The sequence below is a fragment of the Delphinapterus leucas genome, chromosome 3 (assembly GCF_059928025.1).
Source record: "Delphinapterus leucas isolate spDelLeu-1000000601 "Yukka" chromosome 3, BTC_Dleu_Yukka2, whole genome shotgun sequence".
NCBI lineage: Eukaryota > Metazoa > Chordata > Mammalia > Artiodactyla > Monodontidae > Delphinapterus > Delphinapterus leucas.
Window position 1 is genome coordinate 71,710,777 of NC_143131.1, and position 144,179 is coordinate 71,854,955.

Here is a 144,179-nt window from a genome sequence, read left to right on the forward strand (position 1 = left end):
TCCTTTTAATGTATTGTTGGATTCAGTTTGCTAGTATTTTGTTGAGGATTTTTGCATCTATGTTCATCAGTGATATTGGCCTGTAATTTTCTTTTTTTGTGATATCTTTGCCTGGTTTGGTATCAGGGTGATGCTGGCCTTAAAGAGTGAGTTTGCTACCTGAGGAGACAAAAGAACTGTATGCAGAAAACTGTAAGGCACTGATGAAATAAATTAAAGACGATACAAACAGATGGAGAGATATACCATGTTCTTGGATTGGAAGAATCAACATTGTGAAAATGACTATACTACCCAAAGCAATCTACAGATTCAACGCAATCCCTATCAAACTACCAATGGCATTTTTCACAGAACTAGAACAAGAAATTTCACAATTTGTATGGAAACACAAAAGACCCCAAATAGCCAAAGCAATCTTCAGAAAGAAAAACAGAGCTGGAGGAATCAGGCTCCTGGACTTCAGACTATACTACAAAGCTACAGTAATCAAGACACTATGGTACTGGTACAAAAACAGAAATAGATCAATGGAACAGGATAGAAAGCCCAGAGATAAACCACGTACCTACGGTCACCTTATTTTTGATAAAAGAGGCAAGAATATACAATGGAGAAAGGACAGCCTCTTCAATAAGTGGTGCTGGGAAAACTGGACAGCTACATGTAAAAGAATGAAATTAGAACACTCCCTAACACCATATACAAAAATAAACTCAAAATGGATTAAAGACCTAAATGTAAGGCCAGACACTATAAAACTCTTAGAGGAAAACATAGGCAGAACACTCTATGACATAAATCACAGCAAGATCCTTTTTGACTCACCTCTTAGAGAAATGGAAATAAAAGCAAAAATAAACAAATGGGACCTAATGAAACTTCAAAGCTTTTGCACAGCAAAAGAAACCATAAACAAGATGAAAAGACCACCCTCAGAATGGGAGAATATATTTGCAAATGAAGCAACTGACAAAGGATTAATCTCCAAAATTTACAAGCAATTCATGTAGCTCAATATCAAAAAAAACAAAAAAACCAATCCAAAACTGGGCAGAAGACCTAAATAGACATTTCTCCAAAGAAGATATACAGATTGCCAACAAACACGTGAAAGGATGCTCAACATCACTAATCATTAGAGAAATGCAGATCAAAACTACAGTGAGGTATCACCTCACACCAGTCTGAATGGCCATCATCAAAAAATCTACAAACAAGAAATGCTGGAGAGGGTGTGGAGAAAAGGGAACCATCTTGTACTGTTGGTGGGAACGTAAATTGATACAGACACTATGGAGAACAGCATGGAGGTTCCTTAAAAAACTAAAAATAGAACTACCATACAACCCAGCAATCCCACTATTGGGCATATACCCTGAGAAAACCGTAATTCAAAAAGTGTCATGTAGCACAATGTTCACTGCAGCTGTATTTACAATAGCCAGGACATGGAAGCAACCTAAGTGTCCATCCACAGATGAATGGATAAAGAAGATGTGGCACATATATACAATGGAATATTACTCAGCCATAAAAAGAAACGAAATTGAGTTATTTGTAGTGAGGTGGATGGACCTAGAGTCTGTCATACAGAGTGAAGTAAGTCAGAAAGAGAAGAACAAATACCATATGCTAACACATATATATGGAATCTAAAAAAAAAAAAAAGGTTCTGAAGAACCTAGGGCAGGACAGGAATAAAGACGCAGACATAGAGAATGGTCTTGAGGACACAGGGAGGGGGAAGGGTAAGCTGGAACGAAGTAAAAGCGTGGCATGGATATATATACACTACCAAATGTAAAATAGATAGCTAGTGGGAAGCAGCCACATAGCACAGGGAGATCAGCTCGGTGCTTTTTGACCACCTAGAGGGGTGGGGTAGGGAGGGTGGGAGGGATGCAAGCGGGAGGAGATATGAGGATATATGTATGTGTATAGCTGATTCACTTTGTTATAAAGCAGAAACTAACACACCATTGTAAAGCAATTATATTTGAATCAAGTTGTTAAAAAATAATAAAAAATTAGAAGTTAAAGAAAAAAAAGAGTGAGTTTGTAAGTGTTCCTTCCTCTGCAATTTTTTTGAGATAGTTTGAGAAGGGTAGGTGTTAACTCTTCATTAAATGTTTGATAGAATTCACTCGTGAAGCCATATGGTCATGGACTTTTGCTTATTGGGAGTTTTAAAATTATTGATTCAATTTTATTACTGGTAATTGATCTGTAATAAAATAGAAGAAAAGCAATAAAATAGAGGAAAATAGAAGAAATATTTTCTATTTCTTCCTGGTTCAGTCTTGGAAGATTGTACCTTTCTAAGGATTTGTCCATTTCTTCCAGATTGTCCATTTTATTGGCATATAGTTGTTTGTAGTAGTCTCTTATGATCCTTTGTATTTCCGTGGTGTCAGTTGTAACTTCTTTTTCATTTCTGATTTTATTGATTTGGGTCCTCTCCCTTTTTTTCCTTGATGAGTCTGGCTAATGGTTTATCAATTTTGTTTATCTTTTCAAAGAACCAGCCTTTAGTTTCATTGATTTTTTTTTTTTTTTAGTCTCTATTTCATTTTTTCTGCTCTGATCTTTATGATTTCTTTCCTTCTTCTAACTTTGGGTTTTGTTTGTTCTTCCTTCTCTAGTTCTTTAGGTGTGAGGTTAGGTTGTTTATTTGATATTTTTCTTGTGTCCTGAGGTAAGCTTTTATCACTATAAACTTCCCTCTTAGAACTGCTTTTGCTGTGTCCCATAGGTTTTGGATCATTGTGTTTTTGTCATCATTTGTCTCTAGGTATTTTTTTATTTCCCCTTTGATTACTTCAGTGATCCATTGGTTGTTTAGTAGCATATTGTTTATCCTCCACGTGTTCGTGTTCTTTGCAGTTTTTTCTTGTAGTGATTGAAAATAAGGAAACACAAAAGACCCTGAATAGCCAAAACAATCATAAGAAAGAAGAACAGAGCTGGAGGAATCACACTCCCTGACTTCAGACTATACTACAAAGCTACAGTAATCAAATCAGCATGGTACTGTGACAAAAACAGACACACAGATCAATGGAACAGGATAAAAAGCCCAGAAATACACCCACACACTTATGGTCAATTAATCTATGACAAAGGAAGGAAGAATAAACAACGGAGGAAAGGCAGTCTGCTCAATAAGTGGTTCTGGGAAAACTGGACAGCTAAAGTACATGTAAAAGAATGAAATTAGAATATTCTCTAATATCATATACAAAAACACACTCAAAATGCATTAAAGACCTAAATGTAAGACCAGATACTATAAAACTCCTAGAGGAAAACATAGGCAGAACACCCTTTGACAATCACAGCAATATTTTTTTGGATCTGTCTCCTAAACTAAACAAAATAAAAGCAAAAATAAACGAACAGGACCTAATAAACTTAAAAGCTTTTGCACAGCAAAGGAAACCGTTAACAAAACGATAAGACAACCTACTGAATGGGAGACAACATTTGCAAATGATATGACCAATAAGGGATTAATATCCAACATATATAAACAGGTCATACAACTCAACATCAAAAAACCAAACAACCCAATTCAAAAATGGGCAGAAGAATTGAATAGAGACATTTTTCCAAAGAGGAAATGCAGATGATCAACAGGCACATGAAAAGATGCTCAACATCACTAATTATCAAGGAATGCAAATCAAAACCACCATGAGAGGGACTTCACTGGTGGCACAGTGGTTAAGAATCCACCTGCCAATGCAGGGGACACAGGTTCGAGCCCTGGTCCAGGAAGATCCCACATGCCGCGGCGCAACTAAGCCCGTGTGCCACAACTACTGATGCCCATGCACCTAGAGCCCATGCTCTGCAACAAGAGAAGCCACCACAGTGAGAAGCCCACACACCACAACAAAGAGTAGTCCCTGTTCACTGCAACTAGAGAAAGCCTGTGCACAGCAACAAAGACCAAATACAGCCAAAAATAAATAAACAAACTAATTAATTAATTAATTATTTTTTTTAAAGTCTGGGAGTTAAAACTTCATCAGGGACCAAAATTAAAAAAAAAACAAAAACAGGGCTTCCCTGGTGGCGCAGTGGTTGAGAGTCCACCTGCCGATGCAGGGGACTCGGGTTCGAGCCCTGGTCTGGGAAGACCCCACAGGCCGCGGAGTGGCTGGGCCCGTGAGCCATGGCCGCTGAGCCTGCACGTCCGGAGCCTGTGCTCTGCGGCGGGAGAGGCCACAACGGTGAGAGGCCCGTGTACCGCAAAAAAAAAAAAACAAAAACAAAAAAACAACACCATGAGATATCACCTCATGCCTGTCTATCATCAGTGGCTATCATCAAAAAGAACAGAAGTAACAAATGTTGGCAAGGATGGGGAGAAAATGGAACCCTTGTACACTGTTGATGGGAATGTAAATTGGTACAGCCACTATGGAAAACATTATGGAGGTTTCTCAAAAAACTAAAAATAGAACTACCATATGACCCAGCAATTCCACACCTGGGTATAGATCTGAAATAAAAAAACAAAAACAAAAAACACTAATTCAAAAAGATACATGCATCCCAACGTTCAGAGCAGCATTATTTACAATAGCCAAGATATGGAAACAACCTAAGTGTCCATCAACAGATGAGTGGATTGAGAAGATGTGGTATATGTATACAATGGAATACTACTTAGCCATCAAAAAGTACAAAATTTTGCCATTTGCAGCAACATGGATGGACTTGGAGGGCACTATGCTAAATGAAATAAGTCAGACAGAGGACGACAAATACTGTATGACATCACATATGTGGAATCTAAAAAAATATAACCAACTAGTGAATATAACGAAAAAGCAGACTCACAGATAAAGAGAAAAAACTAGTAGTTACCATAGAAGGGGGACAATATAGGGACGGGGGAGTGGGAGGTAAAAACTATTGAGTGTAAGATAGGCTCAAGGATGTCTATTGTACAACATGGGGAATATAGCCAATATTTTGTAATAACTGTAAATGGAAAGTAACCTTTAAAAATTGTATAAAAATTAAAATTTTTTAAATTATATAAAATGTGTAAAAGCTTCAGTACTTTTCATGTATTCAGAGAGAATTGTCTTTTGAATAGTCCTGTTGAAAAGCCTTCCCATATTTCTCTATGTCCCCTCATCCTTCTAATTCTTCTTTTTTTTTTTTTTTTAAGGGAAATAAACATTACTCATAGAGCAAAAACCCCTATGGTTAAAGGATCCCTCTCCCCCCAGGGGTAACCTCCATCCCGAAATTGGCATGCATCCTTCCCTGACATGTTTTTATACTTTTACGATGTAGCTATGTACCAACAACTTTTGTGTTTGCAGAGCTTTTTAAAAGAGATTAACATTACATTAATATCACATTTCATTTGCAATTTGTTTTTTTCATCCAACATTGCTTTCAAAACAATCCGTTCATTTTTAACTGTTGTAGAGTATTTCATTGTAGGAATATGCCAGTATATTAATTCATTGTAGTCCAGACAGATATTTATGTTGTTTCCACAGTCCATGTTACACTGTACCACATCTATCTGTTATATCTCTTCTCCCTGCAAGATCATGAGCAACTCTAGGACAGAAAACTTCCAGAATTCCTGTTCCTCTCCCTAACTTCCAGTACACCTGAGAATCACGGTGCACATAATGTGCTTTGCATGTAAGACGATGCTGTGTACCTGGCATGGAATAAGCACTCCGTAAAAATGTGTTCAATGAATAAATGCTGACAAGATATTATTTCATCTTGTGCTCTGTACTTACCTCTCCACAGTGTTAGATTTGAGGGGGAAGTGACTCAGTTTTCACTAGAAATTCGTGTCGAAGTAGACATCTATGAAACAAAGTCACTTCACAATTATCCTGCTTTCGCATTAGAGGATCTCAAAGCACTACATGAACCGCATTTCCTCCAGTGACACTTTTCCCTTCAATGTGCCTCAAGGTCAGTTCAGAGCAGTATTCAAAGCCTGAATACCCTTTACCGGTGGCTGGCTGGCTGGCTGTAAAAGACCGGTAAATCAGAGTCTGGATGTAAGTAAACAGTAACAACCTACTACTCCCAGGTCTTGTTTTTTCTTCGAAGATTTGGTTTTTCTTTTCATGGGTCTTGTTTGCGCTCTAAGCGCTCAGCTGTGCCACTGGAGGCGCTGACTTTAAATGGCACACCTCAGCAGGCCTTGCGCCCCCAAGCCCTCTCCTCCACGCGCCCGCTTCTCACTCTCCCTGATTCCACTAAGCAGCTCTAACGCTGTTTGATCTCACCTCCAATTCTTTGCGGTTTAAGGAGCTGTGTAGCCTTGATGCACAAGACAAATACGCACTGTAGCTCTGGACTTACAGAATCATCTATCATTCTGCCTTTGGATATAACCAGTACATTGTGTGTTTCACAGAAATTAATCTGGTGCTTAGGAGGAGAAAGGCATTTCAAAATCAGTCTGCGTGCAGAACCTTCCTGCAGACCCTGCAGAGGCATTTTCAACGCCTTTCGTCCCGCCCCGGCTCAGCAAGTCTCAAACTTGACCTTCGAGAGGATTTCAAGGGTAGTGCTTTCCTCCCTTTCCCTCGTAGGCCTCCTTCTGGGAAACAGCTGCCCGGGACCAGAGCTCTGAGAACCGCCCGTCTAGGCGCTGGGACACGGCAGGGAAACCAGAGGAGGGGCGGGCGGGAGGTGGGGACGGGACTGAGTTGGGGGAGGAGGGCGTTGGGGGGCAGGAGAAGATGGAGGGAGGAGGAAGATCATCTGCATATGCATGAGGCACCCAGCACTGCCCTCTTCCCCGGCAGCTGCTCGGGGGCGGGCGGGAGCGGAGGAGGGAGGGGGTGGAGAGGGGAAGAATGAGGCGGGGGCGGGGCGGCAAGAGTAGCGGCTGAGGCGGACTCAGGTTTGGAGAACGGAAGAGGTGATTTGCATGGAGCCTGGTGATTGGCTGTGGGCTGGAGGTTGGGCCTGAGAGGCGGCTCCTGAATGGTTTAACGGACAAATTACAGGATTCATTTGGCTACAGAAAAGCCGGAGAGGGCCAGGTCTGCGCAATATGAAGCCTGGCCGCGAGGGGGCGAGATGTCCCATCTTTGTTCTAGTTAAAGGCTCCTTTTCTCTCCTCCCCACAAGCCCTCCGCCCATCCGTGTCCCCACCCCCCACACACACAGACACGCAGAAAGTGCAGAGAAATCCTGTGATCCAGTCAACTGGCTCTGCCCCGTCTATTAAGAAAGATGAAAACTCCTTTCTCTTCCATCCCCTTCATGGGAGACCACTTTTCATTTCAGACTATCACAGCAATAAATATTCCTCAAGGAATAAAAAAGGCACTTCGCCAAAAGATAAGAGAATATATATGAAACGGGTGGATTATAGAGACAGACAATTCATGTAGGCAGGGGAATAGGCACACGTATGTAAATATGCACATAATCACCCTCAGAACACAAAACATGGAGGGGGGCAGAGACATACAGGAGAGAACACACATCACTCACAAGGTGCTCACAGGTTGTACACACTCTCCCATACACCCACTGACCAGCACACCACACACACACACACACACACACAGACACGGACCTCAGAAAAGGCATCCAAGTGAATTCACATGCAGTGGAAAGGCTGCCGACAAAATATGAGAATTTAAATGGCTCATCCCCTCCCCCTCCAAAAAATACTCAAGCGGAATGATTCTATTTGCATAATACTAATATACACAGGACGCAGACACAGGCAACAACAAAAAAAGGCTCCATTTGAGGCACACACCAGAGAATGCGTGTACACACGCGCGCGCGCACGCACACGCCCGCGCAACTGTGGGCGGGACACACCCACAGCCTGTGTCCTCCGCCCACGGGCACAAGCAGAAGACAGATGCCATCAACAGCGCTCAGTACAGTTTTCCAGAAAACACTAACGCGAGAAAAACGTAAGAAACCCACCCTGCTCAGCCACAGAAGCACCATTAGTGAACCCAGGTTTTCTAAATACACACACACACACATACACGCTTGTCAGACGAGAGTTGGGTTCAAAGAAATAGTGGATGCACAATAGATAACAGAGCTAGAGCATGTCATCGGGTTAAACAATACTTTGAAATTACTTCAGCCTGAGATGGCTTTCTGGGATGCTCCTGAAAAATCATACCTAAGAAAAATCAAACATTTTCATTTATTCTGCTTTTCCTTTATTCTCCTTTCCTTCTTATTTTTAAGACAGAATAGGAGAATCCCCCTTCCGCAAAGGAGGATAGCCCCTGTTTTTGTTTTGCGAGCTCCTGAGCTCTGCCGTTGATTTCCCTGGGAGGAGAGTGCTAGGGAGCTGTCCTCTCCGCAGCCTCCCAGCCAGACAGCACCACAAAAGGCATTATTACACATTCCAAATAACAAGAGCTGTCTATATATTTACAAATCTGTTCAAATATTTAACCTCTTAACTTGCTAAATATCCCCTCTTCTCCCTTTCTCTCTTGCGCTCTCCCCTCTCTCTCTCTTCCTTTTCCTTTCTCTTTCTAAACAGGCTGGAGACGGGGAAGTGCCCTTCTGGGGTCCAAAATGTAGCCAGGGGTGCTGGGCTTTACCTGACCCTCTATGAATGCCAATTTCGTTTCCAGGAAATTGCTCCTTTGCCTGCCAAAAGATCAGGTTCGAACCACCAGAGCTACCCTTTCTAAAGGACAAGTTTTGATGTTGCCTCTCAGTTTTTAAACTGCCGCCAAAAGACAACTCCTAAATAGGAGGGATTTTCCTGACCCTTTAGAGTTGCCAGTGCCTCCAATCTGGGAAGTTTTCCTCTACACTGTACCTCAAACCCATCGAGGAACTGGTTAGTAGAGGGGCAACTTGTATAATCCAGAACCTTCTAAAGACAGCCAGGGAGTTTCAACAGTATTTGGTGACCCAACCAAGGCCAGGGTTTAGGCACATGCCTCTTGCAGGAACCAAACTGGAATGCCACCGTTGAGAATTTCTTACTGCCCAAATCTTTCTTCATGGGGCTGATAAACTCACTCTGAGGGCCAATGCAGAATGTAAAGTTGTATAGTAGTGGGCCTTTAATGCAGCATAAACCTTAGATTAAACCAAAATCCAGGTGTTCTCACTTTGATGCATAAAGGGAAAAGAAAAGTTGTGTGTGAGCTCAGCGGGAAAGGAGCAGGCGACCCGCTGGGGCAGGGACGCTGCTCACGCCCTACCCTCCAGGCAGGTGACCTGCGTAGACTTGCCTTTGAAGGACCCACAAGTACCCTTACTCTGGAGTGTTCCGGCTTCATCCAGGACCCTGCTGTGACACAATTTAAAGTGCCCTAAGGGAGCTTCTCCGCGCCATTCTGGGGTTTTCTTTTCGTAAAAACAAAGAATTGCAAGGAAAATCCGGTGCCTTTAAAGTTGACAGCGAAAGGACCACTTCCTCTGGGCACATTTCCTCTGGCCTCAAATAACTTTTTTATGTATTTTGTTTGTATGGGGGTAATGCAAAAAGTGAAAGTGCAGTTTGGCGAGATAATGAGATGTATGTCTCCATGTCAGATTTGTTCGGTTGACCATATTTCAACTTCACCATCTTCAGACGTCTGTTCACCTTTGAGGCGCCCTACCCACCAGTGGCCAGAGAGCACCTTAGACAAACCAGGCTTCACCTCGGACCCTAAGCCCTCAGCGGACTCAAGCTGGGGATACACCTCTGAGTGGTCCAAGAATTCCTTGCCCTGGGTATCTGCCAGTCGCTGACTCTCCCAAAAAGCTGAAACGCGCCTGCCTGCGCAGTAATGACCTTTGCTCGCTGCTGTCACGGCTGGCACGCCGAGCCAGGGGCACTCAGGGCCACCCAGGGCTTTGGCAAGGGGAAGGCGGAGGGAGGGAGAAACTAAGGTGTACTTTTGTTTTAAAGAAGTTTGCTGAAAATTTTTACAAATGCTAAATAAGAGAAGGAGAAGGCTGAGTTTTGCTCTTTTTGTTTTGTTTTGTTTCTGATAAGTATGCTTACCCTTTGTGCCATGCCAAACCCGGAGGAAAACGTTGGCACTGCATTATTATGCTGTGTATTCTGTAAAATGCCATCTATTTGCATGATCATGAGATGGTCAGGACATTTCTCCCCTATTGCACAAACCCCTTAGGAAAACTGTGGGCAGTTTAAGAGTTTTCTAGTTTTACCCTGATTGGAAAAGATATTCATCCAGAGACATTATCTAAATCTGCGAAAGAATGAGGGCTGCTTGTTATGCGTCCTTCATCTCCAGTAACGTGTGCCACCCAATTAGAAGCAATTTAAGCAATCAAGGCCGTTATGAGAGAAAGGGGTGTTAAAAATAGGTTTTCTATAGCCTCAGCACTCTAATTCGTAAGAAAATCTAAAATTACATATGTATCATTTCTTTATATGAAATAAATATATAATTCCAGTGTCTCCTGTTCGCTCTTTTTTCTTCCATGGTCCCTCCCCCAGCGCCTGCCTTCCTTTTGGAAATTCATAACAGAAGCGAAATGTAAAGCTCCGATGAAGAAAAGGGACTAGGGTTCCTAAAAAGTCTTTCTGAGACCAAAAGAGAGGATCTGGTTGGGTCTTGGCCCAGACTTTCCCCGGGCTCCTTGCTATTGTGGCGCCCTTGGTAGTGGTTGCTCTCTGACTTCCAATCCGTGGTGAGCGGAAAAATCCCAGAAGTAATGCCCAGAGCGGAGGGACCCCACTCCTGGAATCGAGCTATATGACCCCAGGGCTCCCGGGGGTCAAGGGCTGGCCGACGGAGACGGTGCGCTCTGGTCACTCGAGGCAAATCAGGATAGATGCTGACACACGCGTACATCTTGGGCGTTAGGGGTGCAGAAAAAGGGCAAAGAGGGTGTGTTGGGATAAAGAAGGTAAATAAAACAGGTACATGTTTCCAAACAGAACGGGAAAAGTAGAAATCAAAAAAGTAAATCAAAACAAAAGATAGACCGCAAAGCAATGTCCTCTAGCAGACACAAGAATGCAGAACTAGGGTGTGCCACTTCCCACGCATTTCCCGCTTTCCCACCGGGCCTGCGCGGGAGGAGGGGGTCCCGGACCAGGGGCAGGTGCGGGAGTGGCTGACTCTCGCGCCTCTTCCCCACCCCCGCCGAACCTGGCCCTCCCAGCACTTCGATTTGAGAGGCAGTTTTATCCTCCCCAGCTCTCCCCAGAGAGCTTTAGAGAGCCAGAGAGAGCGGGTCAGGAAACGGACCGAAGCGAAGCTGTCAGAACTTCCAGGAAGCGAAGGGCCAGTCCCCGTGCTTCCTGCAGGCAACGGGTCCGCAGTTTTTTATACCTTTGGCCACGCGGGCCCTAGTTCTCTGCAGCGAGTTGTGCTCAAAGCCAAACGTCTAGGACCTGAACCCTGAAAGCCCTGGCAGGGTGTGGGGGGCGGAGAGGAGTAGCACCCTGAGCCTAGCTCTGGGCCCAGAGTGGCAGGAGGTCGCCCCTGCACTCACGAGCGTACAACAGCTGTCTCCAGAGGGCTGAAGGCCTCCAGAGTGGGAATTAATCACGTGGTAGTAACACCCTTCAGAACCCAGTCTTCTGGAAGGAGCTTAAGGTCAAAACAACATTCCCTTTCCAAAACTTCTAAGGGTAGAACATGAGTGAAATGCGGACGGTTCTTGTCTCAGAGGTGCCACTGTTTTCCAAAACAATAGAAGTTCCAGAGGAGGCAGCGATGCCTTAACAGGACAAGCTGAGGATCAATGTCTGGGTTTGTCAGAGTGTGAGCCACAGACCAACTACCACAAAAGCAGAGGCAGACGCTAGGGCCCCTCTCCACCCGCGGGCGATTCTTCACAGAAGGTTCTCATACACAGCTATGAAACTACTGCAATATTAAAATCCTTCATAACAGCACCTAATTTATTTCCTATTTGTTCTGCTTGTTGGTATCTGTTTCATGAACTGAAACCATTTGATTTTTAGCAAATTGATCAATTTAATAATTCAGAAATTATTTCTATTTTCAAATAATCTTCTCTGGAAAGTAATGATGAAATTTTTTCCTTGAATTTAAAGCTTCATGAAAATTTCTTTGAAAAAATAAATATACTCTATTTCTACATAATTGAATTAGAAATAGGTGACATTTTAAAATATACAGATATTAAGAATATTTATGCTAATGAGGTTTTCTGATTTGATAAATATAGTTACAAGCATTTCTTCATTTAATTCTTCCTTTTGCTACCTAATGCCCTAATATGTTAGGGTAGAAATCAGAATAGATATTATTGACAAGTAATGGTACCCTTTAAAAAGTTAAATTTGTCCTTTAAATCTACTCTTTTCATATACCAGTTTGAAAGTTTAGTACACACATACACTTATATGCATAAAATATAATATAGCATTTTCTCTGCTATAAACTAGCTGGGTGAACTTGATGAAGTCTTTTGTCCTTACTGGGTCTTGGCTTTGTTAATTTTGGGAGATTGAACTAAATAATCTACAGTTCAAAAACTGTAGAGTTTATGAAATATTTTACTTCAATATATTTTGCAGTTATATAAAATTATAGGACAATATTAATATCAAAATAAATATTTTCCTATTTTATACAAATAGTCTATATTTAAACTGCTACTCTATGTAATACTCTATGTTTTAACTGTCTAAGAGAACTTTCTAACCTGATCCATCACCCCTAACAGTCTAAGGGTCCATGAATGTACAGGAAGGATCATAAAGAATTTTGTATCTTTATGCATATATCTACACTTCTGTAAATGAGGTCATAACTTTCACTAAATCCCCAAAGTGATTCATGATTCTAAAAAGTTTAAGAACAAGTGATCTATACTGGAAGTATTTATGAACAAAAACACAACAACCACCCCAGCAATCCTTGCATATGCCTTCCTTTGCATGTACGAAAGGGTTGGTTCTTAAAGTAATTTAAGGGCACCAAATGTTATGTGAACTTCTACAATAGCACCTGATCTAGTTGTGGAAATGAAGATCTCAGGAATGGTGTTATCTATAAGAATTGTATGCCCCTAAAAAGAGCTTAAATTTTTCCTCCAGCTATTGAAGTTAGTGAATTAATACCTTTGATAATTTTACAACTTTCTCTGGAAGACAGCTAGTTTATTTCAGCAATTATGAGAATTAGAAACTATGCAGAGAATGTGGTCTCTGAGCCTGTCCTTGAAATTTCTTTTTGTCCAACAATAAAGAATTTTTTCTCAGTTCTTTTCCTCCTCTCCCCCCATCCCTCCTCTATTCCCAATATCCAGTCCACATTTAGGACCATTTTTCCAGACTGACATGAGCTTATTTAGTCTGAGCAACATTTTCAGGGCTCATCAGCAGCAAATTACACCAACAAATTTTTTTTTTTTTCAGTTTGGCCCCAAGTCTATGAAATTAATTTCTATGTCAACCATTACAACACTTCCCTTGGAAATATCAGTGACTGCACAAGCCACAGACAGATCAAGTGTAGGTGCTCCATCATCTGAATGGGGTTGGGTTATGTTTTCAATTGGAACAAGGTATTAAGTGATTAAACTGTGCCAGCAGACATAGCACTTTTATCAAGCCCTTTTCTTTCCAAGCAGGCATAGGGATAGTCAATCTCTGGCCCTGAAAGTCTCCAAGGAAAACTTGGAATGCTTCAGGAAATCATGTTTGCAATTAAAGCACGGGCATTTTTCTCCTCATCACAGAATAAAAGCTGAATACCATTTTTGAAACTTTAACTTTTTTTTTTTTAATTTCAATAAGCTGCTTAAGATCCTCCTATTCATTGACAGGATTTTTGGCACCATTCTGCTGCACTAGTTCACAACCATTTAATTGCTAAATGTTAACAGATTACAAGTGACTTAACAGAGGCACATTCAGAATTCCAGACATCATTATCTTAATTCCTACCACAGCCATATTCACACAAGACAGAAGATTAAATACCAATTTGGGCACCATATTTTGCCTGCCCTTTTGTTGACAGAGGTAGAACGCTGGTATGTCTTCACCTTATTTCCATCAGCATACCTGGCACAAGGCTCAGAGAATAAGTGAATTAGTAAATGAATGAATGAATATGCAGGCTACGGACTTCCCTGGTGGCGCAGCGGTTAAGAATCTGCCTGCCACTGCAGGGGACATGGGTTTGAGCCCGGGTCAGGGAAAATCCCTCATGCTGCGGAGCAACTAAGCCCATGTGCCACAACTACTGAGCCCATGTGCCACAACTACTGAAGCCAGCAAGCCCAGAGCCCATGCTCTGCAACAAGAGAAGCCACCGCAATGAGAAGCCCACGCACCACAACAGAGAGTAGCCCCGCTGGCTGCAACTAGAGAAAGCCCGTGTGCAGCAACAAAGACCCAACGCAGCCAAAAAAAAAAAAAAAAAAATACAGGATACCTAATGTCTATTTGACTACTTGGAACCATAGGAGAAGTGGCAGTTTTTTAGTGATTCCTATAATGGGTCCTTTATTATAAGTGCTCTTACATGAAAAATACAAAACGAACACAACAAAATACTAAATACGTATCATAAATCTGAAATAAAATTGTTAAGCTCTTCATTATCATAAAATTCTTTTTAAGTCTTCCAACTGATGGAAATGGGGTAAGTAAAATCTAAACTTCCTTGGGAAGATCAGGAGGTTATAGTGTCAGGCATTGTTCTTAGCGCTTTGTGTGGATTATCTCATTCCATCTCCCGGGAAAACCTCTGAGATATGGACTATTATGACCATTTTACAGGTGAGGAAATTGAAGCCCAGAGCGGTGAACTTACTGCTCAGCATCGTATGATGCTGACGACTGGTCTATGCTGGAGCCAAGATTCAAATAGAGGAGTTTGATTACAGAGACAGAGCTCTTAACCATTAGATGGTACCTAACACAAAACAGTGTTAAATTGATGCTCATATAATTTGTTGAAAGAAATATACAAACATGAGAACTAAATAAATACTCAGAAAAATAGCAGGTACTTGCTTCCAAGAATCCAAGGATTACACTTATATTGCTAATGGCAAATAGGTAGATAGGTAGGTAGGTAGGTAGGTAGACAGGCAGCATAGCATAGACTGGAGAGTCAGGTGAGCTGGGTTCACATCCTATACCCCCCATCCTCCCCACAGCATGTGGGATCTTAGTTACCCCCAGTGACTGAATCCATGCCCCCTGCAGTGGAAGTTCAGAGTCCTAACCATTGGACCACCAGGGAATACCCTGGATTCACATCCTTAACTCCCCATTTTTTGACTGTGAGACCTTGGGCCAGTTATCTAACTTCTCTGAGCCTCACTTCTTCAACTGTAAATTGGCATTAAAAATACTAAGCCCACGGAATTGTAATGAATAAACATAATGGATACAAAGTACTTGATATGAGTATATAATAAATGTCAGTTATTATTATGTAGACATAAAGACTGAATTGTATCCTAATTGCAGCTCTATTTTGAAAATTGAAATGACAATATTCAGTTAGGTTAGGCTCCTCTAGCTACTTCTACAATATCCCATGTTTTTTTACATTCTGATATTTTCATAGAATGTTACACTTAATATCTTCTGTTACACTTAACATGAAACCAAACAGTTATGTTCTTTGTATGTCAGAGATAAATTTGCAAACAATCTCCCTGCCTCCTACTAAAAGTACTATCTTGGAAGTGTTAAGAATATCTCATCTGGAAGAGGCCTGAAATATAAGGAAGATTTGTGCAAGGGCATGAAGGAGCTTGAAAGGAAAGTAGACAGTCTTCTTAATCTGGTCATTAATTTTCCTGTAAGAAGAGCTCTCTCTGCCCCTTATTTATTTTTTTATTATATTTATTTAATTATACAATATTTACTTATTTTATTTTTTATTTATTTATTTTTTTGCCATATGGCAGGGCTCGTGGGATCTTAGTTCCCTGACCAGGGATTGAACCCGGGCCCTTGGCAGTGAAAGTGCCGAGTCCTCACCACTGGACCACCAGGGAATTCCCATAATATTTTAAATTTTTAATCAAAGTAAAGCATATGCATGGTTTTAAAAAATAGTATAGAATGACTTAAAATGAAAAGCCACAGTCTCCTGCACTAATTTTCTCTACTTCCATTATAGCCCCTCATAAAGAATAACTTTAAATATTTTAAGCTCTTTCTGGTTGTTCTTTTGCCAGTGATTACCACCATATTGTTAAATGTTTATACATCTACCATGGGAAATGCAAATATAGGTTACTATCCCACACCTTTTCCCAATATAGTTTCATCACTATTTTTTAGTTTCTACATTGTTTGCCTTTTAAATTCTAAATAATACATTTTCACCTGTATTTCTTGATACAACCTCAGACAATATCCTTTGATTTCACACTTTAGCTCTCCTCCCATCTTTCACCACCCAATTAGCATTCTTTGTATTTACCTTAACAAAACTGATGACATTACATTCTGCTTTTTTAATTCATAAAATTAAGTTTATGAACATTCTTTTTTTTTTTGCGGTACGCGGGCCTCTCATTGTTGTGGCCTCTCCCATTGCGGAGCACAGGCTCCGGACGTGCAGGCCCAGCGGCCATGGCTCACGGGCCCAGCCGCTCTGCGGCATGTGGGATCTTCCCGGACCGGGGCACGAACCCGTGTCCCCTGCATCAGAAGGCGGACTCTCAACCGCTGCGCCACCAGGGAAGCCTTGATAATCACATTTTTAAATAGCAAGAACACTAACTTGATCTATAATTTCTTTTTCATAGCATCCTATTCTTTTATGGATGCATTATGTTTTCTAATCTTTCCAGGGTATGAATTAGAATTTTTAAGGGTTTTTTTGTGGCTGTTCTTCCTGAATTATCTGTTTCCTTCAGAATGTTGCCATCTCCCTGCCTGTTTCTCTTTTTTTTTAATGACTGGTTTTCTTGGCCTTTGTCACTTATATTGCTGGCTTTTCTCAAATGATTAGAGATACTTGTTTCTGTTTATTACTAGGAAATAGTAAAATGGCTCACTGGTAGCTCTCTGAACACTGGTAGAATCCTTTTTACTAGCAGTTTAATAAATGAAATGTGATTGGGCAGCTGGCCATTTTATTGAAGAACACACTCTTGCCATAATTCAAAGGCCTTGTTCTGGGGTGTCACTGCCTGCACTTTGACAATTTCTCTTGTGGAGGCTCTTCATTGTATTTGCATGAGAAAGGTATAATTTCCTGTACTCTATACACTGGGGTGGGAGCTTTGATGGTATATATAATCAATTAAATGCCTGTTTTTAGTCACACATCTCACCTCCATCCTCCCTCACACCTGCAGTTTCTGAGTTCTGAGCCTTCCAGGGTTCCACAGGGCAGACTGGCCCCGTCTTTGCCTGATTCACTTCAGCATATATCCTAGGTAGTGGATGCTTCTTTCCTGGTACATCAGTTGCCACTCCTCCATCTGTTTTTCAGATTCTAGAACGTTTCAAAATCTCTCTTTTGCTATTAGACTCTTATGTTTTTTAGTTTATACTTTTAAAGATGATTTTCTATAATTTATTAATGTTTTAGGAGGGTCAGACTGCCATACTGAGTCAGAAGCTTATGTTTAAAAATTTAAAAGCTTTTTTATATTGCTTATACTTATTTCATACTACACCTGATTTATTGCTTTTTATTGGCAGTTTCTATTTAATCATGAACCCGAGTTTAATTTACAGTATAAATTGGAAAGAAAGTTAGTTCTAAGACACAATCTCTGATGATTTAAATGACCAAACATAACTCTTTCTTTTTCAAATTTATGCTTCATAATATAAAATGGATATGAAATGTTTATTTCTAGGGGGTCCTATGTTAGTGTTAAGAGCCTAGAAAAGACAATGTTGGATTTATTGAAATTTAGTTATACCACACATATTTCAAAAGCTACTTAAAGAAACTAGAAAATCCTACTTGTAGCAAAAGCATACACACCAACAGTTGGCATTCCATTACTAGACAGATATAAGTTTGCTTATCAACAAACAGAGAATACTGGATCCTTCCTCAAAAGTAACTTCAGTACCATGACAATGGTCACAGCAGTTTACTTGATACTACAAATGACACACATTCTTTGACCCTCATTCACTTATTCACTTTATAGATCAGCTCCACAGGGATTGTGGTCACATCTATTTTTCACTTGTGCATCTCCAGTGCCTAGCATAGCTCTTGCACATTGTGGTCAATTGATAAACATGCATCAAGTAAACGCTGAATGAACTATGTATCCAGATGAGATCCTAAAACTGACAATCCGTTTTGGGAAATTAGATGTATTAAGATGTAATAGGAATAAGAGTCTGCAGTGTGTGATATATGTTATAGGGGTCACCTAAGCAAGTGCAATAATAGGCATTCAAAGTAGGGAAAGATTGCTTTAAGCCAGGGTGATTGCAATATCAAGCAGAAAATGAGGGATAGGGTTTTGATAGGTAGAAATAAGAAGGGAAGAGCTTTACATGGAATAAAGGGTTTAAGTCAAAATAATATCTAGCTTATAAAATGTTTGTAGTCATTCAATATATTTAACTTAAAAAACAAAAGCCTGGCTTACAGAATTCAAAAGTAATAGTTTCATAAAGAAGCACTGAATACAGATCAGATTTTCTTTCTTAGATCAAAGTTACTGAATCGACATTTAGACATAATCATCTTGGTATATAAAACCACATTCTTGAGGCAAGGTTAAAGAGCTTCATACCACATCTGCTTGGCTTTGGGGCTGAATTAAAATATACTACTAATTCAATATGCAAATGTTCCTTATAGTTTTTTGTCTGCTTTTGAAAGAAGGACAAAATCTCTCATTCCTGATTATTTTACTAAGTTTTGGCAGTTTCAATTTGTAGCTCTTAAATTTTCTTAATGAAAACAGAATGCCTGGATATTTTAATATTTGTTTACAAATATCCAGGTGCTTGCACGTTAATCATATAAAACAGAGTGGATCAGGCAGAACTAAATGAATCTGGCTGAAATTCCTCAACCAAGCACTGCCCACAACAGACTATGACGTTCAGCTGGGTGGGTGCACACACTTGCAACAGTATTTATTATCTGGGGCCCATCTGGAGCAGAGTTGGGAGTCACCATCAATTTTGATTTTCTGATAAGAGAAAGCACATCTCAAAAAAGCTATATTCTAACATGTTAAGTCCTCTCCTAAAAGGGGTACATCATACTTTTAAATAAAATGAATGATCAACAGTGTGGTGGTAAAAAGCATACTGGTGAGATAAGTCTTGAAAATGTGGACTCTAACCTCAGCTCTGGCAAGAATCACCTAGGTGAGGTAACCAAGATTTTTCAAGCACTCTTAATGTTACCAACTACTCACATACTAGAGAGCTACTAAAGGCCACCCTCCCCCCATCCCACTGCTGAACTGGTTATGCCTTGGAACTGACTTCTCTGCATTTAGTTTTGTCCCGATTTAAGATTACCTTCTCCTTAATGAACTAGCTGAGTTCTATCAATACAACTCTAGCTCTAAAGAAATTAAATGTTGTCCCATTTACAGCCATCACATGGAGAAGTCATGTACTTTTCAGGACATCTCAGCTGTGTAAATCCATTTTAAAAGGCAGAGTTATACACGTGCTTTAGCGGAACCCCACATTACAAGTCAACATCTAAAGCACCTGGTCATTTTAAATTTCAAAGATTATGCCTATTTTTCCTATTTTACATAAGCAGGGCTTACTGTTGCTCTAAGCATGTAAATCAAAGTCCAGCAAAATAGTGTAAGCTAATGGCGAAGCAGAAAAGTATCATTAAAACCTGCTATTACAAAGTTACTCTCAAAAGTACCAACTATTTAAACATTAGTCTCCGTGCGTCTCAAAGGGACTAAAAAGGTCATCTTCTCATCTTTCAGTGTCTCAACCACCTTGCCCACTCTTATCCCACTTATTTTCCACTCCACGTATACCTACACCCATTCAGACACTAGTATTCCAGTAGTTTTTTAGACCAACAGTTTATATTTCCGGCAAAGCCATAAAACAACAGAAGGCTGCTCTGGAGTTTGCAGCACTGCCAAAATGACACCCATGTGTGAGCTCTTCTTTTGTGGCATGCAAGTCTCCAGAACAGAGGCTCTGCTACTGTTAGCAATGCAGTATCTCTGGGGGGAACACTCAGAGCCCCCAAGTGTAAAGGAGCTACACCTGGGAAGATTATGAGAGCATTTGGAGGCTGTGCATAGTACTAAAAGCTCTGCCGAATTGTTCCACTGCAGCTGTAGTCAGCAACAAATTGAAGCACTTTATAAAATTTGTAGCTCTTCAATAATTTTGAATCACTTTAAAGTGCTCATGCTCCAAACCATAAAGTCTTTCTTAACCATTGCAAGCTTATGAAAGGCACATCATCAAAATGACAGTAATCAACTCCTTCAATTTTAGGTGTGAAATTGTTCTATGTTTTTTCTCCTTGTTTTCGTTGTTCACCAAGTGCCAAAAGAAAAAAAAAAATGGTCATAAGGACACAATGTAAAAAGTCTCCATTTTTCAACAGCACCAAGTAATCAAAATTCTAAGAAGTTCTCAGATTAAGAAATATTCAATTTTAGGTAAGATCCCTAAGGGGGGAGAAAGAGAGACAGAGAGAGAATTATATCTGTCCAGGATCCTAAATGAACAGAAAGAGGCAATTCACAGGTACAAAGAAGACTGTTGATGCAAGTTTTGGGGAATGCCCTTGAAATAACATGCTCCATTTGTCAGGGAAAGTAAGAGGTGGGATGACAAAGGAAATGGATTACGCACTTTATAGTGTATGAGTTTCTTTTTGAGTTAAAATAAATTTCCTATGGCTTAAACCACCAACTGAAGAACACTAAAACTCACATTGATGCAATTTTCTAGTTTGCTTTTGTCTTTAAATTATTGAATTGATCCCATTCAGATTACGTCCTTCTAGATAATGGATTATATCAGCCCTGGTTCAAACTTGTTCACTACCAAACCAAGTAAATCCACACATTACTTTCTAAGTGAAGGTGTTGCACCAGACTAGTGTAATAATGTCTTCCATTTCCTGGGACAGCTAGAAATTATCTTAGAAACATTCTATGTCCAGTTTCAGCACAACTCAAATTTAGTTCACTTGAAAGCATGCATTAAAATGAACATATCCTTACAAATATGAGGTTGCAGTGACACATCACTTCTGCTCACTACTCTAGCTCACCCTAGTTGGCAGAACTAGTCACATGGCCCTGCCTAACTTCCAGAGAGCTGGGAAGTATGGGAGAGCACTTACATATTTGAGAAGCAGTAAATATCTCTGCCATGGGTTCTACCCAAAACAGAGCAGATGTACCCAACTAATTTTTTAAATCATACCAAGTTTTTATACAGAGCTTACTCTCAAGTCTAAGATGACCTTTTTTTTTTTTTTCAAACATAACATTTGTTGAACCTTATTTTTCCTTCCTTTATTTATATAGTTGGTGGAACTAGGAGCAGATTTTTTCTCATCTAAACAAGAGCTCAAATTCATAAGGGCAAAACACAAGCAAGCTTTTATTCTTTTGAGTCCCGGTGTGCAATGGACTATGTCCTTCCCCAATTTTACGTAGAAATCCTAACTCCCAATGTGATAGGAGGTGGGGCTTTCGGGAGGTGGTGATTAGGTCCTGAGAGTGGAACCCTCATGAATCGGATTAGTGCCCTTATAAAAAAGATCCCAGAGAGCTCTCTTGTCCCTTTCCTCCCAAGTGTGTGCTAGGACACAACTCAAAGACAGCTGTTTGCAACACAATGTGGGCATTCTGATCTCAGACTACCAGCCTCCAGAACCATGAGAAATAAATTTCTGTTGTTTATATATGGCCACCCAGTCTATGGCATTCTGTTATAGCAGCCCAAACAAACTAAGACACAGTGGGAAAGAAACAGATCTCTAGCTGAAGGGTCTGGCTTCTTCCCACTGCAGGTCAGCTGGTGTTCACACCACTGGTAAGAAAGGGGGATGAGCTTGTTCCACAGCCTGTGGAGCCTGAGAGAACATGATCCTTCCTTGTCTAATCAGGGAAAGAGTACTGCCTTCAGCACATCAGCAGGTATGACAGGCTTGGGCCACCAAGGAAAGAGGGCCCTCAAACCTTCTCTATTTACAAGCCTGCTGAGTATAGCTCTGGCTCTTAACTAGAAGTTGATTTGCCCAAACCCAAGTAATCTACCACTGCTATGAAAATATATAGCTAACAAGCCAATAACACATATTATATATACAGTATTGGGGCCTTAATTTAAACTAATAACCCAGTTGCTTCAGACAGCTTTGTATTTATGACTTGACATATTTCAATTAATTTAAGAGACATTTCAACAACAGAAGAAAACCTCTTTTCAAAGCAGCGTTTGGATTTGGGCCTCCGAACCCCCCAAAAAATCAACAGCCAACATTTACCAACCCAAAAGCATGTAATTTTTTTTGATCAAAAATAACATTGATTTGACAAGGCTAACACACTTGAGTAGAACAGACTGATGTAGTAAAACTGTTCCATGTAAGTGAGTTTTCATGTGAATTAGTGTGAACCTAAGAATGTAGTGGGAAACAGCTACTATACAAGTTGCAAAGAGCTCCAGGGGTTCTCAACTACGGGAAGGGTGCCTTCCTAGGAGGCAGCTAGAAACGTATAGGAGTTCTTTGTTTTTTGCTCTTCAGTTATCCCAAGTTTTTCTTTTTAGCAGGGGACCTTCAGTGGCAATAGTGAGTGGGGAGTCAGGGATACCAAATATCTTGCAGTGTGTGGACAATCCTACAATAAAGCATTTCCTGCCAAAAGTACTGGCTAAACAAATGCAAAAACTTAGGATAAAAGAAATCAAGCATGGACTCTTTTATATTCTTCTTCCAATGAAGCAGAACTCTATCACATACCCAGAGAAATGCAGATTAGTCTTGAAAAAGATAAAATGCATCAAGAGATTGGAGAAATGTGAGACAAAAGTTAATAACATCTTAAGTTAGTTTTTATTCAGACATTTAAAAAGTAATCTTTGATCCCCTCCTCTTCTCGAATGCGAAGCATTAGGTGGGCTGAGCAAGACAGACATCCATGCTGGGAAGAGGGGGCTCTGCCATTGTCAGTATATATCAAAAATAAATGAAAATAAATATACTTGCATTTGTGTACATGTACGTTTTCGTGTCTGTGTGTGTGCACGCACTCATACTCCTATATTCCATAGCTCTATCCATTGTCCACTGAGAGGGCTTGGGAACGACGACAATCCAAAAGCAATAAACACAACTAAATGCTCATCTCATGGTTTCTAAATACCATTCCCCACCAAAATAAACCAGGATTTCTTAGAGAAATGATTGATGCCAGAGTAGGGAAAGTATGAGTCTGGTATATCTTGCTGCGCCAGAGTGTAAGGGAGCTCAAAGAATGATGGGGACGTGTCAAAGGTCAGAGAAGCCAGCTTGAAGAAACTTTCACTGGCAACATCTGGAACAATGAGTATCAAAATATGTAACAGAGGGCTTCCCTGGTGGCGCAGTGGTTGAGAGTCCGCCTGCCGATGCAGGGGACACGGGTTCGTGCCCCGGTCCGGGAAGATCCCATATGCCGTGGAGCGGCTGGGCCCGTGAGCCATGGCCGTTGAGCCTGCGCGTCTGGAGCCTGTGCTCCGCAACGGGAGAGGCCACAACAGTGAGAGGCCCGCACACCGCAAAAAAAAAAAAAATGTAACAGATAATGAGTGGCTCACTTAATAAACATGAGTCCATATGATTTAAATAATTAACGAATTATAAGTTTGGTGAGGACCAGGATATTTACAATGTTTCAAGGTACCTCTCCACAAAATACTTATTAATTACAAAAGGATAAAAACATCTTTACAGTGGCAGATATCACCTTAAGGGATTACAGAGAAAATCATCAGGAACTATGTGTCAGCTGATAGGCAAGGCTCCACTTTTCTCATAATCCTGCCAAAGTTGAATAACCTGAATTTACTCATAAGGAAACATCAGACAAATCCAAACTGAAGGTCCTTATATAACCTAACTGGCGAATGATCTTCAAAATGGTTAAGGCCATGAAAGCTAAGAAAAGATTAAGGAGCTATTTCAGACTAAAGGGCATGACAACTAAACTCAGTGGATGATTCTGCACTGGATTACATACAGGACATCATTGGGACAAGGGGCAAAACTGACTGTGGTCTAAAGTTTAGATAGAAGTCACATATCAATATCAAATTCCTGATTTTGATGGTTGTATTATTATATAGGAGAATGTCTTTGGCAAAGAAACACTAAAGTATTAGTGAGTGAGGGGGCATTTTATGAGCAATTTACTACGAAATAGTTCAGCAAATTAAAAACAAAACAAAACAAAACATGCCCTTTGTTCTGTACTCAAAACTGTGATGTAAATTTAAGAGTCTCAAAATAACTAACAGTAATAACAATCTTTCTTTTTTAAAGGGTTAGTTATAAATCAGGCTATTTGCTAAGTCCTAGGAATAATACAGGAGCAGGAAAAAAACCCTCAGTTCCCGCCACTTAGTGCTTATAGTCTGGCAGGGAAAGCAAGAGTTGAACAAGTAATTATAAGTGCAAGAGAGGAAGCTGTTCAACTGTAGAGACTGAAGGAAGGTCCCCCCAAGAAGGTGATCTTTATGCTAAGAATATAATGATGTACAGGATTAGCTGGGTGATGGGTGAAATGTGTACTGTGGGGCATGAAAATTTTGGACTTTGGCAACAGGCACCACTGGTATGATATAGCTGTGTAAAAATCACCAGACATGCAGTGAAACTGATTATTTACAATGTTCACCATCAATACCAAAGGACTTTAAAGTGCAGAAACCAATAATTTAAGCTCTTCAATAAATGATTAAAATGAATTTGAGATATGATTATTGTTTAACAATAATGTAACAATAATGTGTAAAGAGTAGATTAAATTTTAAAAGAAAAATATGCTATAACATCTTGATTTTAAATAGCTCCTGCCCGCAAAGGAATTCAACATATTTTCACTTATTAGTCAAATTTTAAGCATTATTGTTAGGGAGTGGTTTATCTATACTATTTTATACTTGGGGAAACTGAGGCAAATGACTTTCTCAAATTCATATCATTTATCAGTTGTAGGGCCAGGACTATGTCCTTAATTTTTAAACTCCCACTCTAATGCTTTTTTAAATTACTTGCATTGAAAATATATCAGCCATGTTATCATGGCATGAAAAAGAAGAAAATATTTTATACTCTTTTCATCATAGAACCAAATATATTTACAAACTAAGAATAGTGCTGAGTACTCAGTACAAATATAGAATTACTTTAATCAATGTCAATTTGATTATTTTCTCCACTATAAGCCTCACTCTCTTCTGTCCCAGCTCTTTTCTTTTTGATGACTATTCTAGAGAATTTCAGACTTTTCCCTTTGCAACTCATTCTCAAACAGAAATGAGCTCCTTCTTCAATGATTCTTAACCTATTTTTAGCCACAGATCTCTTTGAGAATTTGACAAAAGTTATGAACTACTTTCTCCTCAAAATGTTCACACACAGAAACATTTGCATGAAATTTTAAGGAGCTTGCTGAGCACTCTCCCTTCTCAAGGTCATTCATGTACCTCAGATCATGTGTCAGTCACTGATTATTTCAACTTTATTTTCATGACAACCCTGCATGGAAGGTATTGTTATCTTCATAATACAGAAGAGGAAACTGGGCCATATGAAGCGGTATAGCTGGAACTGGAATCAATGTGTCTTTCCTTCCCTAGGTCCTTTCACCTACATATTCTTACCTACAAAATAGGCCTCAAAACTCACCCAACTAAATCTAAAGTCTTACATTCAGCCTTCACCCATCAAATGAGCTTCCTCCACATGCCAAATATTTTAACCATTCTGCCACTCATCTGAGAAAAATCAAGTCTAGGAAAGCTGCCAAACCTCTCAAGAGGCTTACCAGAATTATTATTTTAATGGTTATCCTCATGCCACGTGGTCTCTGGAGGCTGCTTCCTAAAAACCAGTCTAACTTCTAGGGTCCCGGGAAGCTAGTTTTAAAAGCTGCCCAGTGAGGAAGGTTCCTTTGTCCACAGCTTCCATTTATAACTACCACGCTGACGATAACTAGGGATATGGCTTCGCTTGGCTTTCTAAGTACTCAGTCTCCTCCTTCTGACCTGTTAATCTCCTTGGTGACAAAGTGCCCTCATCTCTAGAACCATTCCTGCACCTCTCATCCTCTCTCAGTATTAAACAAAGAAGGAACTATATGGCAGTCAGGCAGCATTTTGGAATAATTGGCTACACATAACTGAAACTCAAGTAGGTGCAAACACTACTTCAACCAGGCAGTTACTTTTTAAAAATTTGTATGTGTAAATGTGAAATAAAAATGTTACCTTCTTGTACTTCTGTGCTTTAACAGGCAGAGAGACAAATTATTGTTGTTTGATTGATTGCCTACTAGAACAGAAGAGTGAATGAGCTGAAGTCCCATAGATGAATTTAACATGGGTAGATTCAGGTTTTGTGGATCCTGAAGCATAAACAATTTGGGGGACTTTAAGAAAAATACATAATTATGTATAAAAAATTAGGTTAAAAAGTGAAGTTACTGGGAATGAAAAATCACATCAAATCACAATTATTACAACCTTGAAAATAACACAAATGTCAAAAAATCCAGAAAAATAACGTAATATTTTTATTAGGTGACATACCTCTGGCCCATCTCATGACATGATGCTGGATGAGTCAGCATAGTGGGAGTTAGGCATATTCTAGAAGTCAGCCCTATACTTTGATGGCCAGCAATAATTATACATGGAAGTGACAGAAAGCCACATAAACATACCCCACTAAACCTGAAGGACACGTATCTGTAATTCAGCTCCCCCTTTAATGGATGTCCCAGACACTCCAACACCATCCAACCTCAGGAACAGTATAACAAGGGGAAGTCTGAGTTTGAGCCAACCATCTTAAACAACTGCATTATTTTGCAGAGAATGTTAACTTTGGAAGAAATACAGGAAAACAAGCTGCTACAACTTGCATTTTGTCTATTAGAAAATAATTGTCTTCATTTCAGACCATCACATGACCTTTGCCTTGGCAATGAATGTAGAAAGACACTCTGCTGTTAGATTGCCCCTCTCTCCTCTGCAGGACAGAAGTCATCCCTTTCCCTACTGTCCCTAATCTGAATCCCAAACCTAGGCTCCATTATCTTTGTCTCTGGACAAATGTATGCCCTATACATTTAGTGTTTTCTGCTTTTTCATTAGCAACTACAAAGATAAAGAGATTTATTGACTTTTCTCATGGAAATAGAACCAAAAATCCTAAAATTTATATGGAACCACAGGACTCCTTTTCTTTCCTTTTTTTTTTTTTTTTCTTTTTGGCTACTTGGCACAGCATGTGGGGGAATCTTACTTCCCCAACCTGGGATGGAACCTGCGCCCCCTGCAGTGGAAGTGTGGAGTCTTAACCACTGGGACCACTAGGGAAGTCCCTGAAAGACCCCTTTTCTGAGAAAAAAAAAAAGAACAAAGCTGGAGGTATCATACTCCTTGATTTCAACAAAAGAGCATGGTATTGGCAGAAAGATGGACACACAGATCAATGGAACAAAATCGAGAGCCCAGAAATAAACCCACATATATACAGTCCATTAATTTAGGGCAAAGGAGCAAAGAAGATACAATGGAGAAAGGATAGTCTCTTCAATAAATGGTAATGGAAAAACTGGACAGCCACATAAAAAAGAATGAAACTACACCACTATCTTACACAACACACTAAAATTAACTCAAAATGGTCTAAGACCTGAAACCATAAAAATACTAGACTAAAACATAGGCAGTATGCTCTTTGATATCAGTCTCAGCAATATCTATTTGGATATGTCTCCTCAGACAAGGGAAACAAAAGCAAAAATAAACATATGGGACTACATCAAATTAAAAAGGTTCGGCACAGCAAAGGAAACCATGAACAAAGTGAAAAACAACCTACTGAATGACAAGATATTTGCAAATCATGTATCTGATAAGAGCTTAATATCCAAAATATATACAGAACTGATACAACTCAACAACAAAAAACAAACAACCCAATTAAAAAATGGCCAGAGGATCTGAAGAGACATTTTTCCAGAGAAGACATACAAATGGCCAAACACATACATGAAAAGATGTTCATCATCATCAGAGAAATGAAAATCAAAACCACAAGGAGATACCACCTCACACCAGTTAGAATGACTATGATCAAAAAGGCAAGAAATAACAAGTGTTGGAGAGGATGTGGAGAAGAGGAAACCAACATACACTGTTGGTGGGAATGTAAATTGGTGCAGCTACTATGGAAAACAGTATGGAGATTCCTCAAGAAATTAAGAATATAACTACCGTATAATACAGCTATTCCACTTCTGGGTTTTTAACCAAAGAATACAAAAACACTAATTTGAAAGATATATACACGCCTATGATCATCACAGTGTTATTAACAACAGCCAAGATATGGACAAGCCTAAGTGCCCATTGATGGGTGAATAAAGAAGATGTGGTATATAAATATGGGGTACTACTCAGCCGTAAGAAAAGATGAAATCTTGCCATTCGTGACAACATGCCTGAAACTTGAGGGTATTGTGCTAAGTAAAACAAGTCAGACAGAGTAAGACAAACACTGTATTAATTCACTCATATGTGGACTAATAATAAAAAATAAACAAACCAAAAAAAACAAAAATAAACACAGATACAGAGAACAGAGTAGTGATTACCAGCAGGGAAAGGGTGTCAGGGGAGAGTGAAATGGTTAAAGGGGGTCCACTGTATGGTGGCAGATGGAAACTAAACTTTCAGTGATGAGCATGCTGTAGTATATACAGAAGTTGAAATAAAATGTTGTACAAATGAAACTTACATAATGTTATAAGCCAATGTTACCTCAATTTAAAAATAAATAAAAATAAAATAAATAAAATTGATAAATTAGGGAAAAAAAGTTTAAGGAGAGGGATTCTGAGATAGACCATCTCTTCTTTCCTCTTCATTTATAAGCATTTCTGCTCAAAGCAAATTGATAATTCATATTCCCAGACTTCTAAAATAGTTTAAACAGTATTTCATATTGTTATCCCCATCTGTGATTCTAGAATATATCTTTTCCTTTCAATATTATGCCAACTGCTAAGTTTGAGGCTTCCGCCTTGATTGCTCTTAACATTAAGAGTATTGATAATTCTTAACATCTTGATTTTCTTAATATTTAGCAATTTAGCCACACAAACTCCAACTTTCAAAGCAGCTTTTGTCCTTCATGAAGTTTTCCCTAAAAACCAAACTTACATTAATCCTTAACAAAGCACTTACCATCCTATATGGCAATCATGTCTCTCAACTAGATTAGGAGCCACTTCAAGGCAAAGAATGTCTTGTTCACATTTACCTGCACATCACACATTACAGTGGCAAACAGTAACCACTAAATGTTTGCCGGGTAAACTAATGCACATCTGACTGAAGGATACACATCACTAAAACATACACTTAGTTTATAGAGGTATGACTATCAATGAGAACACTTGAAATCTTTCCTTGCTTTTTTAATTTGCTATTGCCACACAAGGTAATAGCAGTTGTAGTAGTTGATGGAGGTTTAAATTATTTTCAGATAACCTCAAAATATTAGTCAGTGGAACTTCCAACTCTTGTAATCTAAGAAGAAAAAAACCCCAGCTCACTACACCCTAAAACCCAGACTAAAAACCCATGATTAACATTTTTGGGGTTTCATTATGGAGAGTTTTCTACCACTCACCTTCTGAATCCATTGCCCCGAGATGCCACACTCTCTAGGGCCTTCATTTCCTACCTCACTGATGAGTTGATAAGAGCTCTTTTCTTGGATTCTGAACTTTGGAAGATCCTGGCATTTCCTTTCACTGCTGGATGCCAGATGAGGTTGCAGGAACTCTTTGCTTTTATTTGGTTCTTCTGCTTTTATTTCCTTTGCTCAAGAGCACCAGAAAGTACCAGAAACCTATATAGACTCTTAAAAATATGTAGGGGTAGATGTAAGATAAACACCATAAAGCAGTAGTATTTTGGCTGCTCTACTCAGGAGGAGGAGCAAACTTCTGTAAGAGTTTTCAGGAACTGAACTGGTAAAGTCTATGGCTCTCAGACTCTTACTTCAGGGACTAATAAACTTTTTATTGTGGTAGTATAATAGTAGACCAAATCTGCTATCAGTATCGTTTCAAAGCAAAAGATATTTTAACATCTCAAACTCTAGAAACAATCTTAAGATAAATAATAGTCCTTTAAATTGTATCAACTTAGCTTCATGAAAAACAGATTACATCGTCCATTACATTCAGAAACCCAACTATGAGCTCTGTGCTTACCCCCTTGGCATTAATGGAGTCTAATATTTACGTATTTTAAAACATTTAAATTTTAGAGCAATTTTAGATTTACAGAAACATTTCAAAGATAGTACAGAGAGCTCTACATACCTTATAACCAGTTGCTCCTATTATTAACAACTTACATTAGTATGGTACATTTCTCACAATTAATGAATCAATACCATACAGTGTTATTACCTAAAGTCTAGACTTTGTTCAGATTTTCTTAGTTTTTACCTAACGTCCTTTTTCTTTTCCAGGATACCAACTAGGATACCACATTTCATTTATTCATTATGTCTCTTTAGTCTTCTCTTGGCTCTAACAGTTTCTCAAAATTTCCTTGGTTTTGATATTCTTGAAAGTTCTGAGACATAATGGTTAGGTATTTTGCAGAAGAATCCTCATTTGGGATTTTTGTGATGGTCTTCTCATGATTAGACTAACGTTAGGGATTTTAGGAAGAAATGCCAAGAGGTATACATGCCATTCTCATCACATTAAGGATACATACTACTAACTTATTGTTGACGCTAACCTTGATCACTAGGCTAAGGTGATGTTTATCTGGTTTCTCCACTGACAAGTTAGCTTTTTTCCCCTTTCCATACAGTAGTCTTTGTAAGGAAATCACTTTGCATGTATTACTACTCATTACTCTGCTGAGTAGTATTGCATTGTACAAATATACCAATGTGTTTATCTATTCTACTATTGATGGATACCTGGGCTGTTTCTAGTTGGGGCTATTATGATTAAAGCTGCTATGAATTTTCTTATCAAGTTTTTTTGTGAGTGTGTTATTTCTCTTGGGTAAACACTTAAGTGTAGAATTGCTGGGCTGCTGGGTAGCTGTGTTTTTAGTTTTATAAAACGCTGCCAGAACTTTTTATAAAGTGTTTGTATCATTTCCAATGTGGCTGCACCACAAAGTATCAATATGAAAGTTCCAGTTGCTTCATATTCTTGTGACCATTTAGTGGTGTCAGAGTTTTAAATTTTAATCATTTCAGTAGATACATTCTGGTATCTCGTGGTTTTTTAATTAGTATTTCCCTAATGACAAGTGATGTTAAGTGACACATCTTTTAAAATAATATATGAATGGAAGGCTGTCTCTGAACAGACTCTTGGTGGGGTAGAAAAAGTCCCCAGTAAAAGACTAAAACTTAGAAGCTGGGGCTTTTCACTTCCAGCCAAGGTGAAGTTAACAGAGAGCAGATGCACTTTTTAATTTTACAGAACTAAAAAACTGAACAAAATACATGAAACAACAGTTTTCAGATACTGAACAGGGAGCACAGGACAGTGATTCCTGAGGGAAAAAAAAATTATGAGGTGAATTCTGCTCCAGCTTACTGACTGAAGAGTTCAAGCCACAGCTCTGGGGGGGAAAAACCCCAAAAAAGCCCCCAAAAAACAAAACCTTAAACTGAGCCCAGTTGTCTCCCTGAGTTGTGAGAACCCGGTGAGGCAACTAGAAATCATAGAAGAGTATCAGAAAGGAGAGCTGTAAAGAGAGTGAGCTCTAGAGATTGGCAGAGTTCCTTTACATCTTCAGCTGAGTTCTGATCAATAGATGCATTTGAGGAAATCACGCAATGTTGGGGGAAGAATCACCAGAAAGGAACAGGCACAAAAATCCTTAGGACTCAAAGAGGGGTAGGGATAGTTCCTGTTCCCACCAGCCAAAGTGAGAAAACTTTGCAACACATGGGGCATTGGTGGAATACTCAGAAGAGTATTTCCTCAGTAACGGGTAAAAATTAACACTAAATTAAAAGCTGCTCTCATTTTAAAAGCAAGCCTCAAAGAGTCAAAACTGTCTCCTAGGTTTCCAAGTAACTTAGCCACATTCCAGAACAAAGCTCAGAAATATTTAAAGAAATACAAAAATATCCAGTACCCAACAAGGCAAATTTCAGTGTCTGGCTTCTAGCTCAAGATTTTCAGGAATGCAAACAAGCAAGAAAATATGAACCACAATGAGAAGAAAAATCAATCAACAGGCACAAGTTCCAAAGTGATACAGAAGATGACATTAATAGACACAGACACTGAGTTAACTGTTATAAATATATTCTATATGTTCAAGAAACTACAGTATAAACATGTTAAGGAGAGACATGGAGAAAATAAAAATGACCCAAATTGAACCTTTAGAGATAAAAAATACACTGGATGAGTTAAATACCATATTAGACACTGAAAAAAAAAGAAAAAAAAAAAAGTAGTGAACTTCAAGACATAGCAATAAAAACTATCCAAAATGAAACAGAGGGGGGAAAAAGAACTAGAGAAAAACGAACAGGGTATCAATGAGTCGTGGGACAAATTCAACTTTTTTTTAATAACAGACAAAAAAATTTTTATTGTTCTGCAAGCCAGTTAAGTAAGTACAAACACCATACTTCCAAATTCTCAAGTAAAGTGACAAGACCAGAGAGTGGTCTTCCATTAAAATGCTAAAACTGAAATCTACTACTTCTGCCAAGAACTTTAATATTCTCAAGCAGGATCAATACTTTAAAAGGCAAAGAAAACTATTATCAAATTTACTGCATATGTCTGATCATATAATTGAAAAGCCTTTTGTGGCTGACCCAGGTAGTACTATTAATATTTTATGTAACCATCCTAACTTTTAAAGATCTAACACTCTTTTCTTTCAACACTTTCTTCTGCAGAAAAAGCTATCAAAAAAATTATTGTAAAATCCAACAGTGCATCGCAACTGTGTTTCTACTTCTTTCCTCAGGATGGAAAAATTAGTGAGTCTTTAACTTGACCTGAGATAAAAACCTAGTGATCTAAGAACCTCAATGAACTCAGTGCAATAAATATAAGAAACTGTAATAAGGACTATCATATTAAAATTGCTAGAGATTAAGCACTTTTCCATGTGCTTTTTTGTTAACTGTGAAGTATCTATATTTCTTGCCCATCCTTTGTTTTGTTTTTTTTTAGTCGTTCTTCATTTACCTTGAACATTAGTCCATTGTCTCACATTTTGCAAATATTTTATCAAACTATGACATGTTTATTTTCTTAACAGGTTTTCTGATGAGCAGAAACTTAATTTCTTTGAAATTTTATTTGGGCTGGCCAAAAATTTGTTTCGGTTTTTCCATTAACATCTTACAGAAAACCCGAACAAACTTTTTGGCCAGCCCCAACAGCATTAAAATAAACTTTCTGTTTAAAATTGTTTGTGTCCTAAGAAACTTTTGCCTACCCCTAAAATTATCAAACTATTCTCTTATGACTTCCTCTAAAAACTTCCTTATAAAACTTTATAGTTTTAGCTTTTACAATGAAAAATATGGTCCCTCTTGAATTAATTTTTGTGTGTAGTATGAGATAGGGATTGAGGTTTATTTTTCTAAATGTGGATACCCAATTACTCTAGTGCCAATAGTTGAAATGACTGTTTTCCCCACTGTTGCAATGTTGCTCTTTTAAGATTTTACTATTAAATTTAAAAAACTGTTATTAAAATTTTTTAAATAAAATTTTGTTTTTTTCTATAATTCAATTCTTTCTCTGATGTAGCTATTCCGTTTCAACAGACAATTAAGTTGACAGACTATCAAGTTGACAGACTATCAACTTTAGACATCAGCCACTTATCCAAAACAGGTACACAGACCATCGACTATAATGATGGAAATTTAAATACGTGGAAAAAAATTACATTTCACGCTCTAAGGAATTGTTAAAAATAGAAAAGACAGAATGAGCTTACACATATAGGGTAAACAAAACACTACTACAATGATTCCTGTATCTTATCATTGCTACTTATTCAAAGTAGCCCTACTAACATAGTTTCATTTGTTTATTAGTCTTTTGGAATTTCCTATTCATAAGTACAAATTGTTTCACTGTAGAATTACAGAAAGAAAATACATTCCAAACAAACTAAATAGATTTTAAAGCTAATTTTTGTATAGAGCACTATTTTAGAAATATATATCTCCCTCACATTTAATACTTCAGCAATGGGTACTTAATATATTCAAACTGTGCACTATATATATTTAAATTTTCGATAAGATGTTATTAATCCAAATTCGTCCTCAGCTATGCTACTCTTTGCATAATTACATTTGTGTAACAGATTATCTGACAGGTAAAGAACTATGGGTAAAATCTGTCCGCCATATACATATTGTCTGCCAAATGGACATATCTTCAACTCTTTTGCAACCCTTTGAGTCTTTAAAAGTTCTACTGAAATAAAATATAAAAATGTCCAAATTAAGTTAAAAAGCACTCGACAGAAAAACTACAAAAAGGAGACTCAAGAGATTATACTTATTGCATATTTTAGTTCATTAGTAAACAAGCAGCATTTAATTCAATGGCTATAATCCTTCCTATACAATGCACCAACTGAAAAGGGGAATATACAATATTGTCCATTTCTTAAAACATTTCTTTAGTGACCTCACACTTAGCAAAGTCCAAGTAATCGGGGTGTTTTGCTGACCAACGAACCACAGTGATATAAGAAGAAACCCTATGATGGTACTCATTTTCTTCAAAACATTATTCAGAAATCATCTTCTCAGTGAGGCTTTCCCTCAATGCTCCATTTAAAATTTTATCCCTACCCTCCAACTTCATTTTCCCCCTTCCCTGATGCCCCCCCATCCCCTGCCTATTAGATCTTATCACTATCTAACCTATCCCACATGTGATTCATATTCATCATTGTTTAGTGCCTGCATTTGCCCACTAGACTCTAAGCTCCTGGAGAGCAGGGATTTTGATATGTTGTTTACTGCTGTATGTAGGGCAGTTTCTGGAATATTATAGGCACTCAATACATATTTATTAAACAAATAATTGAGTACAAACCAAAATACTCCCGGAGGAAATGTTCTTTGTAAAGTCATTCTCAACTAACAATAAATAAATGTCCTCTAACTAACATGATCTGTAACCATTCCTGAAGCCAAAAACAGCTATTCATTTTTCTCATGCTAACATAAACAGAAATAAATATCAGATTTGGAAATGTATAGCCGTACATTTAATGTAAACTATTTTATTTACATGTGATAAACCTGAGGTCAATAGTGATGGTAATTCAGTTTTGTTTAATTAGTATCAGTTAACTCCTAGTAAGTGCAAAAAAACAGCTAATTGCAGGAAGAAATGGGATGAGAAGAAACGCTTCCTGATTCTTAGATCAACATTCTTGCCAGAAAATTGTGCTGCTACTTCATTTATAAAATGGGTAGCCTTTTGCCAAATGGGAAAAAGGAGGGGAGTAGCTACGTACAGGGAGTTATAAGGAAAAGGAAAAAAGAAAAAAACAACAATAGGATAGAAAAATACAAACTCTCTGAATCATTAAAGATAGGCCCTTCCAATGTAATCTGCTGTAGCTAAAAAGGAGTTCAATGGTAACAAAATAGGATCATATGAACAGGCTATATCTGGTTTTCCTTTTTCTTAGGTACAAAATAAGTAAAGTGTTTACCACTTTAAAGAAGGGAAAGGTTACTAACACAACATTGTAAATCAACTATACTCCAATGAAAATTTTAAAAAAGAAGGGAAAGGTTGACATTAGCTCTTTGATCATCCTTAATGCCCATGTCAGAGTTTTCAGGGCGTATAACCAGCTCATCTATAAACTCAGGGTATAGACATAACGCGACAAATGGGAATTAAAAGATGAGATTGTATGACTATTTGAGACACTGAGTTCAAGCTCTAGGATCATAATCTGATTCTTTAAGCCACCTAAAGCTCTGTGAAGACAAAGGATGATCCACATTCAAAAATCACTTAGTTTTATTTTGCTGAATAGAGCCATATACCACGACAGACCATTTTCAATTATGTGATGGCTCAGAAACTGTGTATGAATTCAGAGAATGTTGAGACCCCATGCTTTACAATACTGAGAAGTTAATCTTTCATTTGAAAGAATAAATCTATCCAGTGAAGTTCCAATTACAGATTTCATAATGAATTCTACTTATTGCTTCCTGGACCTATCAATTCCATTAATAGATGAATATCTCTTCTGAATCAAAACTCAAGAAGAAATGTCACTATTTTACCAATGATATTTATATTAGAAACAGTAAGACAATGAGCCCACACTGCATGGATGCACTGGTCATTTATGCATAACAACTGAAGTTCTGGGGAAAATACCAAAGATAATCAAAATGCATGCGGTATTAAGATAAAATTATATGCTTTTCATTTCAGACAAATCAATGGGAGTAGGAAGGAGAATAAGCTCTAATTTTTATAGTGCAATGGGCGGGGGTGGGGAGGGCTGGAACCAACAAGTTGTCAAGCAATATTCTATAGATCATAGTAAAAGCAAGATTTTACAGGTTCCTAGTTGACTTGGCAAAAATATAAAATAAAAATAACTGACTTCTGAAGCATTTATACTGACTAAAGCCCAATATAAAAAACAAAAGATTTCTACTGGCCTAATTTGGGGTATTCAAAAATATTATTTGCAATCATTTTGCAACATATACATGTATCAAAAATCATTATGTTGTACACCTAAAACTAATACAACATTATATATCAATTATATCTCAATTTAAAAAATATTACTTGGTTTACATAAAGTACAAACCCTTTTGCACTTAACATAATTCTTGGTACAAACACAACATGCTTAAATAAACCAGTTAGTAGTTGTAACTATCATTCTCTCAAAATTTGCTTTAAAAGGCTAAAAAAACCTAAACCAACTCATCACTTCAGTTAACAAGCAGTTTGTGTAAGTTCATAATATACTTAGGGAGAATTCAAGTTTAAAAAGAGTCAATCAACAGTATTTCAAAAATACGTTATTCCATCCAATAATGAATTCTATTCCTTTCCCTCCATATTACTCCACTATACAATCACTGAAAATCAAAATAATAACTTTAATTATAACTTTCACAGTATAGCTTTTTAATAAGAATGGTAATAAATACCAGGTGAGATTTTTTGCAACTCCAACATGTAAGAACTTTCATAAACAAAATAAATGTCATACTTCACTGTAATCTTGTTATAAGATACTTATTTTAGTGATGCTGATATCTCAAGATATATTTGGAATGCTGCTTTTGGAAATGCACATGGACTATCATTCTATATTATATTCACAATTCATTTCAACCAGAGTTTTATCCAACTTAAGCATTTACTTTATCACTCAGTCTTATTTAAAATATCATCTATTTTCAAAATATTTAACCTACACCAAAAGACAGGAACTTGCTGTACTGAGATTATTCAAATGAATATGAACCACAAGTCTTCAAAGTAATTCCAAAAGAAGAGTTTCAAAATTGCTTTCAATAGTGACAATAGCACTGAAACATAATACATAGCCTCTCAAGACAGTTATATGAAAGAATATTTACCAGTAAATTCTATTCTTTTGGAAAAAAAACCCAACAAAACAAAACTGTTTATCTCTTATATTCATTCCCTATGGAAAAAAGCATCCCAAAAATTTACTTTTTTTCCCCATTTCATTTGAATTTTTCATTCGAATTACTTTAATTTCTGCCCTATAAAGTAAAAACACTACAAATAAAATAAATAAAAAATAAAATACAAACACTACAAATTAAAACAAGTCCTATTTAACATAGGTTTAAATAATACTGGTAAATCTATCAAAAGGTTCTAATTATTTTTAAATGACAGAAAAAGAATTTTAATTTGGCAGCAACCACCTAAGTATTTATAAAATCAGAAGTATTCTCACACATAGGCAATACAAATAAATCGCTTGCTCAGATGAATTTTCAAAATGTATTTTAATCTCGTTCCAGAAAGAAAGAAAATTTCTAGATACAAATACATCTCATTCAATCACATTTTAAAATACATTCAGCAACTTAAAATATTATAAGAACCCAATATTTTCATCTTTTATAATCTCAATATATTATATATTTAATATATAATATATATGTACAATACATACAGGTAGTCAGCAGGATTACAAAGTAATTTTTTAAAAGTTTGATCAATATTGATAAATATCTTTAGACTATTAAAAAGAACTATATTTAGGATCATAGAATAAAATAAAATATGGGCAGTCCAAACCTAATAGCAAGGCTGCAAATGTTCATGTAGCCAATTATTTTAAAAGATCCCTCAAGTTGGCTAGAATGCATTTTAAAACAATATTCTTGCTACTCTCAAGCAGCAGTACTTGTAGATATTAAGCATGTACAACTCCATTAAATTTAAAATTACTATGCAGCTTTCTTTACTGTAATATACAGTAGCTATTCTTTTCTGTTGGATTTTGCTGTTGTTGCTGTTTGAAGAGTGACTCACATAGTACCAACAGAAGTGACTTTAGCTCCTTTCCCTCCTCTAAAGCATGGCTCAGTTTGAAGATTGTTCTATAGGCAGCCATTATGAATATTAACAGTACCTTAATACCATTAAGAGCAACCAATCAATAACTGGAGTCATATGAGAAGTTTCAAAGACTGATGGAGGTTTCTGTAAACCAAGGTCATCAGAAGTATTACACTTGTAGATAGCTCTCTCACATCGATTAATACAAGGAGTTAAAATTCCAACGCCACAGTATAGCAGTTAACAATCTATTCTATAATTTTAAATATTAATACCATTAATCCACCCTGAGAATACAGAGGAAGTATTTGAAACAAGATATTCTGATATGGTTTTCCTTCCTTTGTATTTGCTTTCTTCTGGTTTTTGTCAGACCTTCAAGGTACGAGTATCTGAATTCAGAGTGACTTCGATATCCTTTTTTGTTAACTGAGATTCACGCCACAGTGAGATACTGGTGATAGAAAAGCCCAAAAAGGCTTGTAGAAAAGAGACAAGCAGCAATCCACCAGGTCAGAAAAGACAGAAGTCCTCGAAAAAGCAGAGGAGTGAAAATGTTTTTTAAGCTGCTCAGTGCCACTGTTATTTGTGTAACAGTTACCTTCATCTTCCTATCAGCAGATGGTAATTCAGAGTAAACAGAATTGGAGGGTGGACTATTATCCACTGGCAAGGTAGTGATAGATTCTGGATAAATCCCCCAGGAATGATTACCTAGAAAATTCAAGACGCAAATAAAATGTGAAAAGTAATTCCAAAGCTCCTTATTTAGAAAAAATAAATAAATTCTTTAACTTATATTTGAAATTAAGAACAAAAAGTTTAGTGGCACAACAAATAATTCAATGTTGAAAATAAAGTAAAATAATAATCTTTCTACACACCTGGGGAAAATTCACTTAACTTGACCAGATTATAATCTAACCTTATCAGTAAAGGTGCACATAAAAGCTAAAATCTAATTTACTTTTAATTAACTGCACTAAAATCTGGTAAAATAACAAAAACAGTTTTTTTTCTTGTATAATCCATGAATCAACTACCTCTAATGGAGTGACAGGGACAGACTCTGTAACTTCTGAGAATCTTTTCTACCTCTAGAATATCAGAATAAATTCTTTCTCAGAAACTCTCTCTGATGTCAATGTGAGAGATTATTAATAGCTTCCAGAAATATTCTTATCATATACTTTCCTATTTTGGATAGAATATGAGTCACATAATTTACAACTGAGCTACTCTTTTATGTTCCATAGATTTCTGAAGGACATTTACATCTATCACAGTTCTACTAAAGCATCTATAAGCCCACCCAATAATGCTTTTAGTTCCTTTGGCTTCTAAAACCCCAACACTGGCAGACTGCCTGACCTAAGCAAAGAAATGATCAATACAACAATAGATTCTTGAGTAACACCACAGATGGGCTGGATTGCTTAGTGAACAGACTTACAGAAGAACTTTGTTCTGCCACTGAGAAATCTTTACTCTATCAACGTAAGTTATCTGAAGCAGAACTCACCAAAGCGTTCTGTAATTCATAAATTTACAAGTACCTTGTAATAATTTAAATGTTATGCACTAACAAAATCTTAAATCACTCTCTTACAACATAAAATATTAAGATGAAAAGTGCCCACTCCAGTTACTCAGAATTAACCTTTAGCAAACAATTCTTTTAACATTATAAAACGATATGGGCCTGAAGTTTCAAAATCAAGATGATCAATCAATGAATCAACTTCCACAGATTAAAATTTCGTATGTTTCCTCTTAAAATTTTTAAAGAGAAAAACAATTTTAAGAGGATTATTTCTTTGTAGGTAACAAAAAGCATTATTAACTATAGGTAGAAAGTAAAGCAACAAGTTTCCCACTTGTCAGGGTATGCCTACCTAGAGTTTTCAAAAGCAGGGTTGTGTGAAGCAGCATGACCAGAGGAGCCACATACTGCAGTGCAATGACACAAAGGTAATAAAAGACTCGAGCGACCTGCAACCAACAACATTCTTAAGTTTCTAACACGGTTGACATGTTATGAATGAATTAAACTTTCATATAATTGTCAAACTGAATTGCTTAAGAGATGAATAATCCTTTCATGGGAAGAAAGCTAAATGGTAATAAATTTGTACTTCATTATAAATGCCACCAGACTGACTTCAGAAAGGCTCAGTTCGAAGGTTCTTTAAAATGTGAAAATATTAAAATAAATTCCTTAAAAATATTTCTTAAGTGATTAATACAAACTGGAGAAACAAAACCACTAAAATTCAAATTGCTTATATTCACTTACTATTTCACATATAAAACAAAATGCTAAAATCTCTAAATACAGACACCTAAAATATCAAACTAAATAACAATAACAGTCATATATGAGCATAAATAAAAACATTAATCCCCATTTATATTCGACTGAGGTAAAACTACAAAGTATGAAAATACATGAAAGGTAAGACATAAAAAAAGTTGTTTGAATCTTGATAGACACTTCTTACAATGAAATTTCGAGATTAAAAAACAGAGGACCCAACACCACATTTCTTCAAAAAGACACGATCAGGTTATAGGTCCAGTCCATTATAATGGTGGATGGATTCCTAGCACCTTCCTTCTCTGGAATCCCCATTAAGTTAAATTTTATGCTTCAGGTTCAAGTACTTGGAATAATGTTAAAAGGAATACATTTAGTCACTAAAACTAATATTTCCTACTCTTTAAGTCATAAAGGCTATACAATATATTGTGATGTCTTTCAAATCAATTACATTTAGTCACTAAAACTAATATTTCCTACTCTTTAAGTCATAAAGGCTATACAATATATTGTGATGTCTTTCAAATCAATTAGGGGAGTCCCCTTTACCAAAAGTAGATATACCACAGCTTTGCAACCCAAACTGTATGATACTTAATGTATTTAAGGCAAGAAGGGGAATTGAGATCCTTTCTTCACCTAGCACCAAAATCAGATCAAAGTCTCTGACATGTCAGTTTAAGATTATCTCATCTATTTATAGTCATTTACAACTCAGTATCTGCTATTTTTCATTTTGACTGCAGTATAAAACTTACCATTTTCTGAAGCTCAACCGTGCTTATTCGCCCTGCTTCTTTCTTCATCTGATCCACACATTTCTGGGCTAAGTTTAAGTAAGCTTGCAGGTGACTACGCATCATGGCCAACCGCAAAGCACACAGCAGGATTATTAACCAGAGTCGCAGAGTATCGAACGTAGCTTCTGTCATTCTACAGATCAAAAAGTTGATATGGTGCTCTCAAAGACCAAAATATGCTAGCATGCTAGTTATATGTGTTAATGTTCATCATTTAAGATATAGGGAAATCTAGACTTAGCTACAGATGGAGATATAAAAAGTATCCCACTCTACCACAGACTTACCTGCATGATACTTTCACTTGCTTAACAGATAAATGTATCATGAAATAAAACAGTACGAGATAAATCTAGCAGAAAAAAGTAGAGCAACACTTGGGATTCTTTTCTCTAACTACGCTCCTCCATGGGGGGAAAAACGGCTATAAAACGAAAAGGGAAGTTGGGTGCTCTTAAACTGGAGACTATGAGAAAGAAGGAAGGAAACCAGAGGAGCTTGCCTGTGGAACTATCAAGTTATCAACCCATCTATTTCTGGCTAGAGTTTTGTTTGGTTATATAAATACCTGAGTAGGATCTTTCACTCTGCTGAATTCCTGATTGGGATCAAGAATTCTGATATACTGACAAAATCAGATGTTCCCTAAAGGACTTTAGAAAGAAGAGGTAAATTCTGATGTCCTTTTGGGGTCCACAGTTTCTGCTTTGATAAAAGATAACATTGTAATTTGAAAATAATGCCTACCCCATGCCTGACTCTATTCAAAGCTCTAGCACACATCAGGCACTTAATATGTGACTGTTGAAATGTGTGGAGTGATCTGCCAGACAGGATCTGGAATTTATAGGCGTCTCCCCCAAATTCTTAAGACCATGAGGGTAGTATGGATGGCTATAAGGAAGACCAAGTGGAAAAGATAAAAAACCTTACAACACTTTGCTCCAAAATAGGCTCCATTATCACCCCTTCCTTCTGTCCAGTGTAAGCACCTAGGAAAGGGACTAAAACTACAATATAGAAGTTGCCTGTGGAAATAAAGTTGAAGAACAGTACAGGAAACAGAAAAGGCAGAGAAGATGTGCAAGTGTATAGTTTGGTTTGAACTATTTATGAAGTGGAGGGAAAATAGGGATGGAACAAAGGCTTTATTTTATTATGTATGTTCTCTTTTGGTTTCCTTTTTACAAGGTCATGAGTAAACATGGACATAAAGCTCCAATAGAGATGTACTGTTGGTTAGGAAGCATAAAGGCATAACTTTTTTTTTTTTTTTTTTGCGGTACGCGGGCCTCTCACTGTTGCGGCCTCTCCCGTTGCGGAGCACAGGCTCCGGACGCGCAGGCTCAGCGGCCATGCTCACAGGCCCAGCCGCTCCGTGGCATGTGGGATCTTCCCGGACCGGGGCACGAACCCGTGTCCCCTGCATCGGCAGGCGGACTCTCAACCACTGCGCCACCAGGGAAGCCCAAGGCATAACTTTTTATCAATACATTTACACTGTAATGAACAATGAGATTAAGATATCAGTCATGTGAGACTGACAGTACACAAAAGTCAAGACCATCCACAGCCTTGAACCTTTCCAGGGGCTTACAAACACTACTGTGCTCCCTGGTGTGGTACAACCAGGAGGCTTGACTGGCAGTATTCTGAAGACAGCTATTATGCATGCTTTGAGGGAGACAGATAACAGAAATGAAGCGAATGGTATAAGGCAGTGAATCAAAACATATCTGCTCTGTTTATGAGAGTTCAGGATTTAGATAACAGTCCCTAATTAAATAGTACTGCTAACTCAGGTTATTTAACCAACTTCATAAGGATTTGGTAAGTTGAAATGATGGGACAAAATATACAGGTAAAGAACAGGCAGAAGAAATTTCTCCAAATTCCTGAAGCCATTCTAGGGTTCACCATATATGTTCTCTTCTGGTTTTCTTCTCACAAGGTTACACACATATGGACTCTGCTTGCTCACATTTTATTTTTTTGATGCCCAAGCAGAACACATGGGTGGATGAGTTTAAATATATTTCCAGATTGAAACTGCATTCTATCCATTTTTGCTTCTGACTACAAATAAAGGCCTTTGACAAACCATTTAATCCACGTGACAGACGAAGAACCTGGGATGACGGGCAGCCATTTTTTCTCAATCTAACATGGACTTTGGAGTTTAAACAAAAATTAAAAATCACCTGTCTAATCACTTAATGTAGTGATCTGACAAATAAAAAAAGAATAAAATGGAGCAGAGATATGACTGTAATTCTGTTTCATTTATGAAGGTCAGGAAAGGGAATGGGACAAAGGAAATAAAGCTATAGGAAGAGGACTCTAGGTCTTCATGTGCAACAAAATTTTTCCTGTAATTTAACATACCAAGGGGAAAATTCCTTTTTCCTACTTCCTTTAAGCATAGTATTCACTACTAATCTGTACATAGTTTTGTAGGCTACAAGTGGGGAAATGAATATTGGTATAACTACTAAATGCTTTACATACACCAGATCTGGCTGAATAACCTTAGCCAAATTATTTAACCTCTGAGTCTGTTATTTCATCTATAAAATGGAATGAGAACAGAGATCATAAATAGAGAATTACTATAAGAATGAATGAGATAAAATATGTAAAATATCAATACCCAGCATAATAACTGGTATATGTCACAAATGCTAGTTTCCTTGTTTTCGTAATTAAACTAAGGCAAATATAAAATCAGAAAACATAATTACAGAAGTATAAAATCCAACTTCCATGATCAAACTTCAAGGAAGGACTAGGAATGCTTTCAGCATCAAAGATGTGGGTTAAAAGTTTATCTGAGATTTGGTCTGGAACCCTACGATCCTTAGGATTACTTTTAAATACTCAGTGAACCTGTCAAGTTAAAATTACCATTAAAGCTTACTTGCGTGGGGGAAAAAATGTTATGACTTCAATGTATACTTTCTTAGTTCAATAAGATTAGGTGTTAAAAAAAAAAAATCATGGTCATCACCGATTCTACACTTCAAGACAAATTTGTACCAGGATCTAAAAGAAATACATAATATAAAATGCATACTGTGGAATCATTGACTAGTCAAGATTTTCTATTTTAATTTTGATGAGGCAAAGCAGTGAAAGGAACATTTATTAAGCACTTACTTCCAGATGGTTGCATTACATGTGGTCTTTCATTTAATTCCAATGATAACCTTGTGAGGTGGATACTATTATCTTCATTTTCCAGACGGGGAAACAGAGGTTCAGTGAAGTAAAATAATCTCCCTCAAGTGACAGCTTTAGTGAGGATCAGAACTGGGGTTTGAACCAGCTCTGCCTGAATCTTTTTATTACTCTAACATAGTTCCATAAGGCTAATGAGTTAACATATCAAGTATAGTTATTAATGCCTTTTAATAAATTATTTCTATGTTACCTTCTTCTGTTAAAATACAGTTGTCTAATTGGGGAAATACAACCTAATATTTGATAACAATGTTAAGGTTTTATTTTTAATTTTAATAGCTATGATGATGATATTGTCATGTAGAAAAATATCCTTATTTTTTAGAGATGCATACTAAAGTTCTTAGGGGTAAAAATGTTATGCCTCTAATTTACTTGAAAAACTACTTCATCAAAAAACAAAGCAAAAAACAGTGAAGCAAATATGGAAAATGTTAACAACTCTTAAGGGGCTAAATATATGAATTTCCATTTATACTACTCATTTTTTCCTCCATAATTTTCACAATTAAGAAAAAAGTAAGAGAAATGTAGTGTCTTAAAAAAAGCAGAAAAACTTACAACTGTACAAGATAATATTAGTGCAGAGTAACAATCATCCAAAACCATTAATGAAGATCACAAAAGGTAAAATGATGACCTATAGTTTCTATTTTGTAATATATTTTTAAACATTTCTATTAATGTTTTAAAAATAGTGTCCTAATGTTATCATTAAAAAATGTGAACATAGTAAATAACATTTTAGAAAAGTTTTGATTATATAATGAAATAAAAATTAGCCCCCAAATACCCATACTTACAAAGGGACACTTTCTTTACCCAATGGTGGGTTCATAATGTAGTCTTTGGTGATTGGTTTTACCCAGAGCAGAACCATAAATAAAGGTGCCAAGAAGTTGATATGAAGTAATGTTCTGAAAGTATGTAAGAAATAAACATAAAAATCCAGAAACAAAATACACTAATAAACTACAGAACCTTGGGACTTAAAAAATGAAGGTAGGAACTTATTTTCAGTATTCTATATTAAGGTACTATTGTCACCATTATTTTATATTTATCACTACTACTTAACACTGATTTGAGCCCTTGTAAAAATACCTCATTATTTTAATTGTTCAGAAGAGAACATTCAGATTGAGGAACGTTAAATGACTTGCTCATGGCAATATTACAGGTTAGAAGGAGATCTAGCACTAAAATCTAAATCTGTTCACTCCTATTCTAGTGTTCTTTAACAATCTCCTACTGTATCCCTGACTTAATACACTGGTACTTAAATGATTCTCTAACTTTGCACAATCAATGAATCCAATGGATTTTCAGTATAGGAGTCATCTTTTGATACTTTTCAGTCCAGCTAAAACAAAGTACATTCTCATTATTTACAAGTAAGAGACAGTGATTAGCAAGGTCCATAATACTAGAAGGCATATGGCAGACGGAAGCTACTGCAGCAACTTACTTATAAATGAGGAAACTTTCAATATGTAATGAACATGTAAAAGGTCTTAACATTGTTAAAATCATAAATGACTCACATTTTTATTTCTTCCTGAAGCATTATGAACATACCTGAAATTAATTTCCCTATCCTATAAAAACCAAGGAAATTTATATTTCTCCTACAAGGCAAAATACCCAATACAGCAAAAGGTTTCAGGTGTGAGATGTAATGTCATTGTTAATTGTTGTCCCAAGTTTGTATCCTACAGAGATAGATGACTGGTAAAGACTGTCCTTATTTCAGAAAGACAAAATTCTTCAGACTATTTTATTACCATGTACTGCTTTTATTACCAACCATGCTGGGGGAGCTAAACTGGAGGGTTTAAAATACACACACACACACACACTTTAAAATACCACTACAGTGCAAGTGATAGTGATTTATGTGAGCAAATGGCCAGATCAGGAAACCATGAACACCTGACAGGGAGAGGTGGCACTCTGGTTCTAAGCTCTGGCACTAAAACAAGTACTACTGCCTGGCCATGGGGGTAAAGAGAATGCTGTTCTTTGTGCCAGTCATGCAAACTAGCTTCCCACGCCCTGTATCCGGGCAGGTAGGGGTGTGTGTGTGTGTGTGTGTGTGTGTGTGTGTGTGTGTGTGTGTGTGTGTGTGTGTGTGTGTGTGTGTGTGTGTGTGTGTGTGTGTGTGTGTGTGTGTGTGTGTGTGTGTGTGTGTGTGGCGCGGGGGGTGTGGGGTTGGGGAGTTTGCAATACACTGAAAATAAAACTCCAAATTCCCAAAGGGAAAAATCTTAAGAAGCCACATTTTACTGAGAAGGAAACTAAAATGTGCCCCCATCCCCAACCCCAAACCACCACTAAATGCTTTCAATGTTTTTATAAAGTGATTCTTTCATCCCACAGCCTGGGTAAACCATCGGGTGCAGGGGAAGAAAGCAGCAGTATTAGGTATGCAGTGTTGCTAGGGAACACTCTAGTATCAAGGAGCAGCCCACAGCGGTTTCAGTAGCTGGTGGAGGGCTCCCCTCCACCCACTCTTTCAGCTTATTTAAATCATAACACTGGGGTTAGTGGACTGAAGTGTGTGTGTAGAGAGGAGGGGGAGAATCAGGTTTTGTTTTAAAAGGAGCCATTAGAGAGACCGATGGTGGGAGAAAGGCAGGATGTAGCCAACAGCATGCTGAGTAAAAGGAGTGGAAAAAAGGGATGAAGGAGTGTGTACTGGGAGGTGAGAATAAATAAATACACACACAAAGCAAATAAAGAAAAATGGAGGTAAGGAAAAACACAAAAAAACTTTCAAAATTAAAATAAAGGAAAATGACATAGGTAAGAGATAAGAATGTGAAAAGACTAGAGAATCAGCATCATTAAATATCGGCTTTTAAAGAGCAGAAATGTTAGGAAATATGATTACTCAGAGAAACTTAATGACTATAAATACATATATCAAAATGGAATATTCTCAACTTAGGCTTCTACTGCAAAACAAAAAGAGGACTTGGAAATTTGGATCTGGATATGAAATGAAGATAAAAATCTGTCACTCTGCCAAGGTGTCCACACCAACAACAACAAAAAATCTGTGACAACCACAAATAAGATAGTAAATGGGCTCTGAACAATATGCAGAGATTCGAATACGATTTCTCCATTTGAAAACTAAAATAGTAATCTATGATATTTAACACTGTATGGTATTAGCCATCCCGAACTAAAATAATCTTGCAAACAGATCAATAATATAAGGAAAACAAACATTCCTTATGTATACAGATTTACTTTCAAAACATTTTTAAATAAAATACTTTAAATAAAAAATATTAAATTATTTAAATAAAATTATTTATATGAAATTTAAGTAAGTATTTTTAACTTAAAAATTCTGATTTAAAGAAATTTCCATAGATCCTTAGATCAGTGGCAGAGATTACAATATCATAAACATTCATCTCTGAGTTCAAAAGAACTAACATAAATACTGATATTTCCATTTTAACAGATAAAAGAGAAATTTAATAATTTAGTGGGGTTTTTTTTACATAGGACTTAAAATTTAGAAGTGAATGAAAGAAGCTTGCTTATAGTAGAAAGAGGAAGAAGTGTGACATCAAATGATTATTAATTTTCAATACAATAATTTATGATTTCATTACAATAATATACCTTCATTAAGATGAAAAACATATATTTATCTGCATGTGCTTATGTACATTTTCCGCTTACTGTGTAATTTTTTCTGTTGCCAAATTCAGGGCATCCAGATGCATTTGAGCCAGCCGTAATCCAGGAAATGTCAAAAAAGCCCCAATGAGCGAACAGAAAATAGCCAGGAAAAATTTGAAAGTAAGTTTTGAAACAGGACCCCTAAAAATAAAATTTTTAAAAAAGCTGATAAACTTCTGAAGTTAACTTTCTAGAAATTTCCGTTCTTCTAATCAATTACTTTACAAACCACAATAATAACAGTAATACAAACAAAGTAAACTCCTACAGAAAGACTGCTCTTATTCAATCATCCATAAAGGATTTTGATGAAGTATAAAGTAAATCAGACATCTCTTAAGGCACAGTTTTAACAATCTAACCTACATGTTCAACGTAGAAAATAACATGTGATTCATAAATTTCATTTAATCTCTAGTAGAAGAGGAATTAAGTTAAATAAGAGCAAATTCAAATGAGAATTCTATAAAAGATACTTTATACAAATGTAAAAAACATGAGTAAGAATATTGCTAAAAAAGAGACAGTCCTACTTAAAAAAGAACTCCTTTCACTGATTAAAAACAAAGAACCACTTATAGTAAATGCTATTTTACCAAAAATGGAAAAAATTAAATCCGAATAATAATTAAAAACTTACTGAGATTCTAAACCTTGCTTTTCGAGAAACTGCATCGCACTGTCTGAAAAATTTGTAAACCCTGTAGGGGGAAAAAATTTACTCTTATCATAGGGGTAAAACACAGAATCTTTGGAAATAAAATGCTAGAAAACAGAACATCTTAAATTTTGAAATGATGAGCATAGCTCTTTCATGTGCTAATTAGTATGTCATAATGCAATAAAATTTAGTTATTAGGAGAAATAGTCTTTGAAAACATCCCTTTGATATTTGTACATTCCATGAGTATGCATAAAATTTGCATTAAAATTTGCATCTTTATCTGTGTGCATCTTTATCTAACATTAGCATTGGTGAAACTTATTTAACTTTAAGGAAAAAATGGGGAGGGAACAGCATTTTTGGAAAAAGGTAGCAAAAGCTTAGCTAAAAAAAAAAACAAAAAAAAAATCTTAAGAATAATAAAGGTTAATTATTTAGAACATTACAGAACATACGCCTCAAACCTAATTTTAAAAACTTAACAAATATGAAATTCTTACCTGTTTCAAGTCCAAATTCCAGATAGTTTTCTGTTACAATCAAGACTGCCATTGCTTTCACAAAGAAAAAAAATCCAAAGGTAACACAGACTGATCTTTCACCACCATCTTCTACTTTAAAATAGTGTGTAGTTAATGAAAATAGAACTTTGCTGCAGAAGGAAAAGTTCAGGAAAAACCACAAATAACTTTGTGGAACTTAAACACAACCATCTTTACAGGGCCTGAACTCCAATAAAATTTGACTACAACATTCATTTTGATGCTACAACATGCTTAACTACAAAGTGCTGTTTGGAAGTAAGTGAAAAACTAATGAAAATCTGAATAGTCTTCCAGAAAATAAGACATAAAAACAAAGCAAACCTAAGTGAAGTTTATAACATTTTTAAATTAATAAAAAGTGTACATACACATACTAAGCTGTAATTAGGGAAAGAATGTATTTCTACTTTAACTCAAATTTACTTGGAGGTTATTACAATAATTTTATGAAATAGGTTCTCAGTGAAACTATTATGAAATAGTTCTCAGAAAAGCCAAGGTACCAGTTATCTTAGGGAACTACCTTTTATTGTGTATATTTGTCAAGTAGTTTATATTTAGAATTAAACACACATCATAGGAATCATCTGTAAATCATCCACTAATTCAAAATTTGAGAATTACTAATAGCCAATGTGTAAGCTGTGGCACAAAAACTAAATAAGCATCTGGGATCAGCGTTTCACAGTATGATAAAACAAAATACTTTAAACAAGTTCCTGCTGAGTACTCAAAAACAACCAAAGGTTCAACATGCTCACCTATTTTTAAATATTTAAATTTTATATGAAAGTACTAAAGAGACTATTTTATCTGAGCCTTTCCCTCCTTAGTAATTAATCAAATCAAGAGCAAATCAGTGGATGATCCATAGCTAGAATCCAGATTTCCATTATACCAAATTGTTCTCCTTGAAAGCATAAACCCACCAAACAAAATAAGGTGCTTGGCCAAAAAAATCTAGAAAAGCAACTTTTACATTAATTATATATCAAGCATAGGAAATAACAGCAGTTGTCATTTAGTACTTGCCAAGTGCTAAGCATTACCAATTAACTCATTTCATCCTTACATTAGCCAACTATTATCATTACTTTGCCAGATTTTAAAAAACTATGGCACAGATAGGTTAAATAGCTTGCTCAAGATCACACAGCTAGATCAGAGGCAGTTGGGATTTAAATCTAGGCAGTCTGGATCCAGAGTATGTTCAGCTAACAACTTAGTATGCTGCCTCTAAGATACTGTATACAGCACCTAAGCTATGTGGTAGTTAGCAGCAACACATGAAATCATTTTCAAAATAGAGCTGCCTTGACAGAAGTAAATGGTTCATTCAAACATCCTCACAATCAGAAGTATTCTTTTCTTTTTGCGGTACGCGGGCCTCTCACTGTTGTGGCCTCTCCCGTTGCGGAGCAACAGGCTCCGGACGCGCAGGCTCAGCGGCCATGGCTCACGGGCGCAGCCGCTCCGCGGCATGTGGGATCTTCCCGGACCGGGGCACGAACCCGTGTCCCCTGCATCGGCAGGTGGACTCTCAACCACTGCGCCACCAGGGAAGCCCAGAAGTATTCTTATTAAGGAATGGATGGGCAAGGATAAGGACGCTCGTCCTTGCTCTTTAAAAGGAAGATGTCCTTTGCTGCCTATTTAAAATATGCTAATATAGTTATTACCCAGTCTCTATTAAGATCCTACCTAGGATACTGGATATTAATGTAGAGTCCCAGCTGCTCTAAAGCTTACGGACACCTACCCTAAGTAAGCCAACATGAAGGTAATACAGACAGATGACTTTCTTGCATCTTTCAAATGCAACTTGAAATAAATCTCTACTAGAATGTGAACTCCATATCAAGGATTCTTGTCTCTTGCGCACTGCTTAGTTAGAGCACCAAAAGAAGTGCCTGGCACATAGTAGGTACTCAAAACAATCAGTGAACAAATTTTGCCATAGAAATAATGTTTTACATGGTAGTTTAGGTAACCTGAAACTATTAATTCTATGCTTTAACAGTAAATAGACCTTTTGAAGAATGAGATAAAAACAATTCTTTCTCTGGGATAAGATACTCAAAGTAAAAAAATAATATAGAAAAAGTTTTAATCTAAGATCTGTTTTTATCAGTGGTAATAACAAAAATACAAATTATTTACCACTCAGGGTTATAGATTTAAAGAATGTTCTAAGTTTTATAAAGGCTTAGCCTTTGTTTTCTTAAGGCTTATTTAGAAGATAGTTCCCTCTTTTAAATGTCAAAAAATAAAATGAAGTATAAGAATAGCTCATTTTTATCCACCTATTCCTGGGGCAACGAGGCCCTCAGAAGTGTGTGATGGGAAGTGTCTTTATTAACCTCCTTTAGTCAAGCACCTCATTTTTCAATGAGTATCATCCCCCTTCCTGACTTTCACTGTTCTCACCTCAATTAATCCCACTCTAGCTAATCTCCCTTTCACACAAACCTCTCTGCTCTTTCTCAAATTCCATGATTTAAGATAAATACTTGCTAAAATTTATTTTCCTAATTACTTACTAGCAATAGAATTATTTTCTTTGGAAAAAATGTGGTCTTGTGTGCTAATTATAGATCAAATGAACTTTCGTGGGCTAATCCGAAAGGAGATGCCATTTATAGCATTATTTCTCTAAAAAGAAGATTATTTTATTTCCAAGCATTTCAGAATACAATCTACATGCAAGGTGAAGGTACAATCTAAAAATTGCTGTATTAGGAATTTATTTCAACTTAATATATTTCTTTACAGACTACTATAATATTACTTATAATGCTACATTCTATAAATTAAGTAGCTGATTTCCTTTTAAGACAAACAAAACCAGATCATGAAAAGCTAGATGATACCCTATTAACTTTTTGATTAAAAAGACCTCTGCATGAAAAAAAAAAAAAAGACCTCTGCATGTTTTCATATTTGCTATAACAAATACATGCTTTAGGATCCATATAACCAGAAATACTATAGAACTTAGGCATACACCTGAAGACATTTACCAGGCATGTTACTTTCATTCTAAACGTCTTCTTAAATCAACTATACGCCAGTGAAAATTTTTAAAAAATCAATACCTTTGTTATTACGTTTAGAGAGAACTATCTTTTTTAAGAGATTTGGAAATTAAAAATTCATATAGTTGGGGCTTCCCTGGTGACACAGTGGTTAAGAATCCGCCTGCCAATGCAGGGGACACGGGTTCGAGCCCTGGCCCGGGAAGATCCCACATGCCATGGAGCAACTAAGCCCATGCGCCACAACTACTGAGCCTGTGCTCTAGAGCCCACAAGCCACAACTACTGAGCCCACGAGCCTAGAGCCCATCCTCCTCAACAAGAGAAGCCACCACAATGAGAAGCCTGCGCACCACAACGAAGAGTAGCCCCCGCTCGCTGCAACCAGAGAAAGCCCGCGCACAGCAACGAAGACCCAACACAGCCAAAAATAAATTAAATTTTAAAAAATCCATATAGTTGAAAAAAATAAAAATGAATGTCTTCTTATATTCACCATAACTCAGGTTACATAGTCAAGTATTTGAACAAATTACTTCTTTTTTAATTAAGCTTTTTATTGGAGTATAGTTGATTTACAATGTGTGACTTTCAGGTGTACAGCAAAGTGAGTTATACATATACATATATCCACTCTTTTTTAGATTCTATTCCCATATAGGTCATTACAGAGTACTGAATAGAGTTCCCTGTGCTATGCAGTAGGTTCTTATTAACAAATTACTGCTCTAATGTAAAAATTAAAACTAATAAACATGGAAATGCCACTGGTTTACATTATCTCCTCCACCAAATATTCAGCACCCTGACACAAGGTTATCTTGCTCAATTTAACTCTGCAGCACTCTGGTTATAGAGTACTGCAATACACAGATATCTGAAACTCTACTGAAGTAAAAGAGCTAATCCACATAATAATAGATGTCAGTTTTTCTATGATATTGAACATCAGGGGAAAAGGGAAGCTAAATTATTTTACAACAAGGGAAATAAATCCTCAATTCTTATATATCTGTAAAACCAACAATCTTTGCAAATTATAGTAAGAATTTAAAGAGTGATATTTACACTCCAGTTCTTACTTTGTAATGAAGAATTTTGTGGTATTTCCATGTCTTATTCCTTCGAAATTCTTTCTAAAATCACCTAACATTATTGTTCAAGTTTTCCCTAAACATAGTTGTCAATCCTCTTCCTATTTTGGCTAACAACTACTAAATCATTTATAAGCAATAAGACTATACTACATCACTGCAGAAGTTGGCATGATTTTGTTATATTAAGCTTAAGTAGGGCTGTCAAATTGATAGGATGTCAATTTCAATTAAAATGATTGATGGGGGTTTAACAAAGCACATTTAGTTTCCATGTCATTTTAAGATGTGATGTGAATTTTTTAAACTTTTCTATAACTTAATCATTGCATATATCCTACCACTATTTTCTCCTCCTTCTCTGTAAGAATATCATTTATTTCAGACTTTTTGCATTTATGCTCTCACATCAAAGACACTGGTAGTCTACAGTTGCTTAAAGTAAAAAGACTTTACAGGGAAAAAAACTGGGAAGACTATGTATCCAGGTCAGAACTCTGACAGTAATCAACAGGCTCCAGCTAGGGGAGATAAAGGCAGGACCTGCCCCACCATCAGCGCACACCCATCCCATTAACCTGGGTGAAGATATATTGTTTGTAATGAAAGATGCCTCTGAGAGGAGTCAGCTGTGTGTGCAGGTAGAAAAAAAAAAAAGGTTACAAAGCATAACTCTAAACCATCTTGCATAAACTAAGCTCTTGGAAGGGTTTTCTAATTAACCAAAGTAATAAACACATTGTAGTTTAAATTTACATTACGAATGATTTTTTTAGTAGTTCAATTAATAAAGAAAAACTACAAAGTTAAGACTTCCCTGGTTAATCTTCTGAACTTCTCCTTATAGGAGAGAACAGCATTATAAGAGTCTATAATACAATTATTTTTAAAATTATGTAATTTTAAAAGCATAACCTAATTATATTTATGATTAATAAGTGATATTAATCACTTCAGTAAGAGTTAAGCCAGGTTAAGTGTAAACAATACAAAAGCAAATAACAAAGAAAAAAATCTGATTTTTAAATAAAGAGGACTACTGGAGCTTTTCCCCATGCAAATAGTAGCTTTTCTTATAATGAAGTAGAGTACCAAGTTTTCTAAGACAGCAAGTTAAGAACAATTTTACAAGTCTTAAAAGAAACTTCATCTAACTTTCAACACTCAAGATGCAGTTTTATGAAACACGAAACACTGTTTTAAGAGTGGTGATGAGATTCTAGAATACAGATGCTCAAACTTTTCTCTCCAGGATATTCTGAATCCCATGCTCCTTACTCATCTATCTCTTCTCTGAAACTTAAAAATAAAAGAAACAAAGCTAGTGGTTCATTTTACTACTATCAAACACTACAGGTCCATCTCTTTCTTGGCATTCTAACGAAGAGCTTACATATTAGGAGATAACAAGGAAAAAGGAAAAAGATTTAAAAACAAAACATAAAAACTCCAAAACCACAAATGAAACGCTTTTGAGATTTAGCTATGATCTCTCTCATTGCCTGAGGGCCCCAAGCCCAGGTTGGAAAAGCACTGCTTCATTTTTACTGAAAATGGATACTAGCGTCTATAAAGATACAATTTCCAACTCCTTCACTTACACTAAAAAGCAAAATAACACCTTTAGCCAAAAGTGATATCAAATGACCAAAATGAAATTTCTCAAAGATTATACCTACTGCCAAATTTTGTTACCACAGATTTATTAAATAAATTACAAAATATGTCAACACTAAAGGAAAAAAAAAACAAAATTAGATGCAACCAAACCCAGGTTATAATGCCTACATCTTGAATTCATACTGAAGAGTAGATAAATCTTAAAACCAACTACTTATTGAGCTCTATGTTGGAACAAAACCTTCCCATAACCCACAGTGTAAACACACAAACAATATTCTGATATGTAATACTATGATCTAGCTACGCCCATATGTTCAAACTTTCATTCAATAGTCCCCAAACCTCCACTTAAATCAGAACAGTGTATTTACCGTTGCCTAAATGTAACAGTTATACTGTCTTGGATCATAACTTATTACCTGAACTACCCTCTTCCCTTCCCTCTACCTAATCAAAGGCTCAGCTCAAGCTCCACATCCTTCCCGAAGCTTACCATTTACCTCTTCTGCCCAGACCATTCCCTTCCTCTTTTGAACTCGCAGCACTTACTACTATAACTCACTTGCCAAGTATACAAGCTACCTTGAACTGTAGAGTGACACAGATATAAGAAAGCAGAAAGGGTGATGAAATGATCAATCCAGGAGGCACAATATCCGACTAACAAAAGTGAGAGGGAGAAACAGAACAGGGGATGGGAGGATTACAGAAGGGAAAAAACTATCAGAGACATAGTACAAGATAATTTCCAAACTTGAAGTTTCCAAATTAAAAGAGCCTACCAAAAGCCCAGCACAAAGAATGAAAAAAGATTCTCAAAAAGGCACATGATCATAAACCTTCAAAAACCAGACAAATAAAGAGAAGACTGTAAAACCCTTCTGAAAAGAAAAATAAAGCAAAACAAGTCATATGCAAAAGATTAAACATCATGACACTGTACTTCTTAACAGCAACTTTTGACACTGAGGACAATGGAGCAATGTCTGCAAAATTACGAAGAAAAATACTGACAACCCAGAATTCACTATTCAACCAAAATATCAATTAAATAAATGAGAGTAGAGAATTAAGACACTTTCAAAACTGCAAAGTCTAAAACTGGTTACCTCACATGCGCAAAAAGCTCCACCAAAACATTTGAACAAACCAAGGAATAGAAAAACACTGATTCCTAGAAATGGCAAATTAAACTTGGGAGAAAGGCAAAGGGAATTCCTAGGATGACAACAAAAATAAGTCCCAGGATGACAGTTGTGTAGCAAGCCAAAAGTTCAACCAGTTCAGATAAAAGCCAGAGAACAGAGGTCTTTAGGAAGGGTTTCTCTATGGGGGTGGGGGGTGGGACGGAAGAGGAACTAATACAAATTATAAGTGACGTTGTGAAATAACTATTTTGAAAAGCTAGTGGAATTAATAATAAACACACAGAAAAGTAAGTAAATTTAAAAAAGTATTAATTAATGAAAAAACTGCAAAAGAAGATATAATACTTTATAATGCTCACATATGAACAATATTTATACAGGTATAATAATCAGAGGGCTTCCCTGGTGGCGCAGTGGTTAAGAATCCGCCTGCCAATGCAGGGGACACGGGTTCGAGCCCTGGCCCGGAAAGATCCCACATGGCGCGGAGCAACTAAGCCCGTGCGCCACAACTACTGAGCCTGTGCTCTAGAGCCTGCGCTCTAGAGCCTGTGCGCCACAATTACTGAAGCCCGAGCACCTAGAGCCCGTGCTCCGCAATAAGAGAAGCCACTGCAATGAGAAGCCCGTGCACCGCAACAGAGTAGCCCCCACTCGCCGCAACTAGAGAAAGAAACAGCAACGAAGACCCAATGCAGCCAAGATAAATAAATAAAATAAATACATTTTTAAAAATCACTGATTTCAGCAAAAATTGTAAAGTAACTATATTAAGAACATAAAAAAGAGAAAACACAGAGGATGACAGTTTAAGAAAAATCCTCAACTATTACAAGTGATGAATTAAGTGTCAGTAGTATAAGCATTATACTTAGAAATATGAAAAAAATTTTAAAGCCTGAATAAACAGCTAAAACAGGACCAGAAGAAGTGGCAAGAAGGTAAGGGACTCTTGGTTTTTAATACAACAGTTTTAGAACTTTTTGTCTATATAAACAATGTATATATAGTATTTAATAAAAGTTAACATTTTGGAAGATTCAATCTAGATTTTAATAAAATCTTGATCTACAATGTACCCCCACTCTGGAAGAAAGTACATTATGTCCTAGAGTTTAACAGAACCTAAACTACACACAAATTCACAGTGTAAAACACATATGCACTGAGATTATTTCCATGTCCTATGAGTTAAAATAGTAAAATGTTAATGATGATTAACATTAACCAACTGTTAGAAAAGCTTCCCATGCTTGTTAAACACTATGATCATAAAAACCTTAAGATTTCAATACAGTCTAAGTCTTTCACTGGCAAAGATGTGACATACATACACCCAGGACAGAACACAACAAGTATTTGATCTATTTTATAGAGAAGTAAATAGGCAGCTTTTCTAACAGCTATACATTCCCTACAAAATAAGAAAAAAATCTGAGTATTTTCCAGCAACAACCCTTAACAGTTCATTCCTGGTCAAGAAGAAACTGGCCAAGAGTTACACAAAGATTTGCTGAACCAACTGAAGTCTATTCTCGGATTTTATTTTGTAGATGTTTCATTATGTTTCAATTCAAAACTCAGCTGCTTATCCTACCAAATTTTTAGAGCAATGTGTATTTTATTCAATTAATATATAACAGACCCAAACAGTAGTACATGGTAGTAGACTAAACAAAAATCTCCTAAAAAGAAGACAGACTTTTGTTAGCATTAGACATATCAGAATATAAATCTGGCTTTTTTTTTTTAAAGAGACAGGAGAAATAACTACATTATGGTGCCACATTTAGTTCCTCACTAACAACTGTGGTAACTTTCTTTTGAGATCACTTATAGAGACTTTCTGTACTAGCTAAGAGATTAACAAAGTTTCTGGTTGAGATATTTATCAAATTTCTCGAATACTTATATAACAGATTGTTTCTAAATAAGGAAGAAACATCCTTTTATTCTCTAATCCCATGAGTATGCTTATTAACAATAAGTTATTCATATAGAAAAATAAATAATAAACTACACATGAAATACTATAGAAATGGCTTTCAAAATAAAATTTCTCTAAGAGCTATTTCCTTTGATCTGATCTTTCTTCACTAATTGTCCACAATTTCCAAGCAAATTAGATATAGTTATTTTTAACCCTTTTGTACACAAATACAACTCAATAATGTAAATAACATTATAATACCAAAATTAGGCTTCTATCAGTACATGTATAACAAAAAACATGTACTAGGTAAAAATATAACATTTATTTACTTATGACAATGGAAATAATGACCAAGTACCTTCACTTGAGTAAATGCTTCTCCTTACCTTTATCTTGCTATTATTACTTTCATAGATCATCCTGTACATTAGACTTTCATAAAGAATATTATATTAGTAAATATTCAAAACTATAAATGCAAAACCATTGATGCAAATAGTCATTTTCTTTTCCTTTAATAATTTTCCCCCTTGTTAATTAACCCCTCAGTCCTAGCTAAACGGGCCACCTGCTTTGGTGCTAGCTTATTTTGCTTTATATTATAAAATCTCAACCCCTGAAATAAAGAGAATGTTAGGGAGGGAATATATTTTTTTCTGCCATGTGGCTGACATTTTTAATGTTCTAATTTAATGTCAATGTATTTCACAACTGGAATTAGCCCAAAATTTATAGATACAAAAATTACAACAGAAAATAAAAATCAAGGACAGGTAGGAAGATTTACACGGTAGGAAGTATTTTAAATATATTTATCTTTGAGCTGGAGATAAGAGCTTTGAAATAGTGAACAGGCTTAATTTTTAGTTCTAAAAATGGCAAATTTCCCTCAACTAGGATAACAACTTTAATAACATATACGTGTCAAAGCACTACGACGTTTTAACATAATTTATACTTACATTGCTTTAAAGACCCAATTCTCATATTAAGAAAATGTCTTCTACACTGTAACATCTTGAAATTATTCAAAGATATTTTATAAATACTCTTTTGAGAAGGAAAGAAATACAAAGAAATCGTATTCTGATAAGAAATGTTGCCAATTTTTTTGCCAATATACATATCTAGTGTATAGTAACCTAAGGAATAAACACAGAGGTTTCACAGACGTTTTTCAAAAATTTTTCACAAAATGTATAATTACCTTTTTAAAATACATCACGTTTCCACTCAACTAAGCAATTTCCATGTAAACTGCAAGTTTTCTAATATGTGAAAAATTATATTGTTTTTGTGACCACTAACAAAAAAAAATAAAACCCTAACTTTTTTCCTATTCAAATGATTAAGCCTAACACATCTAGTTTTCCATAAGAAAAGGCAAATGAAATACTCAAAACATTAAACTTGGCATTCTTAAACTTTGCTGAAGAGAAACCTAGAAACTATACCAAGAATCTGCTACAGAATGGACACTAAAAACAATAAAGTAATTCTTATGAGTTACCAAATAAAATCCTTGTCAAAATAATCTGATCCTGTCGTCAAATGTTAAAAAAACAAAACAAAATTTGGGTAATTTTTAACTAAAACATTTTTTCATGTTTTCTTGGAGGTGAAGGTTCGATTACTTTATTTTAGTTAAAATTCTCCCAGATATAAGCCAAAAACTACTATGCAACTTTAAAATCCATCCCACACAACAGCTTACAGCCAGCCTCAACCTAACCAGGTTATGGAAAGAAATGATGGCCAAAGATTTTTGAAAGCATAAAAACAAAGGCTTTATTAAAAAATAAAAGCAAACAAAAAACTACTAATTAATCTTCTGATTAAAATAGAGCAAAACAATCAAACTTACACTTACATTTTTAGATTCAGAAGGAAAATTATCATTTCCTAGCTAAAAGAAAAAAAAAGTCATACTTAACTATATATTAATAAACAGAAAAAGTCCTATCTCCCATGTAAGTTCTCTATGTAACGCTAGGTTTCTGACCTGAAAGGTGAATAATCTGACAGCACTAATGTCACAGAAGATCTCCAAAAGTTTGTTAAAGAATCAAGTTTTGACACAACACGCTATGTACAAATTTTCAAGACAAAAAAAGTACCTTTGCTCAAATTCAATAGCTTTGACTCTGTTCCTTTCTTACTAGGAAACATGATATCTTATGCAGTTCACTTCAGGGTTTAGTGTTTCGTTTTTCTTATTAATCTAAAGCAGAACATTTTTGTAAAGAATACAGTAATTTAGAATCGTTTAAGGAATTCAGAAGAGGTGACTAAGTTGCACTACTTTGCTGTAGTTGTCTATTTCTTAGAGCAAACAAATACAGCATTTAATTTGTAGACCTTTAATTTACAAGTCTACATATAGAACTGAATATTTAACACAGAAAACCTTAGAATTTATTTCAATTTAAACCATTCACAACTTTTTGCTTTGTATAAAATTTGCATGTCTGGCAACCAAGACAAATTAAAATTTTAAAACATAGCCTTAAAAACATACATAATAGGGTTTTGTACCTTAAACCATCCACATTGTAAAATACAAGCACTGTGGAAATGTGACTAATGATCCAGTCCTTTAACCAAATATAATAGGACTACTGAGAAGCTTTATCATTCTTTGTAGAATAGCTTTCTTCTCACTCAAATTCACGTAATTGACTCAATATTACTCTACGATACAGCTTATTCATAAGAAAAGGTTCTTTTTTAAAAGAAATCCATCAATTGTAGAATATTTTAATTTTTAAAAGTTTTACTTCCACCAAAGGATCTCTGGATTTTTTGCAAGCACCGTTTTTACCTTTTTACTTTTCTTTATTCATAAATAAAAATTACATGCTTCATATTAGGAAATCAGTAGACATTTCTCCAGTGACTCTAAGACGTTATGGGCCATCATACAGGAAAGACAATTACTACAACCTCTCCATCCTCATTATAAGGCTTTCTTTACCCCTTACCTTCTACATACCATGTAACTTGGCATAAGTGGAACCGGAACACACAGACTTGGACAAATAGGTGGTTAGAATTACAAATGGGCAAGAGAGTAGAGCTGAGAATTTCTATGGGTTTAGGAGTAAGACTGGAAGCAGGAATCATAGCTTAGATGCATGTACAACTCAGTTGAAGCAGAAAGCAGAGCTGATGACAAGGGATGATGGGTCAGTTTTAGGTTCCAGGGTTCAAGATTTTAGTGTCACATGTTTTAAAAAATCATTCTTGTGCTTTTAAAACTTTCAAGATTATGTAAAAATTATAACTGTTGTCCGACACAAGAATGTCAAATAAAACTGATGGGGGGGAAAAAATGACCACAAAAATAAAACCATTTTCTTCCTCACTTTGAAGTGAACCAATTATTTACGTTATATGTGTCTAATTTGGGGACCACTTTAACAAAGGACATTTCATCAGTAACAACTGCAGAGAATTTCTGAGTCAACTGATGTATGTGTGACTCTGGAATTAAGTGGAGCCATTGTCCTATGTAATCAATGGAGACATGTGTTTGACTAATAAGTAGGCACATACAATAAGAAAATAAAGAGAAGCCAGACAGAGGTCACTGCACCTAGACTGTTCATAGGGTGTGAAAGGCATACCAGATATGTTATAACTAAGATAAAAGATAGGCTATTAACAGACTCTTCCTTGGTGTTCATCTGGATATCTGGCATTTAATCCTGGTTTCCTGCACGCCATTGAAGGCAGCAGGTCATTTTCTCACATGCTACAAGTTCGAAAGAAAATCATACACACAATTCTACTTTCCTTCTTCTTCTCTACCCCCTTTGTGGAGGGTCAAAGTTGGCAGAAAATAGCTTGGATTATAAAGCCCTTCACCAGTTTCTGTCTTCTCTGGGATGGAGAGACAGCCAGCTACTAGATTCCCGCAGGGATGCTATTGTTTGGTGCCTTTCACGAGTGTGCTACTTAAAACTAAGCAGAGCCAGTTCAGTGCTGAAGACTGTTTGGGACCTCTGCTCTCATATTATTAGGCATTACTGAGTGAAATGAAAGATAAAAATTTATTCACATAAACAATAATTTGAGTAGTTATTAAGAAGTACGTTTTTCTAATTTCTCTGGTAAGTAGGTATTAAGGGCTGTATCACATTAAATAAAACTGGGTATCAAGATACACGTTTCTACACAAATACATCATAGCTACAAACCATGAAGAGAATGAAGCAAAAATGAGAATATTCCATAATAAACAATATTTCAGAGAACATAAATACTCAAAGTATGAAAAAAGTAGCAAGACATACATTCAGCTAGTGCTAATTATCAAGTTAAAATATTTTTAGTGTGTTTCATATGACGATGTCTAGGGATGGTCTTTATTCTGACTGATATTTTCATATATTTAATACTATAGAACTAAGTAGTAATATTTTAAATACTTGAATTTAATCTGCTCTTTAATCTGCTCTTGAATAAGTACAACACTGAATATCTGGGGATATTTCTCAACTGACACGCATGATCAGTATTTCTACCCAGTACAATATAAACCTTGTGAAGACATCAACTCTTAAGGCTTTGTTCTGGCTCTTCTACTCTAAATTATACCTAAATCAATCCAAAAAAGTCAGTAGAGAGATAGCACAGTGGTGTCGAATGTCAAATCATATCATGTATTTTAAATGGTATCCACTAACAGCTTTTTTTTTTTTTTTTGCGGTACGCGGGTCTCTCACTGTTGTGGCCTCTCCTGTTGCGGAGCACAGGCTCCGGACGCGCAGGCTCAGTGGCCATGGCTCACGGGCCCAGCCGCTCCGCGGCATGTGGGATCTTCCTGGACCAGGGCACGAACCCGTGTCCCCTGCATCGGCAGGCGGACTCTCAACCACTGCGCCACCAGGGAAGCCCCACTAACAGCTTTAAAAGACTGTTCAGCAGTCTCTGGTTGAAAATAAAAGATATAAGATATGTATTAATTCTGCTTACTCCCAAAATCTGACTAAATAAACTACACAGGAAGGAAAGTAAAACTCCTCAAAGCAAAGAATAGGAAAAGAGATGACAGTAGAAAAAAATTTTCAACAAATTTTGGAAGACATGAAATAGATGAACAAGCAGTAACTGATTTAGGTTTCAGTTTTCTCTACTATGCTGGATCTACAGGGTGAGGAACCCAGTGAGAAGAAAGCCAATTAATTCATAACACATGATACAAACAAAAGTCAGGAATTGGAGACAGCAGGTACCTCTGAAGGTAGGGTTGCAAAATGTATGAAAACAAGATGATTGGCTGAATGTCTGTATTAGTGTGATTAGACTTCCCAGATCTTCTGTCTTGCCTAATTATAGAGATTTGATGATGGCTTTTCCCCAATTCTGGCAAAACCCAGAAGAATTAATTTTTAAAGATATTAAACCAGAGAAGATTGGGCTTGGGGGTATTATGTAAAACTCAGGGTGACAATGAAGAGCTGAAAACAAACGGTAGGGGGAGGACTCAGACATGCAGTTAAATTAACGCCTGCACAATGAATGTTGAGTCTCAGAGCCTTCTTCCCCAATCAGCTCTCTTAACACTGGTTGTCAGACTTAGATCCTGCAGATGGGAGAATGGACAATTCTTCTCTGGAGAAAACGATAGGCCCAACAACCAGCAGACACTGATATTTAGAGGTTCCCGAAGAATACTTCCAGGTCTCTATTCAATCATCCACTAAAAAGTCTACCAATCAACAAGCTCCAGCCACGTGCACAAAACTTCCAGTTTTTAACCCCTCCTTCTTGAATATAAACAGGTACTCAAAGACCACAAGACATTCAAGAACAATCTTTAACACAGTAGAGACTGAAACAAAAAAGGGGGAGGAGGGAGACTCAGAAAATAAACAATGCAAGGCGCAAATTTAAACTTAAAAGCCATTAATATTCTTAAAAATAAAAAGATATTACACATCCATGATACAAGAGTGCTATGAAAATGGAACTTTTAAAAGAAAAAGTCTTAAAAAATGACATAAAAATTCAACAGAAGGCTTAAAAGAGAAAACTGAGAAAAATCAAGAAAATAGTGCAAAATAAATGGAAAGGGGAGATAAAAATTAAAGAATCATTCAAAGATATCCAACATCTCACTAACCAGAGTTCCTAAAAACGAAGATAAAAAACAGAGAATCTTACCAAAAAGATAATATAATACTTCTGAATAGAAATAGCATATTGAGCATATCCACTTAATATTTGCCTCTCCCTAATTCCCACCAAAATGACAGTAAAGGAATTTGTTTTTAAGTACAGAAATACAGTGAATAGGAAGAGAAAAAGCAGTAAAAATCTGAAGCAAAAAGCAGGCAGATAAGTGGTAAATGACTAAAGAGAATTAGGAAGCTCAATCAGAAAGTCAAGAATGCAACCTGCAGAACTCTGAGAAAGGATAAAGAACTGGTCAGATACCAAGTAATGATCTACATTGGGGTGAAAGTGAGAATATGTGTGTTGGAACAGGAGATAGTAAAACTAAGTACCTACTAAAGGGATAGTAAAACTAAGTACTTACTAAAAGGAAGTACTTTTAAAAAGTAACCAGTTCAAACTGTCCCCTCCTAAAAGAAGACTGGAGATTTATGCTTTGGAGAGGTTAAAAAAGATGATCTCTGGCCTATCAAGATTATCCAACAACTTGCCTCACCATATGCTCAGAGCTTCCATTCATCCTTTTAGTGCCTCACACTTAAATATAAACAGGCAAATATCGATCACCGGATCTCTCTAAGTCTTTAATATGAAAGACAGTGACCAAACCAAAGAAACTAAATCAACTCAGAGCAAAAAGATACTTGGTGGAAGGAAAACTTTTACAAAATCTATCAATATCTCAAATATACATGAGAAGATAATGTAATCTTAAAACAAGTATGGGACTTCCCTGATGGTGCAGTGGTTAAGAATCCGCCTGCCAATGCAGGGGACACGGGTTAAAGCCCTGGTCCAGGAACATCCCACATGCCGCGGAGCAACGAAGCCCATGTGCCACAACTACTGAGCCTGCACTCTAGAGCCCGTGAGCCAGAACTACTGAGCCCACATGCCACAACTACTGAAGCCCGCATGCCTAGAGCCTGTGCTCTGCAACAAGAGAAGCCACTGCAATGAGAAGTCTGTGCACCACAACGAAGAGTAGCCCCTGCTCGCCGCAACTAGAGAAAGCCCGCACGCAGCAATGAAGACCCAACACAACCAAAAATAAATAAATAAATATATATATATTTTTTAAAAAAGTATGATCCCGTGAGGGGTGGGGGATAGAAACAGAAGAAAAAGAAGACTTGAAAATTAAAAATTATAGCAGAAATTAAAAACAAAAATTCAATTAAAGGGTTGGAAAGGTTGGAAAAAACTCCTAGAAAATTAAAATATAAAAATATAAACATTTTTTGAGAGACAGAAGATAAGCACCTTAGAGAACCAGTCTAGGAAATCTGATATCTGAACAATAAGCATTCAGAAACACAGAAAATGAAGAAAAGGAAATCACAAATAAAATAATTCAAGAAATATTTCTAGAAGTCAAGAATATGAGTTTCCAGATTGGTGAAGTCCCAGCACAATGGATGAAAACAGATCCTCAACAGAAGGCGTATCTTCATAAAATTTCAACATACCAGGTAGCCAAAGAAAAAACAGTAAAGATTCCATAGAGGGGGAAAATATTGGACATATGAAAAATCAGAAATCAGAAAGGCAACTGGAATCCTTGAAGAGCAAGAATGGAACTTCAAAGACAGAAAAATAATGCCTTCAAAACTATAAAGAGAATGATGTAAAACCTGGAATTGCATTCTCAATCAAAGGATCGATTAATTTTCAGGCAGGGTAAAAATATTTTCAGGTGCGTGAAGTCACAAAAAATGCATTTCCCACACAACCTTTCTGAAGATAATACTGAAGGATACGCTCCACCAAAATGAGAAAGTAAACCAAGTAAGAGGCAGACATGGAATATAAGAAAAAGAGTCCCAGTCTGAGACATGTAAAGAGAATCCCTAAGAAGATAATAACTGATGCTTCCAGGGGAATAGCTGTGCATCAGTTGGGAAACTTAACCAATCCAGAACAGGGCCTATCTGAGGGCTCCCGAAGAACTCTCTCCAGGAAGATGAAACTGACATATCACCTGATGCTTCTGAACATACTGAGCTTGCAGTTGAATTAACAATATGTACAAAGAAAACAATGCAAATGAAAAGGCAAGTATTTATCTGTGAATAGCATTTACATGATCATAACATAAATAATGAATATTTCCTTAAAATATGACATTACTATAGTCAGAAGATAAGGTGAATGGGAAATGATCAATGGTAGGTGACAACCCAGGCAGATGTGCTAAATCCTCATTTCCAGAGTGAAATGACAACAATATTTAAAGCCTAAAATTAAAATCAGGCAGTGGCCTTGTATGCATATGGAAATATGGATATAAACATCAAACAGAAAGGAGCTAGAAAAAGTTGCCTCCGGACAGGTGGAAATTTAAGAAAGAATGTTTAATTTCAATAAAAAAATTTTTAAAATATAACAAAAATATTGCCCAGTATTAAAGGAAATGAGTTTCCAGTTGAAAAGCTAAACCTAGAACTTAACACAATTAATGATGAAGTTTCAGAATACCGTAAGGATTCCGGTGAAAGAGAAAAAGCTTCTGGAGGGTGAATGTGAGTGGGGGGAGGGGAGGCATATGCCAAGAGCAAGACGGCATCCAATTGCCCAAGAGCCCTCAAAACTCTGAGGAAAAACTATTTCTTTCTTAGAATTTGTACTGAGCCAAAATATAAACTGAATATGGGGAAAAAAATAAAGATAACTCAGGCATGCAAGATTCCCAAAAATAAAAAATATACCACACTTTCTAAAGACACTATAGGAGAATGCACTCTGCCAAAACAAGAGAGTAAACCAAAGAAGAGGAGATGATGTTATCCAAAAAGGGGCACAGGGAATTCTTGGGAAGATAGTGAAGGAAATCCCAGGATAACAGATACACAGGAAGCTGAGAGAACTGAGGGCTCTAGGAGGATATTTCCATGGAAAAGCAGAATAGAAATGATGCTATCTGGCAGCCACTATGGAAAACAGTATGGAGGTTCCTCAAAAAACTAGAACTACCATATGAACCAGTAATTCCACTCCTGGATATACATCCAGAAAAAACAAAGACACTAATTCAAAAAGATAAGCACATCTCACTGTTCATAGCAGCACTATCTACAGTAGCCGAGCTATGGAAGCAATCCAAATGCCTATCAACAGACAAATGGATAAAGAAGATGTAGTATACATATATACATACAAATACATATACACACACACAAAATGGAGCATTACTTGGTCAAAAAAAGAATGAAGCTCTGACATTTGCAGCACTGTGGACGGACCTAAAGAATATTATGCTTAGTGAAATGAGTTAGACAGAGAAAGACAAATACTGTATGACATCACGTATATGTGGAATCTAAAAAATAATACAAAAAGGGAATTCCCTCGCAGTCCAGTGGTTAGGACTCCGAGTTTCCACTGCAGGGGGCGTGGGTTCGATCCCTGGTCGGGGAACTAAGATCCTGCATGTCGAGCAGCATGACCAAAAAAAACAAAAACAAAAACAAAAACAAAAACCAATGAATGTATTATGTAAAACAGAAACAGACTCACACATATAGAAAACTAGTGGTTACCAAAGGGGAGAAGGAAGGGAGGAGGAGCAAATTACAGGTATGGGATTAAGAAATACAAACTACTATGTATAAAATAGATAAGCAATAAGGATATACTGTATAGCACAGGAATGGAGTATAACCTGTAAAAAATGCTGTACATCTGAAACTAATAGAATACTGTAGATCTACTATACCTCAATTTAAAAAAAAAAGAAAGAAATGATGTATCTGAACTACTGAGGTTTAGAATTCTGTAGGAGAGTTTAGCTTCGATACAAGAAGAATAGAAAATTGTTCAAGGAGGGTAATGATACTACAATGCTTAACTATCAATAATATTTTCATAGGTGTAACTAAAACCAACTACTGATTTAAGTAAAAAGCTGTCTCCTTAGTATTTGGAAAGAAAAGAAGGAAAGGAAAAGGAAGGGGGAGAAAGATGCAATAATACCTAAAATTAAAGAAATACCATTATCACGTAAGATTTAGACATATGGAAGGAAATCTCAAAAGAAATACCTAAAAGAGGTAAAAGTGGCTCCTCTGTGACATGAGTCAGACAGGAAAGGGAAGGCAGAGAACTGGTATCTTTCCTTGTATTTCACTTTTGAAACTATTTACCTCTATTTTGAAAATTTTTTTCAACTAAATAAAGAGGATTTCAACAAAGAAAAATTCTCTAATGATCTAAAATCCTTTTTAAATCACAGACGAGATCTAATGGTGTTAGCTGTAAAAGGAAAACAAATTCATAAATTAATATTAATGATGTTTTGAAGGATACATTGCAAAAGACAAAACAAGCAGGCACCAGACTAAGCTGATATTCATTTCCTGTGTGGGCTTCATAAAATTGTAGTAGACTTCAGTTACTAGATACACAACTGTAGCAGCCACTGTGAAATCCACCAGCCACTGATATTCTGGAAAGTAATGCAATGCTGAAAAATAAAGGTGTAAGAAAGAAAGCTTTACTTAACCTTTCATAAACAGCTTAGGAGGATTTATCTATAATTAACTTCAAACATGTTAGATTTTATTCTGTTTGATGATTTGCAATGTAAGGTTTGCAAATACGAGAATCTAAAAATGCAGGAAATAGATCAAGAATGTTGGCATCCAAAACTAAATTTTAATACCTCATAAATTAAATAATTAAAATAAACCTGAAATGATTACCAAAAATTATTTAAATTGTTGTTAAAAATAAATGATTGAAAAATGAGTTGGTATTTTTTAACTACTCAGCTTCTACAGAAATTATAAATCACGATTTTTTTAAAAGAATCTGAGCTATAATATTTTAGCTTTAGAATACAACTTGATGTAGAATACTACAGGTTTATTTATATTCATTTCTGTGAAGCAAGAGAGTTGAACACTATGTCACATTTATTAACCATACTAACGGAGGATTAGTAATTTTGTGAGTTACTGCAGATTAAAATAATAAATTAAATAAATGTACTTTTTCTTCTCTCTTCTACTCCTACAAGAAAAGCTGATGAAATGCCTGTCAATTTTCCATATAGCCATACTACTTCAACAAACTATTCACTGACATTAAAATTAGCATTGTCTGAAAGTAAGTATAATTCCATCCCCTTTTCTTCTCAAATATGCTGGTTTACTTCTGCCAGGGAGCAGTCTAAAATATCAACATCATTTTGTAGAAGGCCTCCTAAAAACGTGGAAATATATCACATACTAAAATAGCATTTCCTACATTCTCACTGGCACATAATAAAATGATCTACATTGCTTTGGAAAAATTTTAGTTGTAAAATGTAACACCTGAGGATATTCTGAAATCAGAATTTACAGAAAAAATGTTTTAAAAATAAAATACCACTCAAAATAAGACTTATTTAAAATATCAAAACAAACTAACCAAACTTACATTTCTATGAGGACAGCAAAAATTCCAAATCCTTTTATAATTGGGTAAATTATTTGTTTGCTTCAACTTAATTTAACAACACTTAATTTGCCTTCAAGTTATTTTAACTGCTTTAGCTTTTTTGCTGTATTACACCTAATAGCTTCTGAACATCACTCTGAAAGATATACCCTACAGTGATTGCAAATTCCTACTCTGTAGACCTCCCTCCTCCCCTCTAAAGTCACTCAGTGGAGTTTTTAAATAACTTTCTGGAAGGATAGCAGAGAAATGGATGGAACAGACAGACAAATATCTGTTTAACTAAAAGTTTTCAGTTTTTATTAACAAAAGTTAAAGTAAATGTTCTAATTCTCCATGCCTGCCCGCACTCACACAGGCTTCCCTCAGGGAACTCATTCACAGCAAACAGCCAAGTGACATTCAAATGTTCTTACATTCTTTAAGAGGTTCTTGTAATAGAGAGCTAATACAAATTGAGAGACTATAAGATAGTTATTGGGATATCAATAATATATACATTCAACAAAAGAACAAATTATATATTCTTGGCTATACATTTAACTCAAGTATTATATTCTTCTTTCTGTATTCAATAATGTAATTATATACATGCTTCTCATAGAATATTGGAATACAAAAAAAACTGAGAGTTCATCAATCCCAGTGGTTTGCACTAACCTTCTGAGAGTCCCTAAAGTTCAGGCAGAAAACCTTCTACTTTTACCTAAACACTGACACAGAGCATGCAATCATGGATGATTACATAAATATAAATAAAAATCTCTCTGTTATTCTGATTAACTACAATGATCTTAATGTTATGTGACCAGTTGTTTAACTAGTACCATTTGCAGTTAGTTCTCAAAATTGTAAAAGTAAAACAAAATACTGAATAAGCTGAAACCACATTACCCCTAACTTCAATTTTTTATTTAAATAGCCTAATTCTCACTAAATGGCTCTACCACATTCAGTGTGTAACCCTGGTCAAGTTATTTAACTCCTCTATCTAATGAGCTAAAAAAAAAGTCAATAACAGTTACATACCTCATAGAACTGTGAGGGCAAGTTTATACAAATAAAGTACTTATAACAATGTCTGATAAGTACTCAATTTAAACTATTATTAAGGTTAATTAGCTGATAACTATTCAATAAACATTAATTAGTAAAAATAACAAAAAATTGTCTTAGAAATCAGGAAACGTGTATAAGTATTCTTGTACAAGTAAGCACACATATAGGATTAATAAAACAAATGGGACAACTAATCAGAAAGTTCAAGTGTTTTACATGTTTTAAATTTTGCATGAAAAATATTTAAAAAGAAAAAAGAGGATGACATAATCAGTCTCAACAGTCTGAATGACACCAGACAACTGATTTATATTGTTCCTCACTGACATTTTCTAGGACACCCTTTCCATATATATACATACAATCTTTGTAAATGTAGAATCGATTTTCAAATGTATTGAAGCCACCTTGTATCACAAAATAATTCTTTATGAGATGCTTAAATGAATCTATTAAGGTTTTTCTGAGGTGGTATCATTTAACCCAAGAAGGACCAAATTACATAATGATACATTACACAACATTACCAAAATTACTTTTTTAAATGTGTTATTTTAATTCCTCACTTATCATGTAAACCATTAGTTCTCAAACCTGGTCAAAAAAAATCAGAACCACGTGGAACATTTTAAAAAATACAAATTCCCAGAAGCCAGTCTAGATTTACTGAATCTCCAAGGGTAGGTATGGGGGTATCTTTATTTTTAAAGAACTGCTTAGGTGATTCTGACATTCAGCCAGGTTTGAAAACTAGTGTTCTAAACAATATCACCTTAGATGCCTTTCTCTTCTAGGATCTGGATAATTTCATATAAATTTCATTTTAAATTTAAAGTCATTATAGTTATTATACAATTATAAACACTGATATACAGGGAAAAAATTGAATGACTTATTCAGAGATATCCAATGGGTAAAAATAAATCTTGAATAAAGTTTTCTATTCCTAATTCCTAATCTAATTCATCATACTAAAACCACTTTCCTTTCCACTAAATGCAGCATAAAGTTGAACTGTTGTAAATACAGGTAGTTTAATACAAACATACAAATGCATTTCTGCAAGCAACACTATAAAACAAGTAAACTGGTATAGATGACAATTTAGAATAGAATTTGAGATACTGAAAACTGACTGTAATCTCAACATAAACAAAAACTGTGTAACAAACTTGTGTAAGACAGCCTCTTCTAAAAAATGGGAAAAATAAGGCTTACTACAAGTTAGGTGGATAGAAAGACAAATTCAATTCAGATGAAGTCATTCTGAGCTTCTAAAGCTCTGAGAAAGATTTCAATCTATATAATGGACTTAATGATTAGGAAAACAAACAAAAAAATCTAACAACAATAGATAAAGTACTTTCACTAGCATAATATAAAACTGAGATTTACAGAACACTTTACCCAGATTTCCCTTACCTAAAGTATCCACTTCTGTAACTGACTTTGTTTCTAGATGGAGATCAATATCCTTTGGAATGGTTAGTGGCTTACTTTCAATGTGACCATTATATTTCCTATAAAAATCAGACAAGTGACACAGAAAACAAGTTACCCTCACTGTTATTCAAGTGTTTGTATCAAACTAACTACAAATGAGGTTATAAATTTCACAGTGAAAAAGAAGAACTTCTAATATTTCATCAAAAAGGACGTAAGGCACTCAAAAGTAGTTTTTAAAAGGGGAACTACAAAATATGGATGTAAATTATTATGAGAATATACAGATTACCAATGAAAGAGTTACCTAAACTAGTGACAGAAGCAAAACCTTGATTGCTAGCTTAGCACTGCACCCCATTTTTTCTGCTCTCTCTTCTGTAGATTTAAAGACAGCCTTAACATCTCTTTCCTTAGGCACAAGAGTAAAAGGAAATGAAGACAAAATGCATTTCACTTTGAAATTATACACGTACACACACACATACATATAAACAGACCTGTAGGTATAAACAAGTCAGAGCTGAAAAAATATATTAAGATTTATGTGCATGAGAAATCCTGAAATGTGAAAGGCTAGCTCAGAGTTGCTTTTACTAAGAATCATGGATGGAGGAAAACAACAGAATTCTTCAGGTGCATGTGTATTATTTCCAAATTTAATTTTTAAACACAATCAAACATAAATCAAAAGCAATAAACTTTCAGTAACAATAATTATAATAACAAGAAACAATTTCGCATTTGTTCTTGTTTAAGTATAAACTGGGAAAACCTCAGTAAAAATTTTAATTCACGTCAATAAATCAAATAATAATTATTGCTACTAAAACAGAATAGTGTTGTTAGTGCATCTTTCTGTAAACGTAAAGCATTTTCAACATATAAAAATTATTGTAAAAATAACAAAATTATTGACAAGGCATATAATAAGAATTTAAATGTTTATAGAATAAATACTGTACTACATAACTAAGTTTTACAAATGTTGACTATGGTAGCTGTGAAAAGGCAAATGTGGAATAGTTAAAAAGAAACACAGAAACTAAAAACTGACCTGGATTAAAATCCTGACTCCTAATAGTTAAGTGAACTTGAACAACTCATTTAACTTCTTTGATCAACAGCTTCCTCATTAGTAAAACATAAATTAAATTACAGTGACTATTTAGGGTTACTGTGTGGATTAAATAAGACTGTGTAAAAGTGTTTTGAAAATTATAATATTAGGCAGAAATATTTTATTAAAAAACATAACCACTGGAATACAGAGAAGGAGGATTTGCACTTAATATTCCAATGAGCTTCACGGTATATTTGTAATGATAAGTGAAAAAGAAAATGGTAGCAAGATCAGAAAAGACAGTCTTTTCAAACTTCCAATTTCATGTCAAATAATCATTAATCTTCAAAGAATTTTTTTTAGCATCCATAAATCCATTAGCCCACATTAATAGAATTTTTATGATATACATGAGGAATTTGGTGACAATATGTTGTCACTGACATTTTATAATATATTATAATCACAGAATCAGAGCCTAAGAAGTCCTCCCCAGCTAAGGAAACTAAGGCCCATTTAGAGAGGCTAACTAACATGCACTTTCCTTGAAAATTCAATATAAATAAGGATACAAAATTTTAAAGCTGGAAGAATCTTTCACAGCTACTATGTTTGGTCCTTCTACTTCACAGATTAGGCTGCTGTGGTCTATTCAGTGAGGTTTATTAGCAGGCAGTTTTCTTCAGAAACTTTAAGTATAATATTCAAGAGCCTAATGGGACCTAAGAAGTTAATACTGTCCACCCCTTTTATTTAAAAAATGAGAAAACAGAGGTAAAAAGCAAATGAATTTGCCCAGTATCTGAGTGGTAGCAAAATCTGGAAAAGAACCCAGACCAACTGGTATCTTTAAATGAGTTGTAAAGACATGGGTTACAGGTCTCCCCTATTCAATCCCCCACTAACAATTCTTAAGTAAAATAGTCACTTTTGTGCTTATATATTAGATTAATACACATTGGGTGCTCTTAAAGGGTGATTCAATATTATTTTAGATCATGGATTTTGATCTCAGATTTACCAACTGTTTATAGCATAATCTGTAAATGTTCCTTTAATCAAAGTAGCAAAATATATTTACATAAATTCTATTAAATATTTGACACCTTACAAGCTTGACAGTATAACTTACCTATCTTTTCTGCTTTTCCCTTTTTGCTGCTTTCCTGCAAGAATTCTTAATTCTTCTTCTGTAGGATGTTGATACCATCGCAAACTAAGAAAAAAGTAATTCTTTTAAATAAAGAATTAAGATCACCAGAATTATTCACTTATTCTACAAATATTCGAGTTTCCTAATTGTGAAGACACTGCAGGGAAATATCAGGTGAAAAACTCTAATCTGAAACAGATACTACTGCTTAAGTCTTAAAAGGTTTAGATTCAAATCCAGCAACCACTTACCAGCACTTACTAGATGCCAGACCCTGCAATGTTGTTTGTAGGTATTTTTCTTACAACTGACAGTGTATTAACATATATTAAGATCAAATTGGCTTACTTTAACAAACCCTGCAGGCAAGCTGACAGAAGCACATTAGAATTCTCCACCCATTACACAGAAGGAATTGTTACTTGTCTTAAAAAGAGAGTCCTTTGAATGCCCTCAAAACTACAAAGTAGTCTTTGCTTTCCTTTTCTTTCTTTCCTCCCTTTAATTTAGTTGGAGAATTCGCGAACTTTATGTGTATAAGGATTCAAGTGAATTGCTGTATTTACAAAACCCTTTACTCTTGGCTATAGCTAATCCTCTTCAGTTAGGGCTCCAAAAACAACTGACTGTATTTATTACCCCCACCAGCCAGTCAAAACAGCCAAACAAGTTATTGTTATTCCTTCCCAAGCCCCCACCTGGTCATTCTCAATTTCCTGTCTCACGTGAACTTTCTGCCGGCCACCTAAATTTGATATTTGGGTTTTACCTTCAATATGCTCTTTCCACATATTATCATTAATTTGGTTCTTTAACTCTTAAAATTCTAAACTTGCCTACTTCCCTGAAAGGACCTTAGTTCAGCGCATCTTCCTCTCTAGCTCTGACTATGGCAAACCTCCCCTTCCTTTCCCCTGGACTAAAGGCATTCTGATCCCACCTTTATTTATTTTTTCGTAATGCAAATCCTATCAAGGTATATATGCCTGCGTAAATCCTTTCCAAGACTCCTCACAGAGTAAAGCAGTGAGTAAGGCAGTTAGGCAAGGACTCTGACCAAGGTCCTGCTGTTATTAAAAAGAAACAAGACACCTAGTATTGATAGATCTTTCAAGTTTTCAACCACAAAAATCTAGATTTTTAAAGTGAAATACCCCAATTTTTAAAAAGTGCTACCGCTGATTTGCTGTTTTAAAAATACTGCTGAACTGGCAATTTGAGTAATAACTGGATATTTAATGATGTAAAGAAATTATTGTTAAAAATTTTTTGTTGTAATAATGGGATTATAGTAATTTTTAAAAAGCTCATATATTTTAGAGATATACACTGAAATATCTACAAATGAAATAATAATAATATTTGCTACAAAATAATGTTGGGGGGAAGCAGAGATGAAGGGGAGCATAGATGAAACAACCTGGCTACCAGCTATTGTGATGAATACACAGGAGCTTATTATATTTGTTATATATTCATGATATTATTCTGTCTATATTCGTTGTATACGTTTAAATGTTTGCATTAAAGCTAAAACACACATTACAAGGCCAAATATAGAGTTTGTGACCTCCTATTTTCACAGCCTTTTACAATCTGACTACTGTCTGCTTCACCAGACTCACCTTCAAGAATTCTCCTTTTGTACATGACATTCTACCTAGACTAAATGACCTTTATTCCACAAATTCTTTCATCCCTTGGCATTTCTGCATATATTCTTCTCTCTGCTTGTGAACACCTATGCTACTACTGGCAAACTCCTAATTTACCTTTGATGGTTTATAAGGCAGTCTCTCTGTGGTATAATAAAGAATATACCTGGTCATTGTCCCCATTTCTTGGCACAGTTTAAAAAGCCCTTGAAATTTTCTGAGTGATAAACGAGTCTTTGTTATGCTAATGTGGGGACTCAGGGGGGACCTCTAGATAGCTTCTGGAAGGGAGGCAGGTCACCAGAAATACCAACCACATGATTAGAGTTGGAACTCTCATCCAGCTGACCTCCAAGAAGAGGAAGGGGGTTGAAGATTAAGTTCAATCACATGGCCATTGATTAAAAATCATGCCTATGTAATGAAACTCCATAAAATCTCTGGACACCGAAGCTCAGAGGAGCTTCCTAGCTGTTAAACACATTAAAGTGCCTGAAGGGTGACATGCCCTGATTCCACAGGGACAGGACATGAAAACTACTCCTTCCTAAATGCCATCCGATGTGTAATCTTTAAAATAAAACTGTAATCACTGCACTTTCCTGAGTTCTAGTTGTTATACAGAATTATTGAACCTGAGGGGGTCATGGGAACACCCTAATTGGTAGCCAGTAGCTGGTTGTCAGAGTATGGCCCAGGGATCCAAAGAACTTGCAGCTGGCATCTGAAGCCTGGGCATTCTTATGGAGGACTTTGCCTTTAACCTGTGGGATCTGTGCTAACTCCAGATAGTTAGTGTCAAAATTGATTTGCAATTGGTATCAGACCGGTTAGGTTAAAATGGAATATTCCCCTAGCTGACAGATTCTTGGAGTGAAGATTTTATGACTTACTTGTTTTTGTATACTTCAAAACTAGTACAGTGACTGGCATATAGTAAGTGCTCAAAAAGGATCAATGAATGAATTCAGTTTTCCTCTTAGTTTAAGGGTTTTAAAATAAAAAATATATATCCCAACCCAAAATTCCCTAAACTATACTTAACACGGGTAAGGAGGCACTTCCTGAAATTTCGATTGAAGTCCAGAATTTTAACTTACAGTCGATTCTTGTTATTCGCGGTAGTTATGTTCTATAAAGTCGCCGCGAACACTGAACCATTGTTCCTAGGGGAAATACAGGGTTAGGTTCCCACGAGCCTCTGGTCACAACATCTTCATCAATCAATCAATACACACCCTTGTTTTATGTGTGTTTCTGTTTAAAGTACCTTATTTAATATATACTGTTGAGTCACTAGTATTAAATTCATGGCCAACAGTAATAAAACTCATGCATGAGCAAAGCTTTTCTAATAACTGTAATCATAAGTATAGTATTTTCCTGATTTCTGTGAATATTTCTAGTGAATTCTCTCTATAAGGCACATCACAGCCTTCTTGTGCTTAGGAACACTAGATATCAAGCACTTCAGCACTACATGTGGGGGCCATTTTAAACAGCGAAGTCACCAACAAAAAGCAAAATGATGAAAAACATGGCACTAAATAGACCACAAAAAGGATACGTGTTTACAATATGAGAGGTACAACAAGAAGGCCTCAGCTAGGAACCTGGGCCTCAGCTGGGAACAGGCCACTCAAATTTTTTACCACTCTGTATATGTCTATAAATGACCTTGAAAGCACCACAAGTATGGGTTTTGGGGTTACAAATAAATTTTAGCAAGTAGGCAAATCACAAGTAGAGAATCTACAAATAATGAGGATTGACTGTATAACATTTAGGAGAACACATAAGCAATAACTCATTTATAAAGACTAAAATTAGTTGTTTATTTCTTTGAGAAATAATTATCAGTGAAAGACTCTTAGTACTATAGGAAAACTTAAGTTACATTTAGAGTCCTGTAATAATAAAATATTATAAGACCCTTACATTTTCTAGGACCCACTTTCTTTTAAAATATTCTCAAACTTGTTTAATCTTATTTTGTGAATCCATTTTTCTAAAATGAACTGCATTTATTATGTTCAGGTCATCTTCATTAGTAACAATTACTGTTCAAAGCTAGAATCTAAAAGTACTGAGTGATCTCAGGGACACTTCCAGTCTGTTACTCATCTATCTATCTATCTACCCATTCATCCATCCACCCATTGATCTATCAGACATTTATGGAGCCCACTACGGTCAAGTACTCTGCCAGGCAAGTACTCTGCCAGGTAACGGAGATATAATCACCCATAACAAAGCCAAAGTCCCTGATTTCTTGATGTTTATATTTCAGTTGGGGCAGAATTTAACCAATGTTTAAAAAGACAAACATCATATACTGGATACTACACAAAAGAATCAAATACTTAGTGAGAATGAGAGACAAGCCTTAAGGTATTAGGTTACAAAACCTCTCTGAGATGACATTTGCCCAGCAAACTAAAGAATAAGAATAGAGTGCGAGAGCATTCCAGGCAGAGAAGAGTATGTCCAAAAGTACAAAAGCATGAAACAACTCAGAACAATGCAGTAACCAAAAGGGCAAGGAGGCAGTAGCACCATGTACAAGGAGAAACACATGAGGGAGGCTGAAGAGATATAACAGGGAACAGGTCATGCAAAGCCTCTTGGGTCCATACGGAGTGTAGATTTTATGCTAAAATAATGGTTTCAAAGCAAGAGAAATAACTTGATTTACATTTTAAGATTTCTTTTACTGCTCTGTGAATTAGAACAAGGCAAGAATAGCACGGAAATATATTTCAGAATCAACAGTGCTTGTAAGGTAAGGAATGGAAAGAAAGCATGGAATGAAGGATAATATTTACACTTCTGATTTGAGGAAGATGGTGGCACATTTTCTGACATGGAGTAGAGCAGGAAGAAATCAAGAATTTAAACATGCTGAGTTTTTAAGTACCTATGAGACATGAAGTGAAAATATCAAGAGGGCTACTGTATATTAGAATCAAGAGCTCACAGATAACCTGGGGCTATTACATAATTGTGGTATTTAAATCCACAGGCATGAATAAGGTCACCTAAGGGGAAAATAAAACATGGTAGAAGGCTAAATAGTTAATAAGGAAGTGGGAAAATCGAGTTCATGACAAGTATGTAACAAATTCAGCGTTGATGGAAAACAGGGAAATAGGCCCAAAACTAAGGAATAGATATGGGAGGGGCTTTGTTTTTTAAGAAGGAAGGGAGGCAGGGTTGCGACTCTTATTTGTTGTTGCTATTATTTTTAATGGGAGACCTTAAAAAAAAAAAAAGTGTGCTAACAGGAATAATCCAACGGAAAGGAAGCAATTAATGGCAAAGAAGAGAGGAAAGGGCCAAAGAAAAAAAGTCAGGGTGAAGGTTAGAGGGAATGGGATATAGATCACAAATGCTGGAGTTAGGTCTTGATAGCAGGATACCTCCTCCATAGGCCAAAATTAAAATATATAAACATTAAAAAAAAAACAAAGAGAGGCTGCACGTGTAACTAGGGTTGTGGGTGTGATGGCATGAAGATGAGAGCGACAGGCTCCAGTTTCAAGAGCTTAGAGTGAGGCTGAGGCAGGCATGTATAAATGAAGAGAGGATTTGGGTTGAAAAAGCTGTCTGAGAAGTGGAACACACAAAGACTGCCAGGTAGCATGTAGTAGCCATCTAAGGACATGGATTCAAAGTAAAACCTAAAGGTACAGTTGCACAATTTTCTTCAACAGTCAATGCTTCATACACAGTTTGATTTCATATCATATGATTCCCATCTACTATACTTTAAGTTCTGGTCTCAATTTTTGGTCTTTTCCTTGCAAAATGACTTGCAATCTGCTTGCCCCTGATGCACTAGGCCTTTCAAATATGGGCTTAGAAGACAGATATAAAAGTTTATCAGTCTTAGATTCGATGTTAAATAACGGTTACAAAACCACAATTAGAGAAAAATGCTTTATGTTAAGCAAAAGAAGCATGATGTAAAATTACACATGAAATAATCACATCCATGAGGGAAAAATATGAATAGAAAAAATTAGACGGAAATACAACAAAATTTACACAGAGATTGTCTTTAGCTGAGAGGAATATAGTTTGCTACCTCTTATTTTTCCTTTTTATCAATTTACCATCTTTTTCTACATCATAGGCATGTATTGTGTTAGTAATAGAAAAAAATTTAAAAACAGTAAGTATTAATAGAATCTCACTACAAAACTGAACCTCTTACATTTAAGTTAAATTGTGTTTTATGACATTTGCTTTGGCTATTTTCACTTATATTCAGACTGTCAACAGTGTCTCAGATAACAAAGCCAACTTGGTGTTATACTCCACTAAATCACTGAAATAATTTTTCAATAATTTTCTTGCATAAACCTCTTACATAAAGTAATATCAGGCTACAACCTTTCTTACTAAGGCAGTTCAAGAGCACTGAAAAAACATATACCAGAAAATACAGAATGTACTGACCTAGATTCTTTAAAAAAAATTTAAGCAGCGATGTCATTTCAAGCAAACTACTTAAAAATTTTTCAGAAGTAAAAATTTCAGAAATTTAAAATGAAAATCTGAACATGAACAAATATGGAAAAGCTTAGTATTGAGAGAAAGCTAAAAAAAAGTTAACACATAAATAATCATACAAAACTCTTTCACAACATAGGCCACAACATAGTTTTAGTCTCCATTCTAAATCTCTAAATAATAATTTAGAAGTGAGAAAAAAAAAAACTAAGGGAAAACAAACACCACCTAAAACCTAGAAAACCTTTCAGTACAAGTAACTAAAATATCATTTATTATACATATACATTCTCTTGTTATTTATTGGAAACTTTACTAGAATATCATGACATTCTGGAGCTGGAAGTTAAGACAGCTAAGGGAGGAAAGCAAGGACTCAGGCATTCCTTAAGGGCAGTAGCTTAAGGTTTAAACCTTTCCCTTAGGTCATAGGTCCCACCTACTGTGCATTTGAATAGTAGGTTTCTCTCACCAAAGGGAATTTGCAAATTCTTGGATCAGGCAACAGGCAAAAAGAGTTAAGAGCAATTGAATAGGGTGTTTTCACACCTTCTTTACCCAATATAGGATGAGACAAAATCAGAATAAATCCAACCGTAATATATTTTGAGTCAGGGACATATGAAGGGAAGTAGCTGACCAACGTGAGAGCCTAGGGGAATAAAGGGGTAGAGAAAAATGCATAAGGTTTGAGCTGAACAATCAGGAAAATGGAAAGCAGGTTCAGCAAGGAAGCTATAAGGGAGAAAAAGCAAAATCCTACTCCTCATGCAAAACCCACTATTCGAATGTAACCTATCACTTACCTCTCCATGAAAAGAGGGGCCAAGCAAACTTCAAAACAAAAACGAACTTTAATTACATTAGAAAGTAGAGAATACTCTGGCTACAAATCAGTGGTATGCTGGACATGATAAAGAACTAACGTCTTTAGGCAATCTGAGCAATGGTTAGAACGAATGTTCCTTGCGTTAGGGAAAGCAATTCACAGTAAAGGTAAAGAGAAACCAACTTTCCACAATTTTTCTTTCCTTTGGGGAGGAAGGAGGGAGTAGAGCAACCTAAGGGCACTAGACTCTTCGCACCTGAGTTTTTCAAGGTCAGTAATACTTGCTCACAGGTTATGGCAAGAAAAATTTTGCTACTTAAATTCTCGTTAAAGCAGGAATGCCTCAACTGTCTGATAGTTATATAAAAAGGCATGTAAAACAAGGAGAACTAATAACATTTTCTAAAAGAAAAACATTTGTCTATTAAAAAACTGGAAGAATGCAATACAAAATAATTATAATTTAGTAATGTGGAATAAATTTAATCTCAAATGGTGAGGAGAGGTATAATTTTAAAAGATGATATTTCTTAAACTCTTCTTCACACTTAGCATGATTTTGGTAATCAGAAAAATGCTGATGTGCCTTTTAACTTAGAATAAATGGTGACTGTAATCCTAGAGAAGCCAGAAGAATAAGTAAAGAGTAAGTAAGTAAAGAGAAACCATATACTCCTTATAACCTGAGGATATCTTCTAGAAGGCTAAGCACAGCTAGGGAAAAAAGGTAGAAAAAAGAAAACCTTCAATAAATTACTCTATAAACTGCCAGCAGAAGTCACAGTGGTTGTAGAAAAGTTCAACTCCACCAAATTCAAACCTTGGTTCAAGTATGTCTGTTCCAGGACAAGGGTCTGGAATTTGATGAGCAGCCATAAATCAAATAATTACTAGACTATGAATCAGACTTCCAGGGTAAAAGGCCTGGATCTGTTTCATTTTTCAGTACGTAAACAGGAGTAAAGCTAAAATTTTCTCATCTGTAAAAATGGAGACATGGGCTTCCCTGGTGGCACAGTGGTTGAGAGTCCACCTGCCGATGCAGGGGACACGGGTTTGTTTCCCGGTCCAGGAAGATCCCACATGCCGTGGAGCGGCTGGGCCCGTGAGCCATGGCCGCTGAGCCTGCGCGTCTGGAGCCTGTGCTCTGCAACGGGAGAGGCCACAACAGTGAGAGGCCCGCATACCGCAAAAAAAAAAAAAAAAAAAAGTGGAGACAATATCACCTACAGCAAAGAAGGACTAGGCACTTACCAATCCTGCTTTTACTTCCTAGGTACAATGAAAAGTGTATTTCCCAACCTGTTGTGCACTTTGGCCTGAACCAGTCATAGGGCTCCAGACTATGTAATGTGGGCAAAAATGATATATCTACTTCTAAGCTTGGCCCCTAGAATCTCCTGAAAAATCCATAGCCCACTCTCTCTCTACTTGCCAACCAGCACAGCATCTAACAGGACTCCAAGCAGCAGAAGGAACAGAGGAGCCACAAGACAGAAGAAGCCTAGAATCCCTAAGTAACCACCTGAAGGATAGCTGAATCCTTGAATCATCATTTTGTGAAGGATCTACACAGAGAGCTGCCTGACTGACCCCTCTCAGGTACCCCCATTTGACCCTGAATCCTGTCTGAGGAACTGAGTGAGAAACTATTATTAAGTTCAGACACCAAGATTTCTGAGGTCATAACATATCCCAATACACCTCCTTCTTCCAAGTTCAGAGTGTAGAGATCCAAATGAGATAACAGAAATAAAAATTTTATCAGTACAAAGTTCTATAACACTGTAAAGGTAATATTAATGGAATTAAACCAGGCTAAAGACTATGCATTATTTTTTTGAAAACTAGATATCTACAATACTAATTACAATATATAAATGTTATTTAACAAGAGCTAGAAAACTAGTCAATTTTTAACATGAAAAATCAGCAGGTTAATTTATAAGCAAAAACTGCTAATTCCTTCAAGGTACTGACTTCTTCAGGAAATTGGCAGGCTTACTCATTAAGTCAACATAAGTCAAACAGGTGCCACTTCACACCTTCCATTCTAAAAGAGACAGAGGTTGATGAGAGATATGGACAGAAACTAATTTACATGATAAAAAGGGAAGCCATAACTTTTAAGGAAAATATGAATACTTACAATTTGAAGATATACTGGTGGAATAAATATTAAGTCGACAGATACCGAAACTAAAAAGAAGTTTCTTCTGTCATACCCATGATTAACCTATCGTGGTATCTACACATCTATTCACTTGAATAGTTCTATTAAATAGCTATTCAATATAGTCACTCCCAAACCATCCTACACTATTCATAATTTTAAAAGTCCTCATAAGCCTCTCCCTTTAAATTTCTTCAAGTATTTTAGAGCCGATAATCTCAGAAGGCCCTCAGTTCTTTCTCCTTCAACTCAGCCACATCATATGGTTTAAAATGCAAACTGTCGTTTCTGATCAATAATATTTTTACATAAGAAATTTAGCAGAGATTTTAGATTTTCTTAGTATTAAAACAGTATCATTTCATCACAAAAGGTTGGCAAAACAATAATTATCCCAAAATGATAAAATCAATCTTGTTATTCAGCAGAGTTAGGCAACAACATTGAGCAATATAGCTTCATGACCTAAAAATTTCAAAATTAATATTAAAGAAAAATAGATGATCTTAAGAACACAGAGCAAAACAAACAAAAACAGAAAGGAAATGAAACTAACTACAGCAGAAGAGTAACTATTACTAGAAAATCCTGATTGGTATCCTTGGAACCGGATTTGGAATTAGAGACAGCATTAATTACCACTAAAGTTAATCTATTTATAAAAGCAAATCAAGATCACGAAAAACATCAACTTCACGTTTATTTTTGAAGGTTGAGCGCCTCTTCAAATTAGCAATATATATACTTATGACACATACTTGTCAAATGAGTAAAGATTTTAAATATATTGTTCCAATATTAACAAAGAGAATCAGTTTTCAAGCTCTGAAGTTTTAGTTTTATAGAAACAAATGCGATGCAGATTATGTGAGAAAGTAGAAGTTGCCTATAGACTAAAAAGGCACATGACTGCAAAGATCTTTAAAGCCGAAAGAGACCTGGAAGTCTCCCTGGAGACTCATCATAAACAAAATCTAGAAATGTGCAATTCTTAGTAGAAAACAAGCTACCTTAATATGTATTTTACTTAGTTTATTAATTCAGATTCCTTTTATTTAGAATTAATGGTATTTGCCCAGCAGATGTTCACCCTTTCATGATCTACGAAAAAGGTTTTTTTTTTTTGTTTTTTTTTTTTGCGGTACGCGGGCCTCTCACTGTTGTGGCCTCTCCCGCTGCGGAGCACAGGCTCCGAACGTGCAGGCTCAGCGGCCATGGCTCACGGGTCCAGCCGCTCCACGGCATGTGGGATCCTCCCGGACGGGGGCACGAACCCGTGTCCCCTGCATCGGCAGGCGGACTCTCAACCACTGCGCCACCAGGGAAGCCCCGAAAAAGGGTTTTTGCTAAGCAAAAAAAAGGAAGCAAGATTGCACAGGGCATAAACGCACATAGTTAAAAACTAGTCACAGATGATTTACTTTTTTCACTTATAAATAGCTTTGATGAAGCTTTTATTTAACTTTACTAAAACTTTAGTCATTATTTACTTTGCTAATAAAATACACATTTTTAAACTGCTGTTCTCTCACACATTCCACACACGTGTGTGCCTATAAGTATTCAAAAAAACTTTTTAAGCGGTCTAAATAATATTTTCCTATTTAAACACTGATATGGAAAAAGTATAAAGCATTAGAGAAGAAGAATATACTTGAAACTAGAAAACAAATTTAAGCTTTATGGATAGAATTGCTTATTATTGGTCTTGCAATATATGAAATCATTACGAGGATTATAGCTATCCATTGCTTTCTAACTTCAAACGGTCTAATAAACAAAAGAAAACTGATATACAAATCAATAATAGAATTTGGTTATTTATTAGAGACAATTAATTGGAGTAAAACTATAGTCATGGTACCAAATCTATAATTTACCTTTCAGAATTATACAAGATTGTGGCATGTATTTCTGTATGCAGAGTTTTACTGCTTTTGCCTCACTACACCTCCTATATTTAACTTCTTTACTTTTGATTTTATTCTTTTATTGTACAAATTTCAGCAAGGTAACTTACCTCCTCTGCAGAAGGAGGGGACAGTAGTAAGCTTAAAGTGCAGTAAACAAAATTAAAATCCTACAAAACAACTTCATCGCCTCCTTACTAAATTAAAGTTTAAAATTATTTTCAGTAAAAAAAGGGCCCCTAATTCTCATAATAAACTCTCAAGTAAGTCACCAATAATAGGATATGTGCTTTGAATCACTTTTTCCAACAATGGTAAAAATATTTAAGCACTTCGATTTATAGTCTCTTCCTCTTGTTGACCAACTTTTATTAAAGGTAACTAGAAAAGTCATGTGATAGTTCCAGTGGCCATGGACAGAAAGGGATAGAGAAGGAAGGGACTAAATTCTTGACCATGACCCAATTACCTTTGCACTAAACAGATAAACTACTAATATCTCAAGTAAGAGAAATAAGGAAGCTAGATTTTCCTCATTATTTTCTTTTTTCATGTTTTTAGAAAACTGGAATTAGCACTTAACTTCTAGGAAGTTAATCAGCCTGGTAAACTAAACAAAGATTTGAAAGTGCCAGTCAGAATCAGCCTATCCTTGCCTTACCTGCCATTACAGAGTAGCCATCGAGCAAGAGAATAGTGAGGTATAATCTTCTGCATGACACTGGCCATCACCATGGTAACAACCAGCTGTATACCTATCACACCCTGTGTAAAGAAACAAACAAACAAGTTTAACAATGAACGAATTTAGATTTGAGGACATTGCTGAAAAGCTTTCTATACATTTTGAAAATTATACTTTAAGAAAGATGGATTTACTACCAAAATACATATTATTCTGCCATTTAGGTATTCAAGACCACATATGTTTAAATTTAAAATACATGATCCCCTCTCATAATCCTCTACAAGTTAAAGTAGCATACACATTCAAAATCTATTCCCAAGAAACGTTCTCCATTACTAAAGTGTACCAAAATGAAGTGAAAAATGGTGATTTTGTTTTTTTCATCCTTCTCCAAAGTTACTCTATTCAACACACTTAAAGCACTACCTTGGCTAGGTCTAAAAGCAGTATGCATTTTTTTAAATTCTAGGGTGGTAGTGAATGACTAAAGAGCATTAACTATAGTAAGTGTGATGGAAGAACTGGCCTGAAAGTCACTAGAAAAAAAATTTTAATTAATACTGTCATCACCAACTTCCAGTGGGTGGGCCTTCAACAAGGTCCAAAAATGCCCGTAGTTTGCTCTCATCAATCCCTCTCTTGTTCTCCGTAATACCTAATTCAAACCTTCTCCCATCTCCTCACACCTCCAACTTCCCTCAAACTTTTTTTAAAAATTCTTTTTATTGAAGTATAGTTGATTTACAATCACAGCAAAGTGATTCAGTTATACATACATACATATATACACACACATATATTCTTTTTCATATTCTTTTCCATTATAGGTTATTTCAAGATATTGAATATAGTTCCCTGTGCTATACAATAGGACCTTGTTATTTAGCTATTTTATATATAGTAACTTGTATCTGCTAATCCCTAACTCCTAATTTATCCCCCCCACCAAACTTCTAACTCTCTACTCAGTAGAGAACATCTTCCAGTTCACAGAGAGAAAAACAACAGCATCAAATGAGAACTCTCACTTGCCATGGACAAGCTCACAATCACTTGCATCTGCACCCTTCTTCCACACCCTCTAGACATAACAGAGCATCTTCAGTATAAAGCAAATCCCTCTATCTATGCTTCAGAGCAAATCCTCTCATTGATTTTCAGGAAACTTAATCAATGAATAGCTTCCCTCCTGTATCTTCCTTAATCTCTTCTCTATTTAAATCCTTCCTATCAGCATTTTAACACCTTTCACCTTTCTAAAAAATACCAATAATTTTCTCTTATTCTACAGCCCTCCCCTTCTTCAAATACGTAGCCACTTTGCAAAAGACTTGTTTTCACTGTTTCTATGTTCTCATATGCCCACACAGTTCCCATCTGACTTCTGCTTCGGCCCATTCCATTAAAACACCTACAATCACAATCACTTCACCTTGCCAAATTATCCTTCCTTATCTTAAATCTCAGCATAATCCCAACAAGGTCTACCAAATCCCTTGCTTTACTCCCACCTAGATGACCATTTCTTTATACTCCTCTTTGTTGGCTCTTCCTCTATCTAAGCAGTCCAAAAATAAAGTTGAATTCCTTCCTCAATACCAAACAAGTGCATTTTAAAAAATGTTAAAATGTTTTTTAAAAAGTAGTATAGTTTATCTGGTTTAAGAGCATGGACTCTGGACCCAAACTGCCTGGGACAGAATCTGCCATCTACTGGCTGCATGCCTTCTGGACAGGTTATTCAAACATTCTGTACCTCTATTTCCTCTTCTATAAAATGAAGCTAATAATTCAACCTACCTACTAATCAAGCTGTGGTTAGTAATTGTGCCTGTTACAGAGTAAGCAGTCAATATGAATTAGTACTATTGTCATTATTACCACTACTATTATGGGATAATTTTTTTTAATTTCAAAAATACAAGAGACTTTGCAAAAAATAACCAATGTTACTTCTATAAAAAATAAATTTAAAAAACAAAATAAATGGAATCATACCATAAAAAATGACATGTCTCCTAAGTGATAAAAGAACACAAAAAAATTTTGCAAACATCAGGTTTCATCAACTGTTCAATAGGTTGTACACCACTGTAACAAATGCACTATCATGATGTGGGATGTTGATAGTGGGGGAGGTTGCGCACATGCCAGGACAGGGGATACGGAACCCTCTATACCTTCTGATCAGTTCTGCTACAAACCTAAAACTGCTCCAACAATATGAGATTTTAAGAAAAATCAAATCAAATTTATTCACAGAGAAACAATATAAATAATGTCAAAAGACTAACTGGGAAAAGCTATGTAAATCATATCACAAAGGGATAATCCACTTGTTAGATATTATATAGAGTTCTTATAAATCAATTAGTAAAAGAACAAATGCCTAATTTAAAAAGAGAACAAAAATGTACTTACTGTTCTTTAAAAAAGTAAAATGGCTCTTAAACAGGACTGTTTTTAAAATGCCTTTGAAACCTGCCTCAACTCTGGTTTCACTGTGGATATTTTAATGCCTTAAATTCTATCAATTGGGTTAAGATTCAGACCACTTTTACATTCACCTAACATCAAAGGTTACATTTTTACCTTTTTCTTTCACATTTCCTATCACTTGAATTTACTATCCTATTTTCTATGTAGATTGTGATAGAAGTTCTGCAATCTCCATACAATGAATGCCGCTACAAAGAACTCTTTCAGGCAGAACAAGGCCAAGAAATACATTAGCAAGTAGGTCAGAAGGTTAGTCTATTTGAGATTATAGACTTAAAAGCAAAAGATAATTTTTTAGCCAGGGAAAGTTTTGTGGACAAAGTGAACCTCAATCTAGCCTTGAAAGAAATGTGATAGTATCACAGTATCTTCAAGGTCATCTAGTACAATCTCTCATAAACATATATAACAATTTATTAAAGTGTAAACTCCTTAATAGCAGAAATCATATCTTAGTCACACCTAATAAATGTTACAGGTATTAAATGGCATTTCAGAAAGACTGATCTGGAAGATATATATATATGATGGACTGTGATGAACTGGGAAAAAGAGGCATCTTGCCAAACTCTCTCCTCTTACTCCAAATCACTAAGCATAAACTGCTGATAAACCCACTACTGAAGAATGTAAACCATGTGAAGGCAAAAACAAACAAAAATCAGCAAATTGGACTGACTAGAATTAAGAATAGCAACTAGGCTTCTGCAATGATCCAGACCAGAAATGATGACGCTTTAAATTACTGTGGTTATCTCTGGTACTCAGAAGAAAAATGCATTCTAAGGATATTGTTGAAGAATTCAGAGACTGATGGTATATTGAGGCAAAGGAGGAACTAAAGAGATCAACCCCAAGAAAGGCAAACTCATTCTCAATGTTGTAGTTAATGTTTGACTAAAAAACATTCAATGGAAAAGTGTAACTTCACTCCATTCATTTACCTTACTATGCCATTTCCATCTTTTTAAATGAAAATACTTTCTCAAAACCTCATCTATATACTGGGTTAAATATATTGTATAATAGAAGTTTTCTTCCAACTTTCTAATAGAAGTCAATAAATCTTTCTGAGAATGAATCAGCTGTTAGGTGACCATATATGTGGTACTGAAAGAAAATATGTTGCTTTTTTCCCAATACAAGAATCTACCTAATTTTTTGGAGAAGTAATTTTTAAATTATATGGAATATATGTCCCCAAAGTTATTCCTTTTCATACATATTTAGAAAAGAGTCCTTGGAATATATCTTCAAAATCGCAACCATTTTATAGAATTATATGTTATCAATTTAATATATTATTAATACTAAACTTAGATCAACTTTTGAGACATTACTATACAATTGACAATTACAGTGTTCATGCCAGGGATTAACATATTAAAAACTCAATTCATTAACTAAGAGACACAATCATTTGAAATTTAAAAACAAGGCATTTAAATAACCTGCCCTCACTGACCAATTTAAATGTCTATGTATGTCTAAGTTTATACAAAACAGAATTTTTGAAATGTTTAAAAACCAAATTTCCTGAATATTTTTCATTATTTTTAATTAAAAGATAATGCTTAGGGGCTTCCCTGGTGGGGCAGTGGTTGAGTGTCCGCCTGCCGATGCAGGGGACACAGGTTCGTGCCCCGGTCCAGGAAGATCCCACATGCCGCGGAGCGGCTGGGCCCGTGAGCCATGGCTGCTGAGCCTGCGTCCGGAGCCTGTGCTCCGCAACGGGAGAGGCCACAACAGTGAGAGGCCCGCGTACGGCAACAACAACAACAAAAAAAAAGATAATGCTTAAGTAAATTTAAGCATAAACAAACATAAATTTCATAACAAAAAACTATTAAACTGGGTAGATATGCGCTGAAACGATAAAGTCCATCATGGCTGAACTCTCAAACACACAACCATATGGGTCATTGACCCAAGTGGCCTTAATGGTTTTATTAGGGCCTCAAAACAATAACTTGACCAAAGAGATGGTTTCTGTCTGGATTCATTGCCCCTAGGCCCCAATTCTCTTGATAACTGGAACTGGGGAAAGTCAATTATGAAATAGCTCATAAGCACCCAAGAAGGGCGAAACACTGGGGCAACTTAGGTTTCAACCTTTCCACATCTATTAACCTGAGGCCATGAAGAGCAAGAAAAAGTTATTTGCCTTTAGTCTACAGAAGAATGATTTCAATTTTTGTTAGTAATCGTTTCTGGGTAGGTTAAAAAAATTCTTACCAAGGAAAATTAAACAATTCTCCAAGAAATAAAATATATCAAACAGCAGTATTTTACCTTGCTTGACAATAAAACTCCCCAAACCTAAAAACAAACATCTTGCAATTTTTTTTAAGATTTTTTTTTGATGTGGACCATTTTTAAAGTCTTTATTGAATTTGTTACAATATTGCTTCTGTTTTATGTTTTGGTTTTTTGGCCGCAAGACATGTGGGATCTTAGCTCCCCGACCAGGGATCAAACACAGAAGTCCCAGCAATTTTAAAATTCAAACTTGGAACAATATTATGTCAACCTCAGCGGAGTTGACATTTTATTTTGTTTCATTAAACTAGCTCTGCTGCTGACAACAGACTGAAACAAAGTATACATTGTTTAGCATCAGAAGGCAAATCAGCATACATACTTGGGACTCACACCACCCAAAGGGTTTTAATTATCACCCCCCTTGAATAAGTAAGAAGGGAAAAAAAAGAAAGAGGCTGTTACCCAATGACGTTGCTATTTTCGGTTTCTTAACTTTTTACATATTTTAGTGATAGCTAGACATGTTGAAACAGACTTCTTAGAGATGCTCAAATGATTTATACTACAAAGAAGGGGTGAACTTTGTTATTTCAATCTAGATTCACATAAAACCTAGAATTCACACACTGAGCAGTTAAGCAAACCATCTCTGTACAATTTACAAATGAAGAAGTCAGGGTCCAAACAGCGAAGACCACAGAACTACTCAGTCACAGACTTATCCAGAACCCAGACCCCTAATTTCCAACCGAATGCACTAAGTTATTTCAGTGCATTCAATGAACATTTATCAAGTAACACACTTCAGGCACTGAACCACCTGCACACAATAGGGAGAAACAGCACAGTCCCTGACATCAATGAGCAACCAGTCCACTAACAGAGTAAATGGACCCTTACAATACAAAGTTATGAGACAACAGGCAGAAGATTCTATGAGAACACAGCAAGAGAGAAGAGAGAGAGAGAGTACTGAGGGCAAAAAGCTGTGAAAGGGGATTGTGGAAAGTAAAGCATGAGTCAAGACTCGGTGGAATCAGCTTGATAAACTATCAGTGATATCTGCTTCCCATAGGATGACAGTAGTCCAAAACCAGATACTAAAGCACAAAACTTACAGGTTTAGAATTTAGCCTGGAAACAATAAGGAAACCCATGAAAAGTAATATGACCAGATCAGTATTTAAGAAAAGTTGCTCTGGATACCATGTAAAGACTGGATGAGGGATAACCCAGCAGCACTAAGACAACTGCCCAGGTATGAAAGGAGGAACTGCACTAAAGGTAGCAGCAGTACTGCAGGAAGGAGAGGTGCAGCCTCTCTTACGTTGGTGATAAGAACTATATAGAATCACTATATATTATAGTGACAAATGAGTTAGGGTCTTGGCCAAACAATGTTAAAAATCTATAAATTCAAACTATGTCACTACAGAAATTATTTATTTATATCTATAAATGAGAAAAGCAAACAAAAATTTAATTAACAAATATAGGCTGTCTGCCTAACATACATCCAATATCTTACTGGCTATTATTAGAAACTTGGCAAAGGACTTCTGTGTTTCACTGACTATTATAACCCAAATACTCAGAGCAATGACATTTAGAATAATTCAACGTACATAGTAGGGTTGAAAGAATGAATGACACTACTACAAAACAATCTGTCTTAACAGAACTTAAAATCCAAGATTATCATATTAGGTAACAACAAATATTATTAAGACAATGTTGGAGCACAAAACTGCATAGTACTATGAACAACAGTTACAAAAATTCAAAAAATTGAATACAAAAGTTTCATAGAGTGGATGAGTAAACTGAAATCAAGGAAGGGACTTCCAGGCTAAATGACAAATGTGAACAGAGTAACCATGGGACAGCAAAAAGCTTACCTCAACCAAAGCAGACTTTAATATATGACAAAGAATCGTGAGAAATCAGATGAAGACAGAATTTCAGATTGTTAAGAGTCTTTAAAACCAAGAGGAGGCATCGAGCTGAGGCGTCTATAAAGATCACCTTGGAAGGCTTTTTAAACAGTCAGGGGTAGGAGAATAAAATAATGCAAGTAACATATAATGAAAATTAGACACAGCAATATATTGAGCAATTAAAGAGAAAACCTAAGACTAAGGTAGAAACAGTTGAAACTAGGAAGGAAAGAACAAAACTAAAACTTGGTCAGTAGAAAACCAATCAGACTTTTGAGTGCGACTGACCACGAAGGAAAACAACTATAGAATAAAACAGGAATGTCTCAAAGGTTATTTCAGGATGTTTTAGTTTCAGTGACTGGCAGAATCCTAAAGCCACTGACAGAAAAGTTGTAGGCTGAAGGGAACTCAAGGAAGTGGACTAACAACCCTACCACAGGCCTCCCACCTTGGCTGTATCCTCAGCCATTCAGAACACACACAGAACATGTTTCTCTGGTACAACCAATTCTACATCAGGCAGACTGGCAATAATCAGATTTGTAAGAGTTCTAACAACTAATATACAGTGAAACATAAGCTATCAAGTGAATCAGATGCTCAAGTTCACTAAGTGCTCCACTCCATTACTGTCTTAATGATACACTGGAAGTCAAATTATAAACAGGCTGCTTGGTACGTAGTGATTCAGAGCAAAAGGCATCATTGAGGGATATTTCATTCACGTAGCAATGAAGTCTGAAGAAATACACAAAACAGCCCTCTAGAGTATAAAATACTCCAACACTAAATAGTTCTGGATAAGTATGTCCAATTCTGGCTATTCAAACTGCTTTTCTAGACTTTCAAACGACAAAACTACTTTCCAATCCTATTTCTTTAGGCGAAAACCTATCTAAAATTTTCTCTATCTTTTGACATGCAAATACCATTGATTTGGCTACAATCTAGTCTACCTTAGGTCTTGCAAACAATCCACATCTAAGATCAAGGTGAGAGGACAACTTATTTCTTCCATCACGTGTTGATTTTATCAAACTCTTAAAATGTTAACCACCCCTCATGCCACCTACAAATAACATGTGATAAGTGGTATGGTAGAGGTCAGTGCCCAGTGTCATGGGAGCATTCCAAGAAAGGGAGTGATTAAGTCTACATTAGAGAACTGGGAAAGACTTGTCCACAGAGGTGACATCTAAACCAATGTCACAAGGTTAAAGTAGTATCCCAATGTCAGACAGGAAAAGAATACAAGTTTAGACAGGTACACCTATTTGTACCAAGAATGTAAATGGCATGAGCTGAAATAATGAGCAGTTCCACACAGCTAGATTTTGGTATGGGTTGCCCAAAATGGACTCTTCTGCAGGTACTCAGAAATAAGTCAAGGATCCTAAGCCTGGAAGTAAATAAACCAAATATATTTTGGAAGGATAACTCTGCCACTACAGTGGAAAAATCAAGTGGAGGGAGGGTAAAAGTAATTGGAAGCAAAGAGCTAGATTAGATATCTGCTGAAATAGTCCAACCAACACCATAAAAGCCTAAACTAAAACAGCTTCAAAAACAAGAGCAAAATTAAGAACATTTTTTAGAGGGAAAAAAAGGAATTAGGCATGAGGTTAATAATTATCTCTGCAAGAAAAGTATCAATAGGTAAAGATTAAACTTAAGTGATTACGTAAAGATAAAATGAGAATAATGGCCATAATTATTCCTTGGAAAAATTAAGCACTAAGAGGAAAATATGACAGTTACAAGAAAGGTTCACATATAAAAATATACATTTGTAAGGGGGAAAATATACATATTTAAGGCAAAAGGGAAGGAACCAATATAAGGGGGCTGCTAAATATTCTAAAAAGGAGTTAACTGTGGGTATTGCTTATGAATCAGAAATAGAGGAGACTGAAGGCCTAAGTTGAAAGTAAAACTTTATGAGACCTTGTTCTACTGAACAGAAGCACAAAAGGTATAGAGACGTATTAAATTGAAAAACTGAGGTCTTCAAAGGTTACATAACTTGGCTGGGGTGGGATAAGGAAAAACTAGGTCAAGACTTTTGATGCCCTGCTTTCCACTGGATATAGTCATTTTGGAAAACTCATTACATATCATTTCAAAGTCCTCAGATCATTCCCTAAAAACCATGATGGGGTGGAGAGTTGATCTGTAAACCAAAAGAGGGGAGGGGCAGCAAGTCGTGAGAATTTTGACATAAAAGTTAATGGAAGAATTGAATGAATAATTGCCAAGCAACTACAAGTCTGCATGACTCAGTAGCTCAGGTACAACATCAGAGAAATGAAAGATGTGGAGTTACAGGTTAAATCTGCAGGATAATTAAGTAGCTGGTCAAGAGAGCCAAAGAAATGACCAAAGTGGACAAAGTTTGAGAGATCTTGAAAAATAACCACATCCAGGTCAAGATCTTGGCAATATGACTGAGAGGATGTCCAGAAACTTAAGAAAGGTCTGATGAACTTATACATGTAGATGACTGACAAACCCAAGCTGCATTTTTAAAAACAATTACTTCCAGTAAGTTCTTTAATAGAATTGAGGGCTATCTAAATTTCACCCAGAAGAGAAATTCTTCCACATAATGCCAAAGCAGATAAAAGCATACAACAATCATGAATAGGCAGGGAGAATTCCTCCCCACAGACCATCCCTAGAATCCCACGGTTCATTATACAGGCTATCAATGGCCTTTATCTGGTTTTATATCATAGCTCCAGCCCTTACAGACACAGTAAACAGACCTGAAAATAAGGAGGCCTTTGCTAAACAAATGAAATGAAAATAAAAGGTTTTGGTAGGAAAGCAGTTAAAGAATATGAATAAAGTCTATTGATATTTAACAGACATATTGATTGAACCATATGAAATCAGATATTTGTTTTGACCTACAAAACAGCAATTTCATATGGTTCAAACTGTTACTACAAATAGAATTATATACACATAATATATAGAAGGTAAATTGACAGAAAGGGAATTGGAAAACACAATTACCAACAACTATGATTTGAACTCAAACGACATGGGTTTTCAAATTTAAATGTTTACAGAATTAGTCTGGTTTGCCAACATCGATGTTTTGCACCACAAAATTTAATTTCTTTAGAGTAAAAAGTACAAGCAGAAATTTTTATTGTTTCCGAATTCAGAATAAGAAATTTAACGTACTTTAAAACTAAGGTCCAAAACCACAAACCTTCAATAAAATGCCTTGGTTCCCCCTAAATCTCTTAATTAGACCTACAACTTAGTAGAATGCATGAATTTGACATAACTATATTCAGTAATAGCAGCTCCACATTTTCTGCTGAAGATGATGATAGAAAGCCGTTTTTCAGAATTTGATTAACCTCTGAAAAAAACTTTAGATATTTTTCTTATGATATAAATTGATAAGGCAAAGTGGGAGACCAACAAGAAATAGAGTGCAAAGGGGCTTCCCTGGTGGCACAGTGGTTGAGAGTCCGCCTGCCGATGCAGGGCACACGGGTTCGTGCCCCTGTCCGGGAAGATCCCACATGCCGCGGAGGGGCTAGGCCCGTGAGCCGTGGCCGCTGAGCCTGCGCGGCCGGAGCCTGTGCTCCGCAACAGGAGAGGCCACAACAGTGAGAGGCCCGCGTACCAGGGGGGTGGGGGGGGAAGAAATAGAGTGCAAGGATCAAGATGCTTTTTCCCAAGAATACGGGACACTCTAATTAAATATAATTCATAAACCATTTTATTAATTTCAACATCATATGTGTTGAAATTAATACTTGTTTATTTTATTTTTTTATAAATTTATTTATTTTATTTATTTATTTTGGCCTGCGTTGGGTCTTCATTGCTGCAAGCGGCTTTCTCTAGTTGCATTGAGCGGGGGCTACTCTTCGCTGCGGCATGCAGGCTTTTCATTGTGGTGGCTTCTCTTGTTGTGGAGCACGGGCTCTAGGTGCGCTGGCTTCAGTACTTGTGGCACGTGGGCTCAGTAGTTGTGGCTCACGGGCTCTAGAGCTAGGCTCAGTAGTTGTGGCTCGCGGGCTTAGCTGCTCCGCGGCACGTGGGATCTTCCCAGACCAGGGTTTGAATCCGTGTCCCCTGCATTGGCAGGCAGATTCTTAGCCACTGTGCCACCAGGGAAGTCCCTAGTTGTTTATTGTAAAAGATAATTTTCCAGTTATAGTAGGTTGAATAAATTATGCAATATCTTATGTGAAGCAATACCATACAGTCATTAAAATGTTGACGAAAACTTAAATATTTTTAAAGATGTTAACAAGCTACTTTATCTCTAAGCAAAACAGGCATAAATGTTTTATTATAATACTGATAAGTAACAAACAAAAGGTTTAATGTAAGACATCCCTAAATTCTGCCACTCTTCCTTAACTGTAAGAGTATTTTCTGACAATATAAAAAATTTCCCTACATATCTATACTCAAAAAAGCTATTAGTCAAAACTAATAAATTTATATTTGACATTTACAAATCATCTTGCTTGTTCTAACCAATTCCTCCTCATTCCTCAACATTCATTTCCTCTATAAAACCTTCCTGGCTACTAAAAAACATATGCATAATTCCAAAACAGACTTTATCATGCTGAGCTGTAATTTAAGGGTCTCTCCCCCACTAGAACTGTGCTTAACTCATTTCTTAGCCCCAACCCCATTCCCAGGAAAGTGCCTTGCAAGGCAGGCTTTCATTACAAGTCGAATATTTACTTTTTAGATGAAACAAAAGGATAAAACATACATTTGCCCACTGTTCTTCACTATATTCAGTTTCCTATACATGCCAAACACTGAACTTTATTCACAATAAAGAAGAAAACAATTCACTTTAAGACTGAAAGACAATATATCATGCACTCTGCATACCTCAGAGTTAAGAGTTGTAGCCATTTTAGGGGTGGGATAGAGAGGGTGGAAGGGAGGGAGAAGCAAGAGGAAAGAGATATGGGGATATATGTATAGCTGAATCACTTTGTTATAAAGCAGAAACTAACACACCATTGTAAAGCAATTATACTCCAATAAAGATGTTAAAAAAAAAACGCAAAGAGTTGTAGCTATTTTTACAAGATAAATCCTCTCAATTTAATGCAGTAAATATTGCAAATACTTTCAAACTTTGGTAAGTGTGCTAATAAAGCTTTATTAAACAATTCAAAATAAAAATTTCAGCTTATCTCTAAATTTTAAGCCAAATACAAAAGCCAAGAAAACTTAATGTGCACCCCAATATTAACTGTTAGAAAAATGCATTCACTGTTAATATTTTAATATGTTGAGTAATCAAACACTAGAATCGAGGTAGTTCTGTCACTAACTAGCATTAGTACAGCAACCAGAGAAGCCCTCTCTAGGACTCATTCCTTATCTACAAAATGACAGGAGTTGGCAAATGATCTCCAAAATCTTAAAAAAGCCTACTGATGATGACTGTAATACTTTAATTAAATAAACAACAGATTGTTGGCATTCACATATTTCCCATTTCTTAAGCCACCATCAAAGCCTGTGATATGTGGTTATTGCTAATGGGAATGAATAATTATCACTTCCTCATAAGAATTAAATGAGCTAATATTTATAGGAGACCTGCATAGAAATCAGAGCTCCAAGTTAATGTAAAGGAGTACACCTAGCCCACTGCCCAGCATTCTTACCTCAAATAGTGGTTTGCAGGAATTTCTCTTAGATTTGTGAACGCCAGAGGTTCTACAGTCCTTTTTTTTTTTTTTTAAACTTAGCTACTTGGCCAATTCTCTTATTAAATGATTCATTTTCTTTATGATTTGAAAAAATTTTTAGTGACTATCAAGAGAAAGAACTATGATGACCATAACTACTTCTGACAGTAATGATTGAGAAACTATTAAAGTCAAGAATAAGTACTCAATAAATGTTAGCTGAAATCAAATTAAAAAAATAGTTTTAAAGAACTAATGTCTCAGTTAAAGTTACTACTTACACTACAATGAATTTTACCGAAGCTTTCTTATCTGTCCCTCCTGACTGGAATATATATTTCGTTGGCAATTCTAATTGCAGTTATCCAGATTCTTTTCAAATTCATTTTTGGCTTAAAAATTGGACTAGGAAGGGCTTCCCTGGTGGCGCAGTGGTTGAGAGTCCGCCTGCCGATGTGGGGGACACGGGTTCGTGCCCCAGTCCGGGAAGATCCCACATGCCGCGGAGCGGCTGGGTCCGTGAGCCATGGCTGCTGGGCCTGCGCGTCCGGGGCCTGTGCTCCTCAATGCGAGAGGCCACAGCGGTGAGAGGCCCAAGTACCGCAAAAAAAAAAAAAAAAAAAAGAAAAATGGCCATAGCCTTAGCAGTGCCTTATCTGTGACATTAACTGATGGCAGTCTACTATCATATATTTATAATATGGAGCTTGTTGAAGTTCCTACTTCCTAAGTAATTTCTACTGTTGGAGAAAAGTCTCCCTTTCTCTAACCAATGTCCCTTAGTATTTCCATCTCATCTCTTCTTCACAATCCAAACCTCTCTACTTCCAAGAATTTATTGCAAAGATTCATCATTATCATCTAGCACTTCTATTTTTTTCCCTAAAGGATCTTTATAATAAATATCTAGCTAGATAGATAGATAATTAGTTCATGGTCTGTCAGAAGTTACATGGGGAGATAACTTTTACAAATTCTTCTAGCAGTAAAAACCTTTACTAGAGTGTGCTGAATGTCTGGGAGGGAAGGCAAAATACTCTACAAGACCACATTCTTCTTTGCAACTCAGGGAGGGAACAAAGTTCTAGTTGCAAGCAATAGGTAATCCAAGTGAAAAGAAAAGGAGCAAGCCAATCCTGAGAGCCCTCAGGAAAAGAAATGGGCTGTGAGACAGGCTTGGAACAAATGTGACACACTACATGCTTAAGCTGATAAGAAATTCCAATTCACCACAGGTCCTCATCCCCAGTTCTCTAATTGCTCCACACTTCATCAGTGTTACTAGTTCAACCCCAGGCCTAAGGGAAATTAATGCTTTGGCGTGAAGGAGTGCCAGTTAAGGTAAAAGGAATATGACAGAATCCTTATTGTGACTTACTGCAGCAGTGTCAGATGTATTTAGCATCTGAGTTAGAAATGCCAATCATTAGCGCTACACATGACAGTAATAATTAATTTCTCTAATACCATGAGATGTGATACTAGGTAGTAACTAAGTTGGGAAGGATTTTCTAGAAATATAATCACTAATTATAATATTACTTCTATAGGAAAATGTTTTTGAAATTCAATCCTTTCGTAAGTTAAAACTTATCAAAGATAAACAATAAGATTGGCACAACAGTATAGTGGCCAAACAGCCTGATTTAGAAGTCAAATTCCACCACCAATAGATGTGATTTTGGATGAATTACTCTAATGTCGCTGTGCTTCCATTTCCACATCTGTAAAACAGAGGTTAAAAAAAAAAAGGAGGTAAAATACGGAGATTAAAAAACAAAATAGTAGGAAGTTAAAAAAAAAAACCCAAGACTGAATAACTTTATAAGTATTTAGTTAATATAAGTAGAGTAGATAAATATTAACTTTAAATAAATGCAGCTATTATTGCTATTGAGGAAAAGTAACACTCAATTTCTTATCTACCTGACATATTTCCACTTACCCTTAAAGACCTAGTCCTTTGTGAAATCCTTAAACTCCATACAAATTGAATATTCCCTCCTTTGTTCCCTCAATGTACATTTAACTAAAAGTACATCAATAATATTCACAAAATCACACATCCAGAATCACAGAACCTTGAAACAAACTATGCAGGTCATCTAGTTCTGGTTCAAGCAGACTTTCAATACCATATATTTATTGTATTCTTCCCAAAGTCATTTTTAAAGATACGCATGTTTAAGCAGTCGGTTTTTGTAACATCTTACAATTTTTAAAAAATAAATAAAACACTATAGTCAGATATTAAAATCCTGAGCTTCAACATCAAAGTATCAAAGGTGAAATTATTTCAGGTTTTCCTAAATCTTTGTTTATGGTCAAAACACAAAAGATATTTAATTTACTTTAACAAAAGAATTACTAAGTCTGTTTAATGTAAGTAAAGATACAATGTAAAATCAGAATACTTTGAGTGAATAAGTTATATTCTCCCAAGATCTGTAATAACTTAAAAGACTAAAAATATGTGGCATAAAAAATGTAATCTATTCAGTAAAATATAATATCATCTACTAATATACGATTTTAAAACACACATTTCTATTATTTTTCTGTTCACTGCATGGAAAGATGATAATACATGGCTTTATTGAAAGATTCCCACTATAGTTAAAGAAACTATGAGCTTTGTGCCTGACACTATAACACTTTTTTAGGGTGCAGTTCATAAACACATATTCAAAGATACCAGGTATACAGGCTGAATACATATATGAACTCAAATCTATTTCAATGTCACCTCCTCATTGTGGCTTTCCCTGAATGCCCTATCTAAAATAACCACCCCAATCATTTCCTTAACTCTGTTCTACCTTTCCTTATTGTATTCACCGTGACTGAAAAATATTATGTCTCATTTGATTATTGTCAGACTTTCTCAATAAAACATAAGGTCCATAAAGACAGGAATGTCTCTGTTTTATAAACAGTTATATTTCTGTTGCCAAGAACAGTACATGACATACAGATACTGCTTAACAGACAATGAATGAATGATTGAACAAATACTTTTCAAGTAAGAGCATGATTTTTAAGTGTTTGGTGAAACAAAAGACATAATCATTTCAGTTAAAAACAAGAGAATGTTCATCTCACCAGGACTTTAAAAAAATTTTTTTTTTCTGTAACTCAAGGGTAGGTGGTACAGAAAGAGTAGGAGGGCAGTGTACAAAACGGGTTTATTTCTTCAAAGTTCCTTTGGGGCAAGTTGGTGTTCATTCTTGACTTAGTAACATGGGAAAACCATGGCACAATAGTAAGAAAATAATAAATTCTCTCTTAAAAAATGAACACTTTAGAATATGTTCTGATTTTCTAAAATCAACTGTATTTGCTTTAAGCTTCTATCCCAGAGCAAACAAACGAATTAATTATCTAAAAAGTGGACAGAGCCCAAAGTATAAACCAGTCTTAAGAATCAACCTTGGGGCTTCCCTGGTGGCGCAGTGGTTGAGAGTCCGCCTGCTGATGCAGAGGACGCGGGTTCGTGCCCTGGTCCAGGAAGATCCCATATGCCACGGAGCGGCTGGGCCCGTGAACCATGGCCGCTGAGCCTGCGCGTCCGGAGCCTGTGCTCCGCAACGGGAGAGGCCACAACAGTGAGAGGCCTGCGTACCACAAAAAAAAAAAAAAAAAAGAATCAACCTTGAATCAACCAAATGCTAACCAACAGAACAGTCTCTACGATTATTTGAACTAAGCCTCTTTTGGAAAGAATTAGTAAAGAAGTGGAAGAAAAGTCAGAGAACTGAGAAGAGGCCCAAATCTCCGCCACTATGTGGCAAACTGATGAAACTTGACCAGAATCCATCCTTCAAACTGCACATTCTGGGCCATAAAACATTTAACAAATTAAAAGGATAGAAAACATACATTGTCTGCCCTCAGACCACAATGGGATTAAACTAGAAATCAGTAACAGAAAATAATTGGAATATCCCAAAATACATGGAGACTAAATAACACAGGGGTCACAGAGGAAATCTCAAGAGAAATTAAAAACATTAATTTCTATGAACTAAATGAAAATGAAAACACAACTAATCAAATTTTATGGGATACAGCAAAAGCAGTGATTAGAGGGAAATTTACAGCATTGAATGCATATATTAGAAGAGATCTTAAATCAATCACCTAAGGCTCCACCTTACAAAACAAGAAAAAGAGCAAACTAAATCCAAAGTAAGCAAAAGCAAAGAAATAACGTGAATTATTTTTAATGAAATTGAAAAGAGGAAACCAACAGAGAAAAATCAATAAAACCAAAAGCTGGTTCTTTGAAAAGATCAATAAAATCAATAAGCCTCTAGACAAGCCAAGTAAGAAAAAAAGAGAGGACATAAATTACTAATATCAGAAATGACAGAGGAGATATCACTACAGATCCATGGACATTAAAAGGATAATAAAGAAGCACTATGAACAAGTTTATGCCCACAGATTTTATAACCTGGATGAAATTAACCAATTTCTGAAAAATACAATTTGCCAAAACTGACACAAGAAATAGACAATCTGAATAGGCCTATATCTACTAAAGAAATTGAGCCAATAATTAATAACCTTCCAAAACAAAAAGCACCAGGCCCAGTAGGGTGGACTGGTGAATTCTACCAAACATTTAAGGAAGAAATTATACCAAGTCTCTACAATCTCTTTCAGAGGACAGAAGCAGAGGGAATACTTCCTAACTCATTCTATGAGGACAGCATTACCCTACTACCAAAACCAGGCAAAGGCATTACAAGAAAAACAAAAACTACAGACCAGTATCTGTCATGAACATAGATGCAAAAAGCCTAAACAAAATACCAGCAAATCAAATTCAACAGAATTATACACCACAACAAACTGGAATTTATTCCAGGTATTTGAGGCTAGTTCAACACTCAAAAATCAATTAAAGTAATCCACCACATCAACAAACCACACATCTGATTATCACTCAGCACAAAAACCTCAATATCTCCATCAAAGTTTCTAATGTCTGCATTAGAGTTCCTTCAAAGTGCTTTAAGGACCACGAGTTTCAGTCTTAACTGTAAAACTCATTAAAAATTAAATTCTCAGACTCCACCCCCCAATAATGGAGACCAGATAAGCATTTTTATCAAGCATCACAGGTGAATCCTATGTGAACTTAAGTTGAGAACTAGTGTCCTAATACACTTTTCAAAACTCAGTTGAAGTCACCTATTACATGACTCCCCCCCATTAGAATTAATTTCTTTTCTCTGTACTATTCTTTGAACACATTACATGTATTTCTCTTGTAACTTATACCACATTATCTCTTCCCAACAGCCCTCCCCATTCCCCAAGAAGAAAACTTTCTCATTAACTCTGATTAAGGCAGAGGTTCACAACCTTTTTTTCACAACTAACACACCACAGCACAATCCCACAGTAAAAGTTACTAGAGGATATTACATAGATAAAATAAGCCATGCGATTCCTACAATTCCAGGACTTAGCTCTAATCTACTTTTCTCCCACAAATCAGCCTAAATGGTGTAAAGATCTATTTGATTAAAGTTGGTCTATAACTTTCAAAAAGATAATAGCTTTATTCCTTTAGTAAATTTTCTATGGACTATCCATTCTCACAACATGAAAGCAAAAAAATTAAGAGTGAATACTCAGTATTCTTGGTCTGGATCATGAGTTTATATCGACTAAAACAAAAATAAAATCAAGGTGTAAAATAAAAAAGACTTTGCTTTCCATTCCATAATTGTATTTAAAACAGTAGTAAATTACTTGACCAAACATATTGACAAAGATTCCAAGTATTACCAACCTGATATATTAAAAAATGAAAAGGTGAATGATTTAAAAAAAAAAAAATCAAACTTGAGGATAGGGGGACAGGACAGTGGAAATCAGACTAAATTTTACTTAATCAGAAACTTTCTGAAAATTCTGAAAAAAAGTCCTGGGTGAAGTCACAAAATCATAAATATTAGAGTTAAAAGGTGTTTTAATTCCTATCAAGTTCCACTTCTCTTATCTAGAAGGAAATTGGAATTCTTATCTATGTTGAGTGATTTTGCCCAATTCATATAATAATGGGCAGAATCTGGGTTTTCTGACTTCTGTGCCCTTTTCATTATATCATTAGGACCAAGCAGTGCACAAGACCTCAATTCAACTAAGCTGAATCCTAAACAAATTCAACCCTTGTTCACGTCATATAATAGCTAAACCCTTTCCTTTGAAGGATTCCAGGCAATGACCACACTTGCATATACAGACATTATCAATTTCATAGTTGGGGAAGGTAAAGCTGCAAGCTTAGTAATTAACTCAGAACTATAAGCAATAACAAAATGGAGAGTAAACTATCTGGCTCCTGGTGACATTCTCCAGGTGACATTCTCTTAAGTGGCATTTTGATAAACATCATGAGTTTACCTTAGCTTAAAACAAAACTACCTTTTTTTGAGCTGGCAGGGGGAGAGAGGTTCTACTTCTATTACTACAGAATACTGACAACAAGTTCACATTCAGCTTCTTTGTGACAATTGTAAATTTAAAGTTTTTAATTACACCCTATCTTCAACTTTTCAGACCAAGATATCAAATACTAAGCTGAAATTTAAGAACTGGAGATTTGGGTTATAGTCCAGACTGTGCCAAACTATCACTACTTTAGGTAAATCACTGCCTATTTCTAGACGTCAGATCCTTCCCTCTATTAAATTGGGGTTGGGGGGAGGGGGGGAGGTGGTTACGGTAGTTATTATCTTCGGTGCCTTCCAGTTCTACTGTTCCTTATCTTTGTCTAATTTCATTGATACAAAAGGAGGAAAAAAAAAACTGTTAATGATTACAAATTGTACCATTCACTGAGGTTTAAAGAAACACACACACACACACACACACACACACACACACACACACACACACACCGGTGCCCGAGTCAGAGGTTAGCTGGTAGAGAGCACCAGGAACCACATTATTTTGAAATTCTTTTGTTTCACAGTCAGTTAAGTTTCTATAAATCATTCAAAAGTCAATCACCATACACAGCAGCTGAACAATGTCAACATTTGATCCTGAAAAAATATGGCAAACTCCAAATTCCAAGACAGAATGTCTTCAGATGAGGATTTGAAATCTTTTATATAGTCAAGTAACTGACAATTTTGAACATTACCAAACCCCTGTGATATTGGGAATCAGCAAAGGTTAAGAAATCCTCCCATTGCCACCCTTCTGTGATCTGTAAATGGCTTACTGCAAAGAACCAACAGTCCCCATAGGACTTAGGTGAGCACCCACCCACCTTGTTTACCTATAACAAGGGCAGACATAGCACCTGCAAATTCCCATTCTTTGCTTCAAAACTGACTAGTTGAACTGCTTGTCCCCATAGAGCAACCGGAACAAAATATTACCCAAATTCCAAGATCTCTTCCCCTAGGTTCCTGAACTTTGGCCCACACTCAGTCTGAAACAGGATATAACCCCCCAACAGTTTTTCCTCAGAACAGGTTTGCGTTGGGGTAAAACTTTCTCTGATTTACAGTCCAATCGTACTACCCTTTCATCTCACTTCCCCACACCCAGTTCTTTCTAGCCTTGTTTCCTCCTGCCCATAAAAGAGAAGCTCTTTTTCCTAATCCTTGAGACTCTAGCAGATCTTATGGTCAGGGCACTCTCCCTACTCCAATAGTTCCGTCGTCCACGCCCTTGCTATTCCTTTCGAATACAGACCCTGCTTATTAAGTGCAGATTTTTTATTTGACACCTTTTCCAACTCCACAAGGGCTGAGTTTGAAAGACAAACTGACTTTGCCGTTTCTTTACTTTGCCCTTTCTCTAAGTGACAGGTGGTAATCCTTTACAAGAAGGGAATGTACTGTGTCCACCTGGAAAGGCTATAGGCATTTATAAGATCTGAACTTCTTTGCCATTGCCCTACAGCTGAGAGTAAAGGGAGGAGATCATCAACCAGGCAAGGTCAACTCTGGGACCACCTGGCCCACGGCCATACACAGTAAATGGGCCATGAACATTCTGACTACCTATTCCATACTCCTGAACAGATCTCGCGGTTGGGCAGGACAGATGCTGCTTCCTCTAGGGCCCCGGCGCCCCGGGGCAGGTGGTAGGTCCTGTCCTACCGCTCACCCCATTGCTCCCGCCCGCTCCATCCTCAGCTGGGCACCCGACCGGCTCCCTTCACAGGACTGATCTCCCGGCCCCTTCCTCCCGACTGTTGTTATTCCAGCCCTCACAGGAAGACTCACCATGGCGCCAAGGACAGGTCGTGGACCAGACGCCCAGGAGTCGCCGGGGCCGTCCAGGACCTACCCTCACCACTCTACAGCCGGGATCCACTCGACACCGCGAGAGAGAAGATCTTCCGGCTCTGCCGGAAGTTCAGCCTGAGCGGGACAGGAAGTCCCTCCCCTCTGCTGAACGCCGGCGACCCCACGCCACGCAGAGGTGAGGCTACGCAGGACGTCCTTCATTGCCACTTCCGTGAGCGCTAGGTTAGAGGCTGGGGGAGGTGCTGACCTTGAGAGCGCACGCGGGAGGCGCAGGCGCAGCACAGGTAGGAAGGTGGGCGGGAGGCGCGCCACTGTCGCGCCTGTGAGGATCCAGAGGTGGGTTGGGTTGTGTTGGCAAGAGCGCACCCTCTCTCTACAAGGTGATAGAGATAAAGGTTGGTGAATGAGGTGGGAGCCGACTCAAGATCCAGCGGATTTCTTACGGGAGAAAACCACAGTTAAGCCCCGCTCTTGCTGAGACAACACTGAAATTGCCTCAGCTCAGCCACGCCCTTTCTCTTTTTACCTTCTCGTTTTTCTAGCTGCCTTTTCTTGGAGACTTTCCTTACAGACCTGTCCCTCTGTCGTCTCTGCTCCCTGCTTTAGTGGCTCTTCCAGCTCTATCCTTCCTCAGGGCAGTGGAATTTGTTCGTGAGAAGTTTCTTCATTACAGGTACCAGCTAAAGCCAGAAGGACATCTACCAAGAGCAGAGAAACCGGCAAGAGAATTCTGCCTATTTAATACATTCCAGTATGGACGGTTTCCATTTAGATTAAAAAGTATATGTCATCAGATAGAAAAAAGTCAAACTCCCGTATACCTTCTAATGTGCTGTTTTGTTTTGTTTTTTCCAAAAGACAACTCCCATATACCCTCAAAATGTTGTGTTGTTTTCTGTACCTATAAACTCTCTCTTTTATTTGGTTATACATAGTACTAATGGCAGGCTTGAAGTGCATATACAGAGTACCTTTAACCCAGAAATTCATCTCACAATTTAGGGATCCTTGCTTAAGTCTCAACTGTATCTGCAATTTCATCTGTGGGATCTCTTTGTGCCATAGGGTCTAGTTTTGTCGTAAAGCTGGAATTGGAATGGGAAACTAGGAAGCTTCAGAAGAACTTAAGAAAATTGGGTTGGCAGGGGTGGTTAGAGATGTTAAGTTTCACCTTCCTTACCAAAGTACCTGAAGAGCACAGATACCCAAGCTATAAATGGTCGAAAGATCCTGAGAATCAGAGTTCCCAGCCATCTAAAAGAAGCATGCGTAGGGCAGTTACTCTATATTAGTTTTCACTTTAAATTTTATTGGGAGATGCATAGTGTGACAGTTAAAAAAAGATGTAAGAATCATAAGTACTAACATTGGAAACAGCTGGAGGTGGAGTGGGGCTGGGAAATATTTTGTGAAACAGATCCTGCTGAGGTTGAATCCAGAACTTCGCTGAGGGCTCCTTCCACTTCTGCTGTATGGAAGAAGGTTGGAAATTGACAAGCCCCAGGGCACTGCAGATGGTAACTGGGAGAGAGGAATTGGAGTCTGTCAGCAGGTGTGTCTGTGGAAAGCAGCTGCGATCCTTGAGGAAGAAAAAGTGGAGAAAAAGTGGCTATAAGTCTGTCAGTGACAACACATCCTGCTAAGTCTTACTCTCCTTTCTGACACTGTGGGTCTTACATCTGCCCTAGACCTGGCAGCCTCATTGAGGTTCACAAAGCATCTCCTATGTGGCAGTAAGACTGAAATTATTAGGTTGGAATCCATTCCTGCCAGAGTAAACGAAAGGAAATCACAGTGTTTATTATCTGCTGATCATTTTAAATAGATCATGGGGTTCTATGTTCCTTATTTGGTATATGGCAAGTTGATAAATAACTCTTGGTTAATATCCTCTAATGTTTCTGTTACAGTGTGAAAAATCTGTTATAAGTAATTTTTTTAAGATTAAAATAAATGCATGTTTTAAAGCTGCAACCTCCCAGTCTTTTTTTTAATTCCACAGAGTAATTATAATGTTGTGTAAGGTTACATGCCTTGAAGTAGAGGAATTTACCTATTTCCATTACTTAAAATAGATGAGAGTCTTAGACAAAGGTACAAAAAAAGGGGAAACTAATAAAAGGGGGGAAAAGACGTGGATGATGGAGATTAAGAAGAAATTTGGTTGTTTTTGTGAAGGGAGTTAGGAGTCAAATCTTTGATTTAAAAAAATCTTGGTTGCTCACTATTCAGGCTTTGTGATGAGTTGTCCTGAGTGAGAACTGTTCCCTAGTACTTAAGAACACTAACAAATAGTTACCTCGTCCTTCAGGGCCTCCACCTATCTGGAACGTTTTCAACCATTAAGACCTATCACTTTTTTTTTTTTTTTTGACCTATCACTTTTTTGAAGTCTAGCTCCATATTCTTTGCAAAATGTTTTCCAGATTAGCTCCCCTAATAAATTTCCACTGCTTTTTCTTACTTTAGTAAATATAATAACTTAGGCTTTCTTGTGCAGTGCCTTTGTAATCCCCCCACCTCTGCGCAATATATATTGTTTTCCTAATTAGACATAAATGCCTGGGACCTTCTTGTGTTGCCCACCCTCTTCCCCTTGAGAAATACCATTTAAAGGAATGTTGTGGACAAAAATCACTTCAGTTAAACTGCCCTTAAAATAATTTATGGACAAAAATGTTAGCCGTAGGAATACTTATCATCATAAAAAATTAGGAAAAATCTTTAACAATTAGAGATTGGTCAAATTCTATCATATATACTTAGTGGAATATTATCTAGCTATTTTTTAAAAGCCATTAAACTGGTCTTTCTAATGGAAAATGTGACCAGTATGATTGCTTTGACGTGAAAAAACTAAGTATAGAACAAAGAGTAAAAAAGGAAGTAACAAAAATATATCAATCATCGTTACTGGAATTACCACTCTAAAACAACCTTTCTGTAAGGGGGTAATTTTTTATTTTATTTTTTTTTACTTAGGAGTAGATGAAAGGAGCTTTTTTTCCCCAAAAAAAATTATGCTTTGTAACATCCACCTATATTACTCTCACCTTTCTAATTTGGGAAAGACATACAAACACGCATGTTCTTCAGAAGTGTATTGCAACTTTTTGATAGTTCAGTAGCCTCCCTCTGAAACTTTTCTCTGTTGTTATTATAGTTATATCTAGGACTGTACTACATATCTGACTGGTGGAAAAACTCCTGCAAATTTTACACAAATTATACAGTGCACATTTTCAAGGATTACTAATGTACATAAATGAGATCTTGATATCGTTTGATACCTTTTGGTATCAGGAAGGTCTTTAAACAGCCACCACCGAGAGCAATAAAACCGTTAGAAAAGTTTAAAACCTAAGTTAGCTTTATTCATTCTTTAAGTATTTGAGTATCTACTCTGTCCTAGTCACTGTTCTATACTTGGGGAAACTGTGATAAATAGAGCAGGCATGGTCCCTACTACATTTTAGTGGTAACAGACCATAAATAAATAAACAAGAAAAATATTAGTAATAGCGCTAGGCAGAGAATTAACGTAGATGAATATTTTAGATTAGGTCACTAAGGAAAACTTCTAAAAGAGTGTTTTTATTTAAACTGCTATTTGACAGGAGAATCCAGCTTTGCAGAAATTGGGGAAACCGTTGCTTGCAGAGGGGACAAAAATGCAAAACCCTGAGGCATGAACTATCTTGGAATATTTTGGGAACGAAAAAAAGGCCTGCCTTGTTGGAGCATAGTGACTACAAGAAGAGGAAGTTTGGGGGTAGGAAAGAGCTAAATTATGGTTGCATTGAAAGCCAGGAAAGGGTTTAGATTTTATTCTAAGTGTTGTGGAAAAAGCATCTTAACCTGAGGAGTTATATGCAAGAATATATTTTTAAAATCTACTTTAATGATATTTTTGTAATTGAAATGTTTAGTTGACACACATGTAACACAATTACTAATATACATGGACATAAATCTATCATATTACAGTAAGTCCCCTACATACAAACCTTCAAGTTGTGAACTTTCAAAGATGCGACCATGCATTCACATGTCCAGTCACATGTTAGTTCACGTGTCTGGCTTACATTGTCATTTGTGTGCATCCTCTACAAGTGGTTGTGCTTTTGTGTACTTTACTGTACAGTACTATATAGCTACCCAGACATCGCTGGATTGTTTTTTCAAGAGAAAAAACGATAGAATTGAATCTAGCAATGAACCAGAACTGTGCCATCAACGTCAGGCATGAGTGAAATTGCAGCTTGCCCTCTGTCTCCTATTGCCAATGATCCTTTAGCTCTACCATCTCCCACCTCCTCTCCCTCCTCCAGTCAGTAACTCTTCTTGCCTGTTCACTCAATGCCAGCCCCTGTATGCCGCTGTTGTACTGTACTACTGTACTTTTCAAGGTACTGTACTGTAAGATTAAAAATCTTTTCTTTATTTTTTGTTTGTTTTTTATGTATTATTTGTGTGAAAAGTATTATAAATCTATTACAGTACAGTAATGTATAGACAATTGTGTTCATTGGGCACCCTGGCTAACTTTATTGGATTTAATGAATAAATTGGACTTAGGAATGTGCTCTCGGAACGGAACTCGTTCATATGTAGGGGACTTACTGTATTTGCTGTTTGTCCCATCTCTCCTATGTTCAGTTTCTCCTTTTTTGCCTTCTTTTAGATTGATTATTTTTAATCCATTTCTTCTACCCCATAAGCTTGACAGTTATGTATTATTTAGAAATTTATATTATACTCTTCCTGGACAATGTAAGGACCTGAGAACACATCAACTTAATTTACTGCCCCACTGCATGTTATATATATTGTGTTTACTTAATATATACTTCCTAATTCCTTAAGACATTATTATTTTTATACAATTAATGTGTGTTTATATTTACTCAAACATTTACTTCGTCTGTTGTACTTTATGATTCCTTGAGTTTCTAAGCTTCTATCTGGGATCTTATTTCTTCTTCCTGAAGAACATCCTCCAGTATTTCCTTTGTAGATGGCTGCTGGTAACAAATTCAGTTTTTGTATCCTGAAACTACTTATTTTACCTTCATTTTCAAAGAACATTTTTGCTAAATTAGTAGCTATTGTATTTTATCATTCTGAGGATACATTCCATTGCTTTTGGCTTCCATTTTTTTTTTGAGAAAAAATGTTGGTTTTATTTTTGCCCCCTTAATCTGTTTTTTCCTTTGGCTGTTTATAAGATGTCCATAGTAAAATTGAAGCAGTTTTATTATGATGTAACTAAACGTTGTTTTCTTTGTTTTTTTTTTAATTTGTTTTCTTTTTGAGGTTTGTAATGCTTCTTGCATCTGGGATCTCATGTCTTACTCTGTTTTGGAAAGTTCTCAGCTCTTATCAGTTATTGTTTCTGCCCCACTCTCTGCCCTCTCCTCTCCTGGTATGCCACTTAAATGAATATTCAGTCATTTCAATTTATCCCTTATGTTCCATTTATTTGTCTCTGTATGGTTCATTCTGGATAATTCTTACCTTTCAGTTCACTCTCTTCTCTTTAATAGTCTCTAATCTCCTGTGAAACTTATCTGTTGAAGCATTTATTTCAGTTATGTTTTTGGTTGTTATCAGTTCAAGCATTTCTGTTTGGTTCTGTTTTATAGTTTCCAGTTAGCTATCCAGTTATCTGTCTCATCCTGATCTTTTATCTTTTCAAACATATTAAGCATAACTACTTTAAAACGCGTGTCTAGGGGCTTCCCTGGTGGCGCAGTGGTTGAGAGTCCACCTGCCGATGCAGGGGATGTGGGTTCATGCCCCGGTCCGGGAAGATCCCACATGCCGTGGAGTGGCTGGGCCCGTGAGCCATGGCCGCTGAGCCTGCACGTCCGGAGCCTGTGCTCCACATCGGGAGAGGCCACAACAGTGAGAGGCCCGCGTACCGCAAAAGAAAAAAAAGTGTCTAGTAGCTGTGGGGTCTGCTGTTGTCTGAAGCGTCCTTGTTTCTTTGTTGTGTTTGTTGTTTATCATATTATCTTACTTTTATGAATTTTTTGTTTATATTATATTATTTTTATTTATAAAATTTTTGTTAATTTATGTTATGTTATTTTTGATTGAATGCCAGAACTGGTATATGAAATTATACTTTGAGGTCTAAAATGATGATAGAAAGGATTTATGTCTCCTGGCAGGGGCTCTGGGCACTAGTAATCCAAAATCACCTTAATCTGGTCAGTGGCTGAGATGACTGGAAGTTCTACTTCTAGTTCAAACTTTTTCCTAAGGTATAGACCTTTGAGATCTCAACTTGAAGCCTGTAGAGTTAACAAAGGCAGGCTCTGAACTCCAGTTTTTGTCTTTTTGACTCACTGAGTAAGTCAGATGGTCTGTTCAGCTTCTCAGCTATCTTCTTCTCAGGAATCAGCAGGTAACCCCAGAAAAAAGCTATAGTAAATGCTGGGTTCAACAACTCTGGGTTTTTCTTCTTCTGGATTTTCTACTGCCTCATTGGCTCTCTCTGATGCCTTCAGATGTTTGTTTTATATTTTGTCTAGCTTTTCTAGTTCTCAGAAGAAGGAGCACAGGCATACCTTGGAGGTATTGTGGGTTCAGTTCCAGACCACTGCAAGAAAGCAAATATCACAATGAGTCACATAAATTTTTTTGTTTCCCAGTGATTTAAAAGTTATGTTTACACTGTACTGTATTCTATTAAGTGTGAAATAGCATTGTCTAAAAAAAAGTACACTCCTTAATTTAAAAATAGTCTATTGCTAAAAAATGCTAACCTTCATCTGAGCCTTCAGTGAGTTGTAATCTTTTATCCGGTGGAGAGTTTGAAATACTTTGAGAATTACCAAATGTGACACAGAGACATCAAGTGAGCAAATGCTTTTGGAAAAATGGTGCCAATAGACTTGCTCAATGCCGCATTGCCACAAACTTTCAATTTGTAAAAAACACAATATCTGTGAAGCACAATAAAGTGAAGCACAATAAAATGAAGTATGTCTGTACTGAAATACAGATTTAGAAATGGATTCACTCTTATAAGGGATATTGATTTAAGACAGATGACATTGTAGGCCAATGGGAAAAGCAAGAGCATTTCAATAAATGGTACTGGATATCCATATGGAAGAAAGTTAAATTGGACCTCCCTAGTTAACACCATACAGAAAAGTCAGTTCCAGGTGAATTAAAGATTTAAATGTGAAAGGAAAACCTATTAAAACTTCAGAAGACAAGATAGTGAGATATCTTTATGCTCTTATAGTAGGTAAAACCTATAAAAAGAAAGAATTACATTCAAATACATTTTTTAAATCTCTGTTCAAAAGATATCATAAGCCCTTGGAGTAATAGTTGATTTCATTTAGGTACAGGAAATGTACACAATGAGCCTGGAACATTTTGTTGTGCAGTTTAGCAAGGAAGCTGTCATAGGCTACTAGGATCATGTCAAATGGAGTCAGGAGCCAACTGAAAAGCATTCCTCTGGCCAAAGATGGAACACTTGGAGTATCAATAAGGACACACAGGTTCACAGAAATTCTGAAATCCCCTTGAGCACAAACTGGGACATACCAAATGCAATGGATTGGAACATCTGAAATTATCAAATGTCCTTATATTCATGAGTTCTTAATGATAATAAAACTAACAAAAAGCATCTAATTGATCAACACTGAAGGATGTTCTGGAATCATTATTTTGAAAACCAGTTTCTAAAAAGGTAATTATTTGTCCTGTCTTTCCTATATGAACTGTACCACAGGTAAGTAAATGAGGGGAAGTTTTTTATATAAATGTATTAATAAATGAAGAATGAATGATACAATTAGAAAATTTTAAGATTCCTAATGAATAAATAGGTTTATTCATTGTATATCAACAGCTGCTAACATGACAAATAAGGAAACTTTATATGCCTCTTAATGGAAAAACACACCATCACCTATTAAAAACTTGTGCCAAAAAAACTGAACCTGATATTAGGAAATACAGAGAATGTGTTAAACACAGTGGCTGTGCAATCAGAAATTTTTCATCTATGGAAATCATGGGACAAATTAACTTCAACAAATATGTTGCAGGAGGGAGAGAAGATGGAAACAAATGTAGATTAAAAAGAGACTCACCTAAAAGACACATGAAGCAATGTGTGAACTTGTATTAGTTATTTATTGCTGTATAACAAATTGCCCCAAGACTTAATTTAACAGCTTAAAACTAAAAATACTTACCTCTTACAGTTCCTGAGGGTCAGAATCCAGGTGTGGTTCAGCTAGGTCTCATGGCCCAGGGTCTCATGAGTTTGCAGTCAAGCTATTGGCTGGACTGCAGTCTTCTGAACACTTGACCTGGTCAGAGAGGATTCACCTCCAAGATGGTTCATTCACAGGGCTACCTGCATGTCCTCACAACATGGCACCTGGCCTTCCCCAGAGAAATTGATCCAAGAAAGAGACAAGCTAAAATTACACAAAGTGATGCATTACTTGTCCTGTATTCTCTTAATCCCACAGATCATCCCTGATAAGAGTGTGGGAGGAAATTATGCAAAAGCATGAATATCAGGAACCTGGCTACCACAATTTGACCTCCAAAGAGTCACATTCTTCCAGTATGCCAAATATACTCATCCTCCACCTGAGCACCCCCAAACTTTCATGCCATTACAGCATTAACTCAAAGTCTAGAAATGTAAATCAATTCTAGGTGTAGATGAGGACTTGTGTGTGTACTTCCTTAAGCACAGTTCTTTAAATAGAGTTCCTCTTGATCTGAAGAGCTGTATACTGAAGACACACAGTATCTGCCTCCACACACTTAATTTAAAATAGGGCAACCACTATGGATGTGTGTTTAAAAGGAGGGAAATGAGGTACACAAGTTCACAGAAATTCTGAAATCCACCTAGGAACAGGTTGGCAGTTTCTTCATTAAGATTCAAGGCCTGAGAGTAAATCTCCAGGTCTAACTCTACTTTAGTCACTTGGATCCACCCACTGAGTCATCCTTCATTTTCCACATTTACAGCTAGGTACTTGTCTCTGCCTATAGAAGCTTAGATATCCAAAAGCCTCTTTTGATTTGGTGCTCTGTCCCTTTCAGTTCTGGCGGGCAAACAACAAACTAATATAATCCTCTTTTAAAAGTCTCTTTTAAAACATTATATTCTGCTCATATAATTCTTTTATAAACTTTGTGGATCTCCTCTGAATTTTATTTGAGTTCACGCCATTAGACAAAGCAATACCCATAAATATCTTCCATATAAACGCTTCTCTACATTGGGCTTTTGATGCAGCACACCCTTAAAATTCTTAGAACCTATCACTTGAGAAGTTTCATCAGGTACATCCTTTATGTCTGAATAAAAATACTCTGAAGCACCATGCTAGAGCTTTCTGAGGTCTTAAAGGGCTTTAAAACTACATCCTCAACTTCATATTTTCCTGTTAGTGCTTTGCATTTGTTCTTTCTTTTTTAAATAAATAAATTTATTTATTTATTTTTGGCTGCATTGTGTCTGTTGCTACGCATGGGCTTTCTCTAGTTGTGGTGAGCGGGGGCTACTCTTTGTTGTGGTGCACGGGCTTCTCATTTCAGTGGCTTCTCTTGTTGCAGAGCACGGGCTCTAGGTGTGCGGGCTTCAGTAGTTGTGGCTCGTGGGCTCTAGAGCACAGGCTCAGTAGTTATGGCGCATGGGCTTACTTGCTCCATGGCATGTGGGATCTTCCCAGACCAGGGCTCAAACCTCTGTCCCCTGCATTGGCAGGCAGCTTCTTAACCACTGCGCCACCAGTGAAGTCCCTGTATTTGTTCTTGTTCTGAGCCATTTACTAATTTTAACATCATCTGTCACCTAGAGAGACTGGGAATCTTCAAATCCCAAAAGTTCTGTCTCCTTTTTGTTTAACAGTTCTTGCTTTAACATCTCTTCCCTCTCACATTTTACTATAAGCAACAATGAGAAACCAGGTGACATCTTTAACATTATTCTGGCTGGACATTGCCTTAACTAGATCACCCAGTTACTTCATTAGGCATATTCTCTACTTTGCACATAATTGCAGGTGACAAATTTGCTAAACTATTGCCACTTTCCTCTAATTTCCAATAAGACTTTAAATCTGTAAGACCTCATCTGCAGCCTCCTCAAAGTTATCATGCATCTACAAACACTCTCCTCCAAGTCCTTCCAGCTTCTGCCCACTGCACTTTTTTTTTTTTTTTTTGGCGGCACTGTGCAGCATGCAGGATCTTTGCTCCCCCAACCAGGGATTGAACCCACACCCCTTACAGTAGAAACCCAGAGTCTTAACTGCTGGACCACCAGGGAAGTCCCAGTCGCTCTTAAGTTTTAGGTTTTTGTTATGTCAGCACCCCACTTCCAGGTGCCAAAATCTTTATTAGTTTTATATTGCTTTATAACTAACTATCCCCAAAACATAATTTTTAAAATAACAAACATTTCTAACTCATGCAGTATCTGAGGGTCAGAAATCGAGGAGTAGATTAGCTGAGTAGTTCTGGCTCACAGTCTCCTGTGAAGTAACAGTCAAAGCTGTCAGCTGGGGCAACAATAATTTAATGACATAACTAGTGCTAGAGGATCCACTTCCAAGATGGCTTATACACATTGGCAGGATGCCTCAGTTCTTCATTAGCTATCTGGCACAATACCTCAGTTTCTCACCATATGCCTCTCCAGAGAGCTGCCTGCCTCCCCCTTAAGCAAGTAATCCAAGAGAAAGAGACAGAAGCTACCACGCCTTTTATGTCTTTTTTGATCTCCCCTCAAAAGTGGCATACATTACACAGATATGTGACCCACAGGTTGATCACAGGTATATCCGGAGAAAAGCATGGTCTGAGAGGACACATACACCCCAGTGTTCATTGCAGCACTGTTTACAATAGCCAAGACATGGAAGCAACCTAAATGTCCATCGACAGAGGAATGGATAAAGAAGATGTGGTATATATATACAATGGGATATTACTCAGCCATAAAAAAGAATGAAATAATGCCATTTTCAGCAACATGGATGGACCTAGAGATTGTCATACTGAGTGAATTAAGTCAGATAGATAAAGAGAAATATCATGTGATATCGCTTCTGTGCAGAATCTGAAAAGAAATACAAATGAACTTATTTACAAAACAGAAACAGACTCACAGACTTAGAGAATGGATTTATGGTTACCTGGGAGTGAAGGGTAGAGAGAAGCAATAGTTAGGAAGTTTGGGATTGACGTGTACACACTGCTATATTTTAAAAGGATAACCAGAGATAGCCTCATCCACCACAGGGCAGACAGCAGAAGCAAGAAGAACTACAATCCTGCAGCCTGTGGAACAAAAACCACATTCACAGAAAGATAGACAAGATGAAAGGGAGAGGGCTATATACCAGATGAAGGAACAAGATAAAACCCCAGAAAAACAACTAAATGAAGGGGAGATAGGCAAGCTTCCAGAAAAAGAATTCAGAATAATGACAGTGAAGATGATCCAGGACCTCAGAAAAAGAATGGAGGCAAAGATGGGGAAGATGCAAGAAATATTTAACAAAGACCTAGAAGAATTAAACAAAAAACAAGCAGAGATGAACAATAAAATAACTGAAATGAAAAATACACTAGAGGGAATCAATAGCAGAATAACTGAGGCAGAAGAACGGATAAGTGACCCAGAAGACAGAATGGTGGAATTCACTGCTGTGGAACAGAAGAAATAAAAAAGAATGAAAAGAAATGAAGACAGCCTAAGAGGCCTCTGGGACAACATTAAATGCAACAACATTCGCATTATAGGGGTCCCAGAAGGAGAAGAGAGAGAGAAAGGACCAGAGAAAATATTTGAAGAGATTATAGTTGAAAATTTCCCTAACATGGGAAACGAAATAGCCACCCAAGTCCAGGAAGAGCAAAGAGTCCTATACAGGATACACCCAAGGAGAAACACGCCAAGACATATAGTAATCAAATTGGGAAAAATTAAAGATAAGGAAAATATTGAAAGCAGCAAGGGAAAAATGACAAATAACATACAAGGGAACTCCCATAAAGTTAACAGCTGATGTGTCAGCAGAAACACTACAAGCCAGAAAGTAGTGGCATGACATATTTAAAGTGATGAAAGGGAAGAATCTACAACCAAGATTATGCTACCCGGCAAGGATCTCATTCAGATTCGATGGAGAAATCAAAAGCTTTACAGACAAGCAAAAGCTAAGAGAATTCAGCACCACCAAACCAGTGCTACAACAGATGCTAAAGGAACTTCTCTAAGTGGGAAACACAAGAGAAGTAAAGGACCTACAAAAACATACCCAAAACAATTAAGAAAATGGTAATAAGAACATATATAGCAATAATTACCTTAAATGTGAATGGATTAAATGCTCCAACCAAAAGACACAGGCTCACTGAATGGACACAGAAACAAGACCCATATATATGCTGCTACAAGAGACCCACTTCAGACCTAGGGACACATACACACTGCAAGTGAGGGGATGGAAAAAGATATACCATGAAAATGGAAATCAAAAGAAAGCTTGAGTAGCAATACTCATATCAGATAAAATAGACTTTGAAATAAAGAATGTTACAAGAGACAAGGAAGGACACTACATAATGATAAAGAGATCAATCCAAGAAGAATATATAACAATTATAAATGTATATGCACCCAACATAGGAGCACCTCAATACATAAGGCAAATGCTAACAGCTCTAAAAGAGGAAATCGAGGGTAACACAATAATACTGGGGGACTTTAACACCTCACTTACATGAATGGACAGATCATCCAAACAGAAAATTAATAAGGAAAGACAAGCTTTAAATGACACAATAGACCAGATAGATTTAATTGATATTTATAGGACATTCCATGCAAAAACAGCAGATTACACTTTCTTCTCAAGTATGCAGGGGACATTCTCCAGGATAGATCACATCTTGGGTCACAAATCAAGCCTCAGTAAATTTAAGAAAATTGAAATCATATCAAGCATCTTTTCCGACCACAATGCTATGAGATTAGAAATCAATTACAGGGAAAAAAATGTAAAAAACACAAACACATGGAGGCTAAACAATACGTTACTAAATAACCAAGAGATCACTGAAGAAATCAAAGAGGAAATAAAAAAATACCTAGAGAGAAATGACAATGAAAACAGGACGATCCAAAATCTATGGGATGCAGCAAAAGCAGTTCTAAGAGGGAAATTTATAGCAGTACAATCCTACCTCAAGAAACAAGAAAAATCTCAAATAAACAATCTAACCTTACACCTAAAGGAACCAGAGAAAGAAGAAAACACAAAACCCAAAGTTAGTAGAATGAAAGAAATCATAAAGATCAGAGCAGATGTAAATGAAATAGAAACAAAGAAAACAGTTGCAAAGATCAATAAAACTAAAAGCTGGTTCTATGAGAAGATAAGCAGTATTGATAAAACATTAGCCAGACTCATCAAGAAAAAGAGGGAGAGAACTCAAATCAATAAAATTAGAAGTGAAAAAGGAGTAGTTACAACAGACACCACAGAAATACAAAGCATCCTAAGAGACTACTACAAGCAACTCTATGCCAATAAAATGGACAACCTGGAAGAAATGGACAAATTCTTACCAAGACTGAACCAGGAAGAAATAGAAAATAAGAACAGACCAATCACAAGTAATTAAATTGAAACTGTGATGTTAAATCTTCCAACAAACCAAAGTCCAGGACCAGATGGCTTCACAGGTGAATTCTATCAAACATTTAGAGAAGAGCTAACACCCATCCTTCTCAAACTCTTCCAAAAAATTGCAGAGGAAGGAACACTCCCAAACTCATTCTATGAGGCCACCATCACCCTGATACTAAAACCAGACAAAGATATCACAAAAAAAGAAAATTACAGACCAATATCACTCATGAATATAGTTGCAAATATCCTCAACAAGGGCTTCCCTGGTGGCACAGTGGTTGAGAGCCCGCCTGCCGATGCAGGGGACATGGGTTCGCGCCCCGGTCCAGGAAGATCCCACATGCCACGGAGCTGCTAGGCCCATGAGCCATGGCCGCTGAGCCTGCGTGTCCGGAGCCTGTGCTCCGCAATGGGAGAGGCCACAACAGTGAGAGGCCCGTGTACCAAAAAAAAAAAATTCCTCAACAAAATACTAGCAAACAGAATCCAACAACACATTAAAAGGATCATACACCATGACCAAGTGGGATTTATCCCAGGGATGCAAGGATTCTTCAGTATACACATATCAATCAATGTGATACACCATATTAACAAATTGAAGAATAAAAACCATATGATCATCTCAATAGAGGCAGAAAAAGCTTTTGAAAAAATTCAACACCGATTTATGATAAAAACTCTCCAGAAAGTGGGCATAGAGGGAAACTACCTAAAGGCCATATATGACAAACCCACAGCAGACATCATTCTCAATGGTGAAAAACTGAAAGCATTTCCTCTAAGATCAGGAACAAGACAAGAATGTCCACTCTCACCACTATTATTCAACATAGTTTTCAAAGTCCTGGCCACGGCAATCCAAGAAGAAAAAGAAATAAAAGGAATACAAATTGGAAAAGAAGTAAAACTGTCACTGTTTGCAGATGACATGATACTATACATAGAGAATCCTAAAGATACCACCAGAAAACTACTAGAGCTAATCAATGAATGGGGTAAAGTTGCAGGATACAAAATTAATGCACAGAAATCTCTTCCATTCCTATACACTAATGATGAAAAATCTGAAAGAGAAATTAAGAAAATGCTCCCATTTACCATTGCAACAAAAGGAATAAAATACCTAGGGATAACCCTACCTAGGGACACAAAAGACCTGTATGCAGAAAACTCTAAAACACTGATGAAAGAAATTAAAGATGATACAAACAGATGAAGAGATATACTATGTTCTTGGATTGGAAGAATCAATATTGTGAAAATGACTATACTACCCAAAGCAATCTACAGATTCAATGCAATCCCTATCAAATTACCAATGGCATTTTTTACAGAACTAGAACAAAAACTCTTAAAATTTCTATGGAGACACAAACGACCCCGAATAGCCAAAGCAGTCTTGAGGGAAAAAAACGGAGCTGGAGGAATCAGGTTCCCGGACTTCAGACTATACTACAAAGCCATAGTAATCAAGACAATATTGTACTGGCACACAAACAGAAATATAGATCAATGGAACAGGATAGAAAGCCCAGAGATAAACCCACACACATATGGTCAACTAATCTATGACAAAGGAGGCAAGGATATACAATGGAGAAAAGACAGTCTCTTCAATAAGTGGTGCTGGGAAAACTGGACAGCTACATGTAAAAGAATGAAAGTAGAACACTCCCTAACACCATACACAAAAATAAACTCAAAATGGATTAGAGCCCTAAATGTAAGACCAGACACTATCAAACTCTTAGAGGTTAACACAGGAAGAACACTGTTTGACATAAATTGCAGCAAGATCTTTTTTGATCCACCTCCTAGAGAAATGGAAATAAAAACAAAAATAAACAAATGAGACCTAATGAAACTTAAAAGCTTTTGCACAGCAAAGGAAACTACAAACAAGACGAAAAGACAACCCTCAGAGTGGGAGAAAATATTGGCAAACGAATCAATGGACAAAGGATTAATCTCCAAAATATGTAAACAGCTCATGCAGCTCAATACTAAAAAAACAAACAACCCAATCCAAAAATGGGCAGAAGACCTAATAGACATTTCTCCAAAGAAGATATACAGATGGGCAAGAAGCACGTGAGAAGCTGCTCAACATAACTAATTATTAGAGAAATGCAAATCAGAACTACAATGAGGTATCACCTCACACCAGTTAGAATGGGTATCATCAGAAAGTCTACAAACAACAAATGCTGGAGAGGGTGTGGAGTAAAGGGAACCCTCTTGAACTGTGGATGGGAATGTAAATTGATATAGCCACTATGGAGAACAGTATGGAGGTTCCTTAAAAAGCTAAAAGTAGAATTACCATATGACCCAGCAATCCCACTACTGGGCATATACCCAGAGAAAACCATAATTCAAAAAAAACACATGCACCCCAATGTTCATTGCAGCACTATTTACAATAGCCAGGACATGGAAGCAACCTTAATGCCCATCAACAGACGAATGGATAAAGAAGATGTGGTACATATATACAATGGAATATTACTCAGCCATAAAAAGGAATGAAATTGGGTCATTTGTAGAGACGTGGATGTATCTAGAGACTGTCATACAGAGTAAAGTAAGTCGGAGGGCTTCCCTGGTGGCACCGTGGTTGAGAGTTCGCCTGCCAATGCAGGAGACACGGGTTCGTGCCCTGGTCTGGGAAGATCCCACATGCCGCGGAGCGGCTGGGCCCGTGAGCCATGGCCGCTGAGCCTGCGCATCCGGAGCCTGTGCTCCACAACGGGAGAGATCACAGCAGTGAGAGGCCCGTGTACCACAAAAAAAAAAAAAAAAAAAAGTAAGTCGGAAAGAGATAAACAAATAGCATATATTAACACATATATGTGGAACCTAGAAAAATGGTACAGATGAACCAGTTTGCAGGGCAGAAATAGAGACACAGATGTAGAGAACAAATGTATGGACACAAAGGGGGGAAAGTGGCAGGGGTGGTGGTAGTGGTGGGATGAATTGAGAGATTGGGATTGACATATATACACTAATATGTATAAAATGGAAAACTAATAAGAACCTGCTGTATAAAAAAAATAAATAATATTCAAAAATTCAAAAAATATATAAAGAAAAAAAAAATAAAAAGGATAACCAGCAAGGATCTACTGTATAGCACAGGGAACTCTGCTCAATGTTATGTGGCAGCCTGGATGGGAGGGGAGTCTGGGGGAGAATGGGTGCATGTATATATATGGTTGAGTCACTTTGCTGTGCACCTGAAACTATCACAACATTGTTAATCAGCTATACTCCAATATAAAATTAAAAGTTTAAAAAAATGCTTGATATGACTTATCAACAATGTGAATGTCAAAAAAAACATTAAAAAAAAGGTGACATACCATTACACAGATATGTGACCCACAGGTTGATCACACATAGGAGATTACACAAGCGTGTAAATACCAGGGAGTAGGAATCATTGGGTACCATTTTGGAGGCCTGCTACCACAAGACTTTATCTGGATCATGATTCAAACTTTAAAACACACACACACGCTTAAGATGATTGGAAATTTGGATGCTTATTGAATATTTGATGATATTGGGGAAGTATTGTAAATTTTTTTGTGTGTTTATAATAGTAATTTTTAAAGATCCCTATTTTTTAGAGATGCATATTGAAATATTTAGAGATGTAATGATATAATGTCTGGGATATACTTTAAAATACTAAGAGATGGAGAAAGTGAGTGGTAGTATAAATGAAGCTGAATTGGTTATGTGTTGATAATCCTGAAGCTGGGTGATAGGTAAATCAGAGCTCATTATTCTATTCTGCATATTTTTATACTTTAATGTATGTTTAAAATTTTCCATAATAAAAAGTAAAAAAAAGAAAAAAGACATCATAAGGAGAGTAGAAGACAAGATACAAACTGGGAGATCTTTACAACCCATATTATTGGCAAAGGGATTAATACTTGTAATAATAATTGTGTAAAGAATTACTACAATTTAAATATTTTTAAAAATAGATAATGCTCTTAACTACCACACTATAAATAGGTAATTCATAATCACCTATTACCTATAAATAGGTAATTCATAGGTAATAGGTAATTCATAATTCATAAAGGAGGAAACCCGAAGAGATGTTCAACCACATGCTGAATATCATTTCACACCCACCACATAAGCAAAAATTTTTAAGTCTGACAATATCACCAGAACACTTATATGTTACTGGTTGGAGTATAAACTGATATATCCATTTGGAAAACAATTTGGCATTATCTAGTAAACTTGAAGTTGCATGTCTCTTATGGCCCAGGAGAAATGTGTATCAGGATACATGAGAAAGAAAATTCCTAATAGTATTATTCATAACAGTAAAAATTGGAAACAACCCAACTGTCTATCAACAGTAGAGTGGTTAAATATATTACATATACTCATACAGTAGAATACAACAGTGGGAAAAATGAATCACAAATCCATGGACATGGATGAATCTCTAACAACACTGAGCAGAAAAGCAATTCACAAAAGAACAGTACAGTAGGATTTCACTTCTATAAATTAAAGAACCAGTAAAAGTAAAACAATATTTTGTTTAAGAGACCAAACATAAGAAGTAAATCTATAAAGCAACAGGATGGTAACCACAAAATCAAGATAGTGATCTTCTCTAGCTGCAGAAAGAAGGGAATGGACTAAGGCAGGGGAACACAAGAAACATAAAAGTAGTGTGATTATATGTGTTAATTTAGTCAGAACAGTCCTGGTTTGCCTATATCCCTGGTGTAATAACTAATAGCACTCTCTTTCACTCTCAGAAGTGTCCTAGTTTGGATAGTAAATTATATGTTCATCCTTTTTAAAGTATCTTTTTTCCCTTTAACAGGATGGAAGGCCTATGGATCTTCACTGTATAATTCTTCCTTACATCACACATGTATTTTAAAAATATCCATTTGAAAATAGCCAATATTTTATAATGTAATTTTAAATTTTAGACAGTGACAACGTGGTTAAAAAAAAGAAAATCTGTATGTAGAATAAATGTAAATAGGATTTGAATGAAACCCTTATCATCTGGGTATATGTAGAGATAAATAACGTACTATATGCCTGGCATTGTGTTAAGCCATTTACAGATATTACTTCATCTTCATAGCAAGATTTTTGGGTAGGTATTATAATATTATCTCCATTTTACACATGAAGAATCTGAGGCACAAAATGTATGTGTAACGTAGCCAAAGTCATACCATGACAGAGCAGAATTTGAACCTAAGCAATGTGACACCAGACTACATGCTCTTAACGTAATGCCAGAATCCATAATAGATATTCTTAATCATTTTTTGTGCTACAGATCCCTTTGGCAGTCTGGTGAAGCCTATAAAGCTCTTTTTAGAATCATGTTTTTAAATGCATAAAATATGCATAGGATCATGAATGAAACCAATTATACTAAAATACAGTAATCAAGTTATTCAACAAAAGTGTGCTGTACATGTGCTTCTTTATTAATGCGTTGAAAAACAAAATCTAGCAGAGGGTCGAATAATATCTATAATTTTAAAGTAGTGAACACTAATTATATCTTGAGATTTCTACAACTATAGTAATGTGATGGGAAAATATTTGTGATTTTTATTGGTGAAAAAGTCAGCGGTACTTCAGTAACACTGGTTTGTTGCCTATGTTCACAATTGAAAGAAATGCTAAATTTCACTTAGAGGTTAGCAAAAATTAGGTTATAATATTTTTTTCATAGAAATTCACAGCCCTCTGTTTTGTGACCTTAATTCATAGACTTCCTAACATATGTTTTACTTCAGAGAGGTCATATTCCCCAGCCTATCTTCCACTTTCTGGTTTGGGATTATGCTCAAAATGAGATACACAAACTAGTTTACTAGAAATAAAAAATATTTCTCCATGTGATAGACTTGAGTGGGGAATGAGAAACAGGAATGTGTTAGAATGACTAGGTGTACACACAGACAATGGGAAGCTTGGAACTGCTTTAGAGTGTTTTATTTAAGAGGTTTAAAACTGGTTCCAAACATGTACTGTCACATGCAATTATTCATAAAAGAATTCATTATTGATACCACAATACCCTACAGTATACTATTTGTCAATACATGTAGCAATGCAACAATCAAAAAAGAAAATTCAAATAGCTGGACACCTCCTTAAAGTTTCATTGGGCTAAAAGCAAAACATCTGACAAGTTTTTGATTTGCCTTTCTCATGATTTGATGTCCCAGCAGAGCAACTAGGGAACCTAATTCTGACCAACAAGGAGGAATTGCTTGGCTAATTGGAAGTGACAGAAACCTTGAGAGAAAACAACCACATACCAAGGATAATTATAAGAAGGTAACATGGGCCTTAAAGCATAGTCAAGAAATCTGAAGCTCCCAAATGAGGTGAGACTTGTAAAAAATGCTGAGAGGACAAAGAACGGGCTTTTTAAAATTCTCTTCAAAGGCAGGTGATGAAGGAAGGGAAAAGCCCACTTACAGCTGCTGGTATAAGGTTAGGTCTGAGAGAGAAAACAGAGTCCCTAAATATTATTTTCTTCATTCTCTACAAAGGAAACTTGAGAAGCAGCTTGACATAGTAGAAAGAACTATGTGTATTTGTGGGGTCAGGCAAACTTGGATTTAATTCTCTGTTTCAACACTTAATAGTTATATTACCCTGGGTCTCCTTTTCCCCATCTGTAAAATGGAGATAAGTATATCTTTCTCATAGGATTGTTCTGAGTAGTGGAAGTAACACATTCAAAACACTGAGCCAGGCTCATAGTAGTGACTCAGTAAATAGGAACTTATTAATATTACTCAAAAGAGTAGTATAAATAGTGACAAGAAGCAATACTCTTCCCAAATAGAAGAAGGAATTCTAAGAAGTACCTAACAGTTCCAATTTAGAATCCATCATCTGATATGAATGGCTTATATCACAGGCTTTTGGCAGTGGAGGGGCAGGGAATACAAATGAAACCTGAGAATAGCTGTTCCCATCTTTGAGGAATTATGGGAAACAGAATAGGTGCTAGAACACTAAACATGGGCAAATGTCTGCCTTCAAGGTGAAAAGTGGAAATATAAAACCTGGAATTATTTGGGATGTTTCCTCCCACTGGTGTAATATTCATTTGCCCAGGGAAGGGGAAATTCCAGAAAAAAAAAAGCAACTGAAACAAAGGAGTAGATTGAATTTTCCAAAGTATTCAATGTGAAGACGCAGTCTTGAAAGCTAAGGTGATGAAGAAAGAAGAGGTTTCTTGAATTTCCTCAAAGCTTCAAGAGGTAAAGCTTAAAAGAAGAAGGAAAAAATGGTATCCTTAAGCAAAATGTAGTGGGTTGAATAGTAGCACCCAAAAAGATATGTCTATGTCTCAATCCCTGGAATGTGTGAATGTTACCTTATTTGGAAAAAGGGTCTTTGCAGATGTAATTAAGTTAAGGATCTGGAGGTGAAGAGATCAACCACCCTGGATTGTCTGCTCGGCCATAAATCCAATGACAAGTATCTTTATGTGACAGACTGAAGAGAAGACAGAGAAGAGGAGGTAGTGTGACAACGAGGCTAAGATTGGAGTAATACAGCCACAAGTGAAGGAATACTGACCAGCTCTACCAGACGCTGGGGGAAACAAAAATCAGATTCTCCCCTAGGTCCTCCAAAACTGCGGCCCTGCTGACGCCTTAATTTCAGACTTCTGGCCTCAGAACTGTAAGACAATACATTTCTGTTGTTTTAAGCCACCAGTTTGTGGTAATTTGTTACAGCAGCCCTATGAAGTTAATACACAGATTTTAAAGAGAATTTCAAGATTAGACTTCCCTGGGTTGGAGGGAATGGGGGATTGTGAAATGGATGGTGGAGGGTGAAGAAGGTCTGAGGGACTCCTTGGAGGAAATATGTGAACCAGGGTGGAGTTAGCAAATTACAGACCCCACAGTCTTTGCTTTGACAGAGATTGTTAGAGTTTAGAAGACACCTGACAGGGTTACCATGCACTGCCAGAACCAGAAAGCCATGTGGCAGCCAATCTAATATTCAGAGTTCCCTCAAAGAGTATTTCATATCATCAAAAAGAGTTTCTGTTTCACTGACAAATGATTTTCACTCCCCACTCCCTTGATCTGTAGCAGGAGTAACAGCTGTCTGTATGCCAATAGTTTTTGCAATCCTATCCAAACTACCCATAGGAAAAGGTACTTTTTCATTAGTCCCTGGCAGTCTCAAACACTCAGAAACAGAGAAAAGATCATGGACGACTAAAGGGGTTCCAGTGATATAGAATGGAAATCCATATCATTTGGAAACCCTCCCTTCAATCTTTACTTGATTGGGACTTTAATCATTCAATTGAGAGTCCCTTACACCTCTAACCCTCCACCAGGACTACTTTGATCTTAGGCAAGAATCTAAAAGGAATTATTAAAAGGATGCTCTGGGAGCATCTATAAGAGAAAGCAGTAATCAATCAAATACAGTATGGGTTTACCAACCAGAATCTGTCTAATTTTATTTTCTTCCTGACAGGGATACTAGACCAGTATGCCAATAAAATGCAGTAGACAATATTTATCTGTGCCCAACAGGCATTATTGACACTTTTCATCATTTACTTACAAGTAAATTGGGGAGGAAAAAAGGCTAGATGATAGTACCTTCAGGCAATGACTTAATACGCAACGGGTACTGACTCCTGGAGGGCAGTCAGCCTCTCCAGTGGTTTTTAGGGAAGAACAACGGTCCCTATATGGGTCAACACTGTATTTCACTGACTTGAGAAAACCCATATTTATCAAATTTTTACCTGATTCGAAGTTGGAAAGGGTAGTGGGTTTAACAAACCTTAGAACAGCTTAATGTTGACTCTGGGCTAAATCCTAGATAGCCATAATTAGAATTCAAAAAATTTGGGGAATCTGTAACCATACAAGCAGAATCCAACAAACTAATAGGGATTTTTAAGTTTATTCACTCATTTATATATCATAAATTTAGGGAACATCTATTCTCTGTAAATGTCTATGTTAAGCTTTAGAAAGATGATTAAGGTATTGTCCTTGAATTGCACTAGTTTAAAATATGGTAGGTGAAACAGAAGAAGATAAGATATATTACAGAAGAGATAGATAAACAGAAGATATAATATATATTACAATATAAATGTTCATTGTAAGGCCTTATATTTAGCAAAAAAATTTTTTAATTAACTACATTTAATTGTTTGGGATGGACTGGCATTAGCATATGTAAAACGCCTTTAAGAGTTTGATAAGCTGAACAAAATAATATTTGTTAAGAATATTGAGAGTGGGCTGATATTCTAGCTCATACAAATCGATCTTCTAAAAATTAACAAGGACTTAAACACCCTAAGGAGGAAATACAAATAACCAATAGAGATATAAAAACGTATTTTAAAATTCATTCTCAATTATAAGCAAATCAGGAGAACAAATTTGAAAAAAAAATCAATAAATAGTAGTATTCCATGCTTGCAGAGGTGTGGTGAAATGGACGGATAAACTGCCGGTGTATATTAATAAACATTTTATGTGTATTAAGTGGTAACTGTGGAAAGTTATAGTAAGACAAGTCATACTATGCAATGTAGCTATTTTCTTCTAGGAGTCTACTTTAAGAAATAATCTAAAATATACATAAGGCAGTCCATAACAGCAGTTTTAATAATACTAATAAAAAATTAAGGTGAATAATTTTTTTAAATGTACAACCATATGATGGAATGTATAATCAGAATTATGTGCTTAAAAAGAGGGTATCTGCAATATTATATTACATTGCATTATATATATTATATTTATTATATTATTATTCAACTAGAAGTCTAGGGATCACGACTTTTCACTGTTAACCTTCTTAAATGGTTTGAGTTTTGTGCCATTTGCATTGCAATACATCCAAAAAAGAAACGCAATTTAAAAATAAAAGTATTCAGCATAAAATTTTAAAAATACACTTACGAATATTGTCTAACGATGTAAGGAAATACACTAAGGGAAAAGAAAATTTTATTATTTCCTGTAGAGAATTCATATAACTGGAGAATGTATATAATTCTGGTTGTGTTACAAAAAATATTTTGTTCGGTATTTTTCACCATAAGAAACCTAGGACCAGTTTACATACAAGCAAGAAGGATGGTAAACAAGCTCATCTAAGAATGATTGGAGGAAAATGTGAATGTTTGGCCTGGAGTATATGTGTGAGAGCATGATGGCTGTCTTCAAGTATCTGAAGTACTGTCGTATGGAAAAGGGTCCATACTTCCTCAGGAAAGTCTCAGAGGATGAAACTAGACCCACTGGCAAGAGCTATAGTAAGCCATTTCAGTTCAATGTCAAAACACTTACAGACTTGTTTATTTGTTTATAGGCCATTTCAGCTCAATGTCAGGAAACACTTTCTAATGGAATGGGGCAAGGAATGAGTGAATTTCCAGTCACTTGAAGAATTCAAGCATAAATTGTCACCTACTTGACTGGACATAGAAGAGATTCAAGCATCAGAAGTATGACTTTTGGTATGATTCCAGCTGTGTGAGAAGTCATTTAACCTTTCTGGGACACAGTTCTCTAAAATGGGGAAGTTTGACTAAATTACCTCCATGTTCCTTTTGAGTTTTAAATTGTTTTGATTCTGCATTGGTGTAATTACGTTTGGCTGATTTTTCCAGATTTACTTGATATCAGCCTCTTATCACTTGAAATACATCACACTATACTTGTGAGAATTAATTTAGATGTTTAAAAAAGTATTTGTAAAAATGCAAAACTTTATGTAAGATTTTGTTATAGTTCAACATCATTGGCCATTAGGAAAATGCAAATTAACACCACAATGAAATACCACTACACACTTATTAGAATGGCTAAAATTTAAAAATACTGATAATACCAAGTGCTGACAAGATACGGAGCAACTGTATCTCTCATACTTTGCTGAGGAAAATGTAAAATGGGACAGCCACTATAGAAAATAGTTGGTAGATTTTTATAAAGTTAAATATATACTTATCGTAAAACCCAGGTATCCATCTACTGGATATTTACTCTAGAGAAATGAAAACTTACATTCACTCAAAAATCTGTACATAAATGTTCAAATCAGCTTTATCTGTGATAGGCAAAAATGAAACAACCCAATACCCTCCAATGGATGAATGAATAAACTGTAGTACATCCATAACATGGAATACTACTCAGCAATAAAAAGGAACGAATTTGATACATGCAACAATTTGCATGGGTCTCAAGGCCACTGTGTTGATGAGAAACTAATCTCAAAAAGTTACATATGGTATGATTCCATTTACATAACATTCTCAAAATGGCAAAATTATAGTGATAGAGAAAAAATAAGTGGTGCAAGGAGTTAGGGTTGGGGGGAGGGTATGACTATAAAAGGGTAACATGAGGAAGTTACTTTGGGGTAGTGGAATAATTAATAATTTTATATCCTAATTGTGGTGATCACTACATTAATCTATTACATGCGGTAAAATTTTATAGAACTATACACCAAAAAAAAATTACATTTATCTTCAAGGTTCTGGAAAGCAAGAAAATTTTCATTATTCACTTTTTTGTTTACATTGACTTTTTATGTTTAGCTTTGGACTGTCTTATAATCAATAATATAGAATGTTTTTCATATGAAACTTTTTTATTGAAGAGTGCTGTAGAAATAGGGTGTGAGGTGTATTTACTTAATAGTAATTTTATTCTTTTTCTTTAAAGGAATAAATGGTCAAATGTGAAAATAAATTCAGGTAAAGCTCACTTTTATTGATATTTTATTCTTATTTTTAAATTTTACTATCCCATTTTTAAGGAAGCCTCTGGAAAATATTTTTATATAAATTTTCACAGCTCACTCAAATGTGATCTATATTTTATTTATCATATGACTTAAGAGATTGTCCACACCTTGCCAGGTTCTACTTTAGCTGCTGATTCTATTTATACTGAACTAAATTTACGTCCAATCAAATTGCATAATAAACACAGAAGCTTAAAATTAAATCCTATCCTAGGATAAGATCTACACAGAGTTTGTCCCAAAAGTGAATTTCTCTTATAAGTTGATCCTTACAAATACTAAAATATTAGTGTCTCTCAGACAGTATAATACTGTTCTTGTGGCTAACATTACCAATGCTCAATATTTTCAATTCTCTTTTTTTCTCTGGATATGCAAAAGCTTACATTTCTTAGCTCTACAAGTTAAGCAGCACTGTGTAACTAGTTCTACTAATGAACAGTGACCCGAGGTGATGTGTTACTTCCAGACCAAAGCATTTACAAGTCTGTGCATGATTCACCATGCTGTCTTTCCTGGCACAAAGAACCCTGAGGTATCATTCAGATGGAGTTACCAGAAGAAGGAAGCAATCTGGAATGTTGAGCCACTACATGAAGGGCTGCCCTGGAGAAACTCCTGGACTCTTAGCAGATTTGCCTGAGTAAGAAACTTTTATGTGATAAGCCTCTGAAATTTTGGCATAGTTTATTACTGCAGCATTCCCTAGCCTAACCTGACAAATAGAATCTGTATACTAACTTTGCCTATGTTAAAGGTTTTCATGGCCTTTTGTGTTTTCCATAGTCAGATGATAGTTATATGGTACAGCTTTTCCAATAATATTTAATATAATTAGCATTTTAATTAATAACCTATTCTATTAGTCTCTACCACCAACTTAAGATCTCAAATTTTGAATCTAAATGAACAATATTTTAAATTATATATACCTATATCTCAAACTTACACCCTGTGCTAATCATTACCAACCAATAAAGAAGGATACATTTGTTTATGCAGTATTTTAATTCATTAAATAACCATAGATGTTTCTAGTCACGTTCCCTGGGAAGCAGACCCTGAGATAGAGATTTGCATGCAGGAAAACTTATTAGGGGGTTGTCTTGGAATTAATACTCGTGGTGAAATGCAGGATTGGATAGAGGAGAAGCTGGGCTGTGAAATAGTTATAACAAAGCCTAAACCAACCCTACCCTAAGGGTGGCTCTGAAGCTAGGGTGGCCCTTCAGAAGTGTTCCAAGTTGAGACAAGGGTACTAGGCCCTTGTATACCCATCAATGATCAGTCATTGGATAAAGACTGCTCCCAGGAAGTAGGTGTGACCTTGGGTAAGGCAATTTCTGGATGGAGCTGACATCTTGACAGCTGTGAGCCACAGCATTCCCAGCAGCTGGACAAACAAGTCCTGAAGAGGAATGTGGTGTCAGTGGAATCTACCCCAGTGTCCAGTACACCTGATAATCATGATGAGGCATTATCTATCTGTTGGATGATCACCACCACCATCATCACTATCATATTTACAGACAATTTTACTATGTGCCAGGCACGTCTTAAGTGCTCTGAAACTATTAACTCATGTAATTTCCCAAATAACCCTATAATATAATCTTGAATGCTTTGCCTTCAAAAATGAAAATCAGGGCTTCTCTGGTGGCGCAGTGGTTGAGAGTCCGCCTGCCGATACAGGGGACACGGGTTCGTGCCCTGGTCCGGGAAGATCCCACATGCCGCGGAGCGGCTGGGCCCGTGAGCCATGGCCGCTGAGCCTGCGTGTCCGGAGCCTGTGCTCTGCAACGGGATAGGCCACAACAGTGAGAGGCCTGCGTACCGCAAAAAAAAAAAAAAAAAAAAAAGAAAATCAATATAGGTGTTTTCTGCAACATGCCCCAATCCCAGAAATGCTTTGCTAATGACCATTCAGTAATTTCCATTGTAAGTTACTCTATCTAATATGAGCAGTCCCATTCAGTAACTGTCATTGGCCAAGATAGTTACTCTTTTCATGGGCTGCATCTTCTAAATCATGATGGCATTATGATGTCTCTAATTTACTTTAAAAAAAATTGAGCATGGATAATGTGATATTATGTGTGAATATGTATGTGTGTTAATTTAGGCTACATCATAAGAGCTGTTACTTGCCCTAATTAGGAGCTCACACTCCCAGGTATGGTCAGCTGATATTTAGCCATAAGGCCACAGTCCAGAGGAAGCTACAACAAGTGCTTTAGTCATCCTTATCTTGACCAACACCAGAATTTTGCTAATTAGCATAATAAATATTAGCAATCAGTTTTCATTGGTTAAATTAGTGTTGTTCAAGTTATATGGATTGGCTAATATATTTTAGACATTCCACTTTTGCTGAATAGGGTATAAAAATCTAGCAAGCACCGTAATCTGTATCTTTAGGAAAGGTACCAATATTTGATCCCTAAAATGTCCTGCATCCAGCTATTGTTTCATTGGACTCTGGTTGCCTGAATCCTGTCTCTAAACATTACTGCATCTACCTTAAGTGAACCTTTCATGCATGTTGTAGTCATAGATGGTAGCCAGTCTTCAAACTGATCCTTAATGCCCTTAATACCAATGATTCTTAGTATTTATCCCTTTCTGTAGTTCCCCCACACTGAATAGAGATGACCTGTGTGAATAAGATATTCTGGAAATGAAGACAGTGCCATCCAAGGATAAGTCTTAAAAGATATTGCAGACCCTGCATTTTTCTCTCTTGGATTATCTATTCTGGAGGAAGTCAGCCACCATGCTGTGAAGCTGTTACGGAGAGATCCATGTGGGGAGGAACTCAGGTCTCCTGCTGGTAGTCAACTAACTTGCCAGCTTTGTGAGCGACTCGTCTTAGAAGTAGATTCTCCAGGCCTAGTCAAGCCTTTGGGTAACAACAGCCCCAGCCAACATCTTGACTCATGAGAGACCCTGAACAAAAACTACCCAGCCAATTTGATTTATCCCTAATCTACAGAAACTATGAGGTAATAAATATTTATTGTTACTTTAAGTCACTAGGTTTTGAGGTAATTTGTTATGTAGCAATAGATAGCTAATACATCATAGTACATAAAAGGACAGAGAGCTGGAACTTAATTGAACTTATAGAAGAGATTGTATGAACTGTTGCGTGTAAGCCTCCTTGTTAATTACTTTTTAAAATGTCTGTTTATATGACGGAATTTGGTCTAATACTTGCTTGCACTGTGACTTAGTAAAAAAGCTATGTCAGAGGAACCACCCCCTTCACTTATGTCAAAAATTGGTGGCTACTTTTATCTGTCAAAAAGAACAAAATAGCTGTGCGTGACCAAATTGACTTAGCTAATTTTGCAAGACAGGCCTATTGATTTTTCTGCCTACTACAGCTTGGCTCTATCCATTTCTCTTTATCACCACCATCAGTCCAGTCCAGACTACCTTCATGTCTCACCCTGGACCACTATAACAATCTTCTCACTCATCTAGTCATACCCATTGATCCTCTTCCATCCCACCGTCAATATTAAAGTTAAAGTGATCCTTTTAAAACACAAATCTATTCAAGTAATTCCACCACCACCCCTGCCCTTATTTAAAACCTTTTAGGACTCAGAGAAGATCATAAGGCAAAGACATAACCTAACATAGCCTACCAAACTCCTGCCCGATCTCGTCCTGCCAACCCTTTGAGTGTTGCCTTGAACTCTTCTCACTCTTGCTCTCTTTGATTGCCCGTCACTGGCCTTCCTTCAATTACTAGTACTTTTCCTGTTCCTACTCACAACAGAGAATTTGTATGTGGTGTTTCCTCTGCCTTGAAATCTCTTCCTTTTCCTCTTTGTCTAGTTCAAGTCTGCCTATCCTTCATATCTACTGCATATGTCAGTTCTTCAGCAAAACTTCCCCCAATCTCCCTGATTGACTCTCATACATTCCCATCATACATTCCCTCCTTTGTGTACCTGTCACATTGCAATTTTACATTTGTTTATGTAATTATTTGATTAATGTTTGTGTTTACTGCTATACATTCTCTAAGAGCAGGTACCATATATAGTTTAACTCATTTATGTATGCCCTGGAGCCCAAGAACATACTGCATATTTGATAAATATTTGATTAAAGACTTAATAACTGATTAACTAATTGAATGAACTCAGGTGGGTATAAATGTTGCTTCAGAGCCAGAGTGCCTACATTCAAATTCTGGCAATTCCTAACTATGTAATGTTAAAAAGATTTTACCTCACTGATCTTTAGATTTGTCGTCTGTAAATTGGGAATAATAATTACCTTATAGGGTATTGCAGGGAATAAATGAGTTAATATACATTGAGGGCTTAAAGCCATTCCCAACACATTAAGTGCTATGTATGGCAAGTGCAATTATTATTATTACTGTTATTAACATGCTTAGTCATTTTGTCATGCTAGTTCCTTAGGCCATGGCTACCAGTTCCTTGGATAAGTTCATTCTTTTCTTACAGATAACAAATTCCAAGTGTCTGTGTAAAAACAAGAAGCTATGTAAAAGACACAAACTGAGGGCAGAGCTTATAAATCTTTTTGAGCTGTCCAGTTTTGACTTAGGTATAAGGATACTAATATTAACCCCCTTATCACTGGTGTTTCTTTGGTAATTTCCTATTTATACAAAAAGACAAAGCAGTGCTTAAATGAGAATTTCAAAGAGTTCTATAGCTGTCTTTTACTAGGGCACAGTTCACGCACCAAAAAGAATTGAGCCCACCATCTCTCTGAGGTTTTGCATTGGTTACCTACTTGTAGTTCAAATAATGGCAAGATATTAACATAATATGTAATACTATTGATCTCTTTGGAATTTAGACCTTCTATACTTTGAGGCACTGACTTTAAAATGTTAAAGCTGCAGGTTTGTAACTTTTGAACACCATATGTTATAAACTGTTGAAATGATGTCTCCCTACTTGACAGTGGAAATGTTCATGCTTAGTGCAAAGGCAGCAATGGTTGGATCTTGTTTAGCTGCTAATGCTTCTTATAGAAGTTGTGAATGCTTGCACTTTATTATATTCAGGGTCCCCACCTACAGATAGATCTCTTGTAAGCTGCCATTAATTTGGACAATAGGTCATAAACTGAAGGGTTGTTTTAGGTAAGTATTGCAAATGATGTGTTCTGTTCTTTGTTTACTACCAACCATGAAAAACAACACTGTACTTTCCAGAGAAACTGAGATCACCCAGTCCTTGCAACTTAGGTCATTTTCGTTTGGGAGGGAAAAAAAAAAGAATTCTTTTCAACTCCTTGCCAGTTCCTCCTCGCTTTTTGAGAAGGCGATACCTCTGAAAGAAAATAGATCAAAGATACATGGGGCTAAGGGCAGATCAGATAGCTATACTTTGTAGTCTGTTGAAAACAGAGCTAGCTTTACTGGAAAAGAGATTATGTGTTATAGTTATAAGGAACAGAGGAAAGGTTAGAGGGGTTACTAACCTAAAAAACCAACCCCCAGTCCTCTACCACCTTGTCAGAACTTAAAATTCCACCATTAGAAATTCATTTGTTTGCATTTTAAACAGTAATTCCTTAAAGCAGTTACCTGTGGAAAAAAGTGAATTCTCTATCAATTATTTTTCCTGAAAGTGAATTTTGAAAGCACTGAGACCAAGAGGTAACACTAACTCCTGAAAACTCTGATTTGACTGTAGGACTGCTATGGAGAGAAAAGGTTGGAAGAGTACAGGTTACGTTTGAAGAGAAGCTAGAGGGAAATCTGTGGCCATAGAAAACAGTGATTATAATGTGTGATGACTGTGAGGAGAAAGAGAAAAAAGAAGTGGATTTCTTTTTTGATTTGTTGCTCTGGGCATCTACAATAGAAGAAAGAAAATATATTACTATATGATGAGATACAATGAAAATGACACAGACAAAACAGGAGAGTCATGCCTAGAATGTGAGAGCAACTCAACTTTCTTAAATATCCTGGTCATTTGCTTTTTTATGACCATAATCATGCTAAATTCATTCCCTACTTGTAGAGTAATTAGTATATATTGAGCATCTTGAGAGTAAGACAAAATTTTTAAGTTTTCTGTTTCTGAGAAGCTCTCCATATGTCCTCTCTCCAGTAATTCACTCATCAATGCATAAACTGTTTACCTATTAAACTGAATGTGACAGATTGAGACCCCATCCACTAAAAAGTGAGGAAACACAGGTCCCTTTGTCTTGCAACAAGGAACCAAGGAACATACAAAAAGTAAAGGTAAGATGAATAGATAAGGAAGGAGGCTGGTACAGATTTATACAATTAACTATTATTATGTGCTTAATATTTGCCAGTTGAGCTGGAAAGGAAAAACTATGTGTGAGAAAAATCTATCACCTTGTGATGAGCAAAGAAGTTTTTGGCAGGATGAGAATTTGCTGGTGGGTATAGGGAAGATGGAAACAGTAGGAGCAAAGGAGTTGTCCCAATTTACACTCCATCAGCAATGTACAAGAGTAGTAGTATCTGATTCTGAAAATTTTAGTATGTAGTGGTACCTGATTATGGTTTTAATTTACATTTCCCTCATAAATAATGATACTGAATCTTTTTTCATATGCTTGTTGATAATTTAGATATCTAGATTTATGAAATACATATTCAAGTCTTTTGCCCGTTTTTCAAAAAATTGAGTTCTTTGTCTTATTGATTTATAATGGTGCCTTATATATCTTGGATGTAAGTTTTTTGTCAATAGTCGTTTTATATTTTTCTTTTCCTACTCTGTATATCGTTATCTCATTCTCTTAAAAATGTCTTTTGATAAATGAAAGTTCTTAATTTAATGAAGTCTATTTTATCAGTCTCTTTTTTCATGGTTTGTGCTTTTGTATTTAAGAAAACATTGCCTATCTTAAGGTCATGAAGGTATTTCCCTATGTTTTCTTCTAGAAGTGTCATTGTTTTACCCTTTACATTAGATCTTTGATCTATTTTGAGTTAATATTATGTATAATGTGAGGAAGGGGTCAGGTTAAAATTTTTCCATATAAATATTCAATTGATCCAGAACAGTTTATTCAAAAGATTATCCTTTCCTCCACTGACTTGCACCTTTGTCATAAATCACATAATTCTTAATGTGTGATGATTTCCCCTAACTATTCTATTAAATGTATTATTTGAGTGAACAATACATTCAATTGGTAAGAAAATCAAAACAAATTAATGAAGAAACTAAATTCAAAAAGGTACAAAAATGCAAATGGCGAAGAGCAGAAATAAATGTACCTTCTATTCTGTTCGTCTGTACTGTATTTCTTTCTCCAGAAGCAATGACAAGTGTCAGTGCCCAGATATGCCAACAACTCTGCTTAACTTTCTAGGGTCCTGAATAGAGAAAGCCCTTTATCCCAATGTCCACCCCCTGATTCTAATATAATGACTTCTCTAGGTGATTCTGATATTAAGTTTCTAGGTGGTTCTGATACGAGTTTGTTCCAACATAATTTAAAAGTCTATTTTCCTTTACTCTTTTAAAAAGCATATGATTGGATTTTTTTTTAAAGCCCAATTAGATTAAGACTTTATTTTATTAGGGGGATTCAAGTTACTTATATTTATTGTGACTGTATTTATTCCTGCCATTTTATTTATATTATTTACTACTTTTTTTTTTCTTTTCTGCCTTTTGTGGAACTAATCAAGCCTGATTTTTTTCTTATTTTAGTAGTTTAGAAAGTATACGTCTTATTTTGTATTCTGCTCCTATATATTTAAATTTTAACCTCCATTTTATATATATTTGCTCTTAAAGTGTAGAATTAAGTAGCATCTGTATCCTGCCCTGATCCTGCCCTTCTCCCCCACTTTCTCCTACAACTCAAATAGGGGAAGATCTAATTTTTGTACAGTCCAAAGCTTATACAATTTGGGGGATCCTCTCTAAAATAATTTGAAATTCTAAATTTAAAAATTGGGTAAGAAAGTGAATGTTTATTTAAAATGAGAAAAGAAATCAGAACAAAATATAATTTTTTAAATTTTACAAATCTTTAAAAAATGATAGTTCCACAAACATAACAAAATCCAGAAAATAACAATATTTTTATTAACTGCCTGGGACACTTCTATAATACTTTTTTCCCTACATTTTCTCTTATAATTTTGCATTTCCAATTATTGGAAGCTAATAGAAGCAAATTGTATTCTAGCTGTGTATCTTTCATGCTTGGTCCCTCTGTCCCCCTCACTGTCTACATAACTTCCAGTGCTGTGTACCATGGGACACACTTACATCATGATACATCCCTAGGCTCTGTAGCTTTGCCAGGTGAGTCAGCAAAGTTGGAAGCAGGATTCCTAAGATCTTTCCTACATTGGGGGCACTATGGAAGAAAAGTTAACGGTTCACAAATTGACAGTGAACCACCTAAATATATTCCCCTAAATCCAAATTAAATGATTTTCTCAACTCAACCTCCCCCTATCCAAATCTCCCAAATATCCATAGCTATGCAATACCATCTGTCTTTAAAAGTATAACAAAGAGGAATTGAGAGAAGAAACAAGAAGTGATCAAATGATTATTTTAGCAAATAAAACACTTAAATATTTTCAACTATTTTATATTTTAAGGATTTTAAAAGGATAGGCATATAAATCATATGATCATCTCAATAGATGCAGAAAAAACTTTTGACGAAGTCCAACATCGATTAAGGATAAAAACTCTCAACAAAGTGGGTATAGAGGGAGCATACATCAACATAATAAAGGTCATATATGATAAGCCCACAACTAACATCATACTCAACAGTGAAAAGCTGAAAGTATTTTCTCTAAGATAAGGAACAAACAAGGATGCCCACTCTCATCATATTATTCAATATAGTATTGGAAGTCATAGTCACAGCAATCAGACAAGATAAAGAAATAAAAGGAATCCAAATTGGAAAAGAGGAAGTAAAACTGTCATTGTTTGCAGATGACATGATGTGATGCTATATATGGAAAATCCTAAAGATACCACCAAAAAACTATTAGAACTAATAAATGAATTCAGTAAAGTTGCAGGATACAAAATTAATATACAGAAATCTGTTGCATTTCTATACACTAACAATGAATTATCAGAAAGAGAGATTAAGAAAACAATCCAATTTACAACTGCATCAAAAAGAATAAAATACCTAGGCTAAATCTAAGCAAGGACATAAAAGACTTGTACTTGGAAACTATAAGACATTGATGAAGGAAACTGAAGATGACACAAACAAGTAGAAAGATGTGTCATACTCATAGATTGGAAAAATTAATATTGTTAAAATGACCATACTCACCAGCAATCTACAGATTCAATACAATCCCTATCAAAATACCAATGGCATTTTTCACAGAACTAGAACAAAAAATTCTAAAATTTGTATGGAAACACAAAAGACCTGACTAGCCAAAACAATCTTGAGAAAGAAGAAAACTGGAAATATTATGCTTCCTGATTTCAAGCTATACTACAAAGCTACAGTAACCAAAGCAGTATGGTACTAGCATAAAAACAGGCCCATCGATCAATGGAACAGAATAGAGAGCCTTGAAATAAACCCACACTTTTATTATCAGTTAATCTTTGACAAAGGAGGCACAAATACACAATGGGAAAAGACAGCCTCTTCAATAAATGGTGTTGGGAAAACAGGACAGCTACATGCAATAGAATCAAACAGGACTACTTTCTCACACCATATACAAAAATAAACTCAAATAGATTAAAGGCTTAAATATAAAACCTGAAACCATAAAACTTCTAGAAGAAAACATTGGCAGAGTGCTCTTTGACATCAGGCATAGCAAAATGTTTTTTTAATCTGTCTTCTCAGGCAAGAGAAATTAAAGCAAAAAACAAATGGGACTACATCAAACTAAAAAGCATTTGCACAGAGAAGGAAACTATCAACAAAACAAAAAGGCAGCCTACTGAATGGGAGAAGATATTTGCAAATAGTACATCTGATAAGGGGTTAATATCTAAAATGTACAAAGAATTCATGCAACTCAACATCAAAAAAGCAAGCAACCCAATTCAAAAATGGGCAGAGGACCTGAGTAGACATTTTTCCAAAGAAGACATGCAGATGGACAACAGACACATGAAAAGATGCTCAACGTCACTAACCATCAGGGAAATGCAAATCAAAACCACAATGAATTATCACACCACACATGTGAGAATGGCTATTATCAAAAAGACAACAAATAACAAACGTTGGCAAGGATGTGGAGAAAAGGGAACCCTCATGCACTATTGGTGGGAATATATTGGTATGACCACTATGGAAAACACTATGGCAATTCCTCAAAAAATTAAAAATGGAACTACCATACGATCTAGTGATTCCACTTCCGGGTATTTTTCTGAAGAAAACAAAAACACTAATTAGAAAAGATTCATGCACCCCAATGTTCTTTGGAGCATTATTTACAATAGCCAAGATATTGTAGCAACCTAAGTGCCCATCAATAGATGAATGGATAAAGAAGATGTAGTATATTTGTACAATGGAATACTACTCAACCATATAAAAAATGAAATCTTGTCATTTACAACAATATGGATGGACCAAGAGCATAAAGCATTAAGCCATGCAGCTAACTCTCCTTATACCTTTTCCTGCTGTTTACCTGTAAACTGAAAAAGTTACTGCTATGGTTTGAATATTCGGGTCCCCCCGAAATCTGTATGTTGAAATTCTAACACCGAGAGATGATGGTATTAGGAGATGGGGTTTTGGGGAGGTTGCTTAGGTCATGAGTGTGGAATCCTCATGAATGGGATTAGTGTTTTTATAAAAGAGACCCCACGCAGCTGCTTACCCTCTTCTGTGAGGACACAGAGAGAAGTCACCAGCTATGAGCCAAAAAAGGCCTTCATCAGAATGTGACCATC

General features: G+C 36.2%; 1 protein-coding gene and 1 non-coding gene across 7 annotated transcripts; both read right to left on the reverse strand.

The window, feature by feature from the left end:
- Positions 1–15,899: 15,899 nt before the first annotated feature.
- On the reverse strand, positions 15,900–15,972 carry TRNAE-UUC (transfer RNA glutamic acid (anticodon UUC)). The gene has a single exon. It is a non-coding gene; the product is annotated as a tRNA-Glu (tRNA).
- Positions 15,973–23,564: 7,592 nt separating this feature from the next.
- On the reverse strand, positions 23,565–107,804 carry TMEM161B (transmembrane protein 161B). 6 transcript variants are annotated; one of them, XM_022593218.2, is made up of 12 exons: positions 107,672–107,803; positions 86,984–87,087; positions 75,220–75,303; positions 73,004–73,101; positions 69,386–69,542; positions 50,023–50,174; positions 49,499–49,559; positions 48,859–48,999; positions 45,960–46,073; positions 41,875–42,049; positions 40,692–40,788; positions 23,565–39,510 (listed from the first exon to the last, which is right to left on the reverse strand). In XM_022593218.2, exons 1-12 carry the CDS (start codon positions 107,672–107,674, stop codon positions 39,233–39,235), a joined length of 1,464 nt encoding a protein of 487 aa, XP_022448926.1. In that variant the 5' UTR covers positions 107,675–107,803; the 3' UTR covers positions 23,565–39,232. The 6 variants fall into 6 exon arrangements, with proteins under 6 accessions (XP_022448926.1, XP_089765229.1, XP_089765231.1 ...); XM_089909103.1 differs by lacking the exon at positions 48,859–48,999 and having other exon boundaries at positions 107,672–107,804; XM_089909105.1 differs by lacking the exons at positions 73,004–73,101; positions 107,672–107,803 and adding an exon at positions 77,996–78,061 and having other exon boundaries at positions 50,023–50,136; positions 86,984–87,084.
- Between the last annotated feature and the right edge of the window lie 36,375 nt (positions 107,805–144,179).

Bases quoted from the DNA above. Each gene is read 5' to 3' on its own strand.
- TMEM161B (XM_022593218.2), bottom strand. The intron at 49,560-50,022 runs GTAAGAATTTCA...TTCCCCCTACAG, and splicing joins GGAATTTGGACTTGAAACAG to GGTTTACAAATTTTTCAGAC. The intron at 49,000-49,498 runs GTAAGTTTTTAA...TTTTATTTTTAG, and splicing joins AAGCAAGGTTTAGAATCTCA to GGGTCCTGTTTCAAAACTTA.